Source organism: Narcine bancroftii, chromosome 4 (genome assembly GCF_036971445.1).
Source record: "Narcine bancroftii isolate sNarBan1 chromosome 4, sNarBan1.hap1, whole genome shotgun sequence".
Lineage (NCBI taxonomy): Eukaryota > Metazoa > Chordata > Chondrichthyes > Torpediniformes > Narcinidae > Narcine > Narcine bancroftii.
The window spans coordinates 239,388,647-239,532,825 of NC_091472.1; the positions used below are offsets into that span (position 1 = coordinate 239,388,647).

Genomic DNA, 144,179 nt, shown 5'->3' on the forward strand with positions numbered 1-144,179 from the left:
GAAAAATTATATGAGGGAAATGGAGGAATTGGAAAAGGACATTATCCAATTAGAGAAGGATTTTCAGGAATCAGGCCTAGAGGACCATTACAGAGCTCTCAGAAACAAGAAATTGGAATATAATACACTTCAGACGTAGAGTATGGAAAAGGCTATTATGAGGTCGAGACAAAAATATTATGAGTTGGGGGAGAGAGCACATAAGGTACTTGCTTGGCAATTGAGGGCAAAACAAGCCTCTAGAACAATAACGCAATACAATTGGGGAATGGTCTGGTCTCGTACAAACCAAAGGAAATTAATGAGACCTTCAGGGAATTTTATGAAGGATTATATAAATCTGAATTGTCTGGGGACCTCAATCAAGAAGACAAGTACCTGGCCAGATTAGACATCCCCCTGCCTGAACCCAGAGTATCAGGCAGGATTAGATCTTCCTTTTACTGAGGAAGAACTGGGTAAAGCATTGAGTGCACTGCAAACAGGCAAGTCTCCGGGGGAGGATGAGTTCCCACCTAAGTTCTATTGAGAATTTAACGATTTATTAATGTTTCTGTATATGGAGGTTGTAGACCAGGCTAGGGAAAAAAGGTCCCTGCCAGAATCTTTTACAGTGGCAATTGTTATGATGATTTTGAAGAAGGGTAAGGATCCACTTATGCCCTCTTCCTATATCCCAATTTCTCTGCTTAATACCGATTACAAGATCCTAGCCAAAGATGTGGCAAATAGATTGGCATTACATTTGATAAACAAGGATCAGACAGGCTTTGTGCAGGGAAGGCAGGCAGCAGATAATATTGACAGATTGCTGAGTGTTGTGCATCTGGCACAATCTAGAAGTAAGAAGGGTCTGGCCATCTCCTTGGATGCAGAAAAGGCCTTCGAAAGATTGCAGTGGGAATTTTTATTCAAGGAGCTGGAGAAAGCAGGGTTGGGACCAATTTTTCAAAATTGGATTAGGACGCTATATCACGCGCCCAAGGCAAAAGTTGTAACCAATGGACAGGTCTCTCCAGCCTTCCCACTTACCAGATCTAGTAGGCAAGGGTGCCCACTCTCACCGGCTCTCTTTGTGCTGGCTATGGAACCGTTGTCAGAAGCCACTCGGCAGCATCCAGACATCAAAGGTTATGGAGTGGGGCAGGAGGAACATAAAATTAACTTGTTTGCTGATGACATACTGATATATTTGACAGACCCTGCGACTTCCTTGCCTAGGCTACACGAGGTACTGGAGGATGATGGGGATCTTTCTGGGTATAAGATCAATTGGGATAAGAGCGAGGTGATGCCACTCACTGAGGGTAATTAAAGGAATGTAAAGGAATTAGTAGTTTAAAATGGCCACAGAAGGGGATGAATTACCTAGGAGTTAATATTGATAGTGACCTGAATAACTTGTATAAGCTAAATTATGCCCCCTTGCTGGGAAGAGTCGAGGAGGACTTAAAGAGGTGGATGCCCCTGCCTATCTCACTGGGAGGCAAGGTCAACTGCATCAAAATGGATGTGTTGCTAAGATTCCAATATCTTTTCCAAACATTGCCTGTGCTGTTGCCCTAGGGTTTCTTCAAACAGTTATCACATATGGTTAGGAGGTTTCTTTGGAATGGTAAGGTACCAAGGGTCTCTATGGAAAAATTAACATGGGACTATAGTCTAGGTGGATTGAGATTGCCGGACTTCAAAAAATATTATTGGGTGGCTCAGTCGAGATACATCGCCTCCCTTTTTCAAGGAGGAGATGTACCATCCTGGGCGAGAAGATAGCAGAGGATTTTATTTATAAATGGGACATTAAATTGTTGACAGGAAAGAAGTGCAGCCCCATATTAAAACAAGTGATTAGTATCTGGGCCAAAATTAACCAGTATTTGGATATTAAGATGGGGCTGTCACCAAAAATGCCTTGGACTCCGAATAAATTAATACCACTGACAGTGGGTAACAAGATTCTGGACATCTGGCTCCGTAATGGAGTCAGGTGTATAGAGGACTGTTACTAGTAAGGGCAATTAATGTCGTGTGAACACCTTAAAAATAAATATGATTTACCGAATAAAACATTCCACTATCTTCAAATAAGGTCTTTTATACGGGACATATTAGGTCCAGATATGGCGCTACTTCATTCCAGTACCATAGAGGCCCTGATTCAAAGAGTATCTGCAAGAAATTTATTTCAGCAAATTTGTTCCAGTCAGAGGGACCCAAACTGGGCCTTCATAGGTCGAGAGCAAGATGGGAGTTGGACTTGGGTATTACAAATAATGAGAAGTGCTGGTCCGACCTGTGCCGGGAAAGCATGACCATGGTCATTAATGCAAGGTACAGGCTGGTCCAGTGTAACTGTTTGCACAAGTTGTACATAACGCCGCAGAAAATCCATAGATCAAAGCCAGAACTCCCGGACAAATCCTTCAGGTGTGGTGTTGCAGCCGGGACGTTTGTACATGCAAGCTGGTCGTGTGCCAAGGTGAGGCCCTTTTGGCGGATCTTGGCCAAGTCCTGTAAAAATTTATAGGTAAACAGTTCCCTCAGGACCCAGAGGTGTTCCTGCTGGGGAATATAATGGACATAAGGCTTACAATAAAGCTGTCCAAATTTTAAATCCAATTTGTGTTAATCGCATTGGCAGTGGCCAGGAAATGCATTGCGATGACCTGGAAGTCCGACTCTATTCTTAGTATCGAGCGATGGAGCAAGGAAATACAAAGTTGCATTCCCCTGCAGAAATAACTTACAATCTGAGAAACAAGTACAGCACCTTTCAGAAGATTTGGCAGCCATACAAGCACTACCTAGGTTCATGGAAGTGATTGTTCTACCATTCCCTGCTGTGGCTCCCTCTCTCCCACCTTGATCTCAATCAAGGAAAGTCAAGAATGAGCACCGACCCAGAAGCCGTCCGTTGAGCCGTGATAGTCCCTGTTTCTTTTCTCATTTCTTTTATTTGTATTCTTTTTCATTTCCTTAATGTTAGTGTTTGTATTGTTATCGACATTGTAGTATGAACGAATTGTTTAGTTTTATAGGTGGGGGGTGGGCAATGACGAGGACTTGTATATGTAGTCATAGAGAAAAGGAATATATGTACATGTATAGGAGATTGTGAACTACCATCGTTGGCAGGTCGCCGTATATGACTACAAGCCTGTATGAAAAATTATAAATAAAATATTTTTAAAAAAGAATCCCAGGCACCTTTTTAGCGCCTTGGGGTTGAGCGGGATAGGGAGTTCCATAAGGGGACTCCTGGGGTCGGGGTCGGGGGCAATGATTCCATGCGCCATGACGCATCCATGGAGGGCTAGGAGAGTTGTGCTAGACACACATTTGTCCTCATTGTACGTCAAATTGAGGGATTTGACAGTGTGGAGTAATCTGGCAAGGTTCGCGTCGTGGTCCTGCTGGTCATGGCCACAGATGGTGACATTGTCTAGGTAGGGAAACATGGCTGTCAGTCTGTGCTTGTTCACCATCTGATCCATTTCTCTCTGAAATACTGAGACACCATTGGTGACTCCAAAGGGTACCCAAAGGAAATGATAGAGCCTGCCATCAGCTTTGAATGTAGTATACGGTCAGTCTCCTAGGTGAAGAGGAAGTTGGTTGTACGATCCCCAGGGGTGCACGCGGCGTTACTTGGCAGAAAAGGCTTCGACTTGCATACTCTTGTGTAGTGTCCTTTCTTCCCGCATCATGAGTTGGTGGCTTCTCTTGCCAGGCAGCATCACCGGGAGTGCTTCTGCTGCTGCATAATTAGCACTTCAGGTGCTTGGCTGTGGTGGCGGCGGTGTGTTCGGGGCCTCCCTGTACGGAGGCGGTCTATGACATTATGTCCCAAAATGACTGTGCATTATGTCCCAAAATGGCTGTGCATTATGTCCCAAAATGGCTGTGCATTATGTCCCAAAATGGCTGTGCATTATGTCCCAAAATGGCTGTGCATTATGTCCCAAAATGGCTGTGCATTATGTCCCAAAATGGCTGTGCATTATGTCCCAAAATGGCTGTGCATTATGTCCCAAAATGGCTGTGCATTATGTCCCAAAATGGCTGTCAATTGTCAGTTGCCTGCATGTGAAGGGCCCATTGCCGGAAGCGATGGATTCAGTGTGGTGGTGAGCTGAATCTAGAGTCTTAGCGAATGAGATAAGCTTGGCTGGACAATATCATTAGTAGGATGTTGGGCCTAAGGTCCTGTTTCCAGCTCTAAAATTATCTGGGGATTCGCCCTCAAACAGTCAGTTGTCCATAGTTGATAACTTTAAACTGCCAGCTCCATTTCCTTGATGTAATTGCCCCAATCCAACTACAAAATTCCAAACATTCTAAAAATTGCTGCTCAGCTCCCTGTCCTCTTTCCCTCCTTCACCTCATTCCTGCTGCAACTTAACTGACAGAGAAAACTCTTATCTTTTTTCGAAGAGACATTAAAGTACGAAGGGGGTTGATAGGGTAGTCAGTTTAAACATTTCTGCTGGTGGACATCAGGAGTCATAAATGTGAAACAGTGATGAATTAATCCATTATGGCAATGATTTTGGGAAGAATATAACCATGTTTATTCAGAGTTAATGCCACCATTAATGCAAAAAACATGGGGACATTTAAGAAGGAGCAAGACATGTCCATAGGAGAAAAATATGCTGAAATGGTTGGATAAAGTATCTGAACATTCTAAATTTGAATCTTCAATCTTAGAGAAAAATTTAGGGGAGATATAAGTTTTTTACTCTGAGTATGGTGGGTGCCTGGAATGCATTGCCGGGGTGGTGGTGGAGGGTTGACATTCAGAGGACACTTAGATAGGCACATGGATGTAAGAAAAATAGAGGGTTATTGGTGTGAGGTAGGGAAAAATTAGATTGCTGTGGAGTAGGTTTACATGGGCTGGCACAATATTGTGGGTGAATGGCCTGTATTGTAATGTTCTATGATCTTCATTTGCTGTGTGTTAGGTGCTCTTGCTTCTAGCAGTCAAAGGGAGTTGGGGGGGGGGGGGGAAGGGGAGAAAATGACACTGTGTATATTCAAGAGGGAAAGGTTTATGTGTATTTTGGTCAATATGGTTCATAGTGTGAAAAATTGAAAAAAGGTGATGACTATTAGGATTATCAGTTTCATCAGAGCTTGGCCAAGCAATGTGTATCCTCAGCAATTCAAAATATGCAATGGGTCCATTAGTAGTAAGGAAGGCAAATGCAATGTTACGATCAGTTTCGAGAGTACAAGAATATAAAGGCATAGATGAAATGCTGAGGATTTACAAGGCATTGGATAGACTGCATTTGGAGTATTGCAAGCAGTTTTGGGCATATTTCTGAAGAGGAATGTACTGGCATTGGAAAGGGTCTAGAGGAGGTTTACGAGAATAATCCCAGGGATGTGAGGGATAACATATGAGGAGGATTTGATGGCATTCAGCCTGTACTCATTGGTGATTGGGGGGTGGGAAGTTGTGGAGAATCTCCTTAAAACTTTCCAAATATTGAAAGGGTTGAATAGAGTGGGCATGGAGAAGAATTTTTCAGTCGTAGGATAGGCTAGAGACCACAGCCTCAATACAAAAAGATATTCCTTTAGAACAGAAATGAGAGGTTTCTTGTCAGAGGGTGGTGAATCTGTAGAATTCGTTGCCATAGATGTCTGGTGCCAAGTCATTTGAGTATATTTAAAGTAGAGATTGATAGGTTCTTGATTAGTAAGGGTGTCAAAAGTTATGGGGGGGTGGAATGGAGTTGAAAAGAAACATGATTGGCATAGCAGTTAGTGCAACATCTTTACAGTGCCAGCAATCGGGACCAGGTTTCGAATCCCACGCTGTCTGCAAGGAACTGGAACATTCTGCCTGTGTCTGTGTGGATTTTCCCAGGGGGTTGTGGTTTTCTCCCACCATTTGAAATGTACTGGGGTGCAGGTTAATTGGGGGTAAATTGGGCAGCATGGACTCATGGGCCAAAATGGCATGTAACTGTGCTGATTTAAAAAAAAATAACCACTACTTCAATGGCAGATAACTTGATGGGCTGAATAGCCTAATTCTGCTCCGGTCTTGTGGTCTGAATCCTCCCAAAGCATTGTCTATCCATTTCTCTCCATGGATGCTGCCTGACCTGATGAGTCCTTCCAGTCTCTCATTGTACAGACATGAAATGTTACATTCCAGCTGTTTAAATAATGTGACCAATTTTACACTCTTGTGGAGGATACCAAGAAGCAGATGGCAAATTGGATGGTACTGTGGGATTGTACCAAAGTTTTGAAAAGACTTTTCTATTTATATCGTCAACAAGGTCTATACGGTGGCTGAACTTCATCAAGCCTTTAAGATATACATGTATTATCTAAATAATGGTGTGTTTGAAGAGCCTATAAAATTCAGTCTGGGATGAACAAGATCATGATTTATTGACAATTTTCATCACTAGAATAGGATTTTCAATGTATCCAGAAAGAATTTCTTGTTAATATTAAATTTTGGAAATTGAATTATATCAAATTAGTTGGAAACATCCAATTGCCTTTAAGTACATGAGGAAATCATTCAAAGATGTAATTCTTCAGGATTCAAATAAAATACTTCCAGCTTCGTAAATGTTTAATTTTCAGTATGAAATTTTAATTCTTTCCCAATTATAGTTTTAATCTCATATCTCTCTCTCCAGGCTGATACAATTACCAAAGAAAAACAGATCAACCTACTGATTGAGGAAAATAGAAACTGTGATCTTAAAATATTCAATCAAACTGAAGGAGGTACAACTCTGTTACGTTGCTTAATTTCTTAATTTTGCTTGACAATTCTGAGCTTTATCTGTTTGCTGAGAAATCTGACAAAATGACTACATTCCTTAGTGAATGATCTACCACATTGAAATGGAAAGCAGAAGGAATACTCAGAAAGTTCACCAATGCTGGTCATAGATTTTTAAATAATCTGAAGGCGGTATCACTATTTACAGGAGAGAAGATTCACTCTGTGTGGACTGGATATTAGTGAGTTGAGAAATGAAGTAATTCAGGAAATGTGTATAAGATGTTATGGGTGTGTTTATTGTTCAACTATAGCTGTGCAAATGGTCTGAATGGAGTGAAAATGATGACATATCACTGGAGCACAGCATCTTGACATTCCCTAAAGGAAGGAGGTTCACAGTGATGCAGGGGAAACGTCTTTAGTCAAAGTGAAAAGTACAACTGCCAAGACAGCATAGGCACTGGGAGATAAATTGGTGGAATGAGTTGAAGAAGATCTGACAATGGTAGGGGCAATGCCTGAATAGCTTGGTTCTTTATTGTAAATACAACATAATGCAATGTTAATTACTGAATTTTTAAAAATCCACTCTGTCATTTTCATGAAATAAGTAATCAGTTTTGTACATAATCTTACAGTTTGCAACACTTTCTTTCACATAATACAGTTTCAACACCCTTTTTATCACCACCTATATATCACCATAATACCATCACCTATTTGCTGCAACTAAAAATCCACAAGAATTTTTTAAAGTGACTCTGAATGTGTTCAAAATGAAACTTACTCTGTTGAATAATATGCCTGACATTGTTTTATTGTCAGAAATAATCCATCCATTATTGCAGATAACTGCAACCAAAGATGCTGGTTATTTATGCCTGCCTCGGTTACTGTGAATCTACTGGGTGTGAATTCCATTGATTGCCCACTGGCCCAAGGAGTGTAACGGTGCTTCTGTGTTGAAAATCTGGAGCTTCACTACAGGGACTAGGTCCTGGAATTGTCCTGAATTTAAGATGTATTAGTGAGAAAAGCAACAAAATCCATTCATGCTAAGTAACCGTGCAAATGGCTCATTATTGGGAAATCTGTTTGTTCTCTTTTGCTAATCTTCCATTGGTTCAAATAAATGCAGTCAGAATGAAAGAATAAGACAAAAATGTACTGTGATATTGGCAATGTGAATCATACACATTTAGCAAACTCAATTATTTGCATGATGTTTAGAGAGTTTTACCTGTTCTTTACTGTCCTTTACAGCCAATAAATAATGAACCCGCCAAACACATGTATTACTGACATGTGTGCACCTGGTCTCAGGATAGCCCATATGTTTATGCAACTCGTGAGATAGTGTATTCATTGCTTCCTGAAGTTAACAATCAGCTATGGTGAAAATAAACTATTTGGAGCCAGCGAACTGAGGGCATCAAAGTCCCCACAGTTATCACTGAGAAGAGAAAGGATGTTAAAAGATAGTGTCAAATTTTGCTCAAACTTCTATAACTCTGAGTTTTAGGTTTTTTTTTAGATTAACTTGTCAAACATGGATTTCAATACGGTTGTCATAGTTTGGGTGGCCAAACTTGCTTAATGTAAGAGCCACAAACGATAAAGCTCAGATGCTTGAGAGCCGCAGGACAAGAACAAAATTCACACTTGCGTTTTTATTGGTTACATACACATTTTGTAACAAAAATTTTATATAAATTTTAAGAAATGCATATTAAATGCAAATAATATTTATTAATTCATACAGTTTTTAAACTGTTGATTTGTATTAATTTCAGTAATTACAAAGACACAATTATGTAAAACAAGTTAACCAAAAAAATGAGAGATATTTTAATCAGATTTCCACCTTACAAAATTAGTCTTGTTATAATTATATTTTTTATGACTAAAATACAATGCTATAAATATCAGGCTATTAAAGACGTGAGTCGGGTGGGCTGGGGGAGAGACCGGCAGTGCGAGTCGGGCGGGGGTAACCGGCAGCACAAGTTAGGTGGGCGAGGGGGAGAGACCGGCAGCGCGAGTCGAGTGGGCGAGGGGGAGAGACCGGCAGCAAGCCTCATATTAAAAGTCAAAGAGCCGCAGTTTGGCCACCCCTGTCATAGATCATATCATTAATACTTTGTGGGGAAAGAACATGCTGAAATAATATAGCCTTGTGAATCTTATGGAGGGGAACAATGAGAGTAGAGGATATGGAGGGATAGGTAACTGGGAGAGTAGGTTAGTAGCGGCAGTGGGGTGGGGGGGGGGCCACAATTCAGAGGGAGATATGAGGAAGTGTCATCAAACTGATGTTCAGCCTTTGTGAGATAGAGGTCAGTTCACCAAATAATAATTGATGGTGGAATCATATTTTCTGCATAATTCAGAATGCTTCAAATTGCAATTTATTGTGTCCAAACTACCCATTGGCAACAGGCCTCATATTTAATATTGGCATATTAAATATATAAAACAGGTAACTGAGACCCCTCTCTCTCAGAACCATTCAACTAAATACTTTCTGCACCCTCACTAGGGGTTGCTTTTGTATATTACGACCATTTATTAATCTCGCAATGCAGTGTGTTTCTTAAAATTTCTCCAACTGCCTTGCCACCTTCAGAAATCTACACATATACTGTGCAAAGCATAAATGTGCTGGAAAAACTCAGCAGGTCACAGCATCCAGAGGAAGCAAGGAGTGACCAACATTTCAGGCCTGGGCCCTTTATCCTTCCTGACAAAGAGCCCAGGCCTGAAATGTTGGTTACCCTTTACTTCCTATGAATGCTGTGTAACCTGCTGAGTTTCTCCAGCACATTTGTGCATTGCACTTGATCCCAGCATTTGCAGAGTTACTTGCTTAACTCCATTTAAACATTGTATATATTTCCCCGTAGTTAAGATCTGCAATCACAGACCACCCTGCCTTGTGGGCCAGGGACTGTCTGGGGAGTCAATGGATACAGATCTTGAGTGCCTACTATTTAAAAGAACAAAAAAATCATTTGGAAACATAACCCTTCCAGCCAACCACTGAAGGCAGCTTTCCCTCGAATAATCGAGATGCTAAGGAAACAGTGTGATAGTACAGATTCTATCACCAATGTGTATATGTACATATGTACAGATGATAGTGTAGGATGACTGTGATTGGCTGAGAGTGTAGCCACACCTACTGGCAGGTCTTAAAGGATTGCTCTGAGCCAGACCAGGTCATTCTGGACTGGTCGACCTACTTGTGATATGCTCCATTCTTTTAGCATAAAAGCCTTGGTTTGGATCAACAAGTCTTTGGTTCTTTCGATGCGCATTACAAGCAGGATATGCCTACTTCACATATCTGGGAAACTTTGGCAAGGAGTGACAGTCTGTGAGTTGTCTCTGCTCTGAATTTTTGGAGGAGGTTATAAAGGCTCAGATTGTTTTGCAGCGGCCTTTCCTCTGGTTCAGTAGATGCTTTGAGGTCCATTTGTACAGGAAACATTGCAACATGATTATTGTGGTGGTTCTTTCTTTGGCTTGGCTTCGCGGGCTAAGATTTATGGAGGGGGTAAATGTCCACGTCAGCTACAGGCTCGTTTGTGGCTGACAAGTCCGATGCGGGACAGGCAGACACGGTTGCAGCGGTTGCAGGGGAAAATTGGTTGGTTGGGGTTGGGTGTTGAGTTTTTCCTCCTTTGTCTCTTGTCAGTGAGGTGGGCTCTGCGGTCTTCTTCAAAGGAGGTTGCTGCCCGCCGAACTGAGGCGCCAAGATGCACGGTTTGAGGCGATATCAGCCCACTGGCGGTGGTCAATGTGGCAGGCACCAAGAGATTTCTTTAGGCAGTCCTTGTACCTTTTCTGTGGTGCACCTCTGTCACGGTGGCCAGTGGAGAGCTCGCCGTATAACACGATCTTGGGAAGGCGATGGTCCTCCATTCTGGAGACGTGACCCACCCAGCGCAGCACAACATGATTATTGTGGTGGTTAACACAATGCTATTACAGCATATGGGTTCCAATCCAGCACTGTCTGCAAAGAGTTTTTACGTTCTCCCTGTGTACATGTGGGTTTCCTCCATGTACTGCGGTTTCCATCCACCCTCCAAAACCATAAAGTGTTATTAGGTTAATTAGTCACATGGGTGTATTTGGGGTGGAAGAGTTTGTTACCATGCTATGTCTCTAAATTAATTTAAAATAAAATTTAAATTTAAACTTAATCATGCCTGAATCTGATCTAGTGGGCAGCAAGGAAAGGTTACATGTCCTTCAGTAACCCACTGTTTGAAGATGCTTATGCCAAAGGGAGTTTCAGATCTGCTCTACTCTTCCTTGGCAATGGAGGGCAAACTCTTCAGGGGTTCCTTGGACTACTGCATTTCAACTTAATACAGAATCCATTTCCTTTCTCATTTTGTCTTGGTTGCCGGCACAGCAGATTTTTCAGTTTGTCTCTCAAAAGAAGCAAAGGATGATCATCATTCATTTCTAGGCTGATCACATACTGGTGTCATGTTCCAGGACACATTGTCTGCCTCTTTCTCACCCTTATGAATGGGTACAATGGCTGACCAACTGAAATGTAGTTGCACCCTAAGATAGCAGCAGTGGAAGTCCAGTTGCCATGAGTGCTTCAATATTCCAGGGTCTTATTTCCTCTATCATCCCTTTCCATAGAGCAGAGAACATTACACACATTACTGGCCCTTCAGCCTATAATATGATGCCTCTTTCAGCATCAATCTAATCCTTCCCAATCTCAACACCTCATTTTCCTTACATTCATGTGCTTATCTAAGAGGCATTTAAATGTCCTTTTTGTACCACCACTACTTCTGGCAATCCCTATCACCCTGAACCCATATCCTCTAGTTCTTGACTCACCTAACCTCACTGGAAAAAGCCTGCTTTGCAGTTTCTCCATCTATAACATTCATAATTATGTGTAACCCTATCAAATCTCCCCTCATTCTCTGATGCTCCAGGGAATAAAGTCCTAACCTGTTTAACCTTTCCCTGTAATTTGATCTCTTCTGCATTCTTTTCTGTAGTTAGGTGACCAAAACTACACACAATACTCCAAATTTGGCCTCATCAATGTCTTATGCATAACTTTACCATAACTGGCCAACTCCCACATGCATACTTTTATTTATGAAGCAAATATGCCAAAAGCTCTCTTGACAACCCTATCTACTTGTGACCTCACTTTCCAGGAATTATGTCACTGTATTCCCAGATTTCTCAGTTCTACTGCACTCCTCAGTGACCTACCATTTTCTGTGAATGTCCTATATTGGTTCGTCCTCCCAAAGTGAAACAACTCACACCTGTCCGCATTAAATTCTATCTACTATTTTGCTGCCCAGAACTAAAGGTGATGTGGAACTTAAGATACCCACCATGACCTGAGAAGGAGAAGGGCACAAACCTGAAAACTAAGAGGTGCCTTGAGTATGAAAATTACACTCTGGAGGGAATGGAGCAAGTCAAACCTCACCCCTCTCCATGCCCAGCTCTGCACTTTGTATTATCTTTCTCAGGATTATTCTGAACATGCAATCTTCTCGCATCCAGTCATACACCCAGGGAACCACAAAAGGAGCAGGATCATGGAGTCATAGCAAGGTGCAGCTTTTAGCCAACCATCCAGCACCATCTTTGGGCTAATTCTGGTCTAACCCATTTTATACATTCCCATCAACACCGTCGCCCAACTCCGCATATTCTAGCACAGCTGCACAATCTGGACAATTAACTCGCTGACCACCACATCTTTGTGATTTGGGTGGAAACCGGAGCCCCCAAGATAAGCCCTTGCGGTCACAGGGAGTTAGTGGAAACTCCACACAGTCAACACCAAAAGCCAGAATGATTCCTGAAAGTTCAAAGTTCAGATTTATTGTCAGAGTACATACATAACATCATATACAGCTCTGAGATTCTTTTTCCTGCAGGCGAGGCAGAATTACCACATATTGATAGTGCAAAACTGTACTCGATGTACACGTAAACAAATAAAGAAATGCAATGCAGAGAGAAAAATAATCAATAAAGTGCAAAAGTAAGAGTTTTAAAATAAATCCCTGATTGATTTTGTTGTTGAGGAGTCTGCTGGTGGAGGGGTAGCAGCTGTTCCTGAACCTGGTGCTGTAAGTCTATGACATCTAAACCTGATGGTAGCAGTGAGAACAGAGCGTGTGCTGGGTGGCGCAGATCCTCGATGATTGCTGCTGCTCTCCGACAGCAGCATTACCTGTAGATGCTCTCAATGGTGGATAGGGTTTTGCCTGTGATGTCCTGGGCTGTGTCCACTACCTTTTTGCTTTATGCTCAGGGGTATGGTGACCCCATACCAGACCATGATGCAGCCGGTCAGCACGCTTTCTACCACACATCAGAAGAAATTTGCCAGGGTTTCTGATGTCATACCAAACCTCTGCAAACTCCTGAGGAAGTAGAGATGCTGGCGTGCTTTTTTCATGATGCCATTGGTGTGTTGGTTTCAGGAAAGATCCTCTGAGAGAGAGACTCCCAAGAACTTAAATTTGCTCACCCTCTGCACCTCTGATCCCTCAATAATTGCTGGATCATACATCAATAGAGTGGATGCAATGGCTCTGCTAGCTCCAATTTTCCCAAGAACACATCAACTGCAAACAAAAAACTGGCAATCTTGGTGATTTCCTGTTTGCTGGGCCAGTTTTGTTGTCTACATTGTAGAAACTTGGCACAGACTGGAAAATTGCTTTGTTGAATACCTTGGCTCTGTCTGCCACAATAGCAGGGATTTTCCAGTGGCAACCCATTTCAATCCCCTGCCCTATTCCCTTGCCAACATGTCTGTCCATGGTCTCATGCACTGCTAGTCTCCTCCAACTGGATGGCATTAACATTGAATTCTCCCCATCTTTCCCTTCATCTTCTTTCCTCTAGCTCTTTCTCTTTCTTCTCTTTTCCCTCTGGCTCCTTACACCCAGCGCTACTTCCATAGAGCCAAAAACAACCCCCCTCCCCCAATCAATTCTCATCCTTTCTCTCTCCTGACTTCCCATCCATATCCAATAAACATCTTTTGTCTATTGGTCTGTACTCCTCCCCCTGCTCATTCTTCCCTTCTCCTCAGTTTTAATTCAGACACCTGCCTCCTTTCTGCTCATGCCTTAAAAGAAGGGCTCAGGCCTGAAACGTTGGTTATATATTTTTACCTCCTATGGTTGCTGCGAGACCTGCTGAGTTCTGTGTTTTTACAGTTTTGTTCTGGCACAATCTTCAATTTGAGTGCATTCATTCCAATTGATTTAGAGAATGTGCTTGTGGAGAGAACACTGGGTAATGAAGTGTGACTGAGGAAACCAGGATATATTTTCTTCTTTGCACAGCTGCACAGTTGGGGAATGATGACCCTCATCCATCCTATTTGTCACATTCTAGCAGAGCATAATTATAATCAGGGATTCATTTGAAGTTGTCCATTAGCAGCCAACTATATATAATGGTTACACATGGAGATCGCAATGTCATACATATTCAGGTGAGGAACTCCAGTGTGGAATCGTTAATCATAGAACACAGCACATCACAGGAATAGATTTGTCAGCCCTCAATCTCTGCCGACATGATGCCAACTTGAACTAAAACTCTACTAGTTGCTAATTATCAGAATCCCTCTAACCCCTGCATGTTGATGTGTTGTCCCAGAAGTCTCTTAAATGCTACTCTCATATATGACACTACTGCTACTCATGGCCAGCCAATCCAGTCACCTACTCCACTTGGAATATTGTGTTCATTTCTGGTCTCTTCACTGCAGGAAGAATGTGAATGCTATGTGTGGTAAACCACTGTTATACGTAATTGTCTGGTCAGGCACACCTATTGGTTGATTGTACCTGTGGCCCCTCCCCACAGGCTCCTGTATAAAGGTGGCTGTTCCACAGCCCCCTCCTCAGTGCAGGACAGTCGAACAATGTGGATGTGCTGTTGTTCTTAAGTGAATAAAAGCCTGTTTGTTTCTCAACAACAATCTTTTGAGTAATTGATGCTGCATTAATTTTATTAATTTAAAGTTGGAGATCGACCCTCAATCACCTGAGGCATCCACCAACATTGAGCTCTGGATGCGCTGATTTGAAGCATTCTTGCAGGCTTCCTCCACCATTGTGCGATCAGAGACCGATATAGTACAAATACTGCACTCCCGGGTCGGCACCCTGATGTATCCCATGATCAGGGATGCTGCATCGTACCAGGAAGCCATGGACATACTCAAAGACAGTACCTGTGTAAGATCAATGTTGTCTATGCCAGACACTTTCTAGTGACCCGTAAACAACGACCTGGTGAGTCCAACACTGAATACCTTCAGGTCCTGTGAGCACTTGGCAGGGCCTGTGAATGCAAGGCCATGTCTGCCATGGAGTACTCAGAGGACCAGATCCGGAATGCCTACGTCATGGGGATCAGGTCGAGCTACATCCAACAAAGACTCTTGGAGCAAGTGGAGCTCAGCCTAAGGAGAGCAGAGCTGGCAGGTATGCAAGAGGTGGCTCTCTTGAACATGGAGGCCTTCTCGACTGACAAAGCGGCCATCTTATGGTTTCCTCAGGTGCTGCCATCTTGAGACATGCTGCCACCCCTTCACTCCGCTAACAACTCGACCACAGCAGCAGTGCTCTGCAACCACCTCCCGTCACTCTCATCTGGCTCCAGTGGCAACCCGACCAAAACCACAGTGCTGCTAGAGCACCCAAAGTGCTATTTCTGTGGCCTTGGCAAGCATCAGAGGAAACGCTGCTTAGCAAAGGATTCAACTTGCTCCAGCTGTGGGAAGAAGGGCCACTATGCCAAAGTATGTAAGTCAAAATCTCTTCCTAGCAGCACCACGAGTGGATATTGGGGGCCGCTGTCCAGGAAACCATTGTCACCAGGGCTAGCAGCACTAAGTGCAATCCATGGGGGCCACCATCTTGGGCCCCATCTTCTGGACCCTGCAGTGCTGTGTGCAGGCCGTGGAGGCCACCATCTTGGGCACCATCTTCTGGATCCAGTAGTGCCGTGTGCAGGCCCTGGCAGCCGCCATCTTGGACACCATCATTTTCCAGCAATGACTCAACACTGGTCTCCATCACACTCGACCAAGACAGCTCACATCAACTCGCCAGGTCACTGATGGATATTCAGGTAAATGGCCACAAGACAAGTTGCTTATTTGATAGTGGGAGCACAGAGAACTATATACACCCAGACACAGTGCGGCGCCTTTCCCTTACAGTATTGTCATTGAAACAGAAATTCTCCTTGGCATCCAAGTCATACACAATGGACATCTGGGGCTTCTACATAGTGACTTTGATGGTGCTGGGTACTGAATATAAGGACTTTAGACTGATGATAATGCCGCAGCTCTGAGCTATTGGGACTGGATTTTCAGTGTCACCTTAAAAGCATGGCGATGGAGTTCAATGGGCCCCAACCACCCCTCACTGAATGTAATCGGCAGTTTTCAAACAGACCACTGTGTGCCTCCCGCCCTCCACAACCCCTCATCGTACATGGCCAACAATCCAACCACTCACCATACATGACCTGTAGGCTCTCCACACTGTCGTTATTCACTTACCTCACTCCCAACTGTAAACCTTTCGCTACTAAAAGTAGGTGGTACAGAGCCAGGGCCTTCATCCAGGCAGAGGTACGGCGCTTACTCAAGGAGGGGATTATTGAAACCAGCAGCGGCCCTTGGAGAGCACAGGTAATGGTAGTACAGAATGGGGAAAAGAATAGAATGGTCAGACCATCAACAAATACGTGCAATTGGATGCATACCCCCTCCTACACATCACCGACATAGTCAACCAAATTGCCCAGTATTGGGTCTCTTCGACCATTGACCTGAAGTCGGCATACCACCAGCTCCCTATCTGCCCAAAGGACCACCAGTATACGGCATTCGAGGCGGATGGCTGTCTCCACCACTTCCTGCGGGTTCCCTTCAGTGTCACAAACATCATCTTGGTTTTCCAGCGAGAAATAGACTGCATGGTGGATCAGTACGAATTGCGGGCCACTTTCCTGTACCTCAATAACAGGACCATGACCTGTAGGACCATGACGCCAATCTCCAGAAATTTCTCAAAGCAGCCAAGTTCCCTAACCTTGCATATAATAAGGCCAACTGTGTATTTTTCACAAATTGTCTAGCCATCCTTGGCTGTGTTGTGGAGTATGGAGTCATCGGCTCGGTCCCTGACCGCATGCAGCTGCTCCTGGAGTTTTCTGCACAGCCTCAAGGCCCTGAAGAGGTGCCTTGGGTTCTTTTCCTATTATGCTCAATGAGTCACCAATTAGGTGGATAAAGTCCACCCCCTCATTAAATCCACATCTTTCCCCCTGGTGATGGAGGCTCATGCAGCCTTCAATCGCATTAAAGCAGACATTGTCAAGCCCACAATGCACGCTGTGGATGAATCCACCCCATTTCAGACTTTGCCTTGGTAGCCACCCTTAACCAGGCCGTCAGTCACATTTTTTTTTCACATACTCTGCAGGGCCCCGAGATTCGACATTACTTGGTTGAGAAGGAGGCCCAAGCCATGGTCAAGGCAGTGCAGCACTGGCGCCATTACCTGGCCGGTAGGAGATTCACTTTGCTGACGGATCAACGCACAGTTGCATTCATGTTTATTGATCACCAGCAGAGGAAAATCAAAAATGACAAAATACTGAGGTGAGGGTTGAACTGTTCACCTACAATTACGACATTCTTTACTGGCCGGAGAAACTTAATGAGCTGACAGATGCCCTGTCCCATGGGACCTGTGCCAGCGCACAGATTGACTGGCTGAAAAACCTCCACAATGATCTCTGTCACTTTGTTAAAGGACACAACCTGCCATACTCCATCAACCAGATCAAGTCCATGACAAAGAACTGCCAGATCTGCGCCAAGTACAAGCCGCACACTTACCAGCCAGACAGGGCCCCATTAATCAAAGACACCTGCCCCCTTGAGTGACTCAGTGTCGATTTTAAAGGACTCCTGCCCTCCACTCTCCGCAATATGTATTTTCTTAACATCATTGATGAATACTCCCATTTACCATTTGCCATTCCCTGCTCAGACATGGCTGTTGCCACAGTCATCAAGGCCCTGCGCAGCCTCTTCACTCTGTTTGCTTTCCCCAGTTATATCCACAGTGACCGGAGACCTTCCTTTATGGGTGATGAGCAGCACCAGAACTTGTTGGCCAGGGAAATTGCCACAAGCAGGACAACTAGTTACAATCCCCGTGATAACAGGCATGTGGAGACAGGGAATGATACGGTTTGGAAGGCAGTCCTCCTAGCCTTGCAGTCTAAGGGCCTCCCATTCTCCCACTGCAAGAGGTCCTTCCTGGAGGCCCTCCACTCTATCAGGTTCCTGCTATGAACTGCCACGAATGCCACTCCACATGAACATATGTTTTCGTTCCCCAGGAAATCTGCAACAGGGACCACACTACCAACATGGCTGAAGTCCCAATGGCCAATCCGATTTAGGAAGCATGTGAGGAGCCATAAGTCTGACCCCCTGGCGAAAGGAGTCACTTCCTCCATGTCAACCCCCAATATGCCTATATGGCATACCTTGTTGGGCACAAAGACACTGTCTCTGTCAGGGACTTGGCTCCTTCAGGGGTCCTGGAGACCACTGCTGATCACCCCACAAGCCCCTCACCATTGAACACACACAATGCACCTGACCCCCTGGTATCCTGCCTCTGCCCCGAGGGAGGATGCACCAGACTCATTGACACCTACCCACCAGCACAACACTGATGAGTACATACAGATGCCAGAGACTGTTTAGGACCCTGCCGGTGCACCGCAACCACAACCGGTACTGCGACGGTCCTAATGAACGACTAGACTACCTGAAAGACTGAATGTGATTTTGAATTGAAGTTCCACTTCACCCCGGTGTACTCTTTAAAACCAAAGGGTGAATGTGCTCAGCCACTGTTATGTATAATTGTCTGGTCAGGAACACCTATTGGCCGATTGTACTTGTGGCCCTGCCCCACAACCTCTTGTATAAAGGTGGCTGTTCTACAGCCCTTTCTTCAGTGCAAGTCAGTCGAACATTGTGGATGTGCCGTTGTTCTTAAGTGAATAAAAGCTTATGGGTTTCTCAACAACAGTCTTTCGAGTAATTGATGGTGCAATCCTAGTGTCGCCGAGAATGTTCTCCCAGAATCACAGTGCGGCTTTCGCGCAAACAGAGGAACTACTGACATGGTCTTTGCCCTCAGACAGCTCCAAGAAAAGTGCAGAGAACAAAACAAAGGACTCTACATCACCTTTGTTGACCTCACCAAAGCCTTCGACACCATGAGCAGGAAAGGGCTTTGGCAAATACTAGAGCGCCTCGGATGCCCCCGAAGTTCCTCAACATGGTTATCCAACTGCACGAAAACCAACAAGGTCGGGTCAGATACAGCAATGAGCTCTCTGAACCCTTCTCCATTAACAATGGCGTGAAGCAAGGCTGTGTTCTCGCATCAACCCTCTTTTCAATCTTCTTCAGCATGATGCTGAACCAAGCCATGAAAGACCTCAACAATGAAGACGCTGTTTACATCCGGTACCGCACAGATGACAGTCTCTTCAATCTGAGGCGCCTGCAAGCTCACACCAAGACACAAGAGCAACTTGTCCGTGAACTACTCTTTGCAGACGATGCCGCTTTAGTTGCCCATTCAGAGCCAGCTCTTCAGCGCTTGACGTCCTGTTTTGCGGAAACTGCCAAAATGTTTGGCCTGGAAGTCAGCCTGAAGAAAACTGAGGTCCTCCATCAGCCAGCTCCCCACCATGACTACCAGCCCCCCCCACATCTCCATCGGGCACACAAAACTCAAAACAGTCAACCAGTTTATCTATCTCGGCTGCACCATTTCATCAGATGCAAGGATCGACAACGAGATAGACAACAGATTCGCCAAGGCAAATAGCGCCTTTGGAAGACTACACAAGAGAGTCTGGAAAAACAACCAACTGAAAAACCTCACAAAGATAAGCGTATACAGAGCCGTTGTCATACCCACACTCCTGTTCGGCTCCAAATCATGGGTCCTCTACCGGCATCACCTACGGCTCCTAGAACGCTTCCACCAGCGTTGTCTCAGCTCCATCCTCAACATTCATTGGAGCGACTTCATCCCTAACATCGAAGTACTCGAGATGGCAGAGGCCGACAGCATCGAATCCACGCTGCTGAAGATCCAACTGCGCTGGGTAGGTCATGTCTCCAGAATGGAGGACCATCGCCTTCAGAAGATCGTGTTATATGGCGAGCTCTCCACTGGCCACCGTGGCAGAGGTGCACCAAAGAAGAGGTACAAGGACTGCCTAAAGAAATCTCTTGGTGCCTGCCACATTGACCACCGCCAGTGGGCTGATATCGCCTCAAACCGTGCATCTTGGCGCCTCACAGTTCGGCGGGCAGCAACCTCCTTTGAAGAAGACCGCAGAGCCCACCTCACTGACAAAAGACAAAGGAGGAAAAACCCAACACCCAACCCCAACCAACCAATTTTCCCCTGCAACCGCTGCAACCGTGTCTGCCTGTTCCGCATCGGACTTGTCAGCCACAAACGAGCCTGCAGCTGACGTGGACATTTACCCCCTCCATAAATCTTCATCCGCGAAGCCAAGCCAAAGAAGAAGACTATGGAGAGGGTGTAGAAGAGATTTACTAGGATGCTGCCTGGATTGGAGAGCATGCGTTATGAGGATAGGTTAAGTGAACTTGGTCTTTTCTCCTTGAAGTGGCAGAGTATGAGGGGATGACTTGAAAGAGGTGTATAAGATGAGAGAAATTGGTCATGTGGATGGCCAGAATCTTTTTTTGCAGGGCTGAAATGACTAACTCGAGGGGGCTATTTTTAACTTGCTTGGGATTAAGTACAGGGGAATGTAAGAGGTTTTTTTTCACATAGAGAGTGGTGGGTCATGGAATACACTGCTGTCAACAGTGGTTCATTGTCCATTCAGGTACAAAAGGATCTTTTAAAAGACCATTAGATAGGTACATGAAATTGAGAAAAATGGAGGGTTATGGAGTGGGGAAATTCTAGAGTAGGTTATTAAACAAGCACAGCACTGCAGGCTGAAGGGCCTCTACTGTGCTGTAGATTTCTATGTTATATGTTCTCTACAAAACAAGTGAATTGAAAGCAAGAGTTGGTGTTATGGAGAATTAGTAAAATGAATTCATAGTAACAACGTCCAGGTCATCTGATTGGGACACCAACCCCTACCCTCCACATTCATTCCCTCCACTACAGTGTGCAGAGATTACATTGCAGACCACATACAAAATAGACTGCACTAACTCATCGGGATATTCCAACAGCCACTTCCTAATCCTCATCCATTGCCACAAAGAAAATGCATGGAAATTGGGATGTCCCCCTTACAGTTCAGAATCAGAATCAGAATTTTTGTCATGAATATGTCACGAAATTTGCAGAGAAAATATTGCCATAAAACAATATTTAAAAATAAATATATTTGTATAAAAATAAGAGAAAGTGAGACAGTGCCTGTGGTTTATTGACCATTCAGAAATCTGATGGGAGACGAAAAGGAGTTGTCTTTGAGCCACTGGGTGTTCGTCTTCAGGTTTCTGTACCTCGTTCTCAATGGTTGCAGTGTGAAGAGGGTATGGCCTGAGTGGTGAGGGTTCTTGAGGATAATGGCTGCTTTCTTATGACCTCTTGAAGATGTCCTCAGTGGAGTGAGAATGATGCCCATGTTGCCGCTGGCCGAGTTCACAACTCTGTGTAGTTTTTTTTTTGTCCTCTGCATTGGCACCTCCATAACAGACAACAGTGTATTTTCAGTCAGAATAGAGTGCACGGTACATCTGTAGAACTTTGCAAGAGTCTTTAGTGACATGCCAAATTTCCTCAACCTCCTAATAAAGTATAGCCATTAGTGAACCTTCTTCGTGATTGAATCAACATCAAGGCCCCAGGACAAAATATCAGAGATGTTGACACCCAAGAACTTGAAGTTCTTAATCCTCTCCACTATTGGCCCCTCGATGAGGACTGGTTTGTGTTCTCTTGATTTCCCCTTCCTGAAGTCCACAATCAACTCCTTTATTTTGCTAACACAAGGTTGTTGCTGTGACACCACTCAACTCTCTGATCTATCTCCATTCTGTACGTTTCCTCATTGCCGTCTGTGATTCTGCCATTGACTGTGGTATCATCGACAAATTTGTCGACGGCATTTGAATTGTGCCTGACCACACAGTTATGGGTGTAATGCAGTGAGATAAGTGCATGGATATATATTTGTCCCGACCTTTGTCATCCCTTCAAATATAGAAGCAATGAGGTCTTACTGAAGTGTATAGCAAGTAGAACAGGGCCTTGGTGAGGCCATAACTTGAGTATTGTGTTTGGGTCTATTAATCTGAGGAAGGTCTTTCTTGCAATTGAGGGAGTGCAGTGAAGGACCACCAAACTGATTCTTGGGAAAACAGTACTGACATATGAAGAAAGACTGGATAGAACAGGGTTATACTCTCTGGAATTTAGAAGGGTGAGATGGAATCTTATTGAGACAAATAAAATTTTGACAGGATAAGACAGGTTAGATCAGTGGTTCTCAACCTTTTTCTTTCCACTCACATACCACTTTAAGTACTCCCTATGCCATAGGTGCCTAAATCTTGGAACATCTTTCCCAAATCATTTTGGGAATATTGACAGCAGGATAGTAGCAGTTCAGGGAGATGATTTACCTCTACCTTGCCAAGGTCAATTAGAATTGATGTCCGTAAGCGAACAATTAAACGGGGTTTAAACTTTGACCCAATTTATACTCTCTTCCTCTTGAGGATCATGAGCAAAAGACTCATCACTGCTTCAAGAAATAATCAGAAATGTTGATGAGAAGGACTGAGATAAGGAACAGTAAATCAATGCCCAATACATTCATGGAATAAAACTTCCCTCCAAAGCTGTGTTATATTTTGACATGCGTCAGATGTAAAATTTCACTTTCTAAAGGGTTCTCAATAGGGTTGCAATTTTGTTGGTCTCGTGGGCTTCAAGAGTCACCACGGCTGTCAAAGACTCAGAGCAACATAGCAAACCAGCCATCTGCTCAGTGACAGATCTGAGCTAATGTGGTTGTTAACCCTTCCTGATTGCTCATGGATTGACTAAAATTGAGATATAACCTGCTGGGCTTTGCTGAGAGAAGAATTCACTGCTTTTGCAGTTTATTTACCAATATTCTTTAACTTCTGGTCAGTGCACCCTGGATCTAGAATACTTAGTGGTGAACTGCCATCACTACTAACTGCTGCAAGGATTCACAGTCGATGCTCATCCATTCCATTTGCAAATTCTAACTGAGCATAATTATAATCAGGGATTTATTTCAAGTTTACACAAAAATACTGGAGCTCAGCAAGTCATGCTCAAAGGTTTGGGTCTGAGCCCTTCAACAATATATGAGCAAAAAGCAGACAGGTGCCTGAATACAATGGTGGGGGTGGGGCGGGGGTGGCAGAGACAGGGGAGGAGCACAGAACCATAGTTAAGAGGTCATATGGGAGGGAGACTACAAGAGAAAAAGGCTGAGGTGATATATCTTCCCCCATCACTTCTCAGCTTTTTTTCTCTTGTATAGCAGGTGGTGAAGAAAGCAAGTGGCATGTTGGCTTTATTGTGAGGTTTCGAATATAGAAGCAGTGAGGTCTTACTGCAGTGTATAGCGAGTAGAACAGGGCCTTGGTGGGGCCATACCTTGAGTATTGTGTTTGGGTCTATTAATCTGAGGAAGGTCTTTCTTGCAATTGAGGGAGTGCAGTGAAGGATCACCAAACTGATTCTTGGGAAAGCAGTACTGACATATGAAGAAAGACTGGATAGAACAGGGTTATACTCTCTGGAATTTAGAAGGGTGAGATGGAATCTCCATCGGGCACACAAAACTCAAAACGGTCAACCAGTTTACCTATCTCGGCTGCACCATTTCATCAGATGCAAGGATCGACAATGAGATAGACAACAGACTCGCCAAGGCAAATAGCGCCTTTGGAAGACTACACAAAAGAGTCTGGAAAAACAACCAACTGAAAAACCTCACAAAGATAAGCGTATACAGAGCCGTTGTCATACCCACACTCCTGTTCGGCTCCGAATCATGGGTCCTCTACCGGCACCACCTACGGCTCCTAGAACGCTTCCACCAGCGTTGTCTCCGCTCCATCCTCAACATCCATTGGAGCGCTCACACCCCTAACGTCGAGGTACTCGAGATGGCAGAGGTCGACAGCATCGAGTCCACGCTGCTGAAGATCCAGCTGCGCTGGATGGGTCACGTCTCCAGAATGGAGGACCATCGCCTTCCCAAGATCGTATTATATGGCGAGCTCTCCACTGGCCACCGTGACAGAGGTGCACCAAAGAAAAGGTACAAGGACTGCCTAAAGAAATCTCTTGGTGCCTGCCACATTGACCACCGCCAGTGGGCTGATAACGCCTCAAACCGTGCATCTTGGCGCCTCACAGTTTGGCGGGCAGCAGCCTCCTTTGAAGAAGACCGCAGAGCCCACCTCTCTGACAAAAGGCAAAGGAGGAAAAACCCAACACCCAACCCCAACCAACCAATTTTCCCTTGCAACCGCTGCAATCGTGTCTGCCTGTCCCGCATCGGACTGGTCAGCCACAAACGAGCCTGCAGCTGACGTGGACTTTTTACCCCCTCCATAAATCTTCGTCCGCGAAGCCAAGCCAAAGAAAAAGATACTCTCTGGAATTTAGAAGGGTGAGATGGAATCTTATTGAGACAAATAAAATTTTGACAGGATAAGACAGGTTAGATCAGTGGTTCTCAACCTTTTTCTTTCCACTCATATACCACTTTAAGTACTCCCTATGCTACACATGTCAAACTCTGGCCCTCGGGCCAAATTTGGCCCGCGATATAATTATATTTGGCCCGCAAGATCATATCAAAAATGTATTAGAGGTGGCCCGCTGGCCGCCGCGCCAGTATAGCGCATGCACAGTAACCACTGTGTCCCAGGGTGAGAGAGAGAGAGAGAAAAATCCTGGTCCTTGAAAAGTAGTGGTGGGTGGTTTTATAAACATGCTGTCATGTCCCTCCGCCCACCCCCCCCCCACTGCAGCGCGGCCTGGCCGGTGTCAGGGGAAGCCAATGCCGCTTTCCAGCGCCCGGAACCCCAGTGGCACAGCGTTTCTTGGAGCTGCAGATGGAGTCGGGACGCCAGAGGGAAGATTGGGGCTCCCCGCCGGGCGATGGGGCGCCGGCCGCCCTGCGCCTTCCCACCGGACCAGCGGCGGGTGCCCGGAGTACATGTGGAGAGCGAGGCTGGTCGGGCAGGTAGGGTGGAACCCCCCGCCAATCTCGGGAGTGGCGTGGGCTGGATCGGGATTAGCCACGCTCACCTGCTCCTCCACCGCTGACCGGGATCCCAGCGCGGTCCTGAGCGCGGAGACTGTCCTGGAAAGGTCCTGGGACAGCGGCACGGAAAGAAGAGCAGGGTCCGTAGAACATTACAGATCAGAAACAGGCCCTTCGGCCCTTTGACTACCTCGTGAAAACCCAACACTGGAGAAACTCAGCGGGTTAAAATGTATCCTTTATCCAGCAGAGAGGTACCTGACAATGTTTGGCCCTTGATCCCCCTCATCAATGTATGAACGAAAGTCTGTGGTTCTCGTAAAAACACCAGAAGGGAGAAACTCAGCAGGTCAAAGGGGGTCCGGGAGAAACTCAGCAGGTCAAAGGGGGATCCGGGAGAAACTCAGCAGGTCAAAGGGGGGTCCGAGAGAAACTCAGCAGGTCAAGGGGGAGGGGTCTGGGAGAAACTCAGATGGTCAAGGGGAGGGGGTCCGGGAGAAACTCAGCAGGTCAAGGGGGATCCGGGAGAAACTCAGCAGGTCAAAGGGGGATCCGCGAGAAACTCAGCAGGTCAAGGGGGGTCCGGGAGAAACTCAGCAGGTCAAGGGGGGTCCGGGAGAAACTCAGCAGGTCAAGGAGGGTCTGGCAGAAACTCAGCAGGTCAAGGGGGGTCCGGCAGAAACTCAGGGGGGGCCTGACCTCGCCAGGACCGTTGCCCACTCCCCCTCCCTGCCGCATGCCGACCCGCGACTCACGGTGACGGGGCCGCTGATCCGCCGAGATGCCGCCCTGCAGCGAGAGCCAATGCCCCCGCACTGTCGTTGTCCAACCCGATCACCCGCAAACCTTGCCCTCCCGCACACAGCCCTGAGTAAGTATTATGAACTTTAACCTCAGGATAAAATGATCTTCCAATAGTTTCATGTCACAGTGATAAATATATTCCTGGTTAAAAATGGTCCTGCACCTGGATACAAGCTCATTAGGCATAAAACTTGAAAAGTGTGTAAATCAAAGGATATCTGTACCAATGGAAAAAGGGCATGGCAAATAACCCTGCTAGAGTTCATGCCCACAATCAGTCACCCATTTGATTGTTTCAGGAATCAAGTTATTCTCCCACATTCTCAATAGCCCTCAGATTTTACTATTCGACAGCACACTAGCAACATTTGACAAATCCTCTGTAGAGAAATATTATTTATTGAATATTTTATTTCTCATTTGTTAATGCTTCTGGAAAGAGTTTATCCAAAACTATTATTAAACATTTATTTTAATAAGAAAAAGTTTAACATTACATATGTTGAAAGAAGAGAAAACATGCAGATGTTGTTGAAAATTTTCAATAAATATTTAGTTCGGCCCTCGACTTAGTCCGAGTTTTTAATTTTGGCCCTCCGTGAATTCGAGTTTGACACCCCTGCCCTATGCCATCGGTTCTCTGGATTAGTAAGGGATTGCTTTATGTGGTTTGGGGGGGGGGGGGAAGGGAAGATTGAGAATCATTGCTCTAGACCAATTGTTACTGAAATATTTTGCTTGATAAAAATGGTCATTGGCTCATTTCCTTTGGAGTTATGAAACCATGCACATAATGAGTCAATTGGGTATGGTTAAAACAGTGGTTTTCAAACTTTTTCTTTCCACCCACATACCACCTTAAGCAATCCCTTACTAATTACAGAGCACCTATGACATAGGGAATACTTAAAGTGGTATGTGAGTGGAAATAAAAAGGTTGAGAACCACTGGTTTAGATGAAGTGTTATAAACTAACACTTTAAATTATTTTTGGAACTAAAGGGATTTTGTTAGCATTAACAAAGGAACAGCAATGGAAAATCCACCAGACAATGGTAAATTCAAAATAATAGTTTTTAAATTAAACTATTAACAATATAACATTTCTTACTGATCTCTAAACTTACTTAATGGTAAATTGTGTGTGTGTGTATATAAAATCCCACTGTGAAAAGCCAATCTTTAAAAGTTCAGCATCATTTTAGTCTTGCTTGAATGTCTTAAATTCTCAGTTCAGAAATAATTATAAAGCGCTTTTAAACATTATATCTTCAGGCCTTTTTACTCACAATGTGGTTATTTTCTTCCAAGATGAATTCACAAACCCAGACAAGGGTTAAACAAATATGTTTATCTTCTCCCATGATAAATTCACAAACCAGACAAGGGTTAAATGAAGTGGCCTATCAAAAATTGACCCAGTAGAAATCTGTCCTCTTTCCCAAAGAGACAGCGAAGTGGTCTTCATTAATTCAAAAGCCACTGGTTCTGTGTTCCCCTTTCCCCAGGAGTAACACACAACAACAGCACCAATTCTGGTTACTGTAATTGTCTTTCACAAGGTTTCAACCCCTGTGCCACAGGGGTTTTGACTTCTGTACTTTCCAAACTGAACTCTTCCAAAACTGAATGTTTCCAAAACTGAAACTAAAATGCCTGAATTCAGTAATATATTTCTCCAAATCATGTGACTGTTACATCATCATGAAAGTGAGTCTCAATTCTTGGAAACCATGTGACCATCAGTTTTATTTCTACCAAAATACTGTTCCTTTTTCAAAACCATTCCATATCCATAACAACCTCTGACCTCATCTCTATTCAAGAGGCTTAAGTGGCTTTGATTAAAAAGATGGCTTCCTCAGCAGTTCTTGAATAATTCAGACTCACTTGAAATCCATTAGGTCTGTCTGTCCAAGACACATCGACTCCAAAAGTGAATACTCTTTTCAGAAAACAATGGTTCTCTATAAATGTGCTGTGATCTGTGTGTGACCCATACCAAGCCACAGCTAACTTACTAAGAATAGAGTTACAATATTTTAACTTTATAATTTACTTTACTAAGATATTTTATAAAAGAAATATAGTTTAACATTAAATAATTAAAGGTTAACATATCTGTTACAGAAGGAAGAATGTTCCTGAGATTGATGAAACCCAGAATTAAGGGGCAACAAATGTAAGAATAAATGGTAAACCAATTAGGGTGAGGTTAGGAGAAACTTTTATATTCAGACAGTTTATGCAACACCCTACCAGAATCAGATTTTGTTGTCACAAACGTGTCAAAAAAATTGTTGTTTTATAGCAGCATTACAGTGTAAAAAAATTAATAAATCAGTGCAAAAGAAGAGAAAGTGTGGTAGGTGGTTCATCATCCATTCATAAAGATGATGGTAGAGGGAAAGATGCTATTTCTGTACCACTAGATGTTCATTTTCAGCCTCCTGTTCCTCCTTCCTGATGGTAGTAGTGAGAAGAGGGCACGGCAGAGTGGTTGGGGTCCTTGAAATAGAGTATCACAAAAGATTGTTGAGGGCCGTTCATATGAGATACTCAAAAGGGAGTCAGTTGTGGCCCTATTGGTTAAAGGGATCAAGTGATATGGAGAGATATTGAAATTGTATGATCAATCATGATTGTGCTGAATGGTGGAACAAGCTTAGAAGGATGAATAGCCTCCTTCTATTTTATATGCTCCTATATTTTTATCCTCAATCTATTATTTTGGAAACTGGAACATAGTCACTATAGGGATCTTTGTAAAATGAAGAAACAAGCACTCTATTGACATAAAAAGAATAAACATTGATAATATAAAAAAATTCACAAATACAGGTATTGCAACTCCCAGTAAGGACTAATAGGTAAGGATATTTTATTGAAGAGGCAGCCAATGGCCACAATGCCCCCAGTCTTGTACATGGTGCACCATCTGATGAAGGCAAGCTTACTAAATGTCAAACTGTATTGCCATTTTCAGACTTGTCTCCCTAAGTTCTATAACACTCCCCCATTTGCTGCATATATCCTGCCCTGGTTTAACTTCACAAAATACAGGATTTCAAGCAACTGGCAGCCTCAAACAACCGGCCAAAAAAAAATATAGGGAAATAAATGGATAAAAAATATTTAAGTTTAAAATTGGTGTGCCACACCATTAGTTCGCCAATCATTCAACATGCAATTTCAAGCATCCGGAAAGTTCACTTATCCAGCATCTACCAATCCTCATAGATACCGGATATCAGGGGTTTACTGTACACCATTTTGCACTTGTCTGAGTTAAATTCCATTTGTCATTCCATTGCCCTCTTCCTCAGATGATCCCGATCCTCTTGTTAGTTTGGACAATCTTACTCACTGTCCACCACCAATTTTAATATTATTGGCAAACATACTAAATGTGCCACCTACAATCCCATCCAAATCACGGACCCAGCACCAATATGAAAAATTGTCTTCAATTTCTACCTTCTTTTATAAAGCTAATTTTGATATCCAATTAGCCAACTCACCCTGGAACCCATGTGATCTCACTGTTTGTACTGGAATGTCATGCCAGACCTTGTCAAGAGGTTTGTTAACATCCAAGAAGACATCTTCTGCCTTGTGTTCATTAATCCTCTTGGTTACCTCTTACAAAAAACGGAATGAAACTCGAGAGATATGATTTCCCCACTCACAAAACCATGCTGGCTATCCTGAATCACTTGGCTTTCCAAATGAAGATAGGCCCTGTCTTTCAGGATGTTCATTTTCCCCCCTGGAATTCCCTGGCTTGTCCTTGCAACCCTTCTTAATAAAAGCAAAAGCAATTCAGCTATCCTCCAATCCTCCAGTATATCGCCTGCAATAACAGAGATGAGATATAAAAAATTCTCTGCCAGGACCCCAGCAATTTCTTCCCTTTCTTCCCACAATGTCCTCAGATACACTTGGTCAGGTCCCAAGGATTTATGTGTCTCAACACCACCAACATCCTTCATCTATCATAATATTGACATGTTTCAGGACTTTATTTTCTCTTCCATGAATTCCCTACCTTCCATGAGTTTCTTGTGGCTTCACACACACATGGCCACACTGATCTTTAACAGGTACGTTTAGAACCCTTAGGAGTATTGAGGCATTGAGGAACTTTGGTGTTTAAGTTCATGGATCCTTGAAGGTGGTAATCCAGGTAGATAACATGATAAGGAAGGCATATGGGATATTGGCTTTTAATGTCAGGTCATTGAATAGTGAGGTTCAATTTTAGAAATCTAGTCAGTTCTCAGCTACAACTCTGCTTGCAATTCTGGCCACCAAGTGTAGGAAGGATGTGATGAGCATTGAAAAGGATGCAGTGAGATTCACGAGGATGTTGCCTGGATGAACCAGTTCAATTACAAGGGGAGACTGGAGAAACTAGATCATTGCTCCCTCATTGAGAAGGTTAAGAGGACATGATTAAGGTGTATAAAATTATGAGAAGCATGGATAGGATAGACTGCAGGAAACTTTTCCCATATCAGAGGATGAAAAAAATTAGAGGGCTTAGGAAGGGATTTAGAGAGGATATGGGGGTGGGACTTCTTCACCCAGAATGGTAAGCACCTGCAATGCACTGCCTGAGAGGATGATAGAAGCTAGGTCACTGACAGCATTTGAGAAATGACTGGAACAGATGCATTGCTTGGGCATAGAGGACGATGGGATTAAAACAGAAAACGAAACAGGTTGACGTGGCTGAGTTGGGCCAAATGGACTGTTTCTATTCTATACAATTCTATGGTTCATAACCTGATGTTACAATCAACATTTTTATGAGAGTTCATTGCCAGATACAAACCCCACAAACTTTAAAAGATCTTCCCAATCTAAATGGACTTAAAAAATGGCCTCTTTGTTTTATTTAATCTTTTTTTGTGAAGGAATGCGAACATGTGGAAAAGTTCAGATGGATTCTTCACATGGAAACAGTACACCAGCTAACTGCAGTTTACCAATTTATAATTCTTAGAATGTAGCTTATTAACGGTTTGATGGCCAGTTAACTATTGATGCCATGTGAACAAATGTTAATTCTGCTCTATTGTTATACAAATAAATTAAGCATTGAAACCACACAGATCAAAAGGCAAGCTGTTATGTTTTATTTATCTCCTGTACTAAAACCTACGAGGCTGTCCTCAGGATATGGCTCGGTGGTGAGCGGAAATCAATTTTTCTCCAAAGGCTTGTTGATGATGGGAAAGCAAAAAATATTGAAACTGAGGTTGATTAGCAAGAGGAAAGATCATTGAAACACTAAAATCTACTGTCTGATGACTCCCTTTTTACAATTTAGATATATTGCACGGTAACAGGCCCTTCTGCTTCATGAGCCAATGTATCCCAAATACACCAGTATGACTAATTAACTAACTAGCCCCGTACATGGGAGGAAACCAGGGCACCGGGAGGAAATCCTCATGGTCACGTGGTGAACATGCAAACTCCTTACAGACAGTGACAGATTCAAACTCAGGTCGTTGGCGCTGTAATTGTGCTGCACTATCTGCTTTGTTAATCACACAGTGATATTGATGGGCCATCCGAAGGCTGTGCATTTTGGACAGGTGCTCCCCTCTCCTTGATTTCCCTTGATTATCTGCTCCAGTTCTGATGGAAGGTTATGCACCTGAAAGTCAACCCTGTATATTTCCACAGAGCCTGTGCGTCCTGTTAAGTGTTTCTAGATTTTGCATTCAACTTCTTTTGAAAGCATTTAACAGTTATGGCCTCGTGCTTCTCCCTAACCAGAGCCACTGTGTTCCTTGCTTTGATGGTTTCCTGTTCTTTTACAGATGGATTGTGCTCTCCAGTGTGGGATGGGATAACGTGTTGGCCAAGTGGAATCCCAGGAAAGTTGACTGTGGTTCCCTGCCCAAGCTACATTTACGATTTTAATCCTGATGGTACTGTGATTTTAAAATGTTATTTGTTTGCTCAGTCCAAAAATGTCAATGGGTAGGGATATGGCAGTTGGTAAAATACAATTTTTATCTTCAACGTTGATTTGCAGGGTTTGCCTATCGATTCTGTGACGATGATGGAAGGTGGAAGTTTGCGGAAAACCTTAGCCAAACCTGGTCAAATTACACAGAATGTTTCATGCAACCCTTCAACCATTTCACACAAGTACAATTCAAGTCTTTATTTAATGTGATGTTGTAAGATGTATTCTGATATTAAAATCTATTGGGATTTAACACTGAGGCCCAATTTTATCCTATATTTCTATTGTTGTTTTCAGATGACCATAAAACTGCCAAAAATGAAAAATATGACAAATTAAAATTTTTACCAAATATTTTTGACATTTATATCTTTATTCTTATTCCATAGGAGTTGTTTGATCGATTGTCTGTGATGTATACTTTGGGATATGCTGTTTCACTTTGCTCACTGGTCTTGGCAATTATGATCATGGCATACTTCAAGTAAGTAGAAAAGAAACGATTTTCTCCCCAGTTTGACTTTCAAGAGGAATGTAACAAGGTGAATGTTGAAATTTAGCTCGGCTGGTATGAAATGTTGTATATTGAAGGCGGTAGGAAATTCCTTGCAGGTTTTGGTGGGGATTGTGAGAGAGGTCATGCAATAGTGCTAGAACCATGGAGTCACTTCCCTCTGAGAAATCACATTGAACCCAATTACTAGGCAGTCGGCTTGGCAGTGAGCATATCTGAATTACAGAATCATGCAATTGAATTAAAATAATTTTCCTTGTAATACAGTGAACAGAACATTACACATTACATAAGCTATAGTCTTAACTTTATTTTATCAGATTCTAACATGACTTCCTGCCCGCAGATTCTTTGATAAACAAAATAAGACAAATAAAAAGAGGTTTAGAATTCGTGTTAAATGTCCCTGTTGTACAGAGGTAAGCTTCAGCAATATTAAATTGCAAAGGGTACTCTGTTTTTACACCAACGTACAATCTGGATGTTAATGTGGTAAATTGGATCAGCAACTTTGCAGATGAATCAAAATTAGTGGTGTAGTGTGTATTGATAGAGTGCTAGTGATAATCCTGACCACTAGCGGGAGTCGGAAGATGAGCTGTTGGAGCTGTCGCATCTTGGGTAGATTCAAAATGGATGCCTCCATTTGTCTGTGTGTTCTAGCTAATAAATATAGTTGTTTTAAAAGAACCCAGGTTCTTTATTGCAATAAAAGATTCATCGCATAGTGGACAGTGAGGAAGGCTCTCAAAGCTTGTAGCAAGATCTGAACCAGCTGTAAAAATGGGCTGTAAAATGGCAAACAGAATTTAATGTTGACAAAGTATGAGCTGTTGCAGTTTGGGTGGACAAATCAGAGTAGGACTAGCATGGTAAACAGAAGGTAACTGTGGAGTGAAGCAGACACAAAATTCTTTGAAAATGGACAGGGTCATAAATGAAACTTTTGGCACATTGACCTTCATAAATCAAAGTACCTATAGCAAATACAGGAGGTTGGATGTTATATTGAAGTTGTATAAGACATTGGTGAGGTTAAATTTAGAATATTGTGTGCAGTTTTGGTCATCTACCTATAGGAAGGTTATCAATAAGATTGAAAAAGTGCAGAGGAAATATACAAGGATGTTGCTAGGACTCAGGGAATTGAGTTATAAGGAAAGGTTGAATAGGTTAGGACTTTATTCCCTGAAGTGTTGGTGAATGAGGGAGATTTGTTAGAAGTATACAAAATTATGAGGGGTGTAGATGCAAACAGGCTTTTTCCACTGAGGTCGGGCGAGACAAGAACAAGAGGACATTGGTTAAGGATAAAGGGTGAAATGTTTAAGGGGAACATTGGAGAGAAATTCTTCACTCATAGGGTGGTAAGAGTGTGGAACGAATGCCAGTGGAGGTGATGATGAAAATTTGATTTTAATATTTACAAGATTATTGGATAGGTACATGGTTGGGAGGGGTACAGAGGGCTATGGTCTAGTTGCAGATCAATAGGAACAAGCAGAATAGTTTAGCATAGTCTAGATGGGCTGTAGGGCCTATTTCTGTGGTTCTGCTGTTTCGTACGAAGAAGAACCATTCAGTGATCATTGAGTAGATAATATCAACATTACGCAGAGCGAATCATTTCAGCCAAGTGTCCTTTGCTGAGTGAGTGAGAGCAACAGAGGGAATATCACAACCACCCTTAGCGAAGTACTCCACCTATACCTTTTCTGCAGTAGGTAGCATTGTGGTTAGTGCAATGCTGTTACAGTGCCAGCAACCTTGATTATAATCCGACACTGTATGTAAGGAATCTGTATGCTTTCCCTATGTCAGCGTGGGTTTCCTCTGGGTGCTCCGGTTTTCTCCCACCCTCCAAAATGTACAGGGTTTTTGGTTAATTTGGGTGTAATTAGAGCAGCACAGGTTTAAATTGCTGGAATTGGCTTCTTCTGTGCTGTAAATAAAATGTAAAATTCTCGTCATGCATTAAATATTATTAATGTTGTACAGAAATCATAGGATCAGTCTAATCTTACAACTTTAAAGCCAGAACCCTTTCAGACACAGAACATATAAAAGAAGCAAGCTGCTGGAGGAACTTATTTGGCCAGGCAACATCTGTGGAGGGAACAGTCCATCGGCATTTCTGGTCAGGACCTTGCACTGGGACAGAGAGTGCAGAGAGAGATAGAAGAATTGAATGGGAGGGGTGATGCAGGGAGGTTTGCGAGTGATAGGTAGAACCAGGTGAGGAGAGAGGACAATGAGCGGCTGGAACCTGGTGGGGAAGGGAACGATGGAGATGGCTATAGAGGCAGAAAGAAGATAAGTGGAGACAACAAAGGCTGCAGATTATGGAGTCTGATAAGAAAGGAAGGAGGTGAGTGGAACCAAATAACAGATGGGCTGTGGATAGATGAAAGAAGGTAGGGGAGGGGAAATAAATAAGGTAACAAGGGGCTGAGGGAGAGGGGGCTCTTAGAAAAAAGAGGGCATGTTGGGGGACCTAGCTGGATCAGAGGGAAAGAAAAAGGACCAGAGAGGGAGTGAGTGACCTGAAGTTGGAGAAGTCGGTGTTCATGTCACTGCATTCAAAGTTCAGATTTATTGTCAGAGTACAAACATGTCATCACATACAACCCTGAGATTCTTTTTCCTGCAGGCAAGGCAGAATTTCTACTTATCGATAGTGCAAAAAATTGCACTCAAGAAAAGAGACGTCGACAAAAGAGAGAAATGTAAACAAATAAAAGTTCAAACAAACTGACTGCAATTCAGAAAATAAATATTCAATGATTAAATTATGTGCAAATTAAGAGTCTTTAAATGGGTCTTTGATTGAGTTTGTTACTTTGGACTCTGATGGTGGGAGGGGTAGCAACTGTTCCTGGACATGGTGGCATGAGTCTTGTGGCACCTATATCTCTTTCCTGATGGCAGCAGGAGAACAGAGCATGTCCTGGGTAGTGTGGCTCTTTGATGATTGCTGCTGCTCTCTGATGGTAGCGTTCCATGTAGATATTTTCAATGGTGGGGAGAGTTTTGCCTGTGATGTACTAGGCTGTGTCCACTACCTTTTGCAGGGCTTTCTGCTCAAAGGTATTGGTGTCCCCATACCAGCCTGTGATGCAGCCGGTCAGCACACTTTCCACTATAGACCTGTAGAAGTTTGCCAAGGTTTTCGATGTCATACTAAACTTCCATAAACTCCTGAGAAAGAAGATGGGCTTTTTTCGAGAGGACATTTGTATGTTGGCTCCAGAAAACATCCTCCAAAATAGTGACTCCCAGGGTTTCAGACAACACAAGTAGAACATGAGGTGATGCTCCTCTAGTTTGCTTTTGGCATTATCCTGGTCATGGAGGACGATGAGGACAGATGGATAAATGTGGGAATAGAGATGGGAATTAAACTGGCTTGCAACCACCAGCTCCAGATTGCCATTGGAGATAAAATATAGGTGATCTGCAAAGCAGTTGTTCAGTCTGAAGTCTGCGCTTGGTCTCACTAATGTAGGGGAGGTCATGACAAAAGCACCAAATGCAGTAGGTGAGGTTGGAGGGGATGCTGTGAATCTTTGCCTCACCTAAAAGGAGAGGGTTTAGGTCCTTGAATGGAGGCGAATGACGAGATGAAGGGACAAACTTTATACCTCCTTTGCTGACAGGGGATGGCAGAGTGCACAGTCCCTCTGGAAAGCAGAACGAAGTGTGGAGGGGAAGATATGAGTGGTGATGGGATCATGTTGTATCTGGCAGACATTTTGGAGAAAAATGTGGTGGATGTAGAGGCTGGTCGGGTGAAAGGTGAGGACCAGGGGAAATCTACTCTCTTTTATCCAGGGGTTGGGGGAGGGGTGGTGAGAACATAAATACAGGAAATGGAGGAGATCTAGTTATACAAAGAAAGGGATGCTCCAGAATGTTAATGAAAAATTGGGTTGTAGAGATCTTTAAAAACATATTGGAGAAGTTGTATAAAGATTAATCTCTGTAAGTAAGGGCATTTGAAACCTGGGGAATCCCTGTATTATATGTTGCTGCAAATTTCAAAATCATTATTTTAATTATAACATGTACTGTGTATTGAATGCAATATATTTACCTTCTACTCATGCGACAGAATGTGTCCTTTCTCAAGATGCTGAAAAAACATTTGACTGGGTGGAATGGAAATATTTATTTGCTATATTAAAGAAATTTAATTTTTGTCCAGATTTTATTAACTGGATTTAAATATCATATTTACATCCTATAGGTTAAATCCATTCTAATTTACAGCAGTTGAAAATGTTTAGGCTATTTAGGGGAACATGACAAGGATGTCCATTAAGTCCTTTATTGCTTGATATAATATTAGAGCCATTAGCAGTAGCCCTTTGAGAATATGCAGAATTTAAAGGATTAATTAGAAACATAATTAAACATAAATTATCTCTTTATGTGGATGATTTATTGCCTTTTATTTCAAATCCGGAGGTTTCTTTACCAAATATATTAACTATGTTCACTCAGTTTGGACAATTTTCAGGATATAAAATAAATTTATATAAGAGTGAACTTTTACCTTTAAATGGATTTTTTTCTATGTATTCTAAATTTTGGTTTAAAATAATTCATGATCAGTTGCGATATTTAGGAATCGCTTTTACAAAAGGTTATAAGAATCTTATGAAAGAAACTTTTATAGTATTATTTAATTGGATAAAAATATGATTATCAGGATGGTCACCACTTTTGATTACATTGATTGGACATATTAATTCGATTAAAATGAATATTCTACTTAAATTTTTGTATCGTTTTCAAGCCTTACCAATTTTTATTCCTAAATCCTTTTTTAATTCATTAGATTCAGTTATTTCTTTTTTATATATGGCAGGGAAAACAATCACGTATAAATAAAGCCCATCTTCAGAAAACTATTAGAAATGGGGAAATGTCACTTCCAAATTTTCAATTTTACTACTGGGCAACTAATATATACAGCTTACTTTCATTATTATTAAAATTTGATAAATTAGCAAATCACTCTTCTTGGGCAGAAATGGAACTGAACTTTTCTGAGAAATCGTCTATGTTGACAATTTTAGGCTCTGTTTTACCTTTTTCATTTTCTAAATTGACATATAATTCGATGTTGAGAATTATATTGAGAAAATGTGCTCAATTTAGGAAATTTAGGAAAGTCAGAAAAAAATTATATTAAAACATTTCCTAAATTGAGCACATTTTCTCAATATAATTCTCAACATCGAATTATATGTCAATTTAGAAAATGTTTTAATATAATTTTTTTCTGACTTGCACTAGTATAGATAACCATTTTTCTACCTTTATTAGATGAATAATTCAGATTTGGTATTAAAAATTTCAAAGATTTATTTATTCAAAATAACTTTGCTTCTTTTGAACAATTGCAGGTCTCTAATAGACATTTTTTTAGGAATTTTGTTCAATCTAAATGCTTTTCCTCAAATTGCAGATTCAAATATTCTTGATTTACAATTTGTTCATAGTGGATTGATATCATGTATTTATATCGATCTATTAGATTTAAGATTAAATTAGATCCATGCCTTTTAACTGCACTGTTTGGTTTTTCGTGTGAACCAGATAAGCTTTTATCGGCATCACAAGAGAAAGTTTTGGCTTATAGTACATTGATAGCCAGACGAGCAATTTTAATGAAATGGAAAGATGAATTTTCACCGACTCGTGCGCAATGGCTACAGGATGTAATGTCGTATCCAAGCTTATAGAAAATTAGGTATAAAAGGTTTCAGTTTGACAAGGTATGGGCCTCATTTATTGAATCTTATCATAATTGCCAGTTTTAGAGAATTTGGGTGCTCTGGTGCTGATCCGTCCATCTTCTAGAGGCCGCAACTTGATCCATCTTTGTATTTTCCTTATAACGATTAGAGAGAGGGGTTAGATTAGTTTTAGTTTTAAAACTAAAGTTTTTTTCTTCTTTTTCTTTTGGATAAGTGGATTTGAGGGTTTCATTATAATTATCCTGTATAATATCCTCTTTTTAGATATTATTAAGATATAATGGAATTTGTTATAATAGTATTTAATTGGTTTATATGTATAATCATTTTAACAGATAATCATATTTAATAATAAGGGATGGAATTTAAAGTATGGCATACTCTGTATTTACTTTAATTTTAGGTTATTATTTTGCATTGCTTTATTTAAGATTTTGTATTGGGATTGTTATGTTAAACTCAATAAAAATATTTTGAAAAAGAAAGAAAATGCCTTGTCAGAATCCATGAGGACAAAATCCACTGCCCCACGGTCATCAGCCATCTCTATCACCTTCTCTAAAAACATGATCCAATTATTAAGACATAGCCTGCCCCTCACAAAGCTATGTTGACTGTCTCAAATTGTTCGTGACTTTCCAGCCGTGCGTGAATCCTATCCCAAAATATCTTTTCCAATTGCTGCCCTGCCACTGATGTTAGGCTTACTGGCCTATAATTATTTCCTCTCTTGAGCAAAGCTACAATATTTCCTACTCTCCAGTCCTCTGGGACCTCTCCTGTTGCCAGTGAAGATGCAAAAATATTTGTCAAGACAGCATCAACCCCTTTGCTTGCCTCTTTCATTAACTAGGGATATCTTCCATAAGGCCCATGTGTTCATCCCTAATGCTCCTCAGAAGACCCAACACCATCTCTTTCTGGATATCATAATACCCTAATGCATGAACATTATGCTCCCAATCACTACTTTTCATGATTTTCTCCTTGATGAATACTGATGCAAACTACTAATTACGTATCTCACCCACTTCCTCTCATAAATATCTTCCTTCGTCCTTGAGTGGTCCTGTCCATCCCTAGTCATTCTCTTGTGTTTAAACCATGAATAATATGTCTTGGTGTACTCTTGAATCCTGCTCACCAAGGACATCTTATGGCCCCTTTTGGGCTTCCTAATTCCCTGCATAACACTTTCCTGAAACCTCTACGTTCCTCCAGGACCCTCCATAATTATAGTTTCCTGAACCTTACATATGCCTCCTTTAGCTTTATAACCAAGTTCACAACCTCTCTCATCATCCAAGGTTCTCTTTGCTTGCTTTCCCTGCAAAGGTCATTGCAAAGATGCATGGGAAGTATTCCAGACGTGAGATTACAGTCAGAGCATCTTGTGAGGATGAGTTTCTTACTTCTGCTCCTAATTCATATGTTTGTCACTAGAAATTTGGATTTGGATAAGACTACAGAGGTGGGGAGAGCCTGGCCTCTTTATGTAGTTGTAAACAATATTGAAGTGTTGTGGGGTCAGTGGTGTCATATGAATGGAATGATTTATTTTTATTTTGAATCAGATGCAGTTTTTTGAGGATGATAAAAACATTTCTTTACATTTTTCCAAGAGAATTTGTAATAATATTAAATTATCCTTGAAGGAAATAAACAAGGATAGACAGATGAATATTCTGTAACATCATATTTTCTTTTAAATTTACATTTTGGGAGATAATTATGTGTCCATCAATGTATAAAGTCCCAACCAAAAGCAAAAAGCAGCAAATTGAACACACAAAAAGCAGACTGCAGCTTATCCACCTCATTTGGTCAACAGGTGCTGCTAGTATGAGGCACAAACTCTGAACTGCAACAAGTACAAATATTCATCCTGAAAACCAACCTCCTAAAAGTACGTACAGATGCATTTTGAAATCTGATATCACACGTTGGGACCTCATTATACAACGGTACACAGCATTTGGGAGACCACACGGAGTAATGTGTGCAAACACAGGGAGTTTATCGATAAAATGGAAGGGGTGTATCGGAGGCCACCAGAGTTGGATGGGCTGGGTCTTTATTAACTGGAGCGTAGGAGGCCTCATAGATAGAAGTTTATAAAATCATGAGGGGCATAGATAAAATGTCCACTCACAGTTTTTTTTCCCCCAAAGATAGATGATTCTAGAACCAGAAGGCATAGGTTTAAGGTGAGAGGGGAGAGATTTTAAAAGGACCTAAGGGGGAGCCTTGTATCTGGAACGAGCTGTCAGAGGAAACTGAAGAAGGACATTTGGGCAGATTTATGGTGAGGAAAAATTTAGAAAGATGTGGACCCAATCTGTCCAGCCAGAATGCCAGCTTGGTCACCATGGATGAGTGGGGCTGAATGGCTTCTTCCATGCTCTCTGGTTCTTTGACGACACAACATCTAACAACCTTCATGGTTGTGTTGGTTTTTGCATGTACAATGCCACTTCAGAATATGTAACCCATTCATCGTCTCGTGATTCCCGCAGCTTGATGCAATAAATCCATCTGTGGAAAAATATCTTTGTAAAGCATTGTGAAGGTGCATCACTTTACAATTGTTTGATTATTCAAGTTGACGTTATATTGATTGGATGGAAGGTGCCCTCACATTCATTATTTTTTCTCCAACAGAAGACTCCATTGCACCAGGAATTATATCCACGTGCACTTGTTTGTCTCCTTTATGTGCAGAGCCGGCAGTATTATAATCAAAGACCATGTTCTGTATTCTTATTTTGGACATCTAAATGACTCTCCTTCAGTGGATGATCTAAAAGCCATCACTGTTGTTCCCATAACAGATAATTCCTACTATGTAAGTACATATACACCTGTTCTACTGAACGATTTGACCTGCTAACTGGTCTTCTGCAAGAATCTTGAACAAGAAAAGGGGCCCTGATTCCTGTCAATGTTATTAAGAATTGGTTCTCATCTCAACATAATGGTCAAGTTATATTGGCCATTTTAAAAAAGAGAGATGAGAGATTTTAATAAAATGTGATTATTGCAATCTAGTCAGACAGGGCAAAGCTTCGAGCACCCAAGCACTTAATCATTATTTAATTGGCATAGGATTCAAGGGCTGGAATTGGCTTTTACTGTGTTGTCTTCCCCTGCCAAAAACATACTGCGTTTGTAGGTTAATTGGTGTATTTGTGCAGTACAGGCTCATGGACAGGAAGGGCCTGTTATCGTTAAAAAAAAATTAAAAAAAATTTTTTTAATAATTAAAAGCAATTCTTGAAGCTCAAATGTTCCTGTGTCTAATTCATATATTCACAACCTATTTTGGGTAGATTGTGGAAGTGAAAAGTGTATGCAATTGAAACTGAATGGGATGCAGACAAAGGAATCATGACCAACTTTCTGAAAGTCTGAAAATAATTAATTCCATCACAAAAGATCAGGATTTGATATCCCAGTCTCCCAATGAGGATCATAGCCTGTTTTATTTTTTAACCTTAGCCTATTTACTCACCTTTTCCCCATTTCCTTCTGAAAAATCTTGCAGATGTTGGAAATCTGAAATAAAAGCAGACTATGTCAGAAGGACTCTGCAGATTCCAATGAATGATTGTTGACCTGAAACACTAACTTTGCTTCTATCGCTGCAGAAACTGTTTGGCTTGTGAGAATTTCCACTACTTACTGTTTTCAAAGGCACAAGAGTCTGCAGATGCTGAAATATGAGCAAAAAAAAAACTGCTGGAAGAGCTCAGTGAGTCAAGCAGCATCTGTGGTGGAATTAGAGGAAAAAAATCCTTATTTGGGGGTTGACCCAAAGTCTTGACTGTTGCCCACTGTGGTTAACAAGAATCTTCTCATTCTTACTTTTTCTTGTTCACGTTTGACCCAGCATCAACTGCAATTTCAAAAGAGTTCCAAATTTCTGTAGAAGTGATGATTCCTTGTTTCACTCTCTCATTAGTGTTATCTCTCCTTGTAATTTAACTGACAGTCCAGGTATCATTTGGGTGAATCAACATTAAATTCCCTCCATTGTACACATCATAAAATCTGATGACAAGCACTTTTTTCTGGTATTCCAAATTAAATTGATCCAGGTAGATGTAGAGCTTTCATATTTTAATAAATTACTTGTATGGGGTAGATCAGCAAGTTTGCAGATGATAAAAGGGCTGGAGGTGTTGTGAATAGTGTAGAACAGTGGTTTTCAAACTTTTTCTTTCCACTTACATAGCATCTTAAGTAATCCCTATCCCTATGCCCTAGTTGCTCTGTGATTTGTATGGGATTACTTAAGGTGGTCTGTGAGTGGAAAGAAAAAGGTTGAGAACCACTGCTCTAGACCCAATTGTGACTAAAATATTTTGCTTGAGAAAAATTGTCATTGGCTCATTTCCTTTGGAGCTATGAAACTTTGCACATAATGAGTCAATTAGGTATGATTAAAACAGTGGTTTTCAGCACCTCTATCAAATTCTGGAAAGACCACACTTGGAGTATCACATTCAATTCTGGTCTCCAATTACAGTAAGGATGTAGATGCTTTGAAGAGGGTGCTGAAGAGATTTACCTGGACGTTGCCTGGATTGGAGAATGTGTCATATGGAGCAAATTTGACAAACCTAGGGTTTTTCTCTTTGGAGTGAAGAAGGGTGAGAGATATATATAGACATATATAGATTTATGAGGGGCATGGAGATGGTAGACAGCCAGCTCATTTTTTTCTGGGGTGACAATAGCAAATACCAGAGGACATCTGTATAAGGTGAGTATAGGAAAGTTAGAGGTGAGTTTGGGGAATTGTCAGAGTGATGGGTGCCTGGAATGCATTGACAGGGGTGGTGGTGAAGGCTGGTACAATAGGGGCATTTAAAAAACTGGACGCATGGATGTAGGAAAAATTAAGGGTTATTAGTGTGAGATAGGGAAGGATTAAATTATTATGGAGTAGATTTACGTAGATTGACGCAACATCATGGGCCATAGGCCTGTACTGTGCTGTAATGTTCTATGTTCTATATTTAAAGGTACTGATCTAAAAAAAAGTACAGAAAGAAAGCAAAGGCAAAAGATAGTCCATGATTGGTCATGGTTCCCCGGTTGTGTTGCAGAGCTGGCTTTCCTCTGATGTGCTTCAGGAGATGCTGCAAGATATGAATAAAGTTATAATCATAACCTGCACCAGGCCCATCACAGTGAGTGGAAACCATAAATGGTCAGGAGAAATATAGGGTGCAGTGGCAATACATGGACGTTTGGCCTTAGAGTACCAGATTGGTTGCTCTGATGGTTTCTTCAAACTTCATTTATCATTTAACTGAGTGCCAGTAATCTGAGTGCCATTTATTTAAATGACATACATCCAGCATAAACTACAAAACAAAGATGATATGCCAAACACTGCTGTGTCCTTTATCACTTTTCCATCATCTCTATGGTTAAAGATCTGTATTAGGTCACAAAAGGAGGATGCTTGATCAATAATTTGTGTGTCTATTATGGGTGGTGATTGAACTATTTTTCAGATTGCTCAGATGATGGAAATCACAAATGTTGACTTTAATACTTTACTTACTGCAATTGGAGGACTGGTCTGAAAATCATCAGTTTCACTTATGGTAGATTTATAATAATTATGGGCTGGGCGGATAGCAAGAGGTCCTTTTCACATTGGCTAACCAATAGATAGGCTGTTCAGAGAAACGGTTCAAGAGCCATTTTTGCCTTTCACACTGGACCAATGTTAACTGGCTTTCTGCGCCCTTTCACACTCGCTGCCCGGCATCCCAGAGCAGAGAATCACCTATCCTCCTCCAGTGGCATCCTGAGTGATGCATTGAGCTATGGCAGATCTGTCGTCCCAGAATTCCGTGCAGAAGAGAAACCCCTCCATGTGTGCTTCATGCATACAGCCCTTACTTTATGCCACGGCACACTGGGACACGGGGGGGGGTTAAAGGAAATGGTAGTTAGTTCCTTGACTACCTGCAGCGTTTGTCTGTTTCTCTCTAACTCTCTGTCTCTTTTGTTCTTGACTCTCTCTCTCCCACTCTGTCTTTTTTAAATCTCCCTTTGTCTCTCACAGACATAACTATCTATCCTTGATTGTTGTGTGTGTGTATTTAATCCCCGCTGCAACTTTCCCACGCTCACTATAAATTATGCACGTATGTATTTTATTGCCGCTACCACTTTCCTGCGGTCCTTTATAAATTGCGCATGTAAGTTCCCCCGCTCTTATTCATGTGTGTTTTATTTCCACTATGGTTTTCTGATACTGGAGTAGGTTTATATATAGGTCATCATGGGCTGAAGGGCATAATTAAAGCATAATTATATTTTAATTAGGCATTGTAGCAACTGCTAACGGCAGCGCTACTAAAATGAAATACGTCACACAACACGAGGGTGAACCTGTAACTGACTTTATTTTTAATCTCTCGCAATGCATTTAGGGGACAACCCACTTCCTGTCTGGGGCACACTGGTCTGTGGAATCATGTCAGCGCGTTGCGAAGTTGCTTCCTGCCTAGCAATGTGCAACCAGGAAGTGGAGACATCTCCCAGGCAACGCATAATGAGGACTTCTCCTGAGAAGGGAAGGGGGCCTACACCATCTTGTACCATATGACTGAGGCGGTGATTTGGCCCTTCCAATCGTGTGGTTGCTTGGCCCATTACACCACGCCTTCCCCCCCATGCCCCCCAGAATCGCTGCCCCCTTTGAGCAAGTCACAGTACTGTCTTTAGGCCAGGACAGGCTGATCTGAGTCCAAATGCACTGCCTTGAGGCAGTCAATGGTAAACATGTACTGCAGCCCATCAATGTCCAGGGTGAAAACTACACCTTCACATTGTAACACCTTGAATGGGCCTTTGTAGGGGCATTTCAGGTGTGTTCCTTGCTGTCCTCTCTGAACGAAAACGAAATCAGTGGACTGTAGATCTGCAGGGATGTAGCAGAGTGGAGAGCCGTGACGGGAAGGTGACAGAGGTTTTGGCTTACCCATCTGTTCCCTCAAGCTTTGGAAGACATCTAAGGCACTGGGCTGTGGGCTGGGAGGGTTGAAGTGAATGTCCCCGGGATAGTAAGCGGGAACTGTACACCATTCTCAGCGGGTGATGCTGGCAGATCTTCTTTTGGTGCTGTGCAAATTCCTAACAGCACCCATGGGAGTCTGTCCATCCAATTCGGGCCTTGCTTTCAGGTGGTGGTGAAAACATTCGACAAGTCTGTTTGCCTGAGGATGGTAGGCCATGGTGTGGTAACTGGCTGCTGCAGAACTTTGCTAGGTTGGACCAGAGTGAGGACTTGAACTGGGTCCCTCGGTCTAAGGCGATTTGGGGTCAGGACTCCAAAGTGTGAGACCGAACTGGACAAGAAAGCTCTGGCGCAAGTCTCTGTGTCACATGTGGGCAGGGGCGTTGCCTCCACCCAACGGGTAAAACAGTCAAATATTGTGAATAAATTCTGCACACCTTGGCTCATGGGGAGCGGGCCAACGATGTCCATATGCATGTGGTCAAACCAACATTGCACCAGGACAAAACTTTGGAGCGGGACCTTGGTGTGTCTGTGCACTTTGGTGCGCTAGCATTCCAAGCAAGTCTTAGCCCACAAGGTTACATCATGGGGGAGGCCGTGCCAAACAAACTTATCAGACAGCAGGCAGCCCAAGGACCTTATCAAAGGATATGACAGGCCGTGTACTTGGTCAAACATCCACTGTCACGATCAGTGAGGCAACTGTTGAGCAACATTGAGTCCTCCTGAGGTAGTGGTGATGGCCGGTCTGGACAGCCAATCGGCCCACATTGGATTTGCCTGCGACATGATAAATGTCCGTGGTATACTCAGAAATCTAGGAGAGGTGTCATTGTTGCTTCACTGATCACAGGTCCGAAACCTCGCTGAGTGCATGGGTGAGTGGTTTGTGGTCTGTGTAGGCGATGAAAACCCTTCCTTCTAACGTGTACCAGAAATGTCATATTTCCAGGTACAGGGCCAATAATTTGCAGTTGAATGCGCTGTATTTGAGTTCTGGTATCTGGAGATGTTTGCTGAGGAAGGCCAGGGGGAGGGGGGGTGCCACTGTTCATCGAACCACTGCTCCAGCACCGTGCCGACCACTCTGTCTGATGCACATGTTGTAAGGGCTGGAAGGGGGTTAAAGAGTCTGGATGGGCCAAAGATGTGACCTCTGCTAGTGCCGTTTTGGTTGCCTGGAATGCTTCAATGATTTTGTGAGTCCACTGGAGCATCTTGATGCTGAGTTTGATGACATCGAATAGGGGTTGCATGAGGGTAGCTGCTCCCGGGAAGAAACAATGATAGAAGTTCACCATCCCTAGGAATTCCTGTAGACCTTTAATTGTGCTCGGCCTGGGGAAATGTTGGATGGCTTCCAGCTGATCCGGCAGTGATGTGGTACCCTCACAGGTGATATGGAGACTAAGGAAATCGATGGTTTCCAGGCTGAACTGGCACTTAGCCGGGTTCACTGTGAGTATAAACTCCTGCAATCTGTTGAAAAAGTAAGTCAGGTATGTCCTGTGTGTGCTGGCATCAGGGCTGGTGATGAGGATGTCACACAGATAGACGAAGATGAAATAAAGATCCCTGCCAACCACGTTCATGAGACGCTGAAATGTCTGGGCTGCGTTCTTTAATCCATAAGACATCCGAAGAAATTCATAAAGGCTGAAAGTGTAATAATGACTGTTTTGGGATATCGTTAGGATGCACTAGAACCTAATGGTACCCCTTGCCGAGGTCCACCCTCAAGAAAATTCAGCAACCCTGGACCCATGTAATGAAATCTTGGAGGTGTGGGATGGGGTATCTATCTGGGACTGTGACATCATTGAGTTGTCTATAGTCACCACAAGGATGCCAACCACCAAAATTCTTCTGGACCATGTGCAGTGGGGACGTCCAGGAGCTGTTTGAATAGTGGATGATACCCAACTCTTCCATGGCAGCAAACTTGGTCTTGGCTTGGAGAGTTTGTCCTGTGGGAGGCACCGTGCCATTGGGATCTGTTGGTTTCGATGTGGTGCTCCATGCCAAGTGTTGGTTTAGCATCATGGAAATTGGCCACTAAAAGGGCATATTCATTGCGGTCTAGAGCATGGATGCCCAATGGCAAAAAGGAACATTGCCGAAGTGTGAGGGGGTATGACTGAAATGTGATAGCGTTGACCAAACAGCATCTGTTCATGTCTACCAAGAGCTCATGTGCCTGGAGGAAACTGGCTCCGAGTAGAGCTTTCCCAACGGGCGCAATTGTACACTTCCAATGGAAACCAGTTCCTGCAGTATGGATTTATGCCTGTTTGGAATGGTGAAGCCATTAGCTGCATGTAGGGGGAGGCACTTGGGATTGTACTTGAGCTGGAAGTATGTCAGCAGGATGAGGCTTATCTCTGCACCCTTGTTGACTAGGAACTCCCTCCTTGTCCCCTGGTCTCTTTTGTAGAGTAGGCCTTTATGTGTGCCAACTGCCGAGGCCACTATCGATGGCCGGCATGCTCATTTCCTGTCACCGGCTCGACTTGGCATTGGGGTAAAAGTATGGAGGGGCACACTGCCAGGTGTTGTGGCCCCATCTGTGGTGGTAGAAACAGTAATCGCTCCATTTGTCTGTGTGTTCATTACGTTGCGGTTGGGCCACGGCTACTGCTGATGGAACTGACGGAGGGAAAACCCCTAGAACAGGGGCTGAGCCAAAGGTTCCGACAGTGTAGATCAGTTGTACACATATCGAGATCTGCTGCGGGTTGCGGTAAAGTCTGCCTGCTTCCTTGGATACCAGGTGTGGGGCGCTGAAATCCATGCCTGATATTTGCCGAGGAAATGTGCACTGGTAGCTTGGGGAGGAACAGGGCCTCAAACAAGAAAGAGTTTGTATGCCCATCTGCTAAAGCCACCTTTTCATGCATGAGCTCAGAGGGGTTTCTATCGCCCAGGCCTTGCATATTCAGGATGTGGACGGCACACTTGTACTGAGTGAGTTTCAGGGAACTGAGGAGGAAATGCCAGAATTGTTGGTACTTATGCTTCATTGGAGGATTTTCCACCAAGGAGCTTACTTTGGCTGTGGTAGCAGTGTACAGGGCACTGACAACATACCAGAACTTGGATTCCACCAAGACAATGTACCAGAACTTGGATTCCACCAAGACAATGTACCAGAACTTGGATTCCACCAAGACAATGTACCAGAACTTGGATTCCACCAAGACAATGTACCAGAACTTGGATTCCACCAAGACAATGTACCAGAACTTGGATTCCACCAAGACAATGTACCAGAACTTGGATTCCACCAAGACAATGTACCAGAACTTGGATTCCACCAAGACAATGTACCAGAACTTGGATTCCACCAAGACAATGTACCAGAACTTGGATTCCACCAAGACAATGGCTCTGACCTGGAACATCACAATTAGGAGCAACACTGATGCAACTTTATTTCCTAGCTGGAGCATGTGGGAACTTTATCTTTCTCTGGCACCAATATCACCCAAGCTCTTTGAGAAAGAAATATTAATGTGAAAAGGATGGGCCCCACAATGATTCTGGTGAAGGGTCGGTGGTTTATCTCAACCACAACAAATTGAAATTATTGATACAGTATTACTTTTTTTTTTGGGTCTGTGAAAGTGCATAGAAAAATACATTTTGTTGTTGTTCCATTCCCAGAGATCAGTTGCATCAGGACTGGGCACTTCATGGCCTATTGATATTTGTTATCCACGCAGCATGCTCCAAATACTGAAACATTAAATATATGCAAGACTTGCATAAACCACTAGTTAGACTTTCATCAATTTATATCTATCTTGTACACACAACAATTGCCAAGCTTATTCCAGGGACTTGCACATTTGAAGGACAGGAAGTCTAGGGGAATCATGTTAGGCATTTTTTTTTATACAGCTGGCGAGGTACCAAATGGTCAGCAGGTCAGTTGTCTGCGCTAAGTGTTTCCGGGGTTTCCTATCAAATACACATTTGCAACTTGCCACAGAACCAGTTGAAATTCGAATGCCTGTCATGATTATCCCAATGTTCCTCTTTGTATGGAACAAATGCATATTCAAGTCTCTGGAATTTGTTTGGCTATTGTTGACTGTATAAAGTGGACATAAAATGGGTAAAAGCATTTTAATGGGAAAGAGTGCATTTTGTGATTCATATATTTTATTTAGATGTAGCAGGCAGATGCAATACAGACCAAGTACCAAAATGTCATACAAGTGAAGTACTATCATTTCATTATTATAGCTACCCATCAGCAAATCCATTAATAATTAAAAATTTTATTCAATCCATTGCCTTGGCATTAAGCTCTTACAAAAGAAAGACATTCAAACATTTCAAAAGAGTGCATAATATAATGAGACAGAACAAGCAAATCAGTGGGTGTCAATTCATGCTCTAATGTAAGAGAGGGTGATAGAGGTTACTGTTCTTTATGAGAAAGATGTGCGATATAAAAATTGTGCTTGACTGCAGAATTGAGCTGGGATTGTTCAGATCTTGAAATATCCTATCAATAGGGAAAGGCATTCAGAGAAACTACTTATTTTTTAAAAAGTATCCCAAATTATACTATAGAATATATACTCACAATCAAGTGATGAATATTCTTTTTGGCTGTGGGAAAATGATCTTAAACTTCCCTCTGTTGAGAAGACGACTTCACTGGCAGTACTCAAGAGTGCCTGTAGTGAAAGTAAGGGAGGATGTGGCTGGGATTTGGAGAGGTGACCTCATGGTACAACCCTGGAAACCCAGACAATCACTTGAGTGTAAAATGTTTTAACTGCAATAAGGTCACTTGTTGGAATCTAGTGACTGGTGCATCAATGTTAAACCACAACCATGGTACTTCTGGTGGATTTCTGGTTAAATATAATCAATGGGATATTAAAATGGGGTGACAGACAGAGATCCATGGAAATGGGTTCATTCATGGGTAAACACTTGTGACATAAACATTTTTCCATTCTAATCCTTCAATTGTGAAATATCTTATATCTTAGCAGAAAGCTGAGGCTTTCTCAACCTTACATTGAACTGGTCCTCCAAACTGCTGCCATGCTCCTTGAAAATTCCAATGATCTTCCATTGATGCTTGGAGGATGGCTTTCAGTTTCCAAAGGACGGCTATCCCATGGGGCAGTGGAACTGTTGCTCTTCCATTTATTCCCACAATTTGATCCTTGACTTTCTGCATGAAGCAAACCAGAACATGAAATCCTGAGGAGAGAGGTGAAAATCTAAATGTGTGAACAAAATATTTCTAGGGCTGTGAGTGACACCTTCTGACCAAAATAACAAGGTTCCTTTAGGTATAGTTCATCCTTCTGATTTGTCCAGTCAAAGCATTGTCTAGGTTGCTTCTAAATTTATATTATTAGCTACAGGTATCTGCCCTTTATCACATGCATAGTTATGGATCTGCACTAATAATGGTTTTCTATTTACTTGTATTTCAATTCCTACTTCACCATATCTGTCTCCCTTTGTCTTTGTTTAGCTTCCATTCTATTTACTCCTCTGTAAGAAAGGTAATTGCTTTCTTTGGTATAAATGTCTTCTTTTCCCTTCATCACCACAAGTGCAAGCCAGCCTGAACATCAGGTCCGAGGCTTTCGGCACGATACACTAAGAGTAGGCTGAGGAAATTCAGATCTTGTTAGAAGCTCTACCTTTGGAGAAGGGTGAGCATAGGACCTCTGCAAAAAGTAATGGGAAACAAAGAAGTGGTGAGTGAACTCAATAAATATTTTCATTGATTTTCACTATGGAAGATGCCAGCAGAATGCCAGATGTTGGATAGTGGCAAAAGGCATCAATGAATGTAGTCGCTGTTGCTAAGGCAGAGGTGCTGGAAAAGTTAAAAGTTTGAAAGTGGATATATCACCTGGACTAGATGGACTACACCAGGGTTCTTAAAGAAGTAGCTGAGGAGATTGTGGAGGCTTTTATAGTGATTATTAAAGAATTGCTGGATTCCAGAATTGTCTGGAGGACTGGAAAGATCCAAATATAACTCTACTCTTTTAGAAGGGAGAGAGAAAATTAGAGGCCAGTTAGTCTGACTTCAGCTAGATGTGCTGGAATCTATTGTCGAGGATGAAGCTTCAAGACACTTGGAGGCACATGATAAAATTGGCAGAAGTCTACAATTGTTTCCTAAAGGGGAAATCTTGCTTGACAAACCTATTGGAACTCTTTGTGGAGATAATAGGAAGGGCAGACAAAGAAGGGGCTGTGAAAGTCGTTCACTTGGATTTTCAGAAGGCCTTGGACTAGGTGCTACTAAACAAGATAAGCACCCATGGAAAGATATTAGCTTGGATAGACAATTGGCTGACTGGCAGCAAGCAGAGAAAGGGGTTAAAAGGGGCATTTTCTGATTGGCTGCCGGTGACCAGTGGTTTTGCACAGAGCTCATTCCTGGGACACTTCTTTTCACATTGTATGCAATGATTTTAATGATGGAATTGATGGCTTTGTGGCCAAGTTTGTAGATGAAACAAAGATAGGAATAGGGACAGGTAGCATTGAGGAAGCATTGAGTCTGAAGAGGTCTTAGACAGGTTAGGAGATTGGGCAAAGAAATGGCAGATGGACTACAGTGTAAAGTTTATGTTCATCCACTATGGTTAAAAGTTTAAAGATGTAGACTATTTTCTAAATGGGCAAAAAATTCAGAAATCAGAGATGAAGATGGACAGGAGTCATTGTGCAAGATTCTCCTTAAGGTTAACTTGCTGGAAAGGAAGGCAATGTTGAGGCTTACAAAGGCATTTGTCAGACTGCACTTGGAGCATCGGGAGTAGTTTTGGGCTCAAGATCTAAGGAAAATTGAGTTGGAGAGGGTCTAGAGGAGGTTCACTATAATCATCCCTGGAATGAAAAATTATTATGAGAAGCATTTGATGACTCTGGAACTGTACTCACTAGAGTTTAGATGTTGTAGGATGGAGGTGAGAGCTGGTTGGTAAGAGGTTGGGAGTTAGTGGGGAGGTCAGACCTGGAGTGGGAAGGGCCAGCAGTGCATTTGCTACAAGGTAGATGAGTTCAGGCCTGAAGGCAGATTGGCAAAGGGCCACGTAGAGAACCTGGGAAAGGATACAAACTTGTAAGTGGGTAGAGATTGAAGCTGATGGTTATGGACCTACCAAAGTTGGCCATCCAAGAAACTCAGCAGGCAAGGCAGCATCTATGGAAAGCAATGGACAGTCGATATTTCAAGCCAAAAATCTTCGAGTTCTTCCAGCACTTCCTTTGTGTATTACTCCAGTGTTCCAGCATTTGCAGACTTCTTGTTTACCTCAGCAACTTGTTTACCAGGTACAATAAGTGTGTTCTACCACAAGAGCAGCCTGCCAACATGTATGAGTACTGCTGGTATGGGATTTTCTATGAATTGAAGAGTTGTAAATAGAATAGCTGCAACAGAAGATCCAAGCAACAAGGTTAGGGCGGCATGGTTAGTGAAGCACAACACTATTACAGCATCATGTTCGAATCTACCACTGTCTGCAATGAGTTTATACATTCACTCCATGACCATGCGGGTTTCCTCTGGGTGCCCCAGTTTCCTCCCACATTCCAATGACGTATGGGGTTATAGAGTAATTGGTCAGATGGGTGTATTAAGGAAACACAGGCTCGTGGGCCAGAAGGGCCTATTACCATTCTGTATCTCTAAATTAAATTAAATTAAGTCTATGAATCTTGCCAAAAGGTACATTTCGCCCTATTCAATTTCAAAACAAACTTTTGGGGTTAGGGCAATGATAGTAAGGTCCAATTTAATGCACATCTGCAGCTGCACTGAGAAGGCACAAGCAAACTTTATTCTTCAGCCAGTTCCAGAACTTTGGGCTAGTAAACACAAACTGTATATTTTCAAGTTGAGGTAATTGATTAGAAATCGAAGGGCATCATATATGTCTGTCCCTGTTGATACTTGCCCTTTAGAATGTGTGATGATGACTTTTCACAGAATGAAAAAGCTTTTTCTACATTAAAACTTTTCAAATATTTTGGAACTCCATCATAACAAGGCTGGTAAAATTTAAAAACTGGATGTGTGTGCTGAATAATTCCCAATTAGCTGAAGCCTGAAATATCACTTATATATGGATTAATGATAAAATAACTGATAAATACAAAGCGATTCATTATGTATATAGGTTTGGAACTCATTGTGATCATAAGGTAATATTTAGGAATTCTGAAATTATACAAAAAATACAGCAACACAGAAAATGTTGGAGGAACTCGATGGGTCAGGCAGTATCTGTGGAAGACCACAAACATGTCGATGTTTTGGGTCAAAACCCATCTATAAACATGACTAAACATTTGTTGGATCATTTCATTAATGCTTACAGGGGAAGGAATCTACCCCTTCCTAAACAACCCCTCAGAGGTGAGGTTGCTCAAAATTGGCTTCAAAGAATAATCTGTTACTCATTTACATCACTATGCTAAAAAAAAAATAACACATGTAATATTGTGGCTCCAGGTTCGGCCACCTCCATCTTCTCCAGATAGAGAGAAATAATAGATCGACTTCATTCAGCTTGAGCATGAATTATTTTTCCAGAACTATTGTAGCCAACTGCTACAAAGAAACACACAAACACACAGTGTGGCAGGTTAAACTCAATCTTTTATTAGGGCTGGAAAAGCTGCTTTTATACTGTTCAAATTCCCACCGTTTTTGCTGATTGACTGAATCAGCCATATGAATAATAGCGGGCGGGAACATCTATGTATATGAATGCCCTTCTTCCCCAGCCTGTTTCTGCTGAGTTAGCTGGGCAGCTTGACCAACGCCATTTTAGGGCTGTTGGTCTGATGCTGCTCCAGCTTTTACCCCCGCCAGCTTGTTGTCAGCAATTGCGGGCCGCCACACCATTTCCAATATATCTAAGTGTGCCAGAAGCTCTGTTAATGAAAACACAGAAATGCGGGAGGAACTCAGCAGGTCTCACAGTGTCCATAGGAGGTAAAAATATATGCTTTGATAACTTCCTTTCTACTTTAAGCTGTCAGTTGTTCTGTGGACACAACAAATACTTAAACCAAACGCACAAGGCTGGCTACATTCAGGAGATTGCAATAACATGGAATCTGAAGCTAAACAATCTGCTGAGGGAATTCAGTGGGTTGAAGAATATATTGGGAGAGGAAGAATGGTCAATGTTTTGGGTTGGAACCCTTCCTCATGACAGGGAACATGGAGAAGGGAAGCCAATGTAAAGAGAACAGGAGCAGGATAAGAGTCCCATGTGGAATTGGTGAACAAGGGAGAGAGGAAGCATATTGGCTAGAGTCAGTGGATTGGCAGATGCCAGACAAAGGGAGAAAGAGGCAAGAAAAGCAGAAAGGTCAGCTGAAGGAAGATGCATCACAGGGTGGAGTGTGTGATTAAAAAACAAAGTTTGCCAGTGCTGGAATATGATAAAAAGAGAAAGTGACGATAAAGAGACCAAGGAGAGGGATGGGGAGAGGGAGAGAGTGAAAGAATCCAGTGACATACCCATTGTCTCCACCATCTCTTGCCCCACCGAACCTTTCTCATATTTCCACTCCATCCTTTCCCCCCTTGTTCCGTCCCTTCCCACCTACATCCATGATACCTCCCATGCCCTTCACCACTTTGACAATTTCTAATTCCCTGGTCTCCATCTCCATGGATGTCTAGTCTCTGGACACTTCCAAACCCCCATTAGGAAAGTCTCAAAGCCCTCCACTTCTTCCTGGTTCAACAACGTTCTGACTTGTTTTCCTCCACCATCACATCATCCGTCTGACAGAACTTGATCTCATCTTTAATAACCTATTTTGAAACCTCTCCTTCAAATCAAAGACATAGTCATGGGGACTTACACAGGTATATTTTCATTTTTGTTGCTTGCATGGAAGAGTTGTTGTTCAAACCTACCCCAGCACCATCCCAACCCTTCTTCCATCACATTGAAGACTGCATTGAGGCTATTTCCTGCACCCATGCAGAACTTGTCAATTTTATTGCCTTTGCTATTAAACTCCATCCCACCCTAAGATTCAATTGTATAATTTCTGACACTTTTCTCCCCTTTATTTCAAGAGACAAGGTACAGATTGATATTCGCAACAAATCCATTGACTCCCACAACTACCTTGACTTCAACTCCTCCCAGTCTGTCTTTTGGAAGGGTGCCAACACTTTCTCTCAGATTCTCCACCTCCATCTCATCTGCTTTCAAGATGAGGCCTTCCATTCCGGGACATTTGAAATACCCTCCATTCTCAGGGAACTTGACTTCCCCTCTACCATGGTCAATACAGCTTTTCTAGCTTTTGGAGTTCTGCTCTCAGCACACTGCCCCCACCTCTTTAAAACAGATTGATGATAGGGTTCCCCTGATCTGCACCTTTCATCCCACCAGCCTTCGTATTCAGCACATTTCTGTTATTTCTGCCTGCTGCAACTAAACTTTACCACCCCTTTCCACCTTCCACAGGGATTGCTCTCTCAGTGATCCTCCTGTCTGCTCTTCCCTTCCCTCCTGTCTCTCCATGACTCCTGGCACTTTACCTTGCAACTGCTGGAAGTCCAACATTTGCTCTTGTACCTCCTCCCTCAACACCATCCAGGGTCCTAAACACCATTTCCACATGAGGCAAAGATTCACCTGAATCTCCTTCAATCTCAGCTACTGCAGTTGGTGCTCCCAATCTGGCCTCCCTCTTCAGCACTGAGACCAATCGCAGACTTGGAGGCCATGTAGAGCATCTACATTCTGTCCACAATGGCCATCCTGAGCTTCTGGTTCAACATCCTTTCACATCCCCACATCAACCTGTCTGTCCTGGGTCATCTTTACTGGCAGAGGCACAATGTAAACTGGAGCAACAACTATTCCGCCTAGGCAGTCAATGATAGTTACATAGAATTTGCTCCTCTCTTCTTCTTGCTTTCCCCTCCCCTTCCTCCACCTTCCTTGTCCCTTTTCTACCAACTCCCCCTACCCAGCTCCATTCCCATTCATATCCACCCCTCCTCTTTGGTCCCATCCCCTTCCACTCCCATCTCCTTCACTGGATTCTTCCGCTCTTCCTCCCCCCTCCATTTTGGATCCACCTGGCTCTCTTTATAAATATAGTGATATCTTGTAACCTTCTGTTCTTATCAGATTCCAAGACTGGTGGCGTTTGCCTTCTCAGCACCCACTCCACCTGACCCCTCTGTTTCTCTTTTCTCTCTCTTTATCTGGCATCTACTAACCTGCTGCCATACTTTTCCTGTCCCAGATTCACCCAGTCCTACATGGGCCCCTGTCCAAACCCTCCCACCCAGCCTTCTTCTTTATACTAGCTTCTCCTCCAAATCCTCAGTTTTGATGAATAGGTCTAGTCTGAAATGTTGTCTTCTCCTGTTGATGCTGCACATCCCAATGAGGTCCTCTAGCACATTGTGTTTAGACTCCAACTGGCTTTGCAATTTATTGTCACTGCATGGAGATGCTTTTTTTCTCTAATTCCACCTATGTTTATGTAACAGGTGGGATGCAAGATTGCTGTAACATTGTTTCTCTACTTCTTGATTACCAACTACTACTGGATTCTAGTCGAGGGTCTATACTTGCATTGTCTCATACTGATGGCCTTTCTGTCCGACAGAAAATATCTATGGAGTTTCACCTTCATTGGATGGGGTAAGATGCTAACATTTTCTTTTTACATAAGTCAATTAAGGACATAAAATAATAGAGGGAAATTGAGGAAAATATTGCCCATCTCATACCTTAAAGTTTCTTCAGGAGAATTCACTTAATCCCCATTGGCAAGCGCGAACTTCTTGGTTGGTGAGCATTTTGGAGGCAATGACAACAACTCCCCAACCTCTAGCAGAGCAATGGACAAGAGTAGGAGTGGATAAAATGGTAAAGTGTTTATTTGGAAAATGGCTAATTATCATGGGATAAGGCCAGAACTTGGGAGAGTAAATTAGGAACAGAAATGTAAAGGATGTTTAGGGATCACATGCATAGGTTTGTCCCGATAAGACAAGGAAAGGATGGTAGAGTGAAGGAGACATCATTGACAAGAGAGGTGAGGCAACTAGTCAGAAGGAGGAAGGAAGTATATATATCAGGTTTAGGAAACAAAAGTCAGGAAGGGCTCATGAGAATTATATGGTAGCCAGGAAGGATCTTAAAAAAAGACCATAACATCATAAGACATAGGAGCAGAAATAGGTTATTCAGCCTATCGAGTCTACCCCAACATTCAATCATGAGTTGATCCATTTTCCCACTCAGCCCCTCTGTCTGGCCATCTCCCCATAACTTTTGATGCCCTGGCTAATAAATACACCTGATGAGCTGGCCTCCACAACCACCTGTGGCAACAAATTCCACAGATTTACTACCCCCTGCCTGAAGAAATTCCTCTGCATCTCTGTTCTAAGCGAATAGCCTTCAATCCTCTTGTCCTAGACACTCTCACCAAGACAAACAACCTTTCTACATCTACTCTGTCCATGCTTTTCAACATTTAAAATGTTTAAATGAGACCTCCCTTCTTCTACTATATTTCAACCAGTACAGGACAAGAGCTGTCAAACCCCCCTCATATGATTACCCTTTAATTCCCGGAATCATCTTTGTGAATCTCCTCTGAGCCCTCTCCAACACAGCTCATCCTTTCTTAAATGAAGAGCCCAAAACATCTCACAAAACTCCAAATTACCTCTCACTAGTGCCTTATAAAACCTCAACATCACATCCCTGCTCTTATATTCTATTCCTCTTGAAATAAATGCCAACATTACATTTGCCTTCTTCACCGCTGACTCAACCTGCAAGTTTACCTTCAAGCTCTCCTGAATAAGGATTCTCAGTCCAATTTTCTCCTCATTAAAAAAAAAATAGTCTACCTGTTTATTCTTTTTTACCTAAGTGGATGACTGTACATTTTCTGACACTGTATCTCATTTGCCACCTCTCTGCCCATTCTCCTAATCTGTCCAAGTCCTTCTGCAGTCTTCCTGTTTCCTGAACACTACCTACTCCTCTACCTACCTTCGTATCCTATGCAAATTTGTCCACAAAGCCATTCATTCCATAATCCAAATTAGTAATATATTACATAAAAAGAAGTGGCCCCAATACTAACCCCAGTGGAACACCACAAGCAACAGGCAGCTAACCAAAATATAATCCCTGTATTCCGACTTTCTTCCTGCCAATCAGCCAATGCTCCACCCATGCTAATATGTTTCCTGTTGTACCATGGCTCTTATCTTGTTAAAAGGATAGGTGAGCGAGAAGGGAGTATGAGAAGACCTTAGGAAGTAGGATTCAGGAAAGCCCTAAGGTTTTCTACATTTAAGTGAAAAACAAAACAATGATGAGAGTGTGGGTCGGACCAACTTGGGATAAAGAAGGGAACATGCCTGGACACAGGTGAGGTAGGGGAATCCCTAAATGAATACTTTGCTTCAGTGTTCACCTGGGAGACGGACCTTGGTGGATATGAGGTCAGTGTAGAACAGGCTAATGTACTGGAGCATATTGAGGTAAAGAAAGAGGAAATGCTGGATATTGGATAGTTAAGCCCCTGGGAGCAAACAGATATTACAGGATGTGAGGGAAGAGATTGGTCGAGCATTGATGATCTTTCCATTCTTCCTGGACACAGGAGAAGTACTGGAGGACTGGAGAATAGCAAGTGTAGTCCCTTTGTTCAATAATTTAAGCGAGAGTATCCTAGGAATTATAATTATAGACCAGTGAGTCTAACATCAGTGGTGGATAAATTATGGGAGAGGATTCTTTGGAACACGATTTAAAAGCATTTACCTAGAACATAGAACGTAGAACATTACAGCACAGAACAGGCCGATCGGCCCTTGTTATTGTGCAAATATATATTCCTTTAAAAAAAGTACTAAACCCTCCATGCCCCCTTAACCCTCTACTCTTCTCCCATCCCCTAAACTTCCTCCACATTAGTTCTGTGCTTTCACCCTTGAAAATCTATTTCTAATTTACTCTCGCTAGTTCCTGTCTCATCCCATCATAATTAGCCTTTCCTGTATTAAACACATTCCCATTTTGTCTGCTTTCATCCTGATCCACAGCTCTGCTTAAGTTCAGGGAGTTGTCATTCTCACCAAGATGCTCAACCTGACCAGGCTCATTACCCAGAATTAATGGCCTCTCCTCTCATCAACTGGTCCACAAACTGTGTCAGGAATCCTTCTTGAACAAACCTGACAAATTCTGCCCCATCTATCCCTCTTGCAATCAAGAGTTGCCAGTCAATATTAGGGAAGCTGAAGTCTCCCATAACAACAACTCTGTGTTTCCTGCAGCATTCCAAAATCTGCCTGCTTATCTGCTCCTTTGTGTCCTGAAAGCTATTTGGGGGCCTCCCATCGTATTCCTTTTAAAACACCTAAACCCCGGTACCTGTATCATCAATCCTGCACTTCCTCCAACCAAGTCTCTGTTACAGCCACAACATAACAGTTCTTCGTACTGATCTATCCTCTAAGTTCATTTCCTTTCTTTATAAAACTCCTAGCATTAAAATAAATACATTTCAAACCCTCTAACTGAATACATTTATGTTTTGTCTGCTGCCTTTCCTTCCTCTTAAACTCAGAACACATGGCATCATGCTTTTGATCTTCTGCCCTATTCTCTGCACTTACATTCTGATTCCCATCCCCCTACCAAACTAGTTTATACCCTCCCCAACATCTTTAGCAAACCTGGCTGCCAGGATATTGGTCCTTTTCCAGTTCAAGTACAGCCTGTCCTTTTTGTATAAGTCAGACCTTCTCCAGAAGAGATCCCAATGATCCACAAATCTGAACCCCTTTCCCCTGCACTAACTCTTTAGCCACACCTTCATCTGCCACAACTTCCTATTCCTACCCTCTATGGCACATGGCACAGGCAGCAATTCTGAGATTACCACCCTTGAGGTCCTGCTTTTTAATTTCTTTCTTAAACCCTCTATATTCCCTCTTCATGACCTCATCCCTACTCCTATCAATGTCATTGATCCCAATGTGGATCACGACATATGGCTGCACACAATCCCCTCCAGAATGCTGTGAACTCGATCAGAGATATCTCTGATCATAGCACCTGGGAGGCAACGTACCATCCAGAGCTTTGATGTCACTCACTGAACCTCCTATCTGTTCGCCTAACCAATGAGTCCTTAATCACCATAGTTTTCTGTGCCAGAAACATGACAACTGCATCTTGTCCCTGGTAGATCATCTCCTTCAACTGTATCCAAAATGGAATACTTATAGTTGAGGTGAACAGCCTCAGGGGTGCTCTACACTGTTTGCCTATTCTCCTTCCCTCTCCTAACAGTCACCCATCTACCTGCCTCCTGACTTTTGGGGTTGACTGTCACCCTGAAGCTCCTCTCTGTCACTGCCCTCTGCCTCCTGAATGATCTAAATTTCATCCAACTCTAGCTCCAGTTTCCAAGAAGCTGCACCTGGATGCACCTCTTGTAGGTGTAGTCATCAGAGACAATTCTGCTGTCCCAGATTTCAGAGCATTCCACTGCGTTAGCTGCTCCCTCCAATCCTTGTTTCAATACAATGAAGCATAATCTCCTCAGGGATAGTCAATGTGGCTTTGTGATGGCAGGTCATGCCTAACAGGTCTAATTGAGTGTTTTTGGTGGAAGTGACAAAATAAATTGATGAAGGAAGGGCGATAGATGTGTATATGGATTTTAGTAAGGCATTTGACAAGGTCCCCCATGGTAGTTTTATTCAGTAAGTTGTGAGGCATGGGATATATTGAACCTTTCAGGATTGGCTTGCCTGCAGAAAGCAGAGGGTAGTCATTGAAGGAAGTCAGTGATCATTGGAGTTCTGCAGGTATCTGTTCTGGGGTGTCTGCTCTACATTATTTTTATAAATGACCTGGATGAACAAGTGGAAGGATGGGTCAATAAGTTTGAAGATGACATGAAGGTTGGAGGTATTATGGATAGTGCAGAAGGTTGTTGTAGGTTATAGCAGGATATAGAAAAGATGGAGGGTTGGGCAAAAGGTAAGTATGAAGTGATGCACTTTGGAAAGTTGAACTTGAGTCCATGATTATTGGCAGGAATCTTAACAGTGTGCTGAAGCAAAGGGACCTTGGGGACAAAATCCATAGATCTCTCAAAGTTGCCACACAGATTGAAAGGGTTGTTAAGAAGGTTTATGGTATGCTGCCCTTCATTAGTTGGGGGATTGAATTCAAGAGCCATGAAGTAATGTTGCAACTCTATAAAACTCTGATTAGACCGCACTTGTATTCAGTTCTGGTGCCTCATTACAGGAAGAATGTTTTGGAGAGGGTGTAGAAGAGATTTAGCAGGATGTTGCCTGGATTGGAGAACGTGTCTATGAGGCAAGGTTAAAAAGAATGAGAGTTGACATACTCGAGATATACGAGATTATGAGAGGCATAAATAGGGTGGACAGTAACACTTTTTTTTCAGGGCAACAGTAACAAATGATAGAGGACATCTGTTTAACTGAGGGGTGGAAGGTTGATGGGAGACGTCGGGGTAAGTTTTTTGACACAGTGAGTAGTGAGTGCCTGGGATGGATTGCCAGTAGTGGTGGAGGCTGACACAATTGGGACACTTAAAAGACTCTTAAACAGGCAAATGAATACAAGAAAAATGGGTGTAAGGTAGTGGAGGATTAGATTGCTTTGTATGTTTACATAGGTCCACACATCATTATGGATCAAAGGATCTATGCTGTAATTTTCTATGTTTGATGCTCAGTAGTTTGGTGGGAGGAGGCAGGGGTGAAGTCGGAGATTAGTATCTATTGGCAGAGACTGATGAGCACTCCAGTTGATCAATCATAGATGGAACTAAAGGTCTAAATGGCTCTAAATTTAATACACAAATAATGTAGACTTGAAATTCTTCTGTCGTTGACCATGAGAGGTTTTAATGGAGAATTTACTTGGGATCAGCATGCAGTCAATTAACAATGTTTGATCAAGTCTTTCAATAGCAGTTTCAATTTTCTATTGTAATAATGCATGGTTAATGACAGAGCCATAAAAGATCATATATTTCACAATATTCATTATTCTTTGGAAAATTAATAGTGAAGTAAACTTAATAAGTAAATTGCCCTCTCTATATTCCAGGAGTTCCAGCAGTTTTTATTGTGGCTTGGGCCATTGTGCGAGCAATTTTGGATGATGAAAGGTGAGAAAATATTAAGAATTTGGAAGAATTTCATTTTCCTTTGTTCACCAATGCCTGAATAAAATCTGTTATTTCTAGTTTCTCCACAAGGCATAATATTGCCTGCTCCTTTAGGCAGGCAATATAGAACTCAATATAGGTTCAAAAATCCCATATTTTTTATAACACTGGGGTTCACAATCCTGTTGTAAATTTTATAATCAATTTTACATTTTCAAGTGCAAGAGAAGAGCATGAAAAGAATAGCCATCACTCGAGATCTATCTCTCCATCTATCTGTCTATCTCTGTGTATGTGTGCAGACTATGTGTCTATTTTTACACACACATACACATCTATATGTAATAATACATTTTAATTGACATAATCTTAAAATGTAAAAATTATGAAAAATGTTGAGGTCAAAAACCTTACTAATATCTTAATAAAAATTATTATATTCCTTAAATAATGCATCTGACTCTTTAAAACAGATTTGTCAAGGTCCTCCAAACTAATCAGATCCTGGCAATGTTTTCAGCCACAAATATGCCTTGCTGTTGGCCTCAGTTTTTAAATCAGACATAGATATTAGTGGGAAAGCTAGCATTTACCTTGCACCTTTAATTGTTCTTGAAAATAAAAAAAAATGCAGATGCCAAAACTCTGAAATAAAATATGAAAATTATGTAAACACTCATCAGGTCTAGCAGCATCTGTGGAAAGAGAAACAGAGTTAATGTTAAAGTGTGAGATTCTTTGGCAAATGTAAAAGGATAATCCAAGGTAAAGGAAGGTTCTAAATGATTAGTTTGGAGCTGCGAATGGGAAAACCAGATTATCATCTGAAATCATTGAATGAAAATATTATTTGTGGTAGAAATCTGAAATTAAAATAATGAAAATTGTGAAGTGATTGAACCAATATTGTCTGGAAGCCTGAAGATGAGGTGCAAGTAACTGCATTTATGTTGAGTGTTATTGGGACAATGTGAGAGATTTTGTTTCTTTCTCAGACATTTTCTTTCTACCATATTCGGCTGTTATTTAACATTATCACTTCTCCAAAATAAGTTACAGGTGTGCCAACAACATTACCAACTGGCCAAATTCTTGCGGGAACACAGTAAATTGGAAAAAATTATGCTTACGGTCTGATTAATGTCAATCTACATTGGAGTCAAAAAGAAAATTCTGCAGGTACAGACTCCAATCTGTATGCAGAAGATAATTGGTAAAACAAAAAGTGCATTTGGAAATAAAAGAAAGGAGATTTGGTGAAGACCATGTAGTTGGTGTTATGAGGACAGTTAGTTGCCCTGATATTGATATTTTTGCTGCTTTAGATGTTCAAATGCTTTTATTTCCTTGCTTTAACCATAAGTTTTTGTCTTGTGTGTGAAATGTCAGTCACAAAGCTTTTGCTCCAGAATTAGAAAAATTCAAACAACAACCACCAGAACTCACAACAAGAGACTCACGTTGCAGCAGTATTAACATTATTTTCTTTATTTTTATAACAAAGATGCTGGAACCTAAAAACGGACAACATTAACTGGATTTATCAAACACCAGTTGTTATGGCTATCGTGGTAAGTGCACACTACGATTTTGGGTTGTGATTCTGATTGAAAGGAGTAGTAAATATAGTTAGATTAAAAGAGCTAACATTGAAAGTTTAAAGAATCAGCAATAAAGATTTATTTTAAAGTTTTGTGTAAAACCAATTAAAACCGACTCATTCATTGTAATTACTGTGATTGTTGCCATTCTTCACACAGTTCTGCAACATAATATTAGGGCTAGTTGGGTTAACTACATTACAAATTGTGGAATTAATAGAGGGCTATTATTGAAGAGCTTTCAGGCTCTTAAACCTCTCCTTGTTACACTAATCATGGCCAACACCCACAAAAATTATTGTCTGCACTACTGTAATACCACTTTTATTCTTGCGCTATATTAACTGTGAATATTAATTATCAATCTATCTTTCATATTTATTATCTCTTTAATACAGTTTAATATCTACAACTATTTTCTTTATTTGTGAAGTACCTGTTGGCTATGGTAAGAATTTCAGTGTCTATGTACATTGTACAATGTATATGACAATAAACTCAGTATCATTATCATTAGAACATTGCTCTATTAAGAGAAAGCAATATAAGATTCACATTAACTTCGCCTTTGAACGACCTGCTGGAAGAAATTTGGCTTGTGCTTTATATATCAGGAGACATGTACAGCTGGTCTGTTCTAGTTTGACAACATATTGTTCACCATTGTGCAAAACCTTTGAATACTAAGATTGTTCATTGCTAGTATTTCCTCATGATGAGGTATTAAAATATATTGCTCTTTCTAGCACAATCTGTAGCAAATATATGAAGTGATAATGCATAATTACAGTAGAAAAGAATATTAAGACAGAACAAAATAATTGTGCCTCCATTAGTGTGACCATTACTTCCAGTAGAACTAGAATAAGCAACGAATCTTTGGAGGCAAATACCTCAGATCATAGATTGGAAAGATTTACAGGGTTAATGAAACTAGCTTGGGTAGATAACATGGTTGGCATGGACAACGTGGGTCGAAGAGCCCGTTTCCTGATGTAAAACTCTATTTCTCTCTGACTCTGATATGTCTTGTTAATCTAACACTCATTTTTCTGGTTCTTATCCATCAGAGAAATGTAACAAATTGTTACACCTAATTATCCCATTCACTGTAATCATTTTTGTTAGGAAATGTTTTTAATTGTCATAGTGAGTTGTTTGTTGCAAGAAATGAATCAGCACTCAATGAGGTACTGCAGGAGGTCATCATAAAGCATTGTAGCATATTCTGATAGGCTGGGCAATTAAATTAGCTTTACTAACTCTGTAAAGTGGTTTCAAAACCAAAGTTTAGCATTTCTTCTTTGCCACAGTTCTCAAGATTTCTATAGCAACCGATCGTTTTTGACTCAGCCAATGTAACTTCAGTGTGCAAAAAGGCTTTTTGTAAAATAGTAAGCTTACATCTAAAGATTTCATAGACAAACAATTTATTTCATTTTGCAAACCTACTTGTCTTCATTCTTTCCTTTACATTACATGATGGTGGATTAAATGACTCCTGCAAATTACTGCAAGGCATCAGTAGGTGGCAAGGAAATAAAGAGGAGATTATGGCCATGAGAGAGAGAATAAATTGCAGGGCTGAAAAAAAAGGTGATTGGAAATGGGATGATGGAATTGGTTTTCTGGGAGCTGGCATGGATTTGATAAACCAAATAGCTGCCTTCTATGTTGTAGTAAACAAATGAACAAATTCGCCATTGATTACTACAAGTAGGCATGCAAAATTCTGACCAACAGATACCTGTATTGTAGTTCATCAATAGAACAGGATGTTGCTTTCTGTAACAACACACTCTAATCTGACTGCAAATAGACTGCAAATTTATTAGGATCAATGGACAAAGATAAAGGTTTCTTAGTACCTTTGCGCATTTGGAAAACACCTTAAATGTAGTGTGTTATTGAACGCAATTTTTGGCCATGATACAACAGAAAAATTTTGGATTGAAAACCAAAATATTTTAAAAAGAGAATGTAAAGGCAGGAAACTCCAGAGCTCAGGGCCTCAACAGATGCAGAATTGGGCCAACAGCAGAGGAATTAAAACTTGAGTACAGGAGACTAAAACTGAAGAGGTGAAAGAAGCATTCACAGTTAAATGCAAACTACATGATACCTGGATAGATGTTTACACTGGCACAGTAAAATAACTATTAATCCATCTCATACATTTCAGATAAACTTTATTCTCTTTGTAAATATCATTCGTATTTTGGCAACTAAGCTTCGAGAGACCAATGCTGGGCGATACGATGTAAGGAAGCAATACAGGTAACATTTGATAATGTCAGCTTAATCTTTATCCGAACACAAACACAACCACTGTTCCACTTAGTAATTGGATGGCTGAAACTAATCAATATCTTGGTAGTGGTGGTTCTTTTCAATAAATTTCCTTCAGATATTTCTTAAACTCCTGCTCATTAATTTGTTTCTGAACTCCAAACAGATAGATTCAATATTTGATTCCCTCAAGGATAATCTCTCGAGTATTATCATATTTTTTCTAATTAAAACAGATACACTTTCCCCTATCTTTCTAAATTTAAATGTATTAAATTTTAAAATTAAAATTAGACTTACAGCACGGTAATAGGCCATTTTGGCCCGTACTGCCCAATTAACCTACAACTCCTGGAACGTTTTGAATGGTGGGGATGAAACTGGAGTCCCCAGGAAAAACCCATGCAGACATGGGGAGAATTTACAAACTCCTTTACAGACAGCATGGGATTCAAACCCATTCTTTGAGCTGGTCCCATTGTCCCAGCAACCTGAAGTCCCCTCTCCTTCTTACATGCTGCATCTCTAATTGGGCATTGGCCAGCCACCCCCTCAGATGTTTCTGATGCCAGGAGAAATAATGAGTAATGTTTTTTGGGGAATAACACCTGATTTTCCGTCTGGGCACTGTCCAGCTGCATGGCATAAATATTGACTTTACTGCTTTCCATTAAACCTGCTCACCTTTTCTTTTCCCTCCCCCATTCCTGTCCTTCCATTTTTTTTCACAAACCCAGTCCTACCATCCCCCCTTCTCCCTCATTGCTGCTGTCCCCTCCCTCCTTTCTCCACCTATCATCTCCTGCATTGTCACCCACCCCCCTCCCCCTCTCCTCTTTTGCTAGGACCCTTGCTGATTTTTTCCTGATGAAGAGCCCAACCCAAAACGTCAGTTATGTATCTTTGCCTTTTCTACATAAAGAACACTGTTTGACCATGAACCCCCCTTTCTTTTTCTCACCTCACAAGAAAATGTGTTAAGACTATTTGATAACACTAACAAAATATCTTGGTGGCAGAGAGTGGCAGAATTACTTGACTGTATCACATTATTGTGAGATACCCCACTTTGCTCTAACCCCTACCCCCCCCACCCCCGGCCCCAAGCAGTCCTTTCCTTCACAGTAAATGCAGTCATGAGCTGTCAACTTGAACTGATATTCATTGCTGTCTTACACCCAAGTTGAGATAATGCCACAACTGAGTTATTTTCAGTTCTGAATTGCCTGGATAAGTGAAAGTTAATGGCATACAGTTCGTGAAAGTGTTTCAGTTGAAGTACATTTTGGACAGATTCATTTATTTACTTGAAATGCTGTGAAGTATTTACACTATTAGAAATAGCTTCATATTTAGGAATGCTTAGTTTGCACCAAAGAAATAAAATGGATTAAGACCTGAAACATTCCTTCCTGGAGCTGTAATATATTGAAGATCTTACACATGGCTCAGTTTCTTCCTGTATAAATTCCCATGTCTGGCTTGGTGAATTAATCATCTTCAAACAAGCTAGATTACAATACACCCTCTTACAAAAAGTGATGCTGCAGAAACTTAACGTGCAACAGGTACAAGTCAGTACTCAACACAAGCAAACTTCACTGACTGCCAAATCATTAAATGTTTTACTCTTTAACATTGATACTGTATACACTCGTGTAAAAGTTGAATTCTCTAGCCATTTTTTAATGTTAAATTTATGGAGTCGATATTACATGGATACTACCTCTAAGGGACTGAAAGTCATATTAGAATCCAAAAGAGTGAAGTCAAAATTATATCTAAAAAATAAAGAACAAAAACACAGTGAATTTGGTAATAATACAGGGTCAAAACATATGTTCTACCAAATAACAAAAACCATGAGTAAAACCTGAAAGTCTGCAGACACCATGATTGAAGTAAAAACACAAAGAATTGGGTGGGGGAGGTGGTACGAAAGGGAGAGCACAAAGGAGGAGATGGGGTTTGAGTATTGAGAGGTGTGAAGGGATAGGGAAGGTTAAATAGTGGTAGTGGAGGGGAGGATGAGCCCATGAGATCTGACAGTGGTGTAGGAAACTGTTGAGGGAGTTGGATTGGGGGAGGTCTGGACTGCGGTAAGACTCTGCATTGCCAGAGGTGTCAGGAACTCTAGTCAGGTGGGAAATCCACGTCGAAGACATTGGGAGCTCTCATGGGCAGGTGGCCGGGGCTGAGGCGAGATTTCGCGGCTGAGGCATAGAGAGCTCTGGCTTGTGGGCGGCAGGAGCCAAGGTGAGAGACTAGAATAGACTTTTACATGAGGTAATATATGGAAAATTCCAGATTTATTGGCCAAAAATAGAAGGTTACCTTTTATATGAGATCGACTTTTACACGAGTTTATTTCGTATCTAATATTAAATCCAACCATGCTATATCAAAGAGGTATGGTGTTGAAGTCTGACAATCATCTTGAGATCCATCTTATCTCTTGAATTTGTCTTGCCATTTGAAATGATGTGAGAGTGACTCGTACATGTTCATTGACAGATGAATGACAGAGTAACTCTGCTTTATTTACCATTATCAAGTATAGATTTCAAAACTTTCTGAGGTGGTAATGGTTCCTGGATTAAATAATAATACATACAGTGAAAAGAAAGACAATAATAATCATGAAAATTGTTCACTCTTCAGAAAATGTTCAGTCATGGCAAAAGATGAGAAAGTGAAGTAGTTAACATAGTTTGATAAAAGCTGTAGAGTTGGATGGCTCAGATGAGGTACCACAGTTCTCTCTGGTCCTGCACAATGATTGATGGTCTGAGGAAGCAGAAGAGTGGCTTCACAACTGCCTTTATTCAGTGAACTGGGCAACATTGAAGGACTTGATGGCAGATATGAATGAATATACCACAGTGGTCACTGACTTCATCAGGAAATGTGTGGATATGTGCATTCCTACTTAGACTATCTGGCTGTCTCCAAACCAGAAGCCATGGATGAACCAAAAGTTCCTTACACTGTTGAGGACCAGATATGAGGTCTTTAGGACTAGAGATTCAGAAACATATAGGAAATCCAGACATAATCCATGGAAGGCCATCACCAACACAAAGAGACAGTTCCAGATGAAGCCGAAGTCTCAGACAAATGCCCACATTTATAGCATTATATTCAACAGTATAAAGGCAAAACAAGGCAGTATCATCAACTGTGATGAATCTTTTCTGGATGAGTTCAGTTCCTTCTCTGCTCGCTATGAAAGAGAAAACAATAAAGAACCCTTGTGAGCCTTCATAACCTCTGGTGACTCTGTTTCCAGTTTCTGAAGCTGAGGTGAACAGAGCTTTCAGAAGGGTGAATCTCAAAAAGTGTCTGGTCCAGATGGTGTACCTGTCTGAGTCCTTAAATCCTGTGTGAACCAACTGACTGGAGGTTTTGTGACCCTCGCAACAATGGTCTGAAGTCTCCAGCTGGTTCATGACATCCATCATTCCAGAGCCCAAGAAGAGTAAAGTGACCTCCCTCAATGGCCATCACCCAATGGCACTGACATTCACTGTGATGAAGAGCTTTGAGAAGTTGGTTATGGTGCGGATCAACTCCCATCTCAGAAGGACCTGGACCTATTTTAGTTCACCTATTGTCACAATGTCAGATGCCATCTAGTTGGCCCTCCACTCTGTATTAGATTACATAGACCATAGAAACACTTCTGTCAGGCTGTTGTTCATTGATTACAGCTCAGCATTCAACACCATACCACCAAAACTCAGGACCAACTAAAAGATCTAGGACTCTGTCCATTGCTCTGCAACTAGATCCTCGACTTCCTCATTGGCAGACCCCCAAACAGTGTGGATTGCCAATATCTCTTCCTCCTTAGTGACCATCAACACTGGGGCACTCCCAAGTCTGTGTGCTTAGTTCCTTACTCTATTCCTTGTATATACATGGCTATGTAATTTCAGCTCCAACTCAATCTACCAATTCATTGATGACACCACCGTTGTTGGCCAAAAATTATTGGAAATGATGAATCAGCATACAGGATGGAGATTGAGAACCTGATTGGGTGATGCCAGCTTTTAGACACTGGCTCATGGGAACCAGGATGCGAGAGGGTGCTTAGGTCAAGAAGAGCTCCTGAACACCCTCGGTTGCTAAAGGCACCTATCAGAGGTTTGGATCTGGAGCTTGGGTTTCCAATGGATTGAACAGGGTTCTGTGCAGCTGCAGATGCTGTGTGATGCAAATCCATGGACACTCAGTGACTCTAAAGGGACTCTCTTTTTCTTCTCTTTCTCTCGTACTGTAAGGTGCACTGGGAAATACTAATGGCAACTCTTTATCTTCCTTATGGCAGGCAAAAGTTAAAGTACATTACATTTTTAATGTATTATTACATGACAATAAATGGAACCTTGAAAGGGAAAATCTTGCTCTCTTTGTCACCAAGACGAAGGAGCTTATTGCTGATTGTAGGAAGGAGAGGCCAAGGGATTACCCATTTGTCCACATTAATGGGACAGATCTGGAGAGAGCCAGAATCTTCAAGTCCATATATCAGAAGACTTCTCCTGAAGCCAGCATATCAAGGCACCCATGAAGATGGCATACTAACGTCTCAACTTCCTAAAGAATCTGAGGAGACTCGGCACATCATTGAATGCTCTATCAAACTTCCACAGATGCACTGTGGTATATATAATGTCGGGTTGCATCTCAGCCTGATTTGGTATTCAAATGCCCAGGAACAAGGAAAGCTCTGAACTCCCGTCCATTTCAGATATCTCTGTGAAGCACTGCCTCGAGAAGGCAGCTAACATCAGAAAGGACCCCCCAGCCACCCTGGCCACAACTTCTCACTGATATCTTCGAGCAGGTGAGATGCCCCAAAAAAAAACAGCATCTCCAGGTTCAAGAACAGTTTCTTTCCAACAACTATCAGACTCTTGTACCTCACCTTGTGACATTAATCATGGACTGATCTTCCACCACAAAAGGACTGTCTGCTCTAGGATTACTCTGAATATTTATTGCCCGTTATATATTTATTATGTCATATTCAATTAGTTTGCTCATTATAGAGTTTCTTCACATTTCTTTTCAGCTGCAGCTTTCGTGGTTATATGTACATTGTACAATGCATATGAACAAACTCATGAGCATTATCACCTTGTGCAATTGTTCCTTTAGCAGTCTGTCAAATTCATTTGGCGGAGTGTCTCATCACCAGAACTCCCAAACAAGCACCAACAATTCACTTGGCTGATAGTGAGAAAGGCTTCATACACCTTTTATCAGAACTGAGGTTTATGCAATATTTTGTGTTGGAGAATGTACTGAGCCTTTGTCTTTGGGCATATCAGAGGTACTTCACTTCCTCTTTCTCAAAAGCCCTGCAACACCTTCAAGCATCAAGGTGGCTTACAATGGAATCTAATGATCAGAATGAATCCTGTGGCTCATCTAGACAGTCCAATTGTAAATCACAAAAAGACTTTGTTAAACCTCAGGTTAAAAGTCTCATTTTCTCATCATCTGCCTATATAAATGTTTTATAAATCTTTAGCAGTTTTCATAATCATTTTGTCCGTGTATTAATTGATAAATTTATTTCAATTTACACATAACTGCTAAGTCTATGTATTTTAGTTTCAGTTCTTGTTCCATATTTCACCTTCCTCTCCCTCAACACATTGCTGTGCTCCATTGGAAGAGTTCATTGCGGATTTGCTATTGTTTATTTAACAGTGTGTCACATTGTAAGTGGTTTCTTGAATGTCTACAATCTACATCAATCATAACTGAACTGGTCTCACAGCAGATAATCACTGAAAACTGCTGGTTGCAGCATTTTCTGGACCCGAAAACATTGTATACTGAATATAGCAGTTGGAAACAACAACAAAAAAGACTGTACACACTATGTCTTCTGCTGGTAATGTGAATACTCCCAGCGACCTGCTATGGGACAGAGATCATCTGTGAATTGTGCATTTTCCTAATTGCAGGGTGATTTCAACAGTTTTGCCACATTTCTTTTTAAAAAACAGGATCCATCTTAAACCTTTTCCATTATCAGGAAGTTGTTGCATTTTCACATTAATTTCCTGTTAACTTTGCATAATTTTGTCCACTGATGAATCAGAATTTATTGTCATGAACAAGTCACAAAATTTGTTGTTTTGAGGCAGTATCACAGAGCAAACATTCATATACTGTAAACCACCTTACAACAATAACTAAAAATAGTGCATGATCACTGATCATTCAGGAATCTGATGGCAGTGGGGAAGAAGCTGTCCTTGTGCCGCTGAGTGCTGGTCTAAAGGCTCCTGTACCTTTTCCCCAATGGTAGCAGAGTGAAGAGGGCAGGGCCTGGGTGTGGGGGTCTTTGAGAATAGAGGCTGCTTTTTTAAGAAACTGCCTTGTATAGGTGTCCTCGATGGAGTGAAGTCTGGTGCCTGTGATGTTGCAGGCCGAGTTAACAACCCTCTGGAGTTTTTTTCTTGTCCTGAGCCCTACCAGACAGTGATGCATCCATTCAGGATGTTCTCCATGATACCTGTAGAAGTTTTTGAGTCTTCTGTGACGTACTAAATCTCCTCAAACTCTTCACAAAGTATAGCCATTGGCGAGCCTTCTTCATGATTGCATCAACATGAAGGCTCTAGGACAGATCCTCGGAGACGTAAACACCCACTACCGAGCTTTTGATGAGGACTGCCTCGTGTTCCCCTGACTTTGTCCTGAAGTCCACAATCATCTCCTTAGTTATGCTAATGTTGAGCGCAAGGTTGTTGGTGTGACACCATTCAACAAGCTGATCTCTCTCCCTCCTGTACACTTTCTTATTGCCTTTGTGATTCTGCTGACAACTGTGGTGTCATCGGCAAATTTGTAGATAGCATTGGAATTGTGCCTGGCCACACCATCATGGGTGTTTCGTGAGTAGAGCAATGGGCTAAGCACATATCCTTGAGGTGCACCTGTGTTGATTGTCTGTAAGGAGAAGACATTTTTAGCAATTCATACTGACTTTGGTCTTCTGATGAGAAAGTCAAGGATCCAGTTATAGAGGGGGGTGCAGAGGCCCAGGGTTTGTAGCTTCTTGACCAGCACTGAGGGAATAATGGTGTTGAAGTCTGAGTTGTAGTCTTTGAAGACCAGCCATATGTATGTGTTGCTGCTATCGAGGTGATCCAGAGCTGAGTGAAGAGTCAGCGATATTGTGTTTGCTATGGAGCAATATGATGATAGGTGAATTGCAATGGGTCCAGACCTTTACTTAGGTACATGTTAATTCTGTCACAACCAACCACTCAAAGCATTTCTACACAGTAGATGTTAGTGCTACTGGGCGATAGTCGCTGAGGCAGCTCACACTAGTCTTCTTGGGTACCGGGATGATTGATGCCCTTTTGAAGCAGATGAGAACTTCTGACTGCAGCAATGAGAGGCTGAAAATGACCGTGAATACTCCCGATAGTTGATTGGCGCAAACTTTCATTACACTGCGAGGTATGCCATCAGGACCTGACACCTCTTGAATGATATTCTGACATCAGCCTCAGGGACATATATCAGGGGGTCCTCAGCCTTTTCAGGGATTCTAGTAGGCACTGTTTGGTTCTTCTTCTCAAAGTGGGCATAGAATATGTGTTGCGTGAATAAAAGCTCTCACGACTGGAGGGACAACACGTTTTTATTAGCTTTTAACTGAGGGTAGGGTCTTACAGTGGTCTTCAGAAGGGCTCAGGGTTTAGATGGGAAACCAGGGTTATATATGGGTAGATGGGGTCAGAGCCAGCCATCAGTATAAAACACCACCAGTGAATCTCAGTTCACTGTATTCACCCTTCCCTGCAAAATTTATGGTCTATGGATGAAGACAGAGAACATTGATTCAGAAAAAAAAAATTGAAAAAATATACAGTTATTTACAAATTTAAGCGGTCTGGAGATCGTGATGTAGTGCCTAAGCACGGGAGGGCCTTGGGCTCCTTATGACTCCTGGTCCACTTGTGGGAGAGGAGAGGGGGGCTAGGTCTTCAGCTCTATGGTGGAGGGGGATGCACTTTCCTCCTGAACCAGATTTGCTGAGGCCCTGACTGGGGGTGGTGGGATTGAGCTCCATGGCTCACAGGGCACTTGAGGTGATAGACCCTCTGTTCCAGCGGGTGCCTGGTCCCTGATGGAGATGGTGTCCTCCCTGCCATCTGGGTACTCTACATAGGCATATGTGGGATTGGTGTGGAGCAGTTTCACCCTTTCCACCAGGGGCTTGGTCTTGCTTCTCTTCATGTGCTTCGTGAAAAGGACCAGACCAGGAGTGTGAGCCAGGTTGGGAGTGTGGTTCCCGATGCCGACCTTCTTTTGAAATTCAATAGGAACTTGTGAGGAGTAGCATTGGTCACATAACATAGTAACGACCAGATGGAATGGGGCATCATAGGGAGAACTTCCTGCCAGTGTGAGTCTGGAAGGCCTCTTGACTTCAGGACCAGTTTGATAGCCTTCCAGACCGTGGTGTTCTCCTTTTCAATCTTCTCATTCCCCCGGGGTTTGTAGTTTGTAGTCCTGCTGGACGAGATGCCCTTCACCAGCAGGTACTTGTGTAGTTCATCACTCATAAAGGATGAGCCCTGGTCTCTATGTATATAGCCAGGATAGCCGAACAGGGTGAAAGTGGAATCTAGGGCCTTCATGATTGACAAAGTGGATGTATCTGGACATGGGATGGTGAACGGGAAGTGGGAGTACTCGTCAATGATAGAGAGGAAGAAGATGCTCCCGTTTATGGAGGAGAGAGGTCCCTTAAAATCGACACTGAGTCGTTCGAAGGGCCTGATGACTTGATCAGTGCACCTTTGTGGGGCGGTAGAAGTGCAGCTTGCACTCTGCGCAGACCTGGCAAGACCTGGTCATTTCCCTGACATCTTCTGAGGAGTAGGGCAGATTACGCGCCTTGACAAAATGAGCCACGTGGGTAACCCCTGGATGACAGAGCTCATTATGCAGAGTCCACAGATGGCCAGTGTGTGCAGAGGCACAGTTTCCTCTGGATAAGGCATCTGGAGGATCATTAAGAGCTTCTGGCCAATAGGCAATGTCATAATTGTAGGTGGAGAGCTCGAACCTCCACCTAGCAATCTTGTCATTCTTGATTTTACCCCTTTTGACATTATTGAACATGAATGTGACTGAGCGCTGGTCAGTGAGGATTGTAAATTTCCTATCAGCCAGGTAGTGTCTCCAGTGCCTCACGACTTCTACAATGGCTTGAGCCTCCTTTCCCATCGATGGGTTCCGGAGCTCGTGGCCTTGCAAAGTCCAAGAAAAAAATGCAACCGACCTGTCAACCTGGTTGAGGGTAGCAGCCAGGGCTACATCCGAAGCGTCACTTTCCACTTGGAAAGGTACATTCTCGTCCACCGTGTGCATGGTGGCTTTCGCAATGTGATTTCGGAGGTAGATAAAAGATGTTTGGGCTTCAGCCGAGAGGAGGGTAGTGACTTTTAAGAGAGAGCAAACCTTATCAGCATATTGAGGGAGCCACTGGGCGTAATATGAGAAAAACCCCAGACATCTCCTCAAAGCCTTTGTGGTTCTGGGGGTGGAGAGCTCTAACAGGGGGTTGTACCTGCTGCTCGTGGTAGCAATAGGTTTGCAGTCAGAAGACAGAGGACAAATTCAGGAAGAGAGGTGGGGTGTGGGGGTCGATATTCAGTGTGGAAAGCTGGATGTAGGTTCTGATTTTAGAGGCCCTCTGTTCCGAACTGTTACAGGGGGGAGGTGACCAGAATGCTGCAAGGTCATTCTTTTAAGGTGAAACAGGAAGTCCAGACCCAACAGCACAGGAACGCACAATTCATCAGTGTGGAAGACATCTCTGGTCACATTCAGGTCGGCCTGGAAGCAGTCCAGCCAGTACGTAAACTCTTCAGCCGCGTCGAGGAACAGAAGATCTATCAGCAGCACCCCTGGCTTGAGTAGCGCTTCCATCGTTTACGGAATAAACTAATAAAATTGTAGCGTGAATAAAAGCTCTCATGACTGGAATGAGAGCATACAATTTTATTAGCTTATAACTGAGGATGAGGTTTTACAGTGGTCTTCAGAAGGGCTCAGGGTTTAGGCAGGAAACCAGTCATCAGTATAACACACCACCAGTGAATCTCAGTTCATTGCAACATGTTCAATTCATTGAGTAATGAAATCAGAACTATCTATGATGTTCGCCCTCACTTTGTCGGCAGTAATGTCCTGCACTCCTTGCCATAGGTGGCGTATATCTGTCTCTAGCTTCCTCCAGAATTGCCACTTTGCTTCATAGATAGCCTTCTGAAGGTCGTACCTGGACCTCTTGTAGAGATCTGGATCCCCGGCCTTAAACGCCATTGATCTTACCCTCAGCATGTTGCGAATCCTCTGATTCATCCAAAACTTCTGGTTGGGGAACACCCAGTATGAGCACATGGGCACACACTCGTCCACGCAGGTCTTTATGAAATCAGTGACATGTTGTATATTCATTCATGTCTAAGGATGAGTTCTTGAATATTGTCCAGTCCACCAGGCCAAAGCAGGCGCTTCCTTCTTCCCTTTACTATCACCTTCTTCACTACTGGTGCTGTGGTCTTCAGTCTTTGCTTGTACACCAGGAGTAGAAATACAGCCAGGTGATAGACTTGCTGAAGTGCAGTTGTAGTACAACTAAGTAGGTATTCTTCATGGTGGTGTAGCAATGGTCAAGTGAGTTGGCTCATCTGGTCTCACATGTGACGTGTTGGTGGTAGTTCATTAGAGTCTTCTTTGGGTTGATCTGATTGAAGTCCCCTACAATTATTGGGAAAGCATCAGGATATGCTGTCTGATGGCTGCTAATCACAGTGTTCAATCCCTCCAGTGCCAGCCTGACATTAGCCTGGGGCAGAATTAACACAGTGACCAGGATGATGATGGTGAATTCCCTCAGCTGGTAGAATGGGCAGTACTTGATTGCCAGATGTTCCAGGTTGGGGAAGGAGGACTGGGATATAACTGTCATGTTTGTGCACCAAAATGAATTGATGATGACATAAATGCTGCCTCCCCTGGTTTTTCCAAATGCCCATGTCTGTTCAGCTCAGTGGAGGGTGTAGCCCACTGGAAGTAGCACCATGTACGGAATGTCCTAATTTAACCACATCACACAACACTCCCTGAGATCCCTCTGATGTTGTAAATTGGCTTGGAGTTGATCGAGTTTGTTCACCAAGGACTGAACATTGGCCAAGAGGATGGTAGAAAGCGGAAGCCTTATGAATATTTTATTTATAAATTTTCATACAGGCTTGTAGTCATATACCGTGACCTGCCAACGATGGCAGTTCACGATCTCCTATACATGTACATATATTCCTTTTCTCTATGACTATATATACAAGCCCACGTCATTGCCCACTCCCCTCCCCCCACCTATAAAACTAAACAATTCGTTCATACTACAATGTCGATAACAATAACAAACTCTAACATTAAGGAAATGAAAAAGAATACAAATAAAAGAAACGAGAAAAGAAACAGCTCAATGGATGGCTTCTGGGTCGGTGCTCATTCTTGAGGTGCTGTACTTGTTTCTCAGATTGTAAGTTATTTCTGCAGGGGAACGCAACTTTGTATTTCCATGCTCCATCGCTCGATACCAAGAATAGAGTCAGACTTCCAGGTCACCGCAATGCATTTCCTGGCCACTGCCAATGCGATTAACACAAATTGGATTTGAAATTTGGACAGCTTTATTGTAAGCCTTATGTCCATTATATTCCTCAGCAGGAACACCTCTGGGTCCTGAGGGAACTGTTTACCAATAATTTTTTCCAGGACTTGGCCTAGATCCACCCAAAAGGGCCTCACCTTGGCACACGACCAGGTTGCATGTACAAACGTCCCGGCTGCAACACCACACCTGAAGCATTTGTCCGGGAGTTCTTGCTTTGATCTATGGATTTTCTGCGGCGTTATATACAACTGGTGCAAAAAGTTATACTGGACCAGCCTGTACCTTCCATTTATGACTGTGGTCATGCTTTCCTGGCACAGGTCGGACCAGCACCTTTCATCAATTGTAATACCCAAGTCCAACTCCCATCTTTCTCTCGACCTATGAATGCCCGGTTTGGATCCCTCTGACTGGAACAGGTAAAACATTGCTAAAAAAAATTTATTTCCGATCCTCATTCGAATCAGGGCCTCCATGCTACAGCAACGAGGTAAGACCATACCTGGACCTAATACGTCCCGTAGAAAATACCTTATTTGAAGATAGTGGAATGTTTTATTCGGTAAATCATATTTATTTTTAAGGTGTTCAAACAACATTAATTGCCCTTGCTCGTAACAGTTCTCTATACACCTGAACTCCATTACAGAGCCAGATGTCCAGAATCTTGTTACCCACTGTCAGTGGTATTAATTTATTCGGAGTCCAGCGCATTTTTGGTGACAGCCCCATCTTAATATCTAAATACTGTTTAATTTTGGCCCAAATACGAATCACTTGTTTTAATATGGGGCTGCACTTCTTTCCTGTCAACAATTTAATGTCCCATTTATAAATAAAATCCTCTGCTATCTTCTCGCCCACCAGATGCAGATCAATTTGTGCCCAGGATGGTACATCTCCTCCCTGAAAAAGGGAGGCAATGTATCTCGACTAAGTCGCCCAATAATTTTTTTTGAAGTCCGGCAATCTCAATACACCTAGACTATAGTCCCATGTTAATTTTTCCATAGAGACCCTTGGTACCTTACCATTCCAAAGAAACCTCCTAACCATACGCGATAACTGTTTGAAGAAACCCTGGGGCAACGGCACAGGCAATGTTTGAAAAAGATATTGGAATCTTAGCAACACATCCATTTTGATGCAGTTGACCCATTACCATCAGTGAGTGCCATCACCTCGCTCTTATCCCAATTGATCTTATACCCAGAAAGTTACCCCATAGTCCTCCAGTACCTCGTGTGGTCTAGGCAAGGAAGTCGCAGGGTCTGTCAAATATATCAGTACATCGTCAGCAAACAAGTTCATTTTGTGTTCCTCCTGGCCCACTCTATAACCTTTGATGTCTGGATCCTGCCAGATGGCTTCTGCCATCGGTTCCATAGCCAGCACAAAGAGAGCCAGTGAGAGTGGGCACCCTTGCCTACTAGATCTGGTAAGTGGGAAGGCTGGAGAGACCTGCCCATTGGTTACAACTTTCACCTTGGGTGCGTGATATAGCACCCTAATCCAGTTTTGAAAAATTGATCCCAACCCTGCCTTCTCCAGCACCTTGAATAAAAATTCCCACTGCAATCTTTTGAAGGCCTTTTCTGCATCCAAGGAGATGGCCAGACCCTTCTCATTTCTAGATTGTGCCAGATGCTTAACACTCACCAATCTGCCAATATTATCTGCTGCCTGCCTTCCCTGCACAAAGCCTGTCTGATCCTTGTTAATCATTTTTGGCAAGTTCAATGCCAATCAATTTACCAAAGCTTTGGCCAGGATCTTGTCATTGGTATTCAGCAGAGAAATTGGCCTATAGGAAATGGGCATGTGTATCCTTATTCTTCTTCAAAATCATCATAACAATTGCCACTGCAAAAGATTCCAGGAGGGACCATTTTAATCCTAGCCTGGTCTACCACGTCCATATACAAAGGCATTAATAAGTCCTTAAATTCTCGATAGAACTCAGGCGGGAAACCATCCTCCCCCGGAGACTTGCCTGTTTGCAATGCACTCAATGCTTTACCCAGTTCTTCCTCAGTAAAAGGAAGATCTAATCCTGCCTGATCCTCTGGGGTCAGGCAGGGGATGTCTAATCTGGCCAGGAACTCGTCCTCTTGATTGAGGTCCCCAGACAATTCAGATTTATATAATCCTTCATAAAATTCCCTGAAGGTCTCATTAATTTCCTTTGGTTTGTTCGAGACCTGGCCATTCCCCATTCGTATTGCATTAATTGTTCTAGAGGCTTGTTCTGGCCTCAACTGCCAAGCGAGTACATTTTGTGCTCTCTCCCCCAACTCATAATATTTTTGTCTCGACCTCATAATAGCCTTTTCCATACTATAGGCATGAAGCGTATTATATTCCAATTTCTTGTTTGTGAGAGCTCTGTAATGGACCTCTCGGCCTGATCCCTGAAAATCCTTCTCTAATTGGTTAATGTCCTTTTCCAATTCCTCCACTTCCCTCATATAATTTTTCTTGACCACCTTTGTTAACCAAATTATCTGACCCCTCAAGTACGCCTTGAGGGTGTCCCATAGAAGAAATTTATCTGTAGAGGGGCAGTTGTCCTCACAAAACTGAGTTATTTGAGATCTTATAAAGCTACAAAACTCTGTTTTTTTTCAATAGAAAAGTGTTAAGATGCCACCTATATGCCATGTCCTGCTTATCTGCCATATTTATAGTCAAGATCAGGGGGGAGTGGTCTGAGAGAAGTCTCGCTCTGTACTCAGCTTCCATGATTCTACCCTCTAAATGGGCTGAAGCCAAAAAGAAATTATTCTAGAGTAGGAATCACATTGTTTCGAGTAGAATGAGTAGTCTCTCTCTCTCTTGTATGCAGTCAACACCACAGATCTATTAAATTCAACTGCCTCATATAATCAATGGTGGCTTTCGCCACTCTAGTCCTAGTTATACATTTTGTGGACTTGTCCAATACAGAATCCTATCAAAATATTTTCACTTCCCTCTGCTAAATGTAGGGAAAAGTTCTCTATAAATTTTTCATCATCAAAATTGGGGGCGTACACATTGAATAGGGTCCTGGACTCTGAGTATATCTGACAGTGCACCATTACGAATCTACCCATTTGATCTGCAGTCACCCTCTGCACCTGCACTGGAACACTTTTCCTTACTAAAAGTGCCACTCCCCTTGCTTTTGAGCCAAATGAGGAGGATATACCCTGGCCCACCCACTCTCTTTTTAATTTTTGATGTTCCTGCTCAGTTAAGTGTGTCTCTTGAAGAAAAGCCAAATCCACCCCCATTTTTTTAATGTGTGCCAAGACCCTTTTCTGTTTCACCAAACTGTTTAAGCCGTTAACATTAAAAGAGACTACTTTTATGCTCTTAGTCATTATCCCCAGGTTCTTCTCAAGGTACGCCCTCCTTCACTACGAAACCCCACCCAACGCACCCCCAATCTCTTACTGTCTGACCTTTGGTCCATTCCACCCTAGCCACGAGAGTAAGGAAATAAAAAAAAAAACAAGGGGGAGACAAAGACAATAATTCAAATAACTGAGCAAAACAACATGAAACCAAATGCAAAAGTTATTCACAGTCATACTTCTCCTTAATCCCATACTACCTACCTCCCCCTCTCTATTTTGTTGATAACCTTCATTGATTACCAACAAACCTCTCGCACAACAGGTCATGCCACCGGCATCCATCAACTCCTTTCCCCAACTCCTGAGCTCACCAGGAAAAACTACTATTACAACTTTTCATTTGTTCCATCTAACCTCTTTCTCAACTTCTGTATTTATACAATTTAGATAACATTAAAAAAAACACCATGTTATAGTCCAAGGCATGTCTATAATCCCCCGATGGGTCAAATTTGTTACTTATTAAAACTACCGCAGGTGGTCCCCTGACTAGACTTTACATTCCCGTCGTGCTCCCCAACATGGGTAAGCCTGCGGCATATTCCTGGGCTTTTTCCGGATCTGTAAAAAATTTATTTGCTCCTTCTGGCAATGATATTTTCAGGGTGGCTGGGTACCTCAACACACATTCATATTTCTTCTGCTTGAGCAGTCTCTTAGACAGTTCAAATGCCTTCCTGGCCTTCAGGAGTGCCGAGCTAATATCTGGGTAGAAAAGGATTTTGTTCCCCTCTAACTCTAGAGGGGATCCCCTTTTCTTTGTCCTAATCGTAGAGCACGGCCTTTGTCCGGGACCAGGTTTGGGGAAGAGGGACCTGTGTGCTCTCTCCACCTCTGTTCTTTCACCCAGTATCTCCTTTCCCAACACCTCAGGGATCCAGGTTTGAAAGAAGCGCACTGGGTTCTGACCCTCCACCCCCTCCCTTAGACCCACTATTTTAATATTGTTCCACCTGCTATAATCCTTGAGGGCATCCAGATTCTTCCAGATGGTCTTCCTTTTGCATTTTATTGGACATAATATGGATATCATCTTCATTCTTATTTACTCTTTCTTCTGCCTCAGTCACCCTGCCCATTAGCCCAGATAGGGTGGTCTGGAACCTGTTAAGTTTTTCCCCAATGTCCTGGGCACTTTTGTCCACAGCTAGGAAGAGCCTGCCCTCCATCTGCCTTAGCTTGTTAATTACATCCTGCAGGGAGGTCTCTGAGCCTCCCTGCTTACTTTTCCTTAACAGTCCTTTTCCCCTGGGGCTCATAGCTTCACAGGGTCTCCCCTGGGCGTTGGACTCTTCCTCCTCTGGACTGCTGGACCCCTCTTCACTGCTGCTGGTGCTCCCTGCCTCCTCTGATCCAGCGCTGGACTCACAGGTTGCTCTGCTTCCTCTGAAGTTGTTTGCTGTTGGTACTCCCGCTGAGACTTGCAGTTTCACTCTTGGCCCACTGCAAGGGCAGAAGTAAGTTTCACTCTCTCCCTTAGTGCTGGCAGCAATGCCGGTTTCTTGTAGTTTCCTCTTTTGTCGGGCAGGTCTGTTCCCCATGGGGGTTGCCGCTGCTGCCCTGTTCACGACTTCGACGCCAACTTTACCTCGGGCCTCTGCGATCCTGCTGTGGGAGGGGGTCCCAGCCCTTTCCTTCTCTCCAGAAGCTTCCAGAGGGATTTCCCTCCGTACCTGCTGAGCATTGACGCTGGATTCATCCAGAACTTGTTCTTCCCATCTGGTGTGTTCCTCCTTTGGAGCGGCGGTTCCCATTTTAGACCCTGGGGTGGCCCCGCCATTTTCCTCACTACGAAGCATTCCAGGTTTCCCCTCTCGCCTCAGTGGTGATCCTTTCGCACTTTTGCTTGCAGACTTTCTTTTTTTTTGTCAAATTGTATTTAAAAATTCTTCTCACGTCCTTTTTTGGCGTTTTGGACTGGTCAGTTGAGGTTTTGACCTTGTTTGTAATCAAAGATCCTGGGAGCTCTCAGAATCCACCTCCTCTTACTCTCCCAACATCCCTTGACCTCAGCGGAAGCCTTTTGGACCGGTGTCTAGCTTAACTTGTAGACCCCTCTGCACCCACGTGGTAGGGTCTTCTTGAAATGGCCTGTGGATCTGCTGCTGGTAACTCCCGTGATGTTTAAATGGTCCATGCGATGTCTCTTGAGATCTCATGCAATGTTTAAATGGACTGACCATTTGCTGCTTGAGACTCCCGTGGTTTAAATGGCCCATTCACTGGATGTTTGAAACTCCCATGGTGTTTAGCTTGCCAATCGCAAGGTCTGTTAGTGATCTTAGGACAGCCTTATTCACGAATAAGTTTGATTCTATGGTTTTGAACTTGAGTTTCAATAGTTCTGAATGGGAATATTTGATAATCCCTGTCAGAGCTGCATGCAAAGTATCACCACTGAAAGGCGCCATTTTTTTCTTAATCATTCTAATCAAAGTGTCAATGCAAGGTATTTCTTAATCATTCTAAATAAACTGCCAATATTCCTGCGTTGTGGTTGAAACTAAAACTATTTTAAAACACTTTTTAGCTTTTTTTTCTTCAGAAATACTTATAGCATAGGAATAGGCAATTTGACTCTGGCCCATGTTTGTAATTAATCTAAAGGATCTTCTAATCCCACTTCATACAAACCAATCAGTGTGTCCAACTGGAAAACACAAACAGTGCTTCTCTCCATGGAGCAAAGTTTATTTCGCTTTGGCTGAAATCTGCCTCTCTCCCTTGCTCTCACTATTCATCTTCCTGTTCCCAATTTAAAACTAAATTCGTCCACTCCGATTAATCCTGCTTCCGTGACCTCTCATTCCTTAAATCTTATGGTTAAAATGATATACAATTTTCATATTTTTTTGCCACACAGAAGGAAGCCGTTCAGCCGAATGAATCTTTGCTGGTTGTCAGAGTGGTCTCATCAGTCCCATTTTTCTACTTAGAACAAGCACAGTACAGGCCCTTCAGCCAACAGTGGTGGGCCAACATAATAACCTACTCTAACAACTGACTAGAATTTCCCTACTGCATTACCCTCCATTTTTCACAGTTCCAATTATTTCCGATTCTCCATGCATATCTATCAACTCACCCCGCCCGGTTCTTCTACATTACGGATATTTCACTGTGACAAATTAACTTCCGAGTGTGGCTAAGGAATGCGAGATGAAACCAAAGCACTCTGGGGAAAAGCCATTCAGTCATGGGGAGTAGGTGTAAATCTCAAAGAGACAGTGATGGACATCAGGCTTGAACCCAGCTCACTGGAGCTTTGCAGGAGTAGCACCCACTACTGTGACGCTGTATACCCTCATTAATGAGACAGATATCCTGTCACCTTCGCTGTGCTCCTTTCAACCTGCCTTTCAATTAGCCTATAAGGCAATAAGATAGATCCTTAATTCTGGCATTTAAATCAATTGAAATTAATTCCTTTTTATTCAGACTCCTTCTTGCTTTTTGCTCATATCTTGATGAGGGGCTCAGGTCAAAAACATTGGTTATAATGGGCGGCACAGTTAGTGCACCGCCTTTACAACGTCAGCAGTCAGGACCGGTCCGGGGTTCAAATCCCGCGCTGTCCGTGAGGAGTTTGTATGTTCTCCCCATGTTTTCTCTGGTTTCCTTCCACCATTCAGAACATACCGGGGGTATAGGTTAATGGGGTGTAAATTGGGCGGCACAGACTCATGGGCCGAAATGGCCTGTTATGTACTGTATGTTTAAATTTAAAATTTTAATTAAAATGTAAAATTTAACATCCCTTTGCTTCCAAAGGACGCTGTGTGACCTGCTGAGTTTCTACAGAACTTTTTCAGATTTTTTTTTTACGATTTCAAGAGAACATACATGACATCACATACAACCCTGAGATTCTTTCTTCCTGCGGGCCAGGCAGAATTACTACCTATTGGTAGTGCAAAAAAAAATTGTACACATGTAAACAAAGAAAGAAGTAAAGGACTGACTGAGCAATACAGAGAAGAAAAAAAACACAATTAAGTCAGGCAGCATGGTTGGTGTACTGGTTAGCACCAAGCCTCTACAGCACCAGCAATTGGTACCGGGGTTCAAATCCTGCACGGTCTGTAAGGAGTTGGTACATTCTTCCCGTGTCTGCGTGGGTTTTCCCCGGGGGCTCTGGTTTCCTCCCACCATTCAAAAATGTACCGGAGGGTGTAAGTTAATTGATTATAAATTGGGCAGCACAGATTCATGGGCCAAAATGGCCTATTACTGTGCTGTACATCTAAATTTAAATTTTAAAAGTAAGAGTCCTTAAATAAGTCCCTGATTGAGTTTGTTGTTGATGAGGCTGATGGTGGAGGGGGAGCCACTGTTCCTGAACCTGGTGGTGCGAGTCTTGTTGCTCCTAGACCTCTTTCCTGATGGCAGCAGCGAGTGGTGATGTCTATCCTTGACTGCTGCTGCTCTCAGATGGCAGCGTTCCCCATTGATATTCTCTATGGTGGGGAGGGTTTTGCCTGTGATGTCCAGGGCTGCTTCCACTACCTTTTGGAGGGCTTTATGCTTTGGGGTGTTCTTCTGTACATTGCATATAAATTTCTTTGTCTGAGACTGAGACTGGGACAGTGGAAAGGTTACTCACTAGGCCCTTTCAAATTGTCTTGTAATTTGTCAGGCAATTTACTAGGTTAAAGACCCAGGTACAGGGTTATTTGAAAGGGCTGAACCAGCCAAGCCCAGTCAAAATCCTCCCAAGTCCTAGACTTACCTCACAGGTGGTCAGGGAACCCAGTAAAACCTACCCAGGCATCCTCCTCCGTCTATAATACAATTCCGATGATCTAAAATTGAATTCTCCAAAATCATAATTTATCCAAAAAAATTTAAAAAATTTTGGATAAATGAGGATATCTGAAACGAATCAGAAGTCCTCATTTATCTGAAATATTTTTGGAACCAAACTGACCGGGGATGTCGGACTGCCGGCGGCAGCGGTGACCTTGGGCTCCCGGCAGGAGTAGAGTCCTTGGTGGGGAGGTGTCAGTGATCGGCAGTGGCCAGCAATTTTTTGGTAAGAATTAAACATCAGTTTAATGCTTAAAAAGCCTTCCCTTGTGTGTGGTTGTTTAAACACTGTTAAAAGTGATTTGCTGTTGCTACTGGGCTGATTTTTAAAAATTATCAGTTCTCCGAAAAAAACGTTTATCCGAAATAGGCCGGGTCCCGACCATTTTGTATAATCTGTATTTGAAAGGGGAAATAGCTCACCCAGTTATTCTGGCACTTTAAACAGAAAGGGAGCAGAAAGAATACAGGGAAGAGGGGATCTCTGTGGCTGCGTGACATCATTCACCACATCGTCACAGGGGCAGGATCTCCATAAATCACTGGATTGGTGATTGGAAAGGTAGGTTAGGCTGCTATTTGAAAAGTGCAGGAGGCACACAAGTCCCAGTCATCTCACCCTGGTCCCAGGAGGGCTACACTGTGCTGCAATTTAAAACATCTACTGTGAATCTAACATGTGTAGGATCAGTGAAAATTTTATGTCAAGGAATAAAAAGTGGAAGTATAACTGAAAACTTCTTGTTTGGGAACACACATTTTTGAGCAAGTATCAATAGAGATTATGGAGATAATATTTGGGGAAAGAACAGAAACTGGGTCAGGTAGAGAAAAAGTGTGTGGGGTGCACAGAAATACTCTACCCAACACTCAAGGATGATCCAACCTTTCATTTTCCACTATTTTTCTGCATTAATCATGGTGTCATGCAAGGCAAAATAAAACTTTGGAAAATAAACCAAAAATGTTTTACATATTTATTTGGTTGTTGTTGAGCAATTACATAAACATACAATGGTAAGTTGCAACTTAAAGTTTAGAATTGTACTAGCTCTAAAGAATTCCCACAAGACAATGAACCTGTCCAAATTTAAAATCGAATTCGTAATGATCGCATTGGTGGTGGCCAGCAAGTGCATAGCAGTTACCTGGAAATCTGACTCCTGCCTGAACATTACGCTCTGAAACATGGAAATGCAAAGCTGTGTTCCCCTGGAGAGAATTGCTTACAACCTAAGAAAAATGTATAACACTTTTTTTAAAATTTGGCCACCATACTTAAATTCCATAGGAGCACAATTATAGTGTGGGCCATTTGTGCCTTGCTGCCCTACGTTCCCTGTCTATCGCTCAGTCAGTGGGGGAGGAGGAGTTCCATCCCAACCCAACCAGGAAAAGTCAAGAACCTGATCACTGGCCATCGTGTCGTGACAAACCCATAAAATCCTGATATATGTCTTATACCATTGTCGTGAGTGTCTTAAATGTATGTAACTGTGGTTAGTTAAGTGTTAAATGTTGAGAGTGGCAGGTGGGGAGGGAGGGGGATGAAAAGAGCTTGAATTCTGTAGAAATTTGAAATCTAGTCAACTGTGCACGCCACGTCACTCAATGGTGTTTCAGGACACATGTGACACGTTCTCCCTTTCTTCCCAGAATTTAGCAGGAGAGAATTGGAGGAGAATGAACAGATCAGTGCTTTCACATCCATTGAGGGTCCACTTCAGAATGAAGGGATTATTATTATAGCCTGATGTTCTTCCTGTGACTACATATGTACATCAATCTGAGAGAGTGGTGTAAAGGGCTGAATTATTATGAGGACAAGACAAGGATAATGCTCCAAAAAACCTAAAACTTTCACTCCTGCACCATTTCTCCAGCAGCTCATTCACCTTTTACTGGCCTCCAATTTCCGTAGTCACTGGGATCTGTCACTGGGACAATACACAACATTGCTGGAAGTGCAGCAATTCGCACAACACTATTACAGCACCAGTGACCTGGATTCGAATCTGGTGTGGTCTGTAAGGAGAATGTTCTCTCCGTGTCTGCGTGGGTTTCTTCTGGGTGTTTCAGTTTCTTCCCACCCTCAAAACTTACAGGGGTTATGGGTTAATTCAGGTATTTGGGGGGACACGGGCTCATGGGCCGGAAGAGCCTATTATTATCTAAATTTTAAAAAAACAGCAGGTCATGCAAAATTCATGGGAAGCAACAGGCAGTTGATATTTCGGGCCTCATTTCTTCATCAGGAATGCCAGCATTCCAGCATTTACCCAAATAAGAAGGTGGAGGAGGGGAAGGGGAAGGAGCACAGGGTAATAGGTGAATATAGGTTGATTGGGGAAGGAACAGAGGTGATGGATGAGGGCACAGAAAGATGCTGTTTGATAGAGGGAAGGGGGGGGGGGGTTCTGTTTCTTAAACCCTTTGTAGATCTGCTGACCCACATCCCATTTTCTGCCTATCTCCTTGGTACTAATATGGACTGATTGTTCCTTCGGCTCCTCCAGAACCTCATGTAGCCAGTCAGAGATATGCTCTGCCCTGGAATTAAGGAAGCAACATACTATCCTGGAGTCACTTCCATGACCACAAAAACATGTTATGTTTTTACACATGCAGCTTCTGGCTCACGAACCCGTGCCTCCCAAATAGACCATTTAACCTACAATGTTCATACATTTTTGAAAGGTGGGAGGAAAGCAGAGCATCTGGACAAAACCCCCTCAGACAGAGGGAGAATATCCATATCCTTACAGAGTGCCGGATTTAAACCCGGGTCCTTGGTGCTGTAAAAGAACTTAACCATGAAGCTAACCGTGCCGTCCCTAACTAACCTGTCTGTCCCCTGAACTACAGCACCCTCAGCTTTTGTCTCTGGTAGGAGCAAATGAGACAATGGCATTCCTTTTTCTCTAAAGGGAGCCCTGATGACATCCAGGAGTGGCAGTAGTCCAAAGTGGAGCACAGGCCTCAATGTTAGGAGGCATTTTGACACCACGGGCTTGTCTTGCTTTCGGCTTTTGCCACTGTGGACACAAGAGACAGATTTTAAACAAAACCTCTCCCATAAAATGGAACCGCTCTATGCATTTGTCCCTGCTGAAAGAAAAAGAAAAAAAATTCTCCCAGACCAAAGTGTAGATAGCACCTGCTGAGAGCCCCAGCCCCTGCATTCTTCCTCCACCACTCATCAAACTGGATTGTTTAGGTAATTTAAGCAGACACATTTACACCGGAAGATAAAATGGAAGCCAGCAACAAATTGATCATTATTTAATTATGATTGTAATTCTTTTTTTTCATTTTTTATAAAGAAAATTAGCAAAATCCACCCTGGTTCTCGTGCTGGTCTTCGGAGTCCACTATGCTGTGTTTATTGGTGTGCCCGTAACCTCCACTGGATTGGCTTGGGAAATTAGGATGCACCTGGAACTTTTTTTCAATTCGTTTCAGGTACGATCATTTTCTTGTAAGGGTAAAATAATGTACCGTTTTTGAAGCCCAAGTTTGTGCTGCTTTTGGTCAATGAGAAAAGGAACATCCGCTCTACCTTTGAATTAGTGATGGAAATAAACAACTCAGTGCTTTTACTGCAGGAATGTGCTGACCACCATGCTCCCAGTTACACCAATATCCCCATATTCCATCAACTCCTCCAGCAATGACAGACAAGCAGTCATTAACCTACCAACCCACACACGTCTTTGGAAAATGGAAGGAAAGTGGAGCACCCAGGGAAACAAGATTGGGTCAGAGGGAGAATCTGCAGACTTAGCCACATAGAGCACCGAAGATCAGGGTGGAATCTGGATGGTCGTTTGGACAGCATAACGGTTTAATATTTTATAAATAGCCAAGGAAGAATAAATTCTCATGTTTCGTGCAATAATAATGTATTTAGAGCAGGATGGTAAACAAATCTTGGCAAAAGATAGGTCATACAATTTCAACAAGAATTAACTTTATTGCTCTAGTCTATCATGCAGATTCCTCAAAGATTCCAAAGGTTGTGTTAAACATATCAAAACATCATCTGCAAACAAATTTATTTTAAATTCATCAGATTTCATCTTAATACCTTTAATATTACTATCTTGATTCATCATTCAAGCCAAAGGTTCAATAATCAATGCAAATAGAGCTGGTGACAAAGGGCAGCCTTGCTTAGTCGATCTAGTTAACGTAAAAGATGAAGATACCTGTCTATTTGTTTCAAAATAAGCTTTTTCCTTTTACATTTAATAATCAACTTTTGAGGTTGTGGGATCAGAAAGGTATTAAATTGGTAGAAGATTGTTATGAAGCAGGATATTTTATTTCATTTCAATGAATGAAAGAGAAATATGACATATCTTCTTTTCCTATTATCAAATTAAAACATTGTTGAATCATTTTGGGTGTACATTACGGATACCTAGATGGTCTAAATTTGAAATTTTACTTACTGATGGTGGCAAGAAAGGATTTATATCTGAGATGTATGCTTTATTACAGAATAAAATGCTTAAGCTGGATGTTTATAAATCTAAATTAAAATGGGAAAAAGATTTGTCTGTATCTATTTCTCAGGATAATTGGGTGAATTTATGTGAGGACAGTATGACTAAAATTGTAAATGTAAGGTATTGATTGGTTCATTATAATTTTCTTCATTGATTATATTTAAACCCAGAGAAATTAAGGAAATAAGTTTATTTCTTTGGATTTATGCTTTAGATGTCATAAGGAAGTTGGTTCCTTTTTACACTCTACTTGGCTATGTGACACGGTGAAACCTTTTTGGAATGGATTTAAGGAACTTTTAGAAGCTATTTTTAAATTGAAAATTCCATTTGATCCTTTCGTATTTTTGTTGGGTTATATTAAGAAATTGAGTTTGGAGTTAAAATAAAATAAATTTCAAATTGCTTTTTTAAGATTGGCTTTAACTGTGGCTCATTAAATGTTTGGCAATTACCTGGAAAAACGAGACTAATTTGAGTGTTCAGAGATGTCATTTGGAAATGAGATATTGTATTCTTTTGGAAAAGATAACATATAATTTACTTAATAATTATTCCTTTTTTGTTAAAACTTGGAGCCCGTATTTGGAATAAATGGGGCTGAATTATTAATCTTCTTTCCACGCATTGATGGTGCTGCTCCGAACCATGGCAAATAATTGATTGAGAGTTTTATGTTATGTGATTTCCTTTCTTTTCTTCTTCCTTTGGGGTAGTTTAGAGGGGGTGGGGAAGAGAGGATGGGTTAGGGTAGGGGGGTGTGGGGCTGTAGGGTTTTTTATTTACATAAAAATGTCATGTATGTATTTAGTTGTTTTAAATTGTATCCAAATATGCTTAACCATGATTAAATAAATAAAAATTAAAATAAAAATTAACTTTATAATATTAACTGAACAAAACAAACAAGGTTGAGATTTGAGGTTGCAGTATATCCTTAGATTTTAAGTGATTCAAGAGTTTAGGGAATCAAATAAGAAGTGGTGTTGAGACTGAGATCAGATTAGGCATGGTGTGGGAAGCTCTCAGGTTATATTGCCATATTCTTCCATCAGTTTTACATCTGGTTTTGTTTAAGAGCTTGAATGGTTTATCATCACATGTACCAAGATACAGTGAAAAGTTTTGAATTGCATGCAATCCAGGCAAGTCAACCCAGTACATCAGGTAGTGCATAATAAAACAAAAGTGCAGGGAGGAATGTTCTAAGTCAAAAAAATGTAGGGCGTAGTGTTACAGAGACAACATGCAGGATATGCAGAAAAGTACAGTCAAAACAGTGCAGGGGCATAATCCTTTACCAATGAGAGGTCCAGTTCAAACTCTGATTACAAATAAAATTTCGATCAATGCTTACTCCAATCATAAAATCACCCTTGGTTAGTAAATGATAGAATCAAAGAAGCATCATCCTGAATAGAGATCATTGCTTTATGGGTGTTTTAATGTGAATGTGCATTTAGGGTTTATTACCACTGACACTCATTTCCAAAATCACTTACATGTACAGGGGACAGAGACACTTTCTGAAACTTACAGAAAACAGTTTTCATTTCTTTGCAGAACCTGGCCTCCCCATGAACAAAAGAGAAGGAAGAAAGAGACCCTTAATGCTAATTTCGAGTCTGTAACTTTTGTAAATCCTTTTTTTCAATGCACAGGGTACAGCAAGATTGATAACATCCCTGCAACAGAGCTGCAGGGCCTCAGAGTTAGAGATGCAACTTTTGAATTCATTTATAGTGCTGGTAGCCATCTGACAAAATGTCCAGTCCAGAAAAAGCAAAGACAAATCTACCCAATTACCACCCCATCCGACTTATCTTCAGACTGAAGTGTTGGAAGGTGCTATTGACGGGGTCATCAAGTACAACTGCACAAAAACATACTTAGTTTAATTTCTGAAAGGCTCACTTGGCTCCAGATCTTAGCAAGGACAGAAGGGCTGAATTCTAGATATGTTAAGGATGCCCATGCCTATGTGTTTCTTGCACAGATGTGGTGTTTCATAAAGTCCTCTTTATATTTTCAAATTTATGCAAACCCTGCCATGGAAAAATATTTTTGTCCTTGATGTTCTGCTTCTATTTTTGATTGATGTTATATGTCGATCGTTCTAAACTGTCGTGTGGGTCTGTTGTTTGCAGGGATTCTTTGTTGCTATCATCTACTGTTTTTGTGCTGGAGAGGTAAGTCACCTTTTTAAATTTTTTAAAGCCTCAGCAAGATTGCATTGATCATTTTCTTCCTGGGTGAAAATTTCATTTCCCCCATCCAGCACATTAGACATCATGTATGGAGAGGGGAAAACAACATTGATATTTCAGGTCTAGAAAATAAAGCAGTACATCACAGGAACTAAAACTTTGCTTGTCATGATCAGCATCTATCTATCCCTGCATATTCATATGTCTACCTAGAAACTTTAGGTCTAGCATTGTATTTGCTCCAATCAATATCCCAGCAGCCCATTCTAAGTAGCTACACTCACACCTCTTAAATTTTCACCCCTTTCCTTAAATGTCCTTCAGTATTTGACATTTCAACCTGGGAAAAAGATTCTGACTGTCCATCCGATCAATGCCTCTCATAATTTTATTTACATCCATCAGGGAATATTAGCCTGTGCAGTTAACTATTTCTCTTTACACACACACTGCCTGGTCTGTTCCCAGAATTTAAAAAAAAATCTTTCTGGAGTCACCTAGAGGTCAAATTGTAAGGGTGTCTTTCATAAACTAAATGGAGTTTTTCCATAATCTAGTGGATCCCTGATGACTTATTATGCAAGATTTATCTCACAATAAATTTGAATTTCCCAGCTACTGAGGTGGAGAGGGATTCTGTGGCATGGTTAGCGTAGTAATTTCATCCCTCCTAGCCTGTGCCAAATGATTATGCTGTCTAATCCCATTGATCTGCACCTATTCCATATTCTTCCATACTCCTCCCATTCATGCACCTGTTCAAATTTTTCTTAAATGTTAAAATTGAGCCCACATTCACAACTTCAGCTGCTAGCTCATTCCACACTCCCACCACTCTCTATGTGAAGAATTTCCCCTTCATGTTCCACCTGAACTTCTTCGCTTTCACCCTTAACCTATGTCCTCTGGTTTGTATCTCTCCGAACCTCAATAGAAAAAGCCAGTAATACCTCTGTCAAATCTTCCCTCATTCTTCTATGGTCCAGGGAATAAAGTCCTAACCTGTTTAACCTTTCACTGTTCCTCAAGTTCCAACAACATCCTGACAAATCTTCTTTACACTTTTCCAATTTTATTAATATCTTTTCCTGTAGTTAAATGACCAAAACTGCATACAACACTCCAAATTTGACCTCACCAATGTCATATACAACTTTACTATAACATCCCAACTCCTGTACTCAGTACTTTGATTTATGAAAGCCAATGTCCTAAGTGCTCTCTTCACTACCCCATCTACCTGTGATGCTACTTTCAGGAAATTATGCATCTGCATTCCTATCTCCATCTGTTCTTCTGTACTCAGTGCCTACTGAACACAGTGTATGTCCTACCTTAGTTAATCCTCTCACAGTGCAACACCTTACACTTGTCAGCATTAAATTCCACCTCCCATATTGTAGTCCATTTTTCCAGCTGCTCCAGACCCCTCTGGAAGCTTTGAAAGCCTTCCTCGCTGTCCACTACCCCTCCAATCTTAGTGTCATCTGCAAACGTGCTGATCCAATTTACCACATTATCATCTAGGTTGTCTAGATGACCAACAACAATGGATTCAGCATCAATCCTTGAGGCACAGCACTAGTCATAAGCCTCCAGTCAACTACCACTCTCTAACTTCTCCCACAAACCAATGTCTAATCCAATCTACTACCTCATCCTGAATACCAACAACAGAACATTCTTGACCAATCATCCATGTGGGACCCTGTCAAAGGTCTTAATGAAGTCCATATATACAACATCCACAGCCTTTCCTTCATTAACTTTCCTGGTAACCTCTTTGAATATCTCTGATGGATTAGTGGGTAGGTTGTGTTTGACCAACACAAAAAATACATACAAGATCTTCCCCATCTCTTTGGTTCCATACACAGTTGGCCATTCTGATATTCAAGGGATTAATTTTGTCCCTTACTATCCTTTTGCTCTTAATATGCCTGTAGAAACCCTGAGAATTTTCCTTCACATGGTGATCTCATGTCTTCTTTTAGACTTTCTGATTTCTTCCTTTTCTCTTGCATTTTGTTTACTCCTCATGTAAGTCATGTGCTTCTTGTTGTCTATACCTGCTGTTCACAGGCCATTTCATATCAGGCCTCTGCCTTGAGGCTGGCTACTGGAGCGGATGGAAAACTAAGAACTTACCTTTCAGACAGCAGCCCTAAAAGGCTGCTCCAGCATCCCATTCATATTCAGAGGTGCCTCATAACACCCTCCAGATCCAACAGAGGCGGGGCGACTGGTGACATAGCACCACCTGTCATAATTACATGGTAGACCAATGGCTGTCTCCCCTACCCATAATCCCCAGGCAGCTGGAACCGCTCTGTGATTCCCAGAACCATTCCTGCTGCATGGGGGATTATGGATAGGGAAGACAGCCATTGCTCTGCTGCATTTTGACCCACCGAGAGTGGCCCCAAAGGCCAAAGCAGCCCCGTGTGGCTGTCTCAGCCTGCACCGGCGACCCCCTGCTGCCCTGCCAGCCCTCGCTGCCCCATTGGCCCCTGCTGCCCGACAGTCCCCGCTGGCCTGACTGCCCTTGTTGCCTCCACTGACAGCTCCCACTGCCTCTGATTTGGAGGGAGGGAGAGGGATGAGTGGGGAGATGGGTTGCAGGCTGACAGCATTCCTCAGCTCCACCCATATAGCCTCAGTACATGATCCCTCTCAACTGTCCTGATGGGCAATATCACTCCTCCCCCTTTCATCCTACCTGCTCTATCGCATCTGAAACAATATGTAATCTTAACATCATCTTTATCTGGTCTGGCACTCTGTTTCCCATCTCCCTACAAAGCGAGTTTAAACCCCCCAGAGCAACACCAACAAGCCTTCAAGCAAGGATATTAGTCCCCCTCCAGTTCAGATGCAACCCTCCCCCAAACCCTCTTTGCTGGTACAGGTTCCACCTTCCCTGGGAGAGAGCCTAATGATCCAGAAATCTGAGGCCCTCCCTCCTGCTCCATGTCTTCAGCCATGTGTTAAGCTTCATTATCCTCCTATTTCTAACCTCACTAACATGTGGCACAGATAGCAATCCTGAGAGCACAACCCTGGAGGTCCTGTCCTTCTACTTAGTGCCTAACTCCTTGAACTCTTTTTGCAGGAGCTCTTCGCCTTTTCTACTCACATTATTGATCCCAAAATAGACTACAAAATCTAGCTGCATACCCTCTCTCTTGAGAATGCCATGAACTCTATCCAAAATACCCCAGACCCTTGCACCTGGGAGGCAACATATCATCTAGGATTCTCGATCTCCTCCACACAACCTCTTATCTGTTCCCCTCACTTTCAAATCCCCTAACAGTATAGATCACCTCTTCTCTTTCCTCTCTTTTTTAGCCACATGGCCAAACTCTGACCATATATTTGTTATTGAGGGCCACAGCAGTCCCCTACACTGCCTGCCCTCTTGCCCTCTCCTGACAGTCACCCAGCTATCTTCCTCCAAGATGTGACTGCATCCTTGTAACTCTATTCTATCACTCCCTTAGCCTCCTAAGTGATCTGAAGTTCATCCAACTCCTGCTCCAATTCCCTAACACAGTTTATAGGGAGCTGCAGTTGGATACACTTCTTACAGATGAAGTTGTTAGAGATACTGTTGGCTTCCCTGACTATCCACATTCTGCAAGAGGAACATGTCTCTGCTCTGACTGCCATTCCGCTGTCTATGAAATAGCAAAAAAATTGAAAACCCCATCCTTTTGTTTCTCAACTCCTGCATCACCTCTGCTCACCAGCCTCTCAAGCCAAAGCCTCAAATTCCCCCTCTTACACTGGCCACAGGGGTCACTCCACTTAAGCTTCCCTTCCCTTCAATGGCTGCAGCTAATTAGCCAATGGAGAAATGTAAACCTTTCCCGATGATTTTTAAACACTCCTCGTTCCAAGTCTCGCTCTTGCAGTTCCTGATGTGAAACAAACAAGCACTTCCCGTTGCTTTTTAATCTCTCCTCTTATCCCATGCCTCACTCTCGCAGTTCCATGTTTATGAACGATTACAGTCACAGCTGGTACCAGCTGGGGAGTGGTGTCCTGCATGAGATCCAAGTCAGGGCAAAACAAAACTGATTGAGCTACTGTGCTGATATCTAATCAGCTCTAATGCTGCCTGCAGCTCTTTGCTGACCATCAGACTTTTCTGCACTCGACCTGCCTGCATCAGTGTCATATCCCTCTGTGCCTTGCTTGTTCAAGTATCAGATGCCTCTTGAATGTTGTTTCTGTTCCTCCCTCTGCCACCTCCCCTGGAAACGTTGAAGATACCAACTACTAGTTCTGTGAAAAATGTACTCGTCCGATCCCCTTTCAACCTCCCACCATGAACCCTTTGCCCTCTCAACTCAAACCTATGGCCTCTGTGCCCTACACAGCTTAATTTTGGTCTATTATTGTGGAATTTGAATTCCACATTTGGCTTCCAGCCCACTCGAGATTTTATCAGGTGTCTTGCTGCCAATGTACACCAAAAGAACGTGCATCATAACCAGCAATCAGTTCGGGAGACAACATGTCATCACCATGTTTGGGTGAAAATGCTCAGACAAATGTGCTGGTGGAAATGTTGGGCAATGCTATCTGCTTCCCTACCCATCAAACTGCACACCAAACCATTCTCCCTACCCCTACAAATCCCCAGCCCCAAACTCACCCCATTGTGTCAGGGTTATTCAGTTCATAATATCAAATGTAGACAAATCATCGCAGAACAAGATCTGCAACTGAGGTCAGTGTACAGACAATAAACGCCGAATTAGAGCGTGTTTATCCACATTATTACCATGGCAGGCTCCAGCTTCAAGTCAATGTTAATTTTGTTCAGTAGTTCCCAATCTTTTTCGGCCTGCCGTCCCCTTGGCCTCCAGGCCCCATCCTGAGGGAAGGGATTAGTGGTGGCACTGAGAGAGGGGTTGGGGGGTTAGTGTCGGTGCTGAGTGGGGGGGGGGGGGGTTAGTGTCAGTGCTGAGCAGGGGGATAGTGACACCAGTAGAACGTGGCAGCCACCAAGACCAACTGTTGCGAGAACACCTTGTCGCTGATTATTTTGTTCACTACAGCTACCCGAGTCTGGCCAGAAAATTACTACACTGGCTTTGTTAAACTTCATTCAACAGACTGAATAATAATAAGACTGAAGGTTCTGAACACTCCCTTTTTCCTCACTACCCCGGCCAGCCCCTTTTCCCTCACCACCCCCTTTGATCTTTCCACCGCCCACAGTGAGTGGGGGGGGGGGGAATGGAGAGGCTGCAGCGCCCACTTTGAGAATTACTAATTTAGTACAATGTAATTCAATGTTCATTTTCTGAAGGTTCAGACAGAAATTAAAAAGTTGTGGATGAGATGGAACCTTTCCTTGGAATGGACTGGGAAAACAAGCTGTGGTACTTACAGATATGCCTCGGCGCTAACCAACCTGACCAACAGCTCTGCCAGCCAGGATCAGGTGACTGGGCGTTTGTCATTGTCCACTTGCAAATTCCTCAAGGACGGAGCCCAGCAAGAAAACTGTCAGTTAACCTTACCCGGGTGTGTCAGAAGCAGCTCTGACCCAGAGAGCATGCAGGCCTCCATTCCCGAAGAAGCTAATGAAAATGAAAATAAAGAAGATATAATTTACCTTAAAGTGTCCTCAAGGCTGAATAGAGGCCATGAAGGAGCAATGTGAAGTGTGATAGGATTAGAATGAAATGAAACTTTGCTCCAACAAAATTCTTGCGTATTGATGAGAATTTTCCAACAAAAGGGATAGAGTACTTTGGTGACAGGGCAAAACTATTCCAGCATGACCATTTTGTTTATTTTGTGTTATTCCACTCCAATCCTGTACATAAATGGTTCAGATTTCACTTTGATGTTGTTTTACCATGCTGGTACTGCTTGATGATGTGTGACAGGTAGAAAATTATTTTTCTTGTCTCATCTATTCCACAAAAGGTTCTAAAATAAGAACAATACAGCATATGATTGTACAAAAAAAATGATGCTGTATCCTCTTGGATGTACATATATAACTAATATTTCTTAATTTTCTTGGCTCCACTTGTTGACGTGAGGCAGAGGATTTAAATGTCTCTGTGTCTTAAGCTTGTGACTGTGTGTCATTTCAATTCCTCTTCCCATTCTTACACCAACCTCTTAGACCTGGACCTCATCCTTTGCCAGCCAAGGCTCATCACAAACTGGAAGAATGACATTAAGTTCTGCTTCCATCGCCAACATCAAAATGGTATCAACTCCAAATTTTTCAGTTTCAAGTAAACCTCTCCCCTGTGGTTCTTTTGCACTCCTACTTGTCCAACTGGGTTTTCTCTCTCCTTTGTTGCCCTTTTCTATTTTTTTCATCCCTCCTCCCAACTTGTTACTTAGACTTTCCCACCTGGTTCCATCTGTCAAGCACCCACATGTCTATTTACCTGGGTTTCTTCTTCCTTGGTTCACCTTTCCCGTTCCTCCCCGTCTGGTTCCATCTGTCCATCATCCCTCCTTTATCTGATTCCTCCCATCATGTCTCATGTCTATTCACAGACTACCCTCTACACTCTCAGTCCTGATGCAGGGTCTTGACCTGAAACATTGATCATCCTATTACCTCCACCTTGCTCAGCAAAAATCAATGAAAATTTCTTATTGGGACAGGAGGCCCAATAAGCCAGAAGTTTAATAGTGTCACTCATTGTGGAGAAAGTGGAAGGAAGGAAAGAGGACGAAAAAAATCAAGAAAGAAAAAATAATTCTTCTAAAATTATCTGTAACGATAAAAACATTTGAAGGAGTGAGTCTCTGAATCTTCAGCTTTCCAGTGATGGAACCTTGTATGTTGATAATGATAAGTATACAGAGCCGTTGTCATACCCACACTCCTGTTCGGCTCCGAATCATGGGTCCTCTACCGGCACCACCTACGGCTCCTAGAACGCTTCCACCAGCGTTGTCTCCGCTCCATCCTCAACATCCATTGGAGCGCTTACACCCCTAACGTCAAAGTACTCGAGATGGCAGAGGTCGACAGCATCGAGTCCACGCTGCTGAAGATCCAGCTGCGCTGGATGGGTCACGTCTCCAGAATGGAGGACCATCGCCTTCCCAAGATCGTGTTATATGGCGAGCTCTCCACTGGCCACCGTGACAGAGGTGCACCAAAGAAAAGGTACAAGGACTGCCTAAAGAAATCTCTTGGTGCCTGCCACATTGACCACCGCCAGTGGGCTGATAACGCCTCAAACCGTGCATCTTGGCGCCTCACAGTTTGGCGGGCAGCAACCTCCTTTGAAGAAGACCGCAGAGCCCACCTCACTGACAAAAGGCAAAGGAGGAAAAACCCAACACCCAACCCCAACCAACCAATTTTCCCTTGCAACCGCTGCAATCGTGTCTGCCTGTCCCGCATCGGACTTGTCAGCCACAAACGAGCCTGCAGCTGACGTGGACTTTTTAACCCCTCCATAAATCTTCATCCGCGAAGCCAAGCCAAAGAAGGAAGATGTATGGCACCCATAATAGATTACTCTTGATCTGACATGAGTCCACAATCAGTGATAGTCGTAGCAGGGATCAGCGTATTCACATTATCATTAACATCTCCTTCTCTGTGACCATTTCCTCTCTCCTGATCCTGTCAAAACAAATGCTTGATGAAGGGTTCAAGTCTGAAATGTTGTTTGTGGATTTTTATACACTGCTTGACCTGCTGAGTTTCTCCAACATGGTTACTTCAACCACCATGTCTGCAGACTTCTATGTTTTACTTAAGGTAAATTCTCTGCAGTATCTTTGGCTTGGCTTCGCGGACGAAGATTTATGGAGGGGTAAATGTCCACGTCAGCTGCAGGCTCATTGGTGGCTGACAGGTCCGATGCGGGACAGGCAGGCACGGTTGCAGCGGTTGCAGGGGAAAATTGGTTGGTTGGGGTTGGGTGTTGGGTTTTTCCTCCTTTGTCTTTTGTCAGTGAGGTGAGGTGAGGTAAATTATTATTGTCAGTGATCGCAGTCAGAGTCATACAGTGCGTAAACAGGGCCTGGCAGCCACACACTAATACCATTTACCAGCACTTGGTTCATAGCTTTCTACGTCTTGGCAAATTCAAGTGCTCATCCAGATACTTTAAATACAAGTATAGCATATGACCATATATATATATTTATGTATATACAATCAGATGAATCAACATTTCTCTGGACCATGTGCAGTACACACCACATAATATCCACATTTATACATAAAGATAGAATTTAAAATAAACATATATAAATATTTTGGATTGATTTACTTTTAAATCTTGTGAGCCTATCTTCCTCCATCAACCATTCAGAGTCTGCTCCAGATGGCAACCATATTTTGAATGAAATAAAATCCACAATCCCCTATAAACATTCCGTTAAACTGATTTATTCAGCCTTGCTTCTGCTTTCGTCTTTTTTTCAACACCATTCCCCTCTGAATCACTCCTCTCCATCATTCCCCCCCCCCCAACGAGAACCCAGTCTTCATTAGTTCAAATTTGAATCGGCCAATTAGTACTACACTTGTAAAAATATTCATTAAAAAGATGTTATTAAAAAAATAAAGAATTGCATAAAAAAACTAAAGTACAATTTGTTCTTTTAAAGTACAAGTCAACAAGATTAAGAATACTGACACAAATCTGTCTCAACACAGCAGAAATGAAAGTAGAAAATATGTCCAGAAGGGAATTTGAAACACCACATCCTACAAAATGATAATTCTTAATCAGGAAGGATATTTAATCTTGTAAAGTTGGAGCTGTCTGCATTTAAAGATATTATTAATTATAATGCAACTACTTATAAACTACAGGGAATGTGATTTGTACTTCTGATATGCAGTAAAACCATCTTCATGTACTCTTTGAGAAAAGAAGCATTGAAATTAAAGTCTGTGATAAGTTAATAAAAATATGTGTGCCATTTACAGATTAAATTGTTATTTTTTCTTATTAAAGCAATTTACACTAGTAATCCAAGGGTCTACATTTTTGTAACTCGGACTGGTATCTGGTCTGTGTGAGAAAATACTACTTCCAAATTGGCATTTCTGTTTTTTTAAATTTAGACATGCAGCACGGTAACAGGCCATTTTGGCCCATGAGTCTGTGCCACCCAATGAACCTACAGCCCCAGTACATTTCAAATGGTGGGAGGAAACTGGAGCCCCCGGGGAAACCCCACACAGACACGAAGAGAACGTACTTTCTTGTATAATGATTACCCTTCAGAAGGACATCACTGGCATTGCAATCAACTGAGATAATTGACATCATTGAATGATTTCTCCGTCTTACTATATCTTCAGTATTTATTCCCACCACCAATGGAGTATCGTAACTGGATGACTATCTTTAACAGAACCACCATTAGAAACTTACAGTTCAAAGCCTTCCAAGTTCTATCTTTCAAAGGTTTATGAGGGTTCATACATTTTGCCATGCATCACGTGATTTAGAAACAAATGTATAGTTCTCCATCAATGAAAGAGCTTTTCAATGATCTTTGATGGCTGATTAAGCTGTACCATCCATCTTAGCCAGCTGTCAAACCAGGCACAAACTATAGATGTTTCAAAATATTAATAGATTTTATAAATACACAAAGGGAAAAATGGTAACAAAAGGGGAAAAAAATAGGATGGCTGGAATCAATGTGGTCAACTCTTGAGTGGAGAGATAGGAGATGGGTAAAGCTCTCAACAAGTACTTCTCTGTTTTTTACCACGGAGAAAGATACAAGGATTTAACTGTGAAGCTAGTTTAAGTGCTCTGGGTTGAGATTTATAAGTCATCATTCTGTACAAGTGAGGTGCCAGAGACTGAAGGGTAGCAAATGTTTTGCTTCTATTCAAGAAAAGCCTATTCAGGTAAAAGCCTGGGAACTACAGCCCAGTGAGCCTAACAAAGACACTAAAAAGTATTCCGAGGGAATTGGATAGTCAAGAGATCATTAGAGATAACCATCATAGTTTTGTAAGTGGAAGGGGGAGGTCATGTCTTGAAAAATCTATTGAGTTTTTTCAAGACATGACCAAGAAGGTTGACAACAGAAAAGCTGTGGATGTTTTATATATGGTTTTTAGCAAGGCATTTTATAAGGAACGTTAAATCACATGGGATCCAAGATCAAATCAGAGAATGGATAGATAACTAGCTTCATAGTAGAAAGACAATGATGGTGGAAGGTTGCTTTTCAGATAAGAGGCCTGTGATCAGCGATGTGCCACACAGTTCAGTTCTGGGCCCTTTGCTGCTTGTCATCTATATCAATGATGTAGTTGAAAACGTATATGGGATGAATAGCAAGTTTGCAGATGACACAGAAGTGCAAGGTGTTGTAGATGGTGAAGACTGTTGCCAAAGATTGGAGCAGAATCTTGATCAGTTCGACAGGTGGGCAGAGGAATTGTTGAATTTAATACAGAGAAATGTTATTTTGGGAGGAATCTGGGATGTGTTGTAGAGCATAGAGATCTATGAGTACAGGTATATAGTACCTTGAAAGTGGCATCACAGGTAGATTGGGTGGGCAAAAAGGCTTTCTGCTCATTGGTTTCATAGAGTATTGTATAGAAGTTGGGAGGTCATGTTGCAGTTATGTAAGACGTTGGTGAAGCCAACGTAATGAAACTTTGCACCATCCAGGTGGGAGCGACTGGTCAAAACAACACCTCATTCATCACATTCCACTTGAGAGGCGCAAGCACGAACTTCCAATCTGATCATGAGTGCAACACTAACAGAATGTGACATTGATAAAGTTACCTTTTGGATAAGACATAAAATTAAGCCATAGATAGATATGAGAGAAGCAAAATTCTAAAGAAAAGTAGGAAGTAATTCCCAGTATCTTGTTCAGCTGGGAGTCCGCACTGCACAGAGTGACTGCTGTGGTTCTTGTATAAGAATGGTGATTAACACTCCAATGATGGTTCATTGATCTTAAAATACTTTTGGATGTCTTAAGATTGCAAAAGAAGTTTCATGTATTGTGTTCAGTTTTGGACACTGTGCTAGAGGCAAGATGAAGAGGGTGCAGAGAAGATTTACAAGGATGTTGCCAGGACACATTAGCCTGAGCTCTGTGGAGAGGTTGAGCAGGTGAGGGATTTATTCCTTGGAAAGAAGGCAGGAGGATGAGGGGTGATCTCATTAGAGGTGTATAAAATCATGAGAGGAATAGATCAGGAGAGTAGGGGAATCAGTAACCAGGTTTAAGGTGAGGAGGGAGAGATTTAACAGGAACCTGAGGGTAACCTTTTTATACAGAGGATAATGGGTGTATGGAATAGGGCTGGAGGAGGTGGTTGGGATAGGTAAAAAATTGCACGGATTTATGGATCGATATGTTTAAAGGAAAATGAGCCAAATGCAGGCAGGTGAGAATAGTGTGGGTAGGACATTTTGGTCGGCATGGGGGTTGGGCCGAAGGCCTTGTTTCCATGTTGAACTAGTCTATGTCGAGACATTCAAAGACTTAAATATTTTTAAAATGTAAAATATCTTTAAAATTATTAAATTATTTAAATATTGAGAAATGGAAGGAAAATAGAGTTGAAATGAAGAATACATCAGCCATGAATCAAGTGGTGGTGCAGACTTGATTGACCAAATGGCCTAATTCTGTTCCTATCTCTTTCAGTCTAACCAAAAGTGCAGTCAAAACTTAAGTTATGTTATGACTTGCTCCCTAACTCCCCAAAGCCCTTCACAATCTATGCAACGTGTCAGGTGAAACTTTGCACCATCCAGGTGGGAGCGACTGGTCAAAACAACACCTCATTCATCACATTCCACTTGAGAGGCGCAAGCACGAACTACCAATCTGATCATGAGTGCAACACTAACAGAATGTGACATTGATAAAGTTACCTTTTGGATAAGACATAAAACTAAGCCATAGATAGATATGAGAGAAGCAAAATTCTAAAGAAAAGTAGGGAAGTAATTCCCAGTATCTTGTTCAGCTGGGAGTCCGCACTGCACAGAGTGACTGCTGTGGTTCTTGTATAAGAATGGTGATTAACACTCCAATGATGGTTCATTGATCTTAAAATACTTTTGGATGTCTTAAGATTGCAAAAGAAGTTATGGAAGCAAGTCTTTATTCCTTAAACATGGACTTACTCCATCATTAGGACATCATAGCTTCAGTGTGTACACACTGCAGCTCTCCAGGGTTTTTTCCCACAGCACTTACTTAACCATGGGCACTTTGAATTACCAAGTAAGCAGGTGCTTGGGACCAAATCTGAGTTATCCTCCAAATCTCACACCTCACTGACCTTACCAACTCTCCCTTGACTCGGAGTCAAAATGCTTACTTACACATATCTTGGTACTACCTACAATGGACAGAATGCACCTTCAAGAGGGTGGCCCATCACCACCTTCCCAGAGTCAAATATGAATGGAAAAGGAATTTGGAACATCGTCAGTGCCAGATGTATTCTGTCAATGTTTCTCAGAACTGAAAATTAATGGATATGTTTTATGCATCATTTGAAATGATCAAATCTCATCCGTGATCAATTAATAGGTAAATCAGATGGTCAGTGAAGAGGGAGCACCGATTAGAGCATTAGACTCATTATTACAGCTGAATTATTTAGCTGCTGAGATATTCGTGCAATGGTAATGGAGCTGTGTCAGGGCATTAGGGAGCTTAGGCCAGGAGCAAATATTTCCCATGATGACCTGCGCCATCAATAACTTCAAAGACTAGACGTTGTAGAGAAACTGATAGGCTTTTATTCACAAGAGAATGGAGGCACGGCCACGCTGGTCAATTGTCCTAGTCTGAAGAGGGTCCTGTGGCACAGTCGCCTTTATTCAGCTGTTAGTGGGAGGAGCCTCAGGCACAGTCAGCAATAGGTGTGTCCTAACACGACCAAAAACATTAAAAACACATCTTTCCCCTTTAAAAAAACTCAAACACAATACTATGTCTACATAACAGAAGTATCTACATTCTGTGATTCGTCTCTTTCTACCAACTGCATCTGATGGCTTCCATGATGTGGAAATTATGTCTCAATTGTGTCAATAAACAAAAAGCAGCATCTAAACCAAAACCCTCTAGGTTTAGAACCATTTACTCTGTGATCAAGACTGCGAGCATTCACTCTATTCTTGTCCCTCAAAATTTTATAAACCTCTATAAGATCACCACCAGTCTCCTTCCCTCCAAGGAATAAAGACCCAGATAATCTATCCTCTCCATATAACACAACACTCTCAAAAAACATACTGCTGAATATCCTCTGCATCTCTTCCAATGTACTGATGCCCTTCCTATAGCTGGATCAACAGAACTGCATACAGTACTCAAGTGAAGTCTCACCAACACCTTGAACAGGCGAATCATGAGTTCTCAACTTCTGTATTCTGAACCCTACCCAATGAAGGTCTGCATGCCAAATGCCTTCTTCACTCATCACCTGAGTTGCCAGTTTTAAGGGATTACACATCTGTACCCCTCAGTCTCTCTGTTCATAAACACTCTCCAGGTTTCTATCTTTCACTGTTTAATTTCCGCCCTTGTTTAACTTAAATGCAACACTTTACTCTTGTCAGAGTTAAATTCCATTTACCACTCCCTGGCCCACCTTCCCAAATTATATAGATCCTGTTGTAAACTTAGATATCCTTCGTCATTGACCATCACACCACCAATTTTGGTGGCATCCCCAAATTTACTAATCAAGCAATTTTGCAAGCACTGATGTAAGACCCTGGATTTTCCTGGCTTGTCCTTGGTACTGTTTTTAAATAATGGCATAACATTAGCCACCAGTCTTCCAGCACTTCACCTGAGACTAAAGATGTTGAAAATATGTCAGCAAGGACCTCCACAATTTCTTCCCAAGATTCCAGCAAATGGAAAGATGCACTTCATTCAGGCCCTGGGAATTTGTCCAATACAATACATTCCAAGGCTAAGACCTCTCTGGTAGTTCAAGTTCTCGTTCAGCAACTTTCCAATTATTCCCTCTAATTCTTTGACTTCCATGATCTCCTCCTCAGTAAATCATTACTGAGAAGCATTGAGAAGTATTCAATAAAAATGCCACTCATCTCCTGTGGCTCCACACAAAGATGGCCTAGTTGGTCTTTAATGCAACTAATTCTCTTACCAGCCATCTTTAATGTACCTGTTGGATTTCTTGGGATTCTCCTTGATCATGAGTGGTCCATTCAAGAGTCTGATAACACTGGACATTTTTCCTTCGTAAGTATAATCCTACATTTCCTGTGCTCTTCAAGGGATTTGATTGATCCAGACTTCTTCAATGTAACATCAGCCTTCTCCTTTTTCCATGCCAGAACTTCAATATTCCTTGTGAATCAGGGTACCTTTAACTTACTAGGCCTTGTCCTTCATCCTGTCCGGAACATGAATTTATACCTCATCTGAAAAACATCCCACTTTTCAACCATCCCCTTACTTGTTAACACCCTGTTCCGTCAACTTCTGCAGGTTCCTGCCTAATTGCTCTGAAACCAACCTCGCCCCAATTAAAGACTTCAACTTGTGGACCAGCCCCATCTACGGTTCCTCCATAATTATTTTAAAAATAATGGAGTGACGGTCGGTGGTTCCAAAGTGCTCCCCAACTGACAGTTCAGACACTTGCCCCATCTCATTCACTCAGAGAAGAGGGAAGAGATAGCCAAAGAAATGGATATAATTTAGAAAATAATATCTCCGTGTTTAGGTTTAAGAATATTGCTGACCCTGGAATGTAAGGGCAAATGTATACTGACATTGCTGAGTGAGTGGACCAAAAGCCAATAAAATGAGCTTTAACCAGGAATAGTGCTCTGTGATTGGAGTGTAACACACAAAAGTGCTGGAGAAACTCAGCAGATCATGAAGCATCCATAGGATGTAAAGAAATTTATAACCAAAATTTTGGGATTGAGTCCTTCATCAAGGTACTGTTTGGGGTTCTGAATGGTGGTGAAGGAGAAGCTGTGGGTGGAAGTGAAACATTTCTTGTGGTCACAGGGGTAGATACCAAGGGGGCGATTAGTGGGAAGGGATGAATGGATGAGGGAGTTCCGGAAGGAGTGGTCCCTGTAGAAAGCAGAGGGATGAGGGAGGGGAAGATGTGTCTAGTGGTCGGAACACGTTGCACATGGCGTAATTACCATGTTGGATGCGGAGTAGGGGAATCCTGTTTGTGTTGTGTCCGGGGGACAGAGGGGGTCAGGGCAGATGTGGGGAAATAGAGGAGATCCAGGTCAGGTTGAGTTGATGGTAGTGGAGGGGAAGGAGGACATCTTGGATGCTTTGAAGAAGGTGGGTTCCTGTTAAAGCACAGATAGGAAAGAATAACAATCTGCTCTCAATGACTAATGTGAATGAAAGAACAATTCATTTCCACAGTTAACACATATTTCAAAGGGTAAAAGTTAAAAAAATCAACACATGGAGTGTCCACAAAGGGTCTAACAAATTTATTTCAGAAAGTAGCAGAATCTTTCAATCAATTGAAATTCACTCCATTTGGAGCAGAGGATTATTCAATGTTCTTCCAATACAGATATAACAAAGATATAGGAGCCTTTGCACTCGTTCATGTATTTCTCTTTCTCTTTCCTACTAAACAAAGCGAACTCTCAAATTGTCAAACCTCATTCAGTATTTTAAAAGGTCACTTACACTTGAAATTAGTTCATGGCTTTTCATGAGTGAAATGGATAATAAAGACATCTTAAAGAAACAATAATACAAATTTCAAGAAATATTGGAATTGATTTTTTTATTGTCAGAAGTACTGAGATGCAGGGGAAAGTATTGTTTCAAGAGCTATCCAGGTAAGTCAGTTCATACTTAAATTCTGCAGGTAGTACTGTAATAGTGCAGGCTGTAGTATTACTGCAAGTCAAAGTGTTACAAAGTCAAAGTGCAGGGTCAGGGTACAGTTAACACAGCACAAGATCATTATCTTTTATCAATGAGTGGTCCATTCAAGAGTCTGATAACACTGGACATGAAGATTTTGCTTCCTGAACATTTTAGGATGTATTTTATGGATTTTGGGCTTCTGATCACAAAATTCTTTCTATCACGTATAATTTTTGTAGATATAACCTATGTTTGTGATTTCCTGTCATATTTTAAGCATGCAAAATCATGGTCAAACATGGCATAGAAAATTAATTTTGTGCATTCGCACTTGGACATCTTCCCTTCTGATCTTGATGCAGTCAGTATCAAACATGGTGAAAGGTTTCACCAGGACATTGCAACCATGGAAAAGCAGTATCAGGACAACTGAAATCCATCTAGAATTAGAAGGTTCCTATTTCAAACAGAGTCAAGGAGAAATTTCTTTAGCCAGAGGATTGTGGTTTTGTGGAGTTCGTTGTCACATGCAGTTGTGGGGGCCTGATCATTGAGGGAGTTTAAGGGGGAGATTGATAGGTTTCTAATTAATCAAAGTAACAAGGGATATGGGGAAAAGGCCAGAATTTGGAACTAGATGTGAGAACAATTTAGCTCAGGGTGGATTTGCAGAACAGATGCCATGGACCGAATGCCTTCTTCTGTTCCTTTATCTTGTGATCTTGTGATCAATGCTGGCTGATTATTGTTGGACACTGACATGAGAGGCATCAGATGCTGAGTACAAATGAAAATCAGTGAAGAATCATTTTTAGGTCAGTTGAACTAATGCAATGTCTTCTTCTTTGGCTTGGCTTCGCGGACGAAGATTTATGGAGGGGGTAAAAAGTCCACGTCAGCTGCAGGCTCGTTTGTGGCTGACAAGTCCGATGTGGGACAGGCAGACACGATTGCAGCGGTTGCAAGGGAAAATTGGTTGGTTGGGGTTGGGTGTTGGGTTTTTCCTCCTTTGCCTTTTGTCAGTGAGGTGGGCTCTGCAGTCTTCTTCAAAGGAGGTTGCTGCCCGCCAAACTGTGAGGCGCCAAGATGCACGGTTTGAGGCGTTATCAGCCCACTGGCGGTGGTCAATGTGGCAGGCACCAAGAGATTTCTTTAGGCAGTCCTTGTACCTTTTCTTTGGTGCACCTCTGTCACGGTGGCCAGTGGAATGCAATGTATCAGCATCTTTATGTGATTAAACATGCTAAATGCAATAAAAGTTAATTTAATGTTTCTACAACTTCCTAAGTGATACAGCAAATCTGAAATTATCTTTGTATTCAGCTTAAAGTTGTCTACCAATTTTTTTTCAGTGAACAAACCTTTTGAAATAATTTGTTGTCCAGTGTTATAGTAGAAAAAGAAACTTAACACTTTGAAACAAAGGAATGCTGGAAGTTATTGATCATGCAATGACAATAAATGTTTAACACGTTTAAAGTCTGACTTCTCCGCATCAAATGGTTCATGGGTTCGTTGGGGCTGGTTCAATGGGTGTGGAGGGCATTACCAGAAGGTAGTTGGAGGTCATTAGTCTTACTCTGTCTCTTTGTAACCATGAGCTGCCTCATTCAGTTCTCCCCAATCAACTTCACCATTTCCCCCTTTCTCCCTCTTGGCTTGATTAGTCTTATGGATGACTTGTACTGCTATTTGCAAATTATTACATTTACCTTCTAAATTTTTAAATCTTCCTGCTCAATTTTTTTGTTTCTTCCCTGATTTTTGTTCCTCTCAAGATTTTTTCTCTGCTTGTGTCTGGAACTGACTCAAATGTAACACGTTCATTTCTCTATTTTTCTCCTGTTTCTTCGAGGATTGATGCTTTGAACTCTCATCCTGACTTTTCTCTAGTTGATGCTTCAGTTTAGTATTTTTTTCATCTTTATATTCTCATTCTAATTCAGATATTAGCCACTTGAATCTGGCCAGAGTCCAACATGGTGAGTTATTTGAGTTGTAGGCTTAAGGGCTTTGTCTGGAATTGTTGGTCTCCAAAGTTATTGCTTTTGACCATCACATATTGTCTTATGAAGCAAGGTTGACAGAGTTCGTGGTGACTTAATTAAGGTGTATAAGATTATGCAGGGCTTAGATAGGGCAGACAACCAGCACATTTTTCCTGTGGTGACAATAGCAACTACCAGAGGTCATCTGTTTAAGGTGAATGGATGAAAGTTTAGGCCAGTGGTCCTCAACCTTTTTCTTTCCACTCACATCCCACTTTAAGTATTCCCTATGCCGTAGGTTCTCTGTGATTAGTAAGGGATTGCTTAAGGTGGGATGTGAGTGGGAAGGGAAGGTTGAGAATCACTGCTCTAGACCCAATTGTTACTGAAATATTTTGGTTGAGAAAAATTGTCTTTGGCCCATTTCCTTTGGAGTTATGAAACTGGGCACATAACAAGTCAATTAGGTACGATTAAAACAGTGGTTTTCAACCTTTTCCTTTCCACCCAGATACCATCTTAAGCAATCCCTTACTACTCACAGAGCATCTATGGCATAGCACTTAAAGTGATATGTGAGTGGAAAGAAAAAGGTTGAGAACCACTGGTTTAGGCGATATGTCAAAGGTAAAGTTTGTTTGTATAGAGAATGATGGGTGCCTAGAATTCATTGTCGGAGATGGAGGAAACTGATACAAAAAGAACATTCAAAGACTCTTAGATAGGCAGATGGATGTCATGTGTGTATGAGGTGGGGAAACATTCGATAATTGTGAAATAGGTTTACATAAGTCAGCACAACATGGTAGGCTGAAGTTTTCACACTGTACTTCAACGATCCATGCCCTATATAAGGCATTTTCTTTTACTGTTATCTATAAATCTTTCAGACATTGCTTTGATTTGAAATACTATTATTTCTCTCCCATATGTACTTGTTTCTTTAAGCCTTTCACATTTCTGTTGGATCTCATAGTTTTTTTGGGTCCCTAATTACCAGTGTTTAGACTGATATGATTTATCAGATTGTTCCTGGAAAACAGTATCTCAAAACTGTCTGTTCTTCTAATGTCAGGACTAGTAGGGATGTTCACAGCATATATAGCTGTCTTAGCTGGATAATTACTGCAAGTACTGCTTCCAATGCAAGTCCTGGAAATGCAGCACCCATCATCTATTGTTCCCACTCACTTCCCAGAGCCCCATATACACATACCAGAACAACAATCTGGCACTCAGTGTTGACAAGACAAAGGAGCTTATTGTGAGTTGTAGGAAGGCTGAGGGAGCAGGCATTTGTCTGCATGGATGGGACAGAGGTGGAGACGGCTAGTGCCTTCAAGTTCCCATATTGAAAGCCTCTTGCCCTCCCCATCTTCCTGTCATCCTTCACCCATCTCTGGCCCCTCCATACTGACTCTTTCTTCCTCTGCACCCTCAGTCCTGATGAAGGGTCCCAACCTGAAGCAACAACAATTCTTTTCCTCCCACTTAAGCTGCTTGACCCGCTTAAGGATGTTGGCCTGGGAGACAGAACTGTTGTAGGTTTGTCCATCCTGCCAATGGATTGGAAAGATTTTGAGGACCTGTCCTGTTGACACATCACCAGTGTACACTACAAGTTATCAATGACTCTCCAAAGAAGAGGGTGTGATCATTGGTAGTTTGGGCAAGTCTGCTGCCAAGTTCAAGCTCTTGGACTTCAAAATTTATTTTCCTTAGAATGACAAAAACCATGTTGACATATCAGACTGGTTGATTTAATTTGCTTGCAGCTGATTCCTAGTACAATGAAAATGATCCACATTGATCACTCCATTGTAATGGATCCTGATTGTTGGGGACCAGAATGATGTCTTTTGGATGCATTAGTGAAGGAATTAAACTTGGTTTGTGCCCCAGCCCTGCGCGCACATGTATGTATACAAAAGTCACATGAAACATGGTGGAGAAATACACGGGACCTTGTTAAATCAAGATCAAGTCTGCAAGGTCATTGCTATTTGCATTGACAGCTTCTTAAAATTCTGATCAGAAGTGAATCAACTGAGATGCATGAAGCAGAAAGCCTGTGAGTTTTGTTCATTAATTGCTCAGTTAGTTATGACCGTCACCATTCCACTTTACACAAGGTCGGTCTTTCTATCTATCTATCCACTAACTTATTTGTTTATGGATATTGGAATCTCATGACCAGCAATAAATAATGAGCAGAATCTATGATTTGTTTTCTTGTATTGATCAGAATACTGGATATAACTTCCCTGCTCTTTTATTAATGTTTAACATTTCACATAAACTATGATTCTCTAGTATTTTAGCACTGATTTCAGTCGAGAATTTTATGTTCCAATCTCTGGCTTCAACCAAAACCTTTTGGTTCAGAGGTGAGAGTAGAAACATTTTCATTAGCTGGGAAAGTATCCAGTACTTAGAAGGGGACACGAGTTAGATTTTGATGTTTGGATTGGATCATCCTCATTTGGAATAAAGTAGTGAGTTTAAGTGCTGCTTTACATCTGAAAGTAGTTAATGATCATAATGAGAAGACAATGTTCACAACGCAAGTAATTCAGCTCTTGTGTGGAATTTTTATGTAGCGAGAGTACAAACATATCCAGCACTGGAAATGATTGGAAGTCACTGAGATTTGGGATGAAAGGCCTTTGTTGGGAAAAAGGAGAAACATCACCCTCTAATTTGATGGGAAGAAAACCTGCTCATGCTCGAAATTAAAAAGAACTCCCTAATAGCTGAAAGAGTGTTTTGGAAAGAAAAAAAATCAAACACAATCATCCAGATTGGTCTTCATATGAAATGCAAATCTTTGTAGGAGAAACTTCTACCTTGCTTAATGTAATTTACAATAGTGAAAAAAAGATAGCTGCAACATATTTTTCTACTGATAGACAAATTTCTTAAAGAGCCACCTTCATTTATACAAACAACTTGTTCCTCCTCCTGTAATACTCAAGTTCAAGTTTATTTCTCATCCAATTGTATTAGAATCAGCAGTATCTGATCAATGGTGCAAAACAATATTCGGACAAAAGATACAGAAACACAAAAGCTATTTACTCATATTTAAAATAAACATAATTAAAATATAGTTGATAGTAGAGTCTTGGGGTGTTGTTTTAGCAGGTCAACAGTGATTCAACAATCTCAATGCACATGGGAAGAAGCTCTCAGCCTGGTGTTTCTGGCTTGAATTCTTCTGTATATCTTTCCTGACAGGAGTCGCTGGAAGATGCTGTGTTCAGGGTGGTAGGAGTCTTCACAGATTTTGTGATCCCTATTTAAACAACGATCCTGGTAAATTCCATTGATGGGGTTGGGGGGGAGGAGTTGTTGGAGAGACCCCAGTGATCCCCTCTGCTACTTTTATAAGTTCTGTGAATTGACCTCCAATCCAATGCTCTACAGCAGGCATACATCACTGTAATGCAGTTGGCCAGGACACTCATATAGAGGTCCTGTGGAAAGTTAATAGAATGGTGACCAGTAGGCTTTCCCTCCCCAGCCTTCTCAGGAAATTCAGTCGCAGTTGTGCCTTCCTGACAAGTGAGGAAATGTTACGTATCCAGGATAGGTCACTTCTTAAGTGGGCTCTGATGAACTTGGAACTCTCCACTACAGAACTGTAAATGTGTAGTGGAGGGTGGTTGTCCCTGGTCCTCCTGAAATCATCTTCTTTAACTGGTTGTTATTCTTGCAGCATTTCACAAGATCTTCCGCCTCTTCTTTGTAGTTCAACTCAACATTGTTGCTGATGAGGCCAACTCCTGTCATGTCATCTGCAAACTTGGTGAGTCTGTTGGAGCTGAATCTGGCATTGCAGTCGTGGATCAGTAGCGTGGACAGGATGGCGGTCAATGACCTGCTACCAACTTAAACAGACTCTGGTCTTTCTGTTAGGTCTACATCTCGATTCTGATAGGCAGAGATAAGGTAGACAGCTAGTGCCTCTTTCTCTGGGCAGGAATAGCAAACACTAGAGGACATCTGTACAAAATGAAGGAAGGAAAGTTTAGGGGAGCCATCAGGGGTAAGTTTTTTACACAGGGAATTATGGGTGCCAGAAATGCCTTGCCATGGGTGGTGGTGGAGCTGAAACATTAGGGGCATTTAAGTGATTACTTAGACCAGTGGTTCTCAACCTTTTTCTTTCCACTCACATACCACTGTATGTAATTCCTATGCGATAGGTGCTCTGTGATTAGTAAGGGATTGCTTAAGGTGGTATGAAAAAGTTTGAAAACCACTGTTTTAATTGTACCTAAATCTCTCATTATATGCATGGTTTTACAACTCCAAAGGAAATGGGTCATGGACAATTTTTCTCAAGCAAAATATTTCAATTATAATTGGGTCTAGAGCAGAAATTCTCAACCTTCCCTTCCCACTCACATTCTTTGGCTTGGCATCGCGGACGAAGATTTATGGAGGGGGTAAAAAGTCCACGTCAGCTGCTGGCTCGTTTGTGGCTGACAAGTCCGATGCGGGACAGGCAGACACGATTGCAGCGGTTGCAAGGGAAAATTGGTTGGTTGGGGTTGGGTGTTGGGTTTTTCCTCCTTTGCCTTTTGTCAGTGAGGTGGGCTCTGCGGTCTTCTTCAAAGGAGGTTGCTGCCCGCCAAACTGTGAGGCGCCAAGATGCACGGTTTGAGGCGTTATCAGCCCACTGGCGGTGGTCAATGTGGCAGGCACCAAGAGATTTCTTTAAGCAGTCCTTGTACCTCTTCTTTGGTGCACCTCTGTCACGGTGGCCAGTGGAGAGCTCGCCATATAACAGGATCTTGGGAAGGCGATGGTCCTCCATTCTGGAGACGTGACCCATCCAGCGCAGCTGGATCTTCAGCAGCGTGGACTCGATGCTGTCGACCTCTGCCATCTCGAGTACTTCGACGTTAGGGGTGTAAGCGCTCCAATGGATGTTGAGGATGGAGCGGAGACAACGCTGGTGGAAGCGTTCTAGGAGCCGTAGGTGGTGCCGGTAGAGGACCCATGATTCGGAGCCGAACAGGAGTGTGGGTATGACAACGGCTCTGTATACGCTTATCTTTGTGAGGTTTTTCAGTTGGTTGTTTTTCCAGACTCTTTTGTGTAGTCTTCCAAAGGCGCTATTTGCCTTGGCGAGTCTGTTGTCTATCTCATTGTCGATCCTTGCATCTGATGAAATGGTGCAGCCGAGATAGGTAAACTGGTTGACCGTTTTGAGTTTTGTGTGCCCGATGGAGATGTGGGGGGGCTGGTAGTCATGGTGGGGAGCTGGCTGATGGAGGACCTCAGTTTTCTTCAGGCTGACTTCCAGGCCAAACATTTTGGCAGTTTCCGCAAAGCAGGACGTCAAGCGCTGAAGAGCTGGCTCTGAATGGGCAACTAAAGCGGCATCATCTGCAAAGAGTAGTTCACGGACAAGTTTCTCTTGTGTCTTGGTGTGAGCTTGCAGGCGCCTCAGATTGAAGAGACTGCCATCCGTGCGGTACCGGATGTAAACAGCATCTTCATTGTTGGGGTCTTTCATGGCTTGGTTCAGCATCATGCTGAAGAAGATTGAAAAGAGGGTTGGTGCGAGAACACAGCCTTGCTTCACGCCATTGTTAATGGAGAAGGGTTCAGAGAGCTCATTGCTGTATCTGACCCGACCTTGTTGGTTTTCGTGCAGTTGGATAATCATGTTGAGGAACTTTGGGGGACATCCGATGCGCTCTAGTATTTGCCAAAGCCCTTTCCTGCTCACGGTGTCGAAGGCTTTGGTGAGGTCAACAAAGGTGATGTAGAGTCCTTTGTTTTGTTCTCTGCACTTTTCTTGGAGCTGTCTGAGGGCAAAGACCATGTCAGTGGTTCCTCTGTTTGCGCGAAAGCCGCACTGTGATTCTGGGAGAATATTCTCGGCGACACTAGGTATTATTCTATTTAGTAGAATCCTAGCGAAGATTTTGCCTGCAATGGAGAGCAACGTGATTCCCCTGTAGTTTGAGCAGTCTGATTTCTCGCCTTTGTTTTTGTACAGGGTGATGATGGTGGCATCACGAAGATCCTGATGCAGTTTACCTTGGTCCCAACAAAGCTTGAAAAACTCATGCAGTTTGGCATGCAGAGTTTTGCCGCCAGCCTTCCAGACTTCTGGGGGGATTCCATCCATACCTGCTGCTTTGCCACTTTTCAGTTGTTCGATTGCCTTATATGTCTCATCCAGGGTGGGAACCTCATCCAGCTCTAGCCTTAGGGGCTGTTGAGGGAGCTGGAGCAGGGCGGAATCTTGGACTGAGCGGTTGGCACTGAAAAGAGATTGGAAGTGTTCTGACCATCGGTTGAGGATGGAGATCTTGTCGCTGAGGAGGACTTTGCCGTCTGAGCTGCGCAGCGGGCTTTGGACTTGGGGTGAGGGGCCGTACACAGCCTTTAGAGCCTCGTAGAAACCCCTGAAGTCGCTAATGTCCGCGCTGAGCTGTGTTCGTTTGGCGAGGCTAGTCCACCACTCATTTTGGATCTCCCGGAGTTTGTGCTGAAGATGGCTGCATGCGTGACGGAAGGCTTGTTTCTTCTCTGGACAGGACGGCTTTGTAAGGTGAGCCTGGTGGGCAGCTCGCTTCTTTGCCAGCAGCTCCTGGATTTCCTGGCTGTTTTCGTCAAACCAGTCCTTGTTTTTCCTGGAGGAGAAGCCCAGTACCTCTTCAGTGGATTGCAGTATGGTAGTCTTCAACTGATCCCAGAGGGTTTCAGGGGACGGGTCCGTGAGGCGGGTTGCAACGTCGAGCTTTGCTTTGAGGTTTGCCTGGAAGTTTCCTCTCGCTTCGTCTGACTGCAGGTTTCCAACATTGAACCTCTTTCTGGGGGCTTTATTGTTCCTGGGCTTTGGCTTGAAGTGAAGGTTGAGCTTGCAGCGAACCAGCCGGTGGTCAGTGTGGCATTCCGCGCTAGGCATGACCCTGGTGTGGAGCACATCTTGTTTGTCACTTTCTCGCACCAGGATGTAGTCCAGGAGGTGCCAGTGTTTGGATCGGGGATGCATCCAGGTGGTCTTAAGGCTGTCCCTCTGCTGAAAAAGGGTGTTTGTAATGACAAGTCGCTGTTCTGCGCAGAGCTCCAACAGGAGGCGCCCATTGTCGTTGCACTTGCCGACGCCATGCTTGCCCAGGATTCCTGGCCAGGTTTCTGAGTCTTTGCCGACACGAGCGTTGAAGTCGCCCAGGATGACAACCTTGTCGGCTGTAGGGGTACGTTGGATGAGGTTGCGCAGGTCGGTGTAGAACTTGTTCTTTTCTGCTGGTTCCGCCTGGAGGGTTGGAGCATAGACACTGATGAGGGTGATGTGACGCTTGTTTTGAAGTGGGAGTCGCATGGACATGATTTGGTCCGAGAGGCCTGTCGGAAGGTTTTCGAGTTTGGAGGCAATGAAGCTCTTGACCATGAAGCCTACACCAGATAGGCGTCGTTCATCCGAAGGCTTGCCAGACCAGTAGAGTGTGTAGCCCGCGCCGCGTTCTTGGAGGCTGCCTACATCTGCCAGGCGGACTTCACTGAGAGCGGCTATGTCGATGTCAAGTCTGAGGAGTTCATGTGCAATGAGGGCAGACCGACGTTCAGGTCGGTGGCTGTCAGCCTTGTCTAGCATGGTTCTGATGTTCCAGCATGCTAGCTTGAGTTTGTGAGCATCTTTTGAGGGGGAGGACGTGGAGGGGGAGGATGTGGAGGGGGAGGACGTGGAGGGGGAGGACGTGGAGGGGGAGGACGTGGACCTGTCCTCGGGCCTGCGCAAAGGAGCTTTTAGGTGGAGTGCAGTGCGCGCAGTACTGGCCCCACCCTTTACACCCATGGTTCGTGTGCCGTGGCCAAGCAAGCTGGGACGTGGCAGCGAGGTCCTTGGGTCGTAGGTTTTATATCGGAGTGGCCTTCTCCTATGCAGGTTTCTTACCCGGGCTGGAGGGGCCTGCCTCCCCTCCTAGGTCGGTCCATACTGCCCGGACCGGGGCCGAGGCCGCCGCTACCTTAAGCAATCCCTTACTAATCACACAGCCCTGATGGCATAGGGATTACTTAAAGTGTTATGTGAGTGGGAAGAAAAAGGTTGAGAACCACTGACTTAGACACATGGTTGAAAGTAAAGTAGAGGATTACAAAGTAGGAAGGGTTTAGTATTTTTTGGTAAGAATATATGTTGGCACAACATTGAGGGATGAAGGGCCTGTTTTGTGCTCTAATGTTCTATGTTCTATCCAGAATTCATTAAAGAGAGGGGTATTGAGTCGTAGCGAGGACAGCTTCTCCACCAGCATCTGGGGAATGATTGTATTAAATACCAAGTTGAAGGTCAATAAACAGCAGCCTGGCATATGAGGTGTCATTCTCCAGATGGGATAAGATGGAACGGAGAGATAAAGCTATGGAATTGTCAGTGGAACAGTTCTGTCTGTAAGTGAACTGAAAAGGGTTGTGTTTCTGGGAGGTGCACTTTAATGCATTCTATCACCAGATGCTCAAAGCATTTGATAAAAGTGGAGGTCAATGCCATGAAGTGGTAGTCATTGAGACCTATCACTGTTGCCTTCTTTGGCACCAGGATGATGGCAGCTGTCTTGAAACTGTCTTGGACTGTTGCAATGACATGTTGAATATCTCTGTAAGAAACTCTATCGTTGGGTCTGCACAGTACTCTAGTACCCAACCAGGTATGTTATCTGGTCTCGCTGCCTTGTGTGGGTTCACCCTGGAGGGAATTCTCTTCACCTTGGCTGTGGCTATGCAAGGAGAGCCTTCTTCAGGGGAGATCGAGTTTCTTTGGCATCATGTATAGAAGGTGTTCAGTCTGTCCAGAAGGGAAGGCATAGTTGTTTTTGATTTGCAAGATTATCTTATGATCTGTTATTGTTTTGATACCTTGCCACATGTGCCTTGTGTCGTTGGTATTGCAAAGCTGACAGTGGATATTCTGGCCCATGCTTTGCCTTCTGGATTACACAGGTGAGTTCAGTCTTTCCTTAATGCCAACTTGTCTTCTGTCCTGATGGCTGCATCCCAAGCTTCGAGGAGTGCGCAGATCTCTGCGTCCAACCGTGTTTCTGGTTAGCCCTGCTTGTGTCACATTTGATCTCCATGTGCATTGAGGACACATCAATGAGGATGAATAATCCAGCTCACAATTTCCCTTAAGAATTTAGCTCATTGAAGCCACTGTACTAGCTTCAGAAAATGAAGTCATCACCAAAATGTTTTCAAATGATATTTGATTCTTTTATGTTTACACCAATGAAATTAATACTAGGAAAATACACTGAATAATAGGAAATGCCCAAAAATATGTAGATACAGTGATTGAAGTAAAAACATATAATGCTGGAGAAACTCAGCAGGTCAAAAAGTGTCCTTTATATAACAAAGGTAAAACTACATAACCAATGTTTTGGGCTTGAAGCCAAAAGACACTATTTGACCTGCTGAGTTTCTCCAGCATTATGTGTTTGCATTAAATAATAGACTCAGTAATAATCTGATTTCAAGAGATCTATTGAGAACATTTACTAGGTCACTAATCAAGAAGAGATTCATTAATTAATTGAGTCACACTTCCTTCGGTTCATTCCAGGCAGCCTCTAAAAAAGTACCTCAGGCTTTTTGTATTTAGATTTGTGAGTCAAAATCTCTGTCAACAGATATACCATAAAATAGCTTCTGTCAATTTCCTGCCACTCTACTAGCATCAATAATTACAGCTATTTGGCAAGACTTCCAAAAAGCTTGCACTAACTCAAGTAATCCAGTGGCTGCCTATGACCCAGGTTACTAAGTGCATTGAAACCCAGGCAACTGCAGCACAGCCTTTTGGCTCAATGTCACACAATCTCCCCTCAGATGCCTTACCAACAACAGCTGGAGGTTTCGGCTACACTCTCCTTTCAGCCAAAGCTCTGCAATCCTTCATCAAATTTCACCAGTATCATTACCTCTCCATTGATCAACACTCTTGCCTCCTGAGGATAGCTACCTGTATTTTCTGCAGCTTTACCCTGGGTTGTGCTTTCACTGTGACTGCTATCAGACCACACTCATCTGGCTTGCCAATGCTTGTGGTCTGGAGGCATCTTGGTGCCTTTCATCTACTGCATCTGGTTCTCCTATTATGGTCTCCTATATATCAAAGAGACTAGGATAAGACTGGGAGATTGCTTTGTTGAACACCTCAACTCTGTCTGCCACAATAGTGTGGATCTCCCAGTGGCCACCCATTTCAATACCCCATCCCATTCCCTTACTGACATATCTATCCATGGTCTTATGCACTGCCAGACTGAACCCACCCACAAATTGGAGGAATAACACCTCATCTTCTGTCAAGACATCTTCCAACCAGGTGGCATTAACATTGATTTGTCCTGTTTTCATTAAACCCCTTCCCCTTCCCCTTTACCCCAGCTCGCGTTCTTTCGTTTTCTCTCTCTCTTTCTCACACACTGTCTATCTCTCTCTCTCTCTCTCTCTCTTTTGCTCTGTCTCTTTTCACAGAGCCAAAATCAATTCTTACTTCTCCTCTTATCATATCCAATGAACACCTTTTGACTGTTGGTCTGGACTCCTTCCCCTGCCATTCTTCAGTCTTTATTCAGATGCCTTCCTGCTATTGCTCATACCTTGAAGAATGCCTCAGGCCTGAAACATCGATAATATATCTTTTCTTTCTTTGGATGCTACGACCGGCTGAGTTCCTCCAGCAACTCCATGTGTTTTTACTACAATCACGGCGTCTACAGGCTTGGTGCTTCATGCCTCTCAAGCTTAGCTGACTCGTTTCGGTGGGACCCATTTCAACCAAGAGTGTGAGTGACTTCTGGGATCTCTTCCTGGTCCTTTGCAGTGAAACTTTTAAATACACAAATCCAAGTGATTCCATCCTATCAATTTATCTGATCCCAACAAGGAGAGGCATCTGGACACTTATGTCTCCACTGACAACCCATCAGCGGAGACAACATCAAAGGCTGTGCTTCCTGAATAAGTGTCCATCTACATTTTCCTTTGTCCTACTGGAAAGTGCTTGAGGTATTTTGAATACACTTCCCAGTTACAACATCTGACCTGCAACAGTTTTGATGCACATACTTACTAAACAAAATCTCACCTTTTATTCAACATTCTATGTTCTTCCACTAGCTTATATCCCATCAACCATGATGTTGCCTATTCACTCAGATACTCTACATTCCCTGAAGCATCCCTGCATTCTCCACAATGCCACCAAGCTTTGCAACCTTACATAATGATTTGCCATGCAGACAACAGAGCCCAATTTCAAAGTATCAGTTGATGGGAGGATATGCCCATCATTGAAAACATGTTCATGAAGTGGAGACAGAAGTTGGGGTAGAAAGGAATGGCTCATCTTGTGAGTAGGTGCACTCTCCAGGCCTCAAAAATAAAATTCTCTGCCAGTCACAGTCCAGCTTTTCTGTCCCACCGGCTTCCCTGTGAATGACCAACCCACTTCTTGGAACCCAAGCATGAGGTTTAGACCTGCAATGTCTGAAAACAACCCCCAATCTGTTCTGATGTCTGGTCCTTGAAGTGCCACTAGCTTTCCTGCCCAGTTGCTGCAGTGAAAAAAAAATCTCAAAATAACGTTTGGCTGGACCACTGTATTTCTCAACCTTTGGGGAGTCATGTCCCAATATCCTTCCAAATTCTCCTGGGACTGAACTGTTTTTCTGAGGAAAGGCCTGCTCAGTGTAAACTAGTTCATTCATTATCTGTAATACAATACATATACGTATACTGTGCATCACCTGAAGAGATAAAGTCCCAAATTCTGAAGTCCTCTCCTGTGCTGGACTTCCCACAATGTTCACATCTTTAAGTCAACACAGACTGTGCTGGTTGGGCCATGTCCATCACACAAAGGATAGTAGGCTTCTAAAAGACATCCTCAATGGAGACTCAAGAGGAATGTTGGTAGACCCCAACTTTGCTTCAAGCTCAACATGAAAGCCTTAAAAATCAACACAGAGAATTGGGAGAATACAGCAGATGACCACAACAAATGGCAAAGTACACTTCTTCAACACTTAGAACAAGTGAAAGAGTGATCTTGAGTCAGTTTGAGGAACGGAGAGCTAAGTGAAGAGCACAGCGGACAGCAGACAACAATTCAACAATACCCATACTTGCAGCATCTGTGGCAGAGACTGCCGTTCTAGGATCGGCCTCTATAGCCACAGTTGACTCTGTTAAACAAAGCAGTGACAACCAGAGACGCAATAACCATGGTTGATCATGACTGACAGAGGGCAAGAAGACTGTGTACAACCAAATATACATATACTATACATAAACAATCAAACAAAATAGCATTTATCTGGACTGTGGTGCACACACATACACACTTAATGCACAGCACATAATAATCGCAAATATACATAAACATAGAACAATACAGCACAGTATAGGCCTCAAAACCCTTTATTTTTCTTTCATCCATGTGCCTGACAAGAGTCTCATAAATATTCCTATTGTTCCAGCCTCTATCACCACTTCTGGCTAAGATATAATATAAAATAAATGAGTGTAATGTTTTGGAAAAATTTATATTAATTCCAAAAACCCCGGGTTACAAGATTATGTTCAACAATCTCCCAGGCTGTGGCAAGAAGCTATTAACCAGCCTGGCAGCCCTGATTTTGATCTTCTGTACCACCTTCCTGAAGGTAGTGGGTCAAAGACCCCATGTTATGGATGGAAGGGGTGCTGTAAAATTCATTGAGCCCAATTTTAGCAATGCCCCCAGTGAATGCTGTCAATAGAGGAAAGGGAGACTCCAGTGATATTTTTGATGATCCTCCGTAATGACTTCTGGTCTGATGCTTTGCAGCTACCACACAATGATACAGTCAGGCAGGGCACTCTTAATTGTGCTCCTGAGGGGGCAGGTAGCCTTAGCCTTCTCAACCTCCTGAGGAAGTGTGGCCTCTGCTGCTAGTATCCAATTATCCAAAGATGATGTGTGGGCAGATTTAAGGGGAGTGAATCCAAGGAAAGCACCCAGTCTGAACAGAGTACTGGCCGAGTACTAAAAACCTGTGTTGACCAACTTGCCAACGAATTCACGGATAGCTTCAACATCTCACTCTGACAGTGCACGATATCCACCTTTTTTAAAAAGGCCTCAAAGGTACCAGTGCCCAATAAGAATGTGGTAACCAGCCTAAATGACGACCAACCAGTGGCACTCGCATCCACAGTGATGATGTGTTTTAAGAGGCTGGTGTTGGAGCATTTCAGCTCCTGTCTGAGAGGTGACATGGATCCATGCCAATTTGCCTACCACAGCAACAAGTCCATAGTGGATGTCACCTCACTGGCTCTGCACAAAGCCCTGGAATACTTGGACAGCAAAGACGTGTTCATCAGGATGTTCTTTATCAACTGCAGTTCGATATTCAACACCAACATCCCTTCACAACTGATCAGCAAACTCCAAGAACTGGACCTCAACACCCCAATGTGTAATTGGATCCTGGATTGCCTCACCTCCAGATTCCAATCATTGAGGATTGATATGAACATCTCCATCAGCATGAAGCACCACAGGGCTGCGTAATTAGACCCCTTCTTGACTTGCTTCATACCTATGACTGTGTGGCGAGATACGACAGCACCATCTACAAATTCACTGACGATACCATGCTAGTGGGTTGTATGAAGGAAGGGCATGAGTCAGCATACAGGAGGGAGATTGAAACTTGGCTGAATGGTGCACCAACAACAACTTCACACTCAAAACAAAGGAGCTGATTGTGGACTTTAGGAAGGAAAAACCAGAGGTGTACTTTCCAGTGATCATCGCGGGGATCAGAGATGGAGGTGGTGAGCAAATTTAAAATCTGGGAGTCACTATCTAAGAGGACCTTTCCTGGACCCCACACACGAATGTAATCATGAAGAAGCACATCAGCACCTCTACGTCCTCGGGAGTTTTCACAGGTTTGTTATGACATCGAAAACCTTGGCAAACTTCTACAAATGTGCGGTGGAAATTGTGCTGACAGGCTGCATGTCGGCCTGGTATGGGGGCACCAATACGTTTGGGTAGAAAGTCCTGCAAAAGGTCGCTGCTGTCAGCATCAAGAATCCACACTACCCAGGACATGCACTGTTATTGCTGCTGCCATCAGGAAAGAGGTATACAATAGGCTCCTCAAGACTCATACCACCAGGTTCAGGAACAGTTGCTACCCCTCCACCATCAGACTCCTCAACCACAATCACAATCAAAGACTAATAAGACTAGACTTTGTACATTATTTATTACCAAATATTTTTTTTTTTCTGTATTGCTCAGTCAGTTTGTTTGCATTTCTTTCTTTCTTTCTTTCTTTTCCTTTGGCTCTTTTGTAAATATCTATTTTCTTGAGTACAGTTTTTTTGCACATCCATTAAGTGGAAATTCCACCTGACCTGCAGGAAAAAGCATGTTATGTGAGTACTCTGACAATAAATGTAAATTTTTAACCTTAAAATTTGTCTAATGAGGAAGAATTGTTCTCACACTATTTGATGAGCCTCCGAACCAGCTCTCTGCAAGCTGACTCATTATTGTTGCTGATGTGGCCAACTTCTGTGCTTCATCTACAAACTTGTCGATACTGTTAGAACTGAATCTAGCAGAGCAGCCATGAGCCAACAGATTTAATAGTATCGGGCTGAGCACACAGCCATGAGATGCCCAGAGCTGGGATGGAAAGAGGTTTTGCTACTGGACTGGCTGTGGTTTTTTTGAGTCAAGAAGTGCAGGATCCAGTTGCAGAGAGTGACAATGAGTCCCAGTGAGGACAATTTTATCAGCCAACCTCTGAATTATGTTCACATTGAACACTGAGCCAAAAGCAATGAACAACACACATATGTGCTGGAGAATTTCATTAGGAAATAAAAGGTAGCCAAACATTTTGGCTGGGCCCTTCATCAAGTGCTCATTATATGCCAAATTTATTGATCTGTCATATGAGGCATCATTCTCTTGGTGGGTCAGGACGCAGCGGAAGGTCAAGCCTATGGCATCATCTGTTTTGACATAGGCAAACTGGAATAAGTCCAATGTCGCTGGAAGGTAGGATTTAATGCATTCTATTCCCAGTCACTCAAAGCACTTCATGATGGTTAAACTGATTTTTTAATAGCTTTTTTCTCATCAGATTGCAATATAACAGGTTTTCATGTTTTTTTTAATAAAATGTGGGAACCCTCTGTTGAACAACTGCTTGCTTCAAATATTCTTAACATAAGCGCAATTATATTGAATTCTGCGCAAACAATTACCATCTGCAGCTGAGTAACATTTCACTGATACATGCACAACCATTTTAATACATTAAGTCCACTGAAAAAGGTACCAATTTGATGCAGAATATATAAACCCATAATTAACGTGCAGCTGAAGGTTCACTACTCTCACTTAAATATTGATAAATAGCTCATGTTTGGAAGTTAGTTTTATAAATAATTAAAATTCATAGATAAATGCTAAGAGTCCTGTAATTTTGTTTTAAAGACTTTGGGGTGAGCTCTAACAGTAATAATAGCTAAAACTGGACTATGTCAAGTTCATTTTATCTGACGCATAATTTTTATCTTGCATTTTTATAATGTAAGTGTAATTATAGGAAGAATCAGAATCAGGATCAGGTTTATTGTTATAAACGTGTTATGAAATTTGTTGCATTGTGCAGAACAAGGTGCAAAATTACAAGATTTAGAAAATAGATAACTAGTGCAAAAAAAGAGAAAAGGTGAGATATTGTCTTTGGGTTCATTGTCCGTTCAGAAATCTGATGATGGAGGGCAAAAAGCTGTTGAAACACGAAAGTCTGCGTTGCTGTGATTGCAGCAAAAACACACTGAAAAGCTGGAGGAACTCAGCTGGTCTTTCTGCATCCATAAGATTTGAATAAGATATATTGCCGACATTTCAGGCCTGAGCCCTTCTGCAAGGAATAAGCAGAATGAGCAAAAAAATGGGCAATCTCAGAAGACAGACAGTGCCGGCTGGGGGATGACTCCAAAGGTGTTAATTGGATATGATAAAGGTAGAGGTGAGAATTTATTATGTCTTTGACAAGGAAAAGGAAGAGACAGAATTGGGAAAAGGCAACAGGGGAAGAAGTGAGGGAGGGGTGGTTAATGAAAGTCAGAGGTCAATATTAATAGGGTGTCCAGTCAGAAGATGAGGTGTTGTTCCTTCAACTTGTGGGTGGTCTCAGTTTGGCAGGGCATGATATCATGGGCAGACATGTCAGCATGGGAATGTGTTGGGGAATCGAAATGGGTGGCCACTGAGATCCACGCTATTGTGGCAGATAAAGCCGAGGTGCTCAATAAAGCAATCTCCCAGTCTGCGCCCAATCTCTTCGATGTAAAGAAGACCACAGCGGGAGCACCAGATGCAGTAGATGACCCCTGCAGATTCACTAGGAAGGACTGTTTGGGGCCCAAAATGGTGATGAGGGAGGAGGTGTGGGTGCAAGTGGAGCATATCCTATGGTCACAGGGGTAGGTACCAAGGAGACAATTGGTGTAGAGGGAGGAGTGGACAAGGGAGTCACAGAGGGAGTGGTCCCTGCAGTAAGTTGTAAACACACTCAGGCCATCATATAAACCATTCTCTCTTCCTTCGATTCTGTCCATAACTCCCATTTTCTAAGGAAAACTGCCAACTTATTAAAGAACTCATTCTCTCACTTCTGTTGGATAGATCAGAAGATACACAAAGGTGAAAACACCATCCTCCAGATTCAAGAACAGTTTCTTTCCTGCTGTTATCAGACTCTTAAATTGACTTTCCTTTGGGAAAAGGTGATGTTCTTGCCCTGTTTTAACTGTCCTTCTCTCCATACCCTGTACCATCTTTGTAACGCAACACCCTCCACTCTTCGATTTACTGTCACAACACACCTTACACTTCTGTTTTATTACTGCAGTACGAGTTGACCTACCTGGATAGCACACAAAACAATGCTTTTCATTTATATCTCGGGGTAGTTGACAATAAATAAAGAAGTTCAATGTATAGAGACAAGACCTTTCCATCCTTTGTAAAATCTAGCTACAATTCAATAGGTTATTATAGCATGTAATAATTAACATAGATTTTTCCCCAGCTTGAGGTCATAGAAGTAAAAAATTTAAATAAAAGTTGTCAGTTTTATTCACTTTTGTTTGTTTCCATTCATAGATAGAAATTTCATGTTGTGATAAGACATACTGTCTTTGTTTTTTATATTAATTATTTAACTTGTGTTTTGATGAAGCTTTCATGGGGATCCAGTCATTTGCTTAATTTATTAATGGTTATTAAATCCATTCCATGTTCAGAACTAAGCTTCTGTTTGGTGGAGAATGAAAGACTATCCAGGTGGTCAGGAAAATGGTCAGGTCTTGTACTGACAAATCTGTGAGCCAAACTAATGGCCTGAAGCCGCATTCAGGACAGATGATGTATCTGATGGGACCATCATGAGAAGGCAGAAAGTCAGCAAAAACTGGATCATCCTAATTATTCAATGTTTGTTCAAACTTTACCTCTTCCTTCAAACCTTAGGTGGCATGGTTAGTGTAGCGATTAGCATGACGCTATTACAGCGCCAACACACCGGGCTTGATTCCAGTGCAATTTAAGAGTCTGTACGTTCTCCAGGTGGACTTCCACTATATGCTCTGATTTCCTCCATCCCTTTAAATGTGTAAAGGTTTGTAGGTTAATTGGGCGTAAATGGGTACCACAGGTTTCAATGGAGGGAATCGACTTTGACCGTGTTGTAAATAAAATTTAAATGTAAGATGTAAAATTTATTTGTAATCAGAAAATAGCAGTTTTACTAGCTAATTAATTCATTAGGGGTTCAAAGTAATATGTGACATGTCCTTTTTCAATAACAAGGGATCTTGTCCAATGCTAAACTAGGCTGCAGCAACTTTAAATTCTTGCTCAGTAAAATTAATTGTGACATATATTCAAGAAAATCAAGATTCAAGATTCAATTTATTGTCATGGAATAAAGAGCAACAGTACACAGAATTTGTTTTCGCCTGCCGTAAGGCAGATAGATCCACCATTGGCAGAAAATGCTTGAAGCGCCTCTTACAACCAAAGAAAAAGAAGCAAAATAGAGTTCCCTTAGAGTCACTGAGTGACTCCGGATTCACCTCCAGTGCTTCTGCAGCCCCACAGCCACACAAGAGTCCAGTCCAAACCATCAGCAGCCCAAACTCCAGATCTGAACCTCCGACACAATCAGAAACCCTTAAGGGACGGAGATTGGTGGAGAATCTCCTCAAACCACAGAAGGGGGAGTTACCCTAAGGCCCCACATTAGTGGCAATGTTACTAAAAATGGTTAACACTACAAAGTACATTAACAGTCCATACAAATGAGTCTTTCTTTGGCTTGGCTTCGCGGACGAAGATTTATGGAGGGGGTAAAAAGTCCACGTCAGCTGCAGGCTCGTTTGTGGCTGACCAGTCCGATGCGGGACAGGCAGACACGATTGCAGCGGTTGCAAGGGAAAATTGGTTGGTTGGGGTTGGGTGTTGGGTTTTTCCTCCTTTGCCTTTTGTCAGTGAGGTAGGCTCTGCGGTCTTCTTCAAAGGAGGCTGCTGCCCGCCAAACTGTGAGGCGCCAAGATGCACGGTTTGAGGCGTTATCAGCCCACTGGCGGTGGTCAATGTGGCAGGCACCAAGAGATTTCTTTAGGCAGTCCTTGTACCTTTTCTTTGGTGCACCTCTGTCACGGTGGCCAGTGGAGAGCTCGCCATATAATACGATCTTGGGAAGGCGATGGTCCTCCATTCTGGAGACGTGACCCATCCAGCGCAGCTGGATCTTCAGCAGCGTGGACTCGATGCTGTCGACCTCTGCCATCTCGAGTACCTCGACGTTAGGGGTGTGAGCGCTCCAATGGATGTTGAGGATGGAGCGGAGACAACGCTGGTGGAAGCGTTCTAGGAGCCGTAGGTGGTGCCGGTAGAGGACCCATGATTCGGAGCCGAACAGGAGTGTGGGTATGACAACGGCTCTGTATACGCTTATCTTTGTGAGGTTTTTCAGTTGGTTGTTTTTCCAGACTCCCAGTCCGGGCACAGGGAGAGCAGCAGCGGCCCCGGCCCCGGTCCGGGCGAAGGGTAGACGGCGGCGGCCCCGATACGGGCAGGAGCAAGGGGGAGGCGGCGGCCCCAGTCCGGGCACAGGGAGAGCAGCAGCGGCCCCGGCCCCGGTCCGGGCGAAGGGTAGACGGCGGCGGCCCCGATACGGGCAGGAGCAAAGGGGAGACGGCGGCCCCGGCCTCGGTCGAGTGAGGCAGACGGAGGCCCCGGTCCGGGCAGGGAGTGGGAGGCGGTGGCCCCAGTCCAGGCACAGGGTGAACTGCGGCGGCCTCGGCCCCGGTCCGGGCAGTATGGACCGACCTAGGAGGGGAGGCATGCCCCTCCAGCCCGGGTAATAAACCTGCATAGGAGAAGGCCACTCCGATATAAAACCTACGACCCAAGGACCTCGCTGCCACGTCCCAGCTTGCTTGGCCACGGCACACGAATACAAATGAGTACACAATGAACAAAAGTGCTGGAGAAATACAACAGGCCACATAGCATCCAAAGGAAGTAAAAGGCAGTCAATGTTGGTTACTTCTATGGGTGCTGCATGACCAGCTGAATTTCTCCAGAACTTTCATGCATTGCTCTCAACCCCAGCATCTGCAGGCATTTTTGTTTAACATACAATGATCATGGCACAACAAATGTTAAAAGACTTTGCAGTTTTTCTTTGTGTATATATGAATATGACATTATGAATGTGGAAGGATCTTGCACTGTACTGGATATTTTTTTTGTGAATAAAGTATATTTTGAAATTTAAAAGAAGGTGGTCTGAGATAATCTGGTGTACCTGACCACTTGCTCCATTTTTGGATTCAACACTGATTGAGGGAACAGGCTTCATTTGAGTGGGATCAATGATCCTGTGGAAAAGGTAAGTGCAAGAAAATGTTCATGCTGTTTGAGCTTATTTCAATATTTTTAATGTTTGTCAGGTCTTGTACTGACAAATCTGTGAGCCAAACTAATGGCCTGAAGCCGCATTCAGGACAGATGATGTATCTGATGGGACCATCATGAGAAGGCAGAAAGTCAGCAAAAACTGGATCATCCTAATTATTCAATGTTTGTTCAAACTTTACCTCTTTCTTCAAACCTTAGGTGGCATGGTTAGTATAGTGATTAGCATGACGCTATTACAGCTACTTAGCAGTTAGTACAATGCTTTTAGAGTGCCATCGGCCTGGGTTTGAATCTGATGCTGTCTGTAAGGAGTTTGTATGTTCTCCCTGTAACCTGCACAGATTTCTGCCGGGTGCTTCAGTTTTCTCCCATGATCTAAAGATATATAGAGTTAGTAGGTTAATTGGTCATATAGATATAGTTGGGTGGCACGATGATTGAAAGAGCCTGTAACTCTAAATTTGAAAATACATTTCAAGATAGTTTTAATTAATCTTATTTTAATCTTTTAAAATGTGCCTGGATTTATTCTAATAAATTTTAATGCTTCTTGGTTTTCCCTTATTCAGAGACATTTAAGAACTATTCAGAAGCAAGTGGTCAGTAGTTTCTAGGCCCTTCATGGGCAGGACCTGTGGACAGAGTTGGGGCTGTGGGCCAAGAACTGGTCACCCCAGCCCAGCAGATTCATGAATGAAAATCAGAGTCGGGAAATTTTCTTTTGTCTTTATAAAACGCTGATCATTGTACTGCAGCCAGTTCTGTGGAAGGTGGGCATGGTGAGTGATACTGGTAGAATGGAAAATCAATTATTTTCACTGATCAGATTAATGTGCAGCTTGAGCCTATTTTTCCTTTGGTAAAATTATGTTATTCCATGCACATGAAACCACCATTCACTGGGAAACAGACCCAGCCAATTCAACAGCATCTGTGCACCATCAAAATGACTCATGAGTGAGATGTCTTGTGTGAAATCTGTTCATTGGTAGAAATAACAAAACTGAACTGAGCATCTCATTCAATTTATTTCAAAAACTTCTTCAGCTAGATGGAGGTGAATCTATGGAATATGTTGACACAGATGTCTGTGAAGGCCAAGCCAATAGGTAAATTTTAAGTGGAGATAGATAAAATTAATAAAAATTTAGACATACAGCACGGTAACAGGTCACTTTGGCCCATGAGTCCCCATTAACCTACACCCTGGTACATTTTGAATGGTGGGAGGAAACTGGAGCTCCCAGAGAAAACCCATGCAGACACGGGGAGAACGCACAGACAGTGCGGGAATTCGAACCCCATTCTGTTCCTGATCGCTGGTGCTGTAAAAGCGTTATGCCAACCGTTCCACCCATAAGATTCTTTAACTAGATCAATCAACGATAGATTCTTGATTAGAAAGGTGTCAAAAGCTATGGCGAGAAGGCAGCAGAATGGGGTGGGGAAAAATACATCAGCCGTGATTCAAATGATAGAGCAGACATGATGGGCCAAATAGCCTAACTCTGGTGAGGTAAAATCAACTAAGAATGGTATTTCTGACATTCAGGAATTTATACAAATTCAACAAATTTTATCTTAATTAAGAAATCCTTGCTTGTTTGCAAATAAAACATATCTAAAATAAGACTATAAGAGATTACAGCAGAATTAGACTAATCACCCATCTGATTCCACTGTTTCCATCTCTCCGTCCTCTTCCTCTGTTCTAATCTTTCTCTCTAACCCCCCCCCCCCTTTCCCCCACCCCACCCCGCCTACATCCCCAGCGGTCTCTCCCTCTGCCTGTTTCTCCACATTTCCACCACCAGCCTCTCACTTCTTAGCCCCTCCTCAACTTCAGTCCCCCCTTGATATGCTTGATGTCATCCCTTCCCATTTTTCAGGGTCCTGACTCAAAACTTTGACAATTTCTCACCAATTGAATTGTTTAAGACAGAGGTGAAAGAGTTCTTGATTTGGAAGGAAATCAAGGAGAATAGGATAGTTAAGAACAGTAAATCAGCCATGATGGAATGGCGGGCAGACTCAATGGGCCAACGGCCTAATTTCCACTCATATGTATTGTAGACTTTCCCTTCTGTCTCTCCACCTTTCCCATCTCCTGTCGAATATCCTAACACTTCTTATCCCCTCCCCATTTTCCCACTTGATATCGCCACTTTCCACTTTCATTTCAAGAAAGGGTTCTGTCCTGTAATGTTGTCTGACCATTTCTACCCATGGATTCTGCCTGACCTGTTGAGTTCCTCCAGCGTCCCATTGTTTACCGGCTGTTTATCAAGCATAGTACACTTCTTTGCATGTGTCATTCACTCTTCCTGTCAAATTGCCAAGTTAGAATGAAATGAGCAGTGCAGATGCACAGAGTGTCCAATTTGGGGCAGTTTTGCTTGAATTTGAGGGCTGTAGGTAAAACATTATGAATTGCAGTAATTCAGGAGCACTTTACTAAGGAAGTAGAAGACAGATTGCTCTTGAATGAGTTTGAAAGTATAATTTGAGTCCTACCTTTAACTGTTTACTGAGAGCAATCTGACATTATGGGTCAGTACTCTCTGATGGACACCAATGCAGTGAGTTTCTATGCATGTGGTAGCATCTAGTAGAATTGAGAATCATGGGAATATACAGCTCAAAATGACCCCTTGGCTCACTTTGTCCATGCTGACTGTGATACCTTTCCATGCTGATCCTATTTGTCTGTATCAGATTTCTCCTGCTATGCTTTTTCTATCAGAGTGCATCTCCAAGCACCTTTTAATATAATTGCACCTGCCTGCTCTGCTTTCTCTAGCTGCTTGTTCCAGATATGCACTACCCTCTGGATAAAAACTCAGATCTCCTTTAAATGTCTCTCCGCACCTTAAACCTGTGCTTCTAGTTTTAGACTCCACTGTTCCTGAGAAGAAGACTGTCTCTCCTCTTATTATGCCCCTCTGTTAGAACAGCCCTCAGCCTCCAACATGAGAATAAACACAGCCTCTCCAATCTCTCCTTATAACTACATCCCTCCATTCCATCCAATATCCTAGTAATCTCTTCCACACTCAGAATACTCAGAATCAGTATCAGAAACTATTGTCATGAACATGTCATGAAACTCATTGTTTTGCAGCAGAATCACAGTGAAAATTTGCTGTAAATTACATTTCAAAATAAATAAGTAGTGCAAGAAAATAGGAAAAAGTGAGCTAGTATCTAAGGATCATTGTCTATTCAGAAATCTGATGGCAAAGGGTAAGAAGCTGTCCTTGTGCCACTTGGTGCTCATCTTCAGGTTCCTGCACCTTTTTCAGGATGGTAGCAGTGTGAAGAGGGCATGGTGATGTTCTCAACAGAGTGAAGACTGGTGCCTGTGATGTCGCTGGCCAAGTTAACAACTCTCTAGTGTTTTTTCATGGCCTGTGCATTGGCATCTCCATATCAGACAGTGAAGCAACCAGACAGATGGTTCTCCAAAGTACACCTGTAGAAATTTTCAAGAGTCTATGGTAACATAACAAATTTCCTCAAACTCCTTACAATGTATAGCCGCTGCGAGCCTTCTTCATGATTGCATCGACATGGAGGCCCCGGGACAGATCCTCAGAGATGTTAACACCCAGGAATTTGAAGTCCTTTACCGTTTCAACTACTGACTCATCGATAAGGACTGGTTCATGTTCACCTGATCTCCCCCTCCTGAAGTCCACAATCATCTCCTTCGATTTGATAATGATGAGTGCAACTTTCTGGTTGTGGCACCACTCAATTAGCTGATCTATCTCAGTCCTGGTTTCTCATTGCCGTCTGTGATTTTGCTAATGACTGTGATGTCATCGGCAGATTTGTAGACCGTATTTGAAATGTGCCTGGCTACACAGTATTGGATGGGGAGTGAGTAGAGTAGTGGGCTAAGCATGCATCCTTGAAGTGCACATGTGTTGATCATTGTTTTTGGTTCGTACTGACTGTGGCCTTCCAATGAAGAAGTTAAGAATCCACTTGTAAGAGGAGGTGTAGAGGCCCTAGATGACAAGTACTGAGGGTATGATGGCATTGAAGGCTGAGCTGTAGTCAATCAAGAGTACATGTTGTTGTTGTCTAGGAGATCCAGAGCTGAGTGATATTGCATCTGCTTCAAAGTGAATGTGACAGTAGGTGAATTGCAGCAGGTCTAAACTTTCCTTAGGTACGTGTTCATTCCATGACCAACCTCTCAACGCATTCCATCAGAGTAGATGTGAATGCAGCTCGCTCTGTTCCTTTTGGGCACCAGGGTGATTTATGCTCTTTTGAAGCAGATGACACAGAGATTGGGGAAGATGATGCAAAGATTGGATGGGTAGCATGGATGGCAAAGCAGTTTGTGCAATGCTGTACAGTCCCACACTGTCTGTGAGGAGATTGAATGTTCTCCCTGTGTCTGCGTGGGTTTCCTTCGGGTGCTCTTGGTTCTTCCCACTTTTCAAAAATGTACCAGGCTTGTAGGCCAATCGGGTGTAATTTGGCGGCATGGGCTTGTGGGCCGAAAAAGGCTTGTTACCATCCTATATGTGTATGTTTAGGTCTTATGGAGGGCTCTCAAAGGATGCAGCAGGATACAGATTAGTTCGATACATGGGCAGAGAAATGGCAGATGGAGTTTAATTTGGACAAGGGTAAGATGCTGCACTTTGAGAGGTCAAACAGAAAGGAAACATACACAATTCATGACTGAATTCTGAACAGCATTGATGTGCAGAAGGATCTCTGGGTCCAAGTCCACAGCTCCCTGAAAGTGGCCATGCAATATATAGGGTGTTAAAAAAAGGTACATGATCTGATTGTTTTCTTTGGTTGAGGCATTAAGTATAAGGGCAAGGAAGTCATGCTGCAGCTATATACTGTAAATTTTTGGTTAGACTTCACTTGAAATATTGTGTGCAATTCTGGTCACCCCATTACAGGAAAGATAGAGAGGCTTTGGAAAAGGTACTGAAGAGATAATTATGTTGCATAGATTTGAGGTAAAAGTTTGGACAAACTTGGATTTTCTTGGAGCTTAAAAGGGTAATCTGATAGACAACCAGAATCTTTTTCCCACACTAAAACTGTCAAAAATTGGGGAACATGCATTTTGTGGAGTGTGTGGTGTGAGGTGGCAAAATGAGCTGGTTTGGGTTTGCTAATTATGTGCATACCCAATACTTTTCAGTAATGGTTCAATATTATTCCCTTATATGTATTGTGTGTTCTCTCTAAGATACACTAACTGCATCTTCATTGACGTAAAAGCTTTCCATGACCAGAAATAGGCCATGACTCTGGTGACATCAGCAAAATGGACTAAAATATAATAAGAAATAGTAGCTCATTCATCATTCAACATCCCTGGCTGATCTTTTACATCAGCACCAATTTCTTGTAGCCATCATATCGAAAATTCACACACCATCAGATGCATTCATTACAATTTCAGCAATAATTCCTTGTGAAATTCCTTCCAGCTGAGAACTTCTGAGTTTTGTTTTAGCCTCGCACCTCTTTTCTCACAATACATTGTATCCCCTCATAATAGCCTCCTCCAATGCAAAGGAAATTGGAGAGAGGACAAAGTGAAATGCATACGCAGAAGCAAAGTGGGGCCGGTTCGCCACAAGGATGTGCACCGCCACAAACCTATCTTTAAAGAGAAGCTGAAGTGGAAGGCTCAGTTACTTCATTGTTTATTCATTGTGTGGGCTTTGGAATGAAACACAATTGCACCAAGATAGGTGCCAATGTAAAACAAATTGAATGCCAGAATTTCATGAATCACTTTATTAGCATATCCATTATGAAACTGTGAGTACTCAGTTGGGTAACATCGAGACATAATCAGAGATAAAGCATAGAAACAGGCCCTCCGGTCCATCAAGTATATGCTGACCATCAACCACCCTCCAGGACACTACACATTTCATTAATTCTACGCTGATCTCGTATGTTATTCTCCGACGTTCTCATCAACAGCTCTGACAATCTACTCCTTACTTACTCATGAGGGGAAATTTACAGTGGCCAATTAATCTGCCAGTCTGCTAAACTCTGGGTGATGTATGAATCCAGGTCTTTGGCACTGCAAGACAGCATCACTACCAACAACCTTTCCCCCCACCCACATTACCCACTCTGTTAAGAGTTCCATATGCCTCATCCAGACACCCTATTGGATTGCTCTTCTATGCTTTATGCTACATTTCGAGCCTTTTTCTCCACTTAATGGTATGTTCAACGTGGTCAGCCAAACAAAACAGTAAGGGGAATTAGAAAAAAAAAATCTCACTAATATTGATTTCCAACCCTACTTTGAAAATCCAGAAAATTGGTCTGCTGGTTTCCCTGGGTACACAACACGTTGGTCAGAATGCTAAATGTCTCCAGAAAAGGCTACCAATCTCCAAATCATCTGGATGAAATTACCAGTGCAGATATGGTGACATGACAACTTTTCTCACTTCCTTCTAGGTCTCTTGGAAGTGAAATGCCAGAGTACACTATTGTGAGAAGGGATTATCAGTTTGTGATCTTATCGCATGTAATGTCATCTCCCAGACAGAAGCTTGATGGCTGTACTTCCCAAAGCAGGGTGATTTAAGATAATTTCTTAGGTTAACTGTTCAGTGTCATCCTGGAGAAAATCACTGTCCAATCATGTTGCAAGAGAAACCTACACTTAATGTCAAGGCATTAACCCTTTGCAACATCTCTTGGACTTACATTGAAAGCCTTTAGGTGAACTGGAGTTTGTCAAGATTGGACTAGGTCTGTTTGGAGTGCTGGGAGTCAGGGAAGACAGACCCAGTGGTGGAATCTTGCTGGATATGGAGATGAAAGCAAGGTGTGAGAGCATAAGCAAATGGAGGGGTGTCTCAAGGAGGTAAAAGAAAGACAGCAGAAACAGTGGAATTTAAGATGAAATTGTCAGAATAGATTTGATAGAGAGAGAGAAAGTTAAGATGTGGATTTGAGTTTCAGATAGATCAAGCTGCAAGGCGCTTACAGTAGATATTGACCGACAGGTTATTCCCAAAACTGATGACAAAGATCGATCAAATTCAAGTTTATTTATGAACCTATATACAAGTACAACCTGTCGAAACAGCATTCTCTGGTCCTTGGTGCAAAACACTGCAAACGCTCATACATAATACACATCCAGACAAATGATAAATATGCACAGTGTATATTGTTATCATGGCTATTCCTCAAGGTCGAGGATAATGCTCTTCATCCCATTGATCTATTTATGGACTCTCATGTCTTATAAGTCCAATTTTGGAAAGTGACCCACAGAGTGAAGGTGCCTGTGTGTGTATTTGTTTAACGTGTACTTGATATTACACTCCAAGAAGCATACGATATTTCACAAATCAACCAATTAGTTCCAATGGCCATAATCGCTCTGGGGATCCAGGGCAGGCGATCACTCTGCCTGGGGTTCCAGGGCTGAGCTTGCTTTGCACAGAGCCTCTTACAGATGAGCAGGTTTAATTGATACTGTGTGGCAGCGCACATCCTCATGGTGAATTGGCCCCACTTGTATTGCCACGTGGTGGTGCAGCCCTGGGGAAATGGCATTTTCAGAGGTTCCTCTCTGACTCCAGCATCCCTTCCCGCGCTCACCCTGGGCACCGATTGTGACGTCACAATGGACCAGGGACTGAGCTCATGCTGCCCTTATAGGGGTGTGCTGAATTTGATTAAAAATTGTCATTAACGACCCTCAATGTGGTGGCTGTGTTTCTTCCACTGCTCACACCGTCACAGTGGTGACCCCGAAGAGCCCAGATATTTTTCTGCACTCAAAACACCACGGATTCAGCAGAGGTTAATGCTGTCTCCATCAAGCTTCCCCACGTTTGGAACCACCGACCAAGAACGTGGTTCAGGAAGGCGGAAGCACAATTTCAACTCCACAACATCTCCTCAGATGCCACAATGTTCAATCATGTTGTGAGCCCTCTGGACCAAGATACGGCAGCGAGGGTAGACGACATCATCCACCACCCCCGACTATGGGCAAGTACACCACCCTCAAAGACCTGTTGCTTGGAACTTCCAGGCTAACTCCCAGGAATGGGCTTCCAGGCTCCTTCACCTAGATGGGCTTGGGAACTGTAGTCTGTCGGCACTGATGGATGAAATGCTGGCCCTGGCGGAAGACCACAAGCCTTGTTTTCTCTTCTGCCAGATCTTCCTGGAACAGATGCCAGAGGACATCCAGATACTCCTCAGAGATGAAGACTTCTCAAACCCAAGGAGAGCAGCAGCCCGTGCGGATGCCCTCTGGTGCATGAAGAAGGGGAATGAGGCAGCCCTCAAACAGGTGGCACAACAAGGAGCCAGCTGACCGCAAGCTGCTCCCAAGACCAAGCAAGAGGAGAACCAGTCAACCTGGTGTTTCTATCACCAGCGCTGGGGTGCGCAAGCCCATAAGTGCTGCCAGCCCTGTGGGTTTCAGGGAAACAACCAGGCTCTCCGTGGATGCCTCAGCTACGGCAGTGGGGGGGTTCTGGAAAAATGGCTCGATGGACAATGGAGCCCGTTGGCCCTTTTCAGTAAGCAGCTGCACCCGCTGGAGCTCAAATACAGCACTTTCCACCGGGAGCTCCTGGCGCTGTATTTGGCCATCCACCATTTTCACTACTTCCTCCAGGGCAGGCCGTTCATAGCCTTCATGGATCACAAGACCCTCACTCAAGCACTGGCGATGGCCATGGATCCATGGTCCACCAGACAGCAGCGCCACCTCTCGTACGTGCCTGAGTTCACGACCGACCCAACACAGAGCCGGCAAGGACAATGTGGTGGCGGATGCGCTCCCGTCCAGCCATCAACACTCTAGCGCCCGGCCTGGATTACAAGCAACTGGCTCAGGCACAGAGGAACAATGTGGAGACACAGGCCTTGTGGATCGCCATCTCGGGCCTCAAACTCAAGGATGTCTGGCCAGCAGCCCGAACACATTTCTCTGCGACATCTCAACAGGCACGCCATGCCTGGTGGTCCCAGCGCACTGAAGGGCGAAGGTCTTCAGTCTGATCCATGACCTCTCCAACCAGTGGTAAAGACAACTATGTGGATGGTCATGGAGAGGTTCTCTGGACCAGACTGGGTGGACGAACTACCCTGGGTCCTCCTCAGGATTAGGACGGCACCCAAGGAGGACCTGCAGGTTTCAGCAGCAGAGATGGTCTATGGCGCACTGCTTTCCCTGGTAAGTTTTTAGGCCCAGACCCTGACACCACGGACACCGACAAAAGCCTGTTGGCAGACATATGCAGGTGACTGGCCTCCCTAGCTCCCCCACCCCCAGTACACCACAGCATCTGGCCGTTTCATCTCCTCAAAGAGCTCAACTTGGCCCAATTCATTTTTGTGCAAAGGGGACCACTAAGTGCACCGCTACAGCGACCGTACGAGGGGCCATACAAAGTCTGGTGGAACCTTCACCCCGGATGTTGGGGGGAGAGAGGAACGTTTTACGGTGGTCCGCCTGAAGGTGGCCCATCTGGACTTATCACAGCCAGCACAGATGGCTGTGCCCAAGTGCCGGGGCCAGCCGCCAAAGCAACAGGACACGTAGCCAGTTCTGGGGGGGTTGGGGGTTGTGTGGCAGGGCACATCCTCTCATGGTGAACTGGCCCCACTTGTATCGCCACGTGGCGGGACAGCCATAGGGAAATGGCGTCGTCAGAGGTTTCTCTCTGTCTCCAGCATCCCTTCCCGCGCTCATCCTGGGTAGGGATTATGAGGTCACAATGCACCAGGTGACTGAGCTCATGCTGCCCTTATAGGGGCGTGCTGAATTTGGATATAAACAGTCATTAACGACCCTCAACGTGGTGGCCATGTTTCTTCCACTGCTCACACCCCCACAACTGCATAAATCAAAAGCTGCATGCTCCAATGCCTTTTAACAGCCTTATTTTTCATTTGCATCAACCGCAGAGAAGCTTCCATTCATTATAGAACATTACACCACAGTACAGGCTCCGACCCACAATACTGTGCCATCTAATATAAACATACGCCATATCAATCTAACCCTTCCCTCCCTCAAACCATCCATGTGCCTATCTGAGAATCTTTTAAATGTCCCTCTTATATCAGCCTCCATCACAAAGCATTCTAGGCACCTGCCAATCTCTGTGTAAAAACTACTTCTGGTGTCTCCCCTAAACTTTCCTCAACTCACCTTAAACCAATGTCCTCTGGCATTGGCCACTGCCACTCTGGGAAAAAATTGCTGGCTGTTCACCCATTCTTTGCCTCTCATAATTATATTTTTTTTCTTTGGCTTGGCTTCGTGGACGAAGATTTATGGAGGGGGTAAAAAGTCCACGTCAGCTGCAGGCTCGTTTGTGGCTGACAAGTCCGATGCGGGACAGGCAGACACGATTGCAGCGGTTGCAAGGGAAAATTGGTTGGTTGGGGTTGGGTGTTGGGTTTTTCCTCCTTTGCCTTTTGTCAGTGAGGTGGGCTCTGCGGTCTTCTTCAAAGGAGGTTGCTGCCCGCCAAACTGTGAGGCGCCAAGATGCACGGTTTGAGGCGTTATCAGCCCACTGGTGGTGGTCAATGTGGCAGGCACGAAGAGATTTCTTTAGGCAGTCCTTGTACCTTTTCTTTGGTGCACCTCTGTCACGGTGGCCAGTGGAGAGCTCGCCATATAACAGGATCTTGGGAAGGCGATGGTCCTCCATTCTGGAGACGTGACCCATCCAGCGCAGCTGGATCTTCAGCAGCGTGGACTCGATGCTGTCGACCTCTGCCATCTCGAGTACTTCGACGTTAGGGGTGTAAGCGCTCCAATGGATGTTGAGGATGGAGCGGAGACAACGCTGGTGGAAGCGTTCTAGGAGCCGTAGGTGGTGCCGGTAGAGGACCCATGATTCGGAGCCGAACAGGAGTGTGGGTATGACAACGGCTCTGTATACGCTTATCTTTGTGAGGTTTTTCAGTTGGTTGTTTTTCCAGACTCTTTTGTGTAGTCTTCCAAAGGCGCTATTTGCCTTGGCGAGTCTGTTGTCTATCTCATTGTCGATCCTTGCATCTGATGAAATGGTGCAGCCGAGATAGGTAAACTGGTTGACCGTTTTGAGTTTTGTGTGCCCGATGGAGATGTGGGGGGGCTGGTAGTCATGGTGGGGAGCTGGCTGATGGAGGACCTCAGTTTTCTTCAGGCTGACTTCCAGGCCAAACATTTTGGCAGTTTCCGCAAAGCAGGACGTCAAGCGCTGAAGAGCTGGCTCTGAATGGGCAACTAAAGCGGCATCATCTGCAAAGAGTAGTTCACGGACAAGTTTCTCTTGTGTCTTGGTGTGAGCTTGCAGGCGCCTCAGATTGAAGAGACTGCCATCCGTGCGGTACCGGATGTAAACAGCGTCTTCATTGTTGGGGTCTTTCATGGCTTGGTTCAGCATCATGCTGAAGAAGATTGAAAAGAGGGTTGGTGCGAGAACACAGCCTTGCTTCACGCCATTGTTAATGGAGAAGGGTTCAGAGAGCTCATTGCTGTATCTGACCCGACCTTGTTGGTTTTCGTGCAGTTGGATAATCATGTTGAGGAACTTTGGGGGACATCCGATGCGCTCTAGTATTTGCCAAAGCCCTTTCCTGCTCACGGTGTCGAAGGCTTTGGTGAGGTCAACAAAGGTGATGTAGAGTCCTTTGTTTTGTTCTCTGCACTTTTCTTGGAGCTGTCTGAGGGCAAAGACCATGTCAGTGGTTCCTCTGTTTGCGCGAAAGCCGCACTGTGATTCTGGGAGAATATTCTCGGCGACACTAGGTATTATTCTATTTAGTAGAATCCTAGCGAAGATTTTGCCTGCAATGGAGAGCAACGTGATTCCCCTGTAGTTTGAGCAGTCTGATTTCTCGCCTTTGTTTGCATGCCAAACTGCATGAGTTTTTCAAGCTTTGTTGGGACCAAGGTAAACTGCCTCAGGATCTTCGTGATGCCACCATCATCACCCTGTACAAAAACAAATAATTATATATACTTCAATTAAATGGTCCCTCATCATCCTTTGCTCCAAGAGTAAAGCCTCAGGTTGCAGAACCTTTCCTCATATGCCATGTTTTCTAATCCAGTCACTATCCTGGAAAATCTCCTCTGCACCCTCTCTAAAGCTTCCACATCTTTCCTAAAATTAGGTGACCAGAACTGAAAACAGAAAACAATACTCTAAATATGGTTGGAGTAGTGGTTAATGTAATGCCTTTACAGTGCTAGCGATCGGGACTGAGGTTCGAATCCCATGCTGTCTGTAAGGAGTTTCCCCGTGTCTGCGTGAGTTTGCCCCAGGGACTCCAGTTTCCTCCCACCATTCAAAACGTACTGGGAGTGTAGGTTAATTGGGTGTGAATTAGGTGCCAGAAACTCTTGGGATGAATTGGCATGTTTCTATGCTGCATGTCTAAAATTAAAATTTTAAAAAATTAACCAGAGTTTTATAGGGATGCAACATTACCCTAATAAAGATGGCCAGCCTTCTCACCACTATTTCAACTTCAGCAGCAGCCTTGTAAGATCTATGGACTTGGACTCCTCTGTTCCTCCACATTGCTAAGAATCCTGCATTAACCACATACACTGCCTTCAAATTTGATAGTCCCAAATGCATCACCTCACACTTTTCAGCCCAACTCTGCATCCTGTGTTTATCCCGTTGTAACCAATGTCAACCTATGCTGTCCACAACAATGCCAACCTTTGTGACATTTGCAAACTAACACGCCCCTCCACTTCCAAATCATTTACAAAAATTACGAAGTGCAGGGGTCCCAGAACAGATCCCTGCAGAATATCACCAGATATCATCTTCCATACAGAATAGGCCTCCATCTACTCCCACTCTCTGCCTTCTGTGGTCAAGCCAATTCTGAATCATGCAGCTGAGTTTCCATGGATCACATGCCTCATCATTTTTTGATAAGGTTACCATTGGGAACCTTGTCAAACATCTCACTAAAATCCATGTTCATCACATCCGCTCGACCTTCATCAATTTTTTTAATCACCTTCATGAAAGTCTCAATTAGCCTTGTGAGGCATGACCTTCCTCTCACAAAGCCATCGTGACTATCCTGGATAAGGTGATGCTTCTCCAAGTGTTTTTAAATCTGGTCTATAAGAATCTTCTCCAGTAGTTTCCCCACCACTAGCATAA

General features: G+C 42.8%; 1 protein-coding gene across 1 annotated transcript; it reads left to right on the plus strand.

Annotated features, from left to right (window-relative positions):
- Nucleotides 1-4,058: 4,058 nt before the first annotated feature.
- On the plus strand, nucleotides 4,059-100,165 carry LOC138762446 (parathyroid hormone 2 receptor-like). Its single transcript, XM_069936204.1, has 13 exons — nucleotides 4,059-4,127; nucleotides 6,675-6,765; nucleotides 31,825-31,935; nucleotides 32,043-32,158; nucleotides 32,366-32,460; nucleotides 40,917-41,100; nucleotides 56,840-56,993; nucleotides 62,481-62,541; nucleotides 64,046-64,112; nucleotides 66,325-66,419; nucleotides 89,699-89,837; nucleotides 93,034-93,075; nucleotides 98,417-100,165. Exons 1-13 carry the CDS (start codon nucleotides 4,059-4,061, stop codon nucleotides 98,771-98,773), a joined length of 1,581 nt encoding a protein of 526 aa, XP_069792305.1. The 3' UTR covers nucleotides 98,774-100,165.
- Nucleotides 100,166-144,179: the final 44,014 nt, after the last annotated feature.

Coding starts and splice junctions, on each gene's coding strand:
- LOC138762446 (XM_069936204.1), top strand. CDS start 4,059: ATGGCTGTCAATTGTCAGTTGCCTGCATGTGAAGGGCCCATTGCCGGA. Junction 6,766..31,824: donor ATTCAATCAAACTGAAGGAG/GTACAACTCTGT, acceptor GTTCTTTTACAG/ATGGATTGTGCTCTCCAGTG. Junction 89,838..93,033: donor TTTTTTTCAATTCGTTTCAG/GTACGATCATTT, acceptor TGTTGTTTGCAG/GGATTCTTTGTTGCTATCAT.